The 144,179-nt window shown below is 44.4% G+C and overlaps 2 protein-coding genes and 1 long non-coding RNA gene across 5 annotated transcripts; 1 reads left to right on the top strand and 2 right to left on the bottom strand.

Moving 5' to 3' along the window:
- Positions 1-35,454: 35,454 nt before the first annotated feature.
- On the bottom strand, positions 35,455-36,489 carry LOC138370739 (NAD(+) hydrolase ApTIR-like). Its single transcript, XM_069335338.1, has one exon. The coding sequence runs from the start codon at positions 36,487-36,489 to the stop codon at positions 35,455-35,457; it is 1,035 nt and encodes a 344-aa protein (XP_069191439.1).
- Positions 36,490-58,203: 21,714 nt separating this feature from the next.
- On the bottom strand, positions 58,204-68,947 carry LOC123765363 (uncharacterized). Its single transcript, XM_069335337.1, has 4 exons — positions 68,893-68,947; positions 67,227-67,446; positions 65,252-65,412; positions 58,204-59,879 (listed from the first exon to the last, which is right to left on the bottom strand). Exons 1-4 carry the CDS (start codon positions 68,945-68,947, stop codon positions 58,204-58,206), a joined length of 2,112 nt encoding a protein of 703 aa, XP_069191438.1.
- A 12,112-nt stretch (positions 68,948-81,059) lies between these two features.
- On the top strand, positions 81,060-88,214 carry LOC123765362 (uncharacterized). Of its 3 annotated transcripts, none has more exons than XR_011230233.1 (3): positions 81,060-81,162; positions 82,347-82,483; positions 87,508-88,214. It is a non-coding gene; the product is annotated as an uncharacterized lncRNA (long non-coding RNA). The 3 variants fall into 3 exon arrangements; XR_011230234.1 differs by having other exon boundaries at positions 81,066-81,167; XR_011230235.1 differs by having other exon boundaries at positions 81,148-81,162; positions 82,331-82,483.
- Positions 88,215-144,179: the final 55,965 nt, after the last annotated feature.

Raw genomic sequence — 144,179 nt, 5'->3', positions numbered from 1 at the left:
GTCACATTCTTAATCACGTGTTTATTTTCGTGATATACACACACACACACACATATATATATATATATATATATATATATATATATATATATATATATATATATATATATATATATATATATATATATATATATATATATATATGTATATATATATATATATGTGTGTGTGTGTGTGTGTGTGTGTGTGTGTGTGTGTGTGTGTGTGTGTGTGTGTGTGTGTGTGTGTGTGTGTGTGTGTGTGTGTGTGTGTGTGTGTGTGTGTGTGTGTGTGTGTGTGTGTGTGTGTGTGTGTGTGTGTGTGTGTGTGTGTGTATGTGTGTGTGTGTGTGTATATGTACCTGTGTAAAAATCTCGTCAATATACCTGCAGTATATGGTCGGTTTCAAGTTCATGTGAACTTTGTGTTCACATGAACATAAAGTTCATATGTGTTAGTGCCGAAGGAGTTCAGGGCGGCAGTGCTAGAACTAGCCCACTCCGTAGATAAAGCAGGGCACTTAGGGGTGAAGAAGACCTTAAATAATTTGCAGGAGCACTTCTACTGGCCGAACGTGTGGAAGGAGGTAAAGAAGTATTGTAGGACATGTTTGGCGTGCCAACGTGCAGGTAAGCCGGCTCCGGCTAAACCGAAGGCACCTTTAAAGCCCATACCGGTATTTGGCGAGCCTTTTGAGAGAGTCTTGATAGACTGTGTAGGTCCGTTGCCAAGGACCAGAAGAGGCCACGAGTATTTACTGACCATAATGTGCACAGCCACCCGTTTCTCCGAAGCGATCCCCCTGAGAAGAGTGACGTCGAGAGCCGTTCTGGATAGACTACAGAACTACATTGCGTGGGTAAGAATGTCCAAGGTTATCCAGACGGACCAGGGGTGTGTCTTCCAGTCGAAGTTGTTTAGGGAAACTGTGAAAGAAGTAGGGTAGAGCAAGTGCGCTCGTCACCGTATCACCCTCAGTCGCAGGGAGCACTGGAACGTTTCCATGGAACGCTAAAGAGCTTGTTGAGGATATACTGCGCTGAGGAAGGAAGTAGTTGGGACGAGGCATTATCATCCGTGTTGTTCGCCATCAGGGATGCGGTAGTAGAATCGCTCGGATTCAACCCATTTCAACTGGGGTATGGACACTCCGTGAGGAGCCCAGTGGGCGCGCTGAAGGAGCAGTTCACCGTGGATAGGCCTAAGGTGGATGTGGGACAATATGTGAAAACTTTTAGAGAGCGACTCTCTAGGGCCAGAGATTTGGCCAAGAGTTTATTGACCACAACCCCTAAACATTTATTGCTAGTACGAAGAATTCCAATCAAAGGATATTACGGTGGTCTTTACTGTTGCAAGAGTACAATCTGGCTATCAAACATATTCCAGGAAAATTAAATGTAGTAGCAGATGCACTTTCTAGATTGCCAAAACCTTGGGTGACTTAGGGTTGTACTACTGCACAGAGATGTGCATATTATTGTGTATCTAATGTTTAATATATATCATTTATTGTTTGTTTAAAATTATTATGAAATCCGTTTGAGGTGTTGAACCTATGTGAAAAAAAGTGAAACTTATTTATGAATTTTTCATTTTTTCCTTCACATCTTGAAAGGGTTGCGACGAACCTCACTTCCCATAGAGGTTAGTTTCTATTTAAAGAGTGGATTAGAGAATGTTTTCTTGAAATAAATCTGCAGCTGATAACTGGGAGGCCGCGAATGACTTATTACTCCGTTAGTAAAAGTAGCTCCCCTTCACCTGGAGATTGCTTAGACATAACGTGTATTGGAATAGCAAAACTGTGTGAAGGAAAAATGAACTCAATCAAAAAACCTGCATGGGGAATATGGTAAATAAAGTCAATAATGAGTTTGATTGGAAACATTAAAGAATAGAGTATTAATGGGCGATGACGCAACAGTGGCAGACGCCATCTTGAACTAACGCGAGGAGGAACGCTGACGATTGGTCCTTGTTTTCTGAGGGATTTCTCCATCCGTTCAATCACATAAGCCTTTGTATAATAGTAAGAGGGGTTACCAGTATGGGTAGAATACCCTGACAGTCTTTTGAGCAGCATTTTTGAGTGTCCAGGTTTCCTAGGGGTTTATATATAAATATATTAAATTATATATAAATGAATTAAATAAACGCGAAAATGCGTCACTGGTTGACTGGAGTGGTGGCTGTGTGCCTAGTTACAACGATGGATTAATAGCCATAGGGAGAACAAAGACCGTTTAGGTCACTATTTTTCTATGTGTTACCTTCAGAATGACTTTGAGTTGTAAGGAGTGAATTATGTTATGTAATGTCAGGTGTTTGTTATTAATATAAATCTACTAGGTTGTTTCTCTACACCTTGAATTCCTCTTGGCTCAAGTAAAAGACTTTATCACCCTAGACAACTTTAAAATACATGACCACACCCGCACAATATGTGACATTGACCACTGTGTTAGTGTCTACTGTGCTGGTGATCACTATGACGGTGATCACTGTGTTGGTGACAACTCTGTTGGTGACTTCTGTCTTGTGACATTTGTGTTGGTGACCACTGTGTTGGTGACCACTGTGTTGGAGACAATTGTATTGGTGACAACTGTGTTGGTGACCACTGTATTGGTGACCACTGTATTGGTGACCACTGTATTGGTGACCACTGTATTGGTGACCACTGTATTGGTGACCACTGTATTGGTGACCACTGTGTTGGTGACCACTGTGTTGGTGACAATTGTGTTGGTGACCACTGCATTGGTGACCACTGTGTCGGTGACCACTGTGTCGGTGACCACTGTATTGGGGACCACTGTATTGGTGACCACTGTGTCGGTGACCACTGTGTCGGTGACCACTGTATTGGGGACCACTGTATTGGTGACCACTGTATTGGTGACCACTGTGTCGGTGACCACTGTATTGGGGACCACTGTGTTGGTGACCACTCTGTCGGTGACCACTGTATTGGGGACCACTGTGTTGGTGACCACTGTGTCGGTGACCACTGTATTGGGGACCACTGTGTTTTTACGATAACTGTGTTGGTGACCAATGTGTTGGTGACCACTGTGTTGGAGACAATTGTATTGATGACAACTGTGTTGGTGACCACTGTATTGGTGACCACTGTGTTGGTGACAGCTGTGTTGGTGAACAATGTGTTGGTGACCACTGTGTTGGAGACAATTGTATTGGTGACAACTGTGTTGGTGACCACTGTATTGGTGACCACTGTGTTGGTGACAGCTGTGTTGGTGACCACTGTATTGGTGACCACTGTGTTGGTGACCAATGTGTTGGTGACCACTGTGTTGTTGACCACTGTGTTGGTGACCACTGTGTTGGTGACCACTGTGTTGGTGACCACTGTGTTGGTGACCACTGTGCTGGTGACCACTGTGTTGGTGACCACTGTGTTGGTGACCACTGTGTTGGTGACCACTGTGTTGGTGACCACTGTGTTGGTGACCACTGTGTCGGTGACCACTGTGTTGGTGACCACTGTGTTGGTGACCACTGTGTTTTTACGATAACTGTGTTGGTGACCACTGTGTTGGTGACCACTGTGTTTTTACGATAACTGTGTTGGTGACCACTGTGTTTTTACGATAACTGTGTTGGTGACCACTGTATTGGTGACCACTGTGTTTTTACGATAACTGTGTTGGTGACCAATGTGTTGGTGACCACTGTATTGGTGACCACTGTGTTTGTTACCACTGTATTGGTGACCATTGTGTTGGTGACCACTGTGTTAGTGACCACTGTGTTGGATACCACTGTGTTGGTGACCACTGTGTTGGTGATCACTGTGTTGGTGACCACTGTGCTGGTGACCGCTGTGTTGGATACCACTGTGTTGGTGACCACTGTGTTGGTGACCACTGTGTTGGTGATCACTGTGTTGGTGACCACTGTGCTGGTGACCGCTGTGTTGGATACCACTGTGTTGGTGGTCACTGTGTTGGATACCACTGTGTTGGTGGTCACTGTGTTGGAGACCACTGTGTTTTTAGGATAACTGTGTTGGTGACCAATGTGTTAATTACCAGCTTTTGTCCATCTCATCCCTCAAAACTAGTCAAGCTTGGTCCAGCTCCTCCCACACTACTGGTCCAGCCTGGTCCATTCCCTCTCTCACTTCTTGTCCAGCTTGGTCAGGCTCTGCCATGCTACTGATGCATCGTAGTCCATCCCGTCCAATACTTCTGATCCAGCTTGGTCCGTCCCCTCTCACACTACTATTCCAGTTTGATCCATCATCTCCCACACTACTATTCCAGTTTGATCCATCACGTTCCGCACTACTGGTCAAGCTATTTCCATCCCATCTCTCACTACTTGTCCAGCTTGGTCCGTCCCCTCCCACAGCTTGGTCCATGAAACTAACTGTGCAACACCAACACAGCAGCTCTATTAAACTAACGAAGCTGCTTGGTATATACCGTTCCACACTACAAGTGCTGCGTGGTCCATCCCCCCTCCCACACTACTGGTGCAGGTTGGTCCAAGCACTACCACACTTCTTAAGCCGTTTAGTACATGACTTCTCATACTAACTGGAGCTGTTTGGTCCACGCCTGGTCCAACAAAATGCAACAACTAAATGGATGCAAAGTTGGATAGGCACTTATGTATTGAGTCCATAAAGTCCAGTAGTGACAATAACACCTAAGACGGCAATGCCAAAGGGTGCAACAAACTGGTCAAAATGTTTATTATGTGATGAAAATCATTTGATGTATCAGTGTCCTTCATATACTGACCGTCCAAGCAGAATTAATCAGGTGAAACAATTAAATAAATGTACAAGCTTTTTAAGAAAACATGATCCTACAAGCCATGCCTAATGTTTGGCATGGTGATGGGTAATCCCTCTCCCCTGTTTTGAACAATCTGTACATGGAATGTTTTGAAACAAATATCCTTCCCAGGATTTTACCATCAAATTTGGTTTGGTATAGATACGTTGACGGTATTTTATGCCTGTGGCCGGTTAACCATGACGAAACTGATTTTCTCAATCAACTTAATTCGCTGGTTCCGTCAATTAAATTCACAATTGAGAACGAAGTGAATGGTGTTCTGCCTTTATAGACATCATGATTCATAGAATTGGTAGGAGTTTCAAATTCAATGTGTATAGGAAACCTACCAATGTGTGCTCGTTTGTACATTTCTATTCAAATCATCATGTTCAGGTCAAGCGGGCAGTTTTTTCTGGTATGTTTCTCAGAGCACTGAGAGTTTGCAGTCTGGAATTTTTTGATGAAGAAATAGCAAATATATTTGAAATTGGGAATAAGTTAAAATACCCAAATCGATCTTGGATCTTGCGTTTGGTCAAGCAAAAAGGACGTTCTACAAACAGACTACTAAGTCTAAACCAGAATTGAAAAAAATCGTTGGTATTACCATATTCAGATGGTCTAGTAAATTTTGCCCCAGCCCTGAAGAACCTTAATATTAATCTAGTGTTGAAAAATGATAATACAGTTAAGTCCATGTTAATTAAGAACTCGTCCTCGTCTGTAGCTGGTTGTGTGTATTCCATCCCTTGTAATGAGTGTGAATGTGTTTACATCGGCCAGACAGGTAAATCTCTTTCCTCGCGTTTAAAACAGCATTCATATGCTATTCGTACAGCCCAGCACTCCAGTGCATTGTATTTACATTCCAGTTTATGTAATCATTCTACCGACTTCACATGGGCAAAATGTATTGTTAAAAGTAAGGATTTTGTTGAACGAAACGTGATCGAGTCTGCTCTGATCAAACATTGCAACAACAGCCTTAATGTGAGTCCCGGTATGTACAAGTTGGATCCCTATTTAAGCCTCAATATAGCACGTCAAAACAATATAGCATCTATTTAACACGTATGGCACTTGGAGATATTAATAGGAGCTGCCTCGTATGGGCCAATAGGCCTTCTGCAGTTACTTTCTTATAATTCCTTTCCTTCACTTATTCTTGGTGGTGAGGTGATCTGCCCAGGCGGATATAAAGGTCTGATCAGCAATATTTTTTCTTATCTTCATTCTACTTTGCTCTGATGAAGGCGAATTAGCCGAAAACGCGTTAAGCATTCTCAATTTTTCACATGTGGTTATTCTGCATACTTGGATCAGTGTTTTTGTGATCATTGTTGCATATATATATATATATATATATATATATATATATATATATATATATATATATATATATATATATATATATATATATATATATATATATATATATATATATATATATATATATATATATATATATATATATATATATATATATATATATATGTCGTACCTAGTAGCCAGAACTCACTTCTCAGCCTACTATGCAAGGCCCGATTTGCCTAATAAGCCAAGTTTTCCTGAATTAATATATTTTCTCTATTTTTTTTCTTATGAAATGATAAAGCTACCCATTTCATTATGTATGAGGTCAATTTTTTTTTATTGGAGTTAAAATTAACGTAGAAATATGACCGAACCTAACCAACCCTACCTAACCTAACCTATGTTTATAGGTTAGGTTAGGTTAGGTTAGGTAGCCGAAAAAGTTAGGTTAGGTAGGTTAGGTAGTCGAAAAACAATTAATTCATGAAAACTTGGCTTATTCTGGCTTATTGAAAACTTGGCCACATCTCCTAACCAGTCATTTATCTATTTTCTTATTCACTGCCCACATTCTTAAACTCTGTAAAATTTACCCAATTATTTTTACATATGAATCTTCATGTCTGTATATCTCCGACCTCCTAGTCAGGTCAGGCTTGATAGAATAATTCTCAAATGGGAGACTCGTTTTTTGGCTACCTGAGCTCATAACAGTAGCCATCAATAATATAACCTCTCCCACTCTACCAATAACCGTTACAGTGCCACAGGGCAGCGTCTTCGGCCCTCTCCTATTTCTTATATACATCAATGATCTGTCTTATGTCTCTAACATTTTTAAACCTATATTGTTTGCTGATGATACTACCCTCATCTACTCAAACTCCAACCCACATACACTAAATAATGTTGTTAATAATGAACTAAAAAAAGTCCACTTATGGATGTCAACCAACAAACTAACGCTTAACATAAAAAAGACCTACTACATCTTATTAGGAAGCAAATCAAGAAATGCAATTCAGCTTCAGATAGACAATGTTAACACTAGTAATAAAAATGATGGAAAGTTTCTTGGCCTATTCCTAGACAAGAGACTCAACTTCAGTACCCACATACAACACATAACTAAGAATGTCTCTAAAACAGTTGGTATACTCTCCAAAATCAGATATTATGTACCTAACTCAGCTCTCATCTCACTATATTAAGCACTAATCTATCCCAATCTTAATTACGGTATCTGTGCATGGGGCTCAACCACTCCAAACTATCTCAAATAATAACAAATTCTGCACTCAGAAAACAACCATATCCCTTGTTTAAATCCCTAAACATGCTAAACATAAACTCACTCCACACATTCTCTTGTGTCAACTACATCTACAAAACCCTGTTCTTAAATGCAAACCCCTACTCTGAAACTCTCCCTGGACAGATGTAATATGACCCATAATCACCACACCAGAAATAAATATCTCTTTGATATCCCCAGAGTCAAACTTAATCTGTGTAAACACTCTATGCAAATAAAGGGAACTTAGGCTATGGCACTCACTCCCTAATGAATTGAAAAGCTGTCCAACTTTTGAAAATCGCCAATCTCCGAAAGTTTTTCACCGATTGCATTCAAATTTTCACACAACCTTCCATTCGCATCCGGCCAGGTTTTTATATACATACTATATAGATATCACGTCTGTGATGGTAAAAAAAAAACATGCTTTTTTTGAAAAACTGTGTTTTTGATGTGTTTTTCATGTGAGGCAATCTTCGAAATTTCTTTACCGATTGCGGGCAATGTGTCACAATAACGTGGCTAAAGTATGTTGACTAGACCACACACTAGAAGGTGAAGGGACGACGACGTTTCGGTCCGTCCTGGACCATTCTCAAGTCGATTGTCAATCACAATCGTTCATTCACATCTCAATCATTCACAACTCACAATCGACTTGAGAATGGTTCAGGACGGACCGAAACGTCGTCGTCCCTTCACCTTCTAGTGTGTGGTTTGGTCAACTCTTTACCGATTGCTTTGAAATTTTAACACAACGTTGCATTCGAATAGGCGCGTCTTTTTATATATCTAATATATACATGCCTCACCTGTATTAGGAAAAATCATACTTGTCTTGAAAAACAGCGCCATCTGTTGGACGTAAGAGCAACACACGCTGTAATCTCCGAAAATTCTTCACCGATTGGTTTGAAATTTTGACACAACGTTGCATTCGAATAGACACGTCTTTTTATATACCTACTATATAGATGCCACCTCTGTGACAGGTAAAAACATGCGTTTTTGAAAAACACCGCCATCTGTTGCACATAATAGCCTCTTGTACGCTATACTAAATATGTCACGAATTCCATTTCAATGTTTCCGATTGCATTAATAAATTTTATTTTCATAGATTTCAATTTATTTAATTTTTTATTGAATTAGTTTGTATGACTTTGTGTTGGAACTGAGCTGTGTTTTTACCATACCGTTCATTTTGTAAGAATAAGTATGGATGCCATACCTGTGACAGTTTTTTCTTGAAAAACAGTGCCATCTGTTGCATATAAAGGCAACACACATGCTATACTAAATAGGTTATAATTCCATTTCAATGTTTCTGATTGCAATGATAAATTGAATTTTCATAGATTTTGATTTATTTTCATTTTGATTTAATTATTTTGTGTGAATTAAGTTGGAATTGAGCTGTGTTGTTTACCATACCATTCATTTCATGAGTATAGTTTTTTTTTTTCATATTTTCATTCCATTTTTAACTGTTTTTCGTATATTTCAGATCACTTGAGAACATCAGATCACTTGATGTTCCCAATTTTCTGATGGGAACATCAGACATTTTGGGAAGGCATCGGAAGAGGGAGTGGGGAATGGTGGGGATGACGAGGGGACGGGGGGAGTTTGGGATGGGGGGACGAGGGAATGGGGGGAATGGAGAATTGTGGGGAGGACAAAGGGACAGGGGAGTGGGGCATGGTGGGAAGGACGAGGAGACGGGTGAGGGGGGAATGGTGGGAAGGACTGAGGAAAAGGAAAGGTTGCTGTGGCTCAGGAACGTACATGCGTTGCTGAGCCACAGCAACGCGTGGCCGGGTACTGCTAGTTGTTTATAATATTTCATATGTAACAAGTTACCAGAACAAAAGGATAGGCTAAAATAATTTTTAACCATATCAGAGATGCACTTATACATATTCTTTTTTACCAAGTGGAAAGTGGAGATTTTCTCATTAAACAGGTAAATGAAAGCAGCCTCATTTCTATTGGATCACTGTGGGAATGGAGATATTTACGGAACAGAGAATAGATAGAGTCCACTAGCCAAAGAAGAAAACATTTTCCAAGTGGCTAAGTTAGTTGCTTATTTTAGAGTTAAAAAGGTAAGAATAAATTCCCACAACTGTGTTGGTGACCACTGTGTTAGTGATCTCAGTGATGGTGACCTCTGACTTGGGGCCTCCAAGTTGGGAAACATTGTGCTGGGAACAGCTGTGGTGGTGAGAGGTCATACTCGTGGGCAATACACAGGTCAGGGTTTTAGATCACACACAGGTCACACAAGGTCACACACAGAGGTTGCACTGGTCTTTGGTTATAGGTCATGGTATTGGGTCACACACAGGTCATAGTATTGGGTCACACACAGGTCATGGTATTGGGTCACACACAGGTCATGGTATTGGGTCACACACAGGTCATAGTATTGGGTCACACACAGGTCATGGTATTGGGTCACACACAGGTCATGGTATTGGGTCACACACAGATCATGGTATTGGGTCACACATAGGTCATAGTATTGGGTCACACACAGGTCACGGTATTGGGTCACACACAGGTCATGGTATTGGGTCACACACAGGTCATGGTATTGGGTCACACACAGGTCATGGTATTGGGTCACACACAGGTCATGGTATTGGGTCACACACAGGTCATGGTATTGGGTCACACACAGGTCATGGTATTGGGTCACACACAGGTCATGGTATTGGGTCACACACAGGTCACGATATTGGGTCACACACAGGTCACGATATTGGTTCACACACAGGTCACGGTATTGGGTCACACAAAAGTCACGGTATTGGGTTACACTCAGGTCAGTGTATTGAGTCAAACAATGGTCATGGTACTTGGTCACACACAGACCAACGTATTGAATCACATACAGGTCAGATGCTCGCTCACATGCAAGTAGAGGCATTGGGTCACACACAGCGCAAGAAGTTTGGTATAACCCAGGCAAAGATGGGTGTCACAAACAAGTCAAGGTATTGTCTCACCCACAGGTCAAGGTCAAGTGAGCAACATATATAATACTGTCAACAGTTCGACAATTTAAAAGGGTCACAAACAAAGCTTTCAACACCTACTGTACAGTCCTGCAAACGCTGCACTACCCAGGCAATAGTGACGCCATACAGCGCAAAACACAGGCACTGTCTTTAGTACACCACTGACAACGACACTGGTCCTAATGGTAGCAACTGTTAGCAGTACACTTGAGACAGCATCACAGTTACGAGAAACATATGTTAACAGTAAATGCTTGGCAGCAACACTGGAGCTAACGGTTAATGTTGATAACGCAACTTAAGCTCAGAGTAACCTGATGCCAGCGGAAGCATACATGATATGAAGATATGTTTTTGCTCAACATATCAATGTCAAAAATGTTACTTCCTTGAAAGTTTTTTCTCGGATAAAAACTACTGGTCCAGCTTGGTCGGTCACATCCCACACTACTGGTCCAGCTTGGTCGGTCACATCCCACACTGCTGGTCCAGCTTGGTCGGTCACATCCCACACTACTGGTCCAGCTTGGTCGGTCACATCCCACACTGCTGGTCCAGCTTGGTCGGTCACATCCCACACTACTGGTCCAGCTTGGTCGGTCACATCCCACACTGCTGGTCCAGCTTGGTCGGTCACATCCCACACTGCTGGTCCAGCTTGGTCGGTCACATCCCACACTACTGGTCCAGCTTGGTCGGTCACATCCCACACTGCTGGTCCAGCTTGGTCGGTCACATCCCACACTGCTGGTCCAGCTTGGTCGGTCACATCCCACAATGCTGGTCCAGCTTGGTCGGTCACATCCCACACTGCTGGTCCAGCTTGGTCGGTCACATCCCACACTGCTGGTCCAGCTTGGTCGGTCACATCCCACACTGCTGGTCCAGCTTGGTCGGTCACATCCCACACTACTGGTCCAGCTTGGTCGGTCACATCCCACACTGCTAGTCCAGCTTGGTCGGTCACATCCCACACTACTGGTCCAGCTTGGTCGGTCACATCCCACACTACTGGTCCAGCTTGGTCGGTCACATCCCACACTACTGGTCCAGCTTGGTCGGTCACATCCCACACTGCTGGTCCAGCTTGGTCGGTCACATCCCACACTGCTGGTCCAGCTTGGTCGGTCACATCCCACACTACTGGTCCAGCTTGGTCGGTCACATCCCACACTTCTGGTCCAGCTTGGTCGGTCACATCCCACACTTCTGGTCCAGCTTGGTCGGTCACATCCCACACTGCTGGTCCAGCTTGGTCGGTCACATCCCACACTACTGGTCCAGCTTGGTCGGTCACATCCCACACTGCTGGTCCAGCTTGGTCGGTCACATCCCACACTGCTGGTCCAGCTTGGTCGGTCACATCCCACACTGCTGGTCCAGCTTGGTCGGTCACATCCCACACTACTGGTCCAGCTTGGTCGGTCACATCCCACACTACTGGTCCAGCTTGGTCGGTCACATCCCACACTGCTGGTCCAGCTTGGTCGGTCACATCCCACACTGCTGGTCCAGCTTGGTCGGTCACATCCCACACTGCTGGTCCAGCTTGGTCGGTCACATCCCACACTACTGGTCCAGCTTGGTCGGTCACATCCCACACTACTGGTCCAGCTTGGTCGGTCACATCCCACACTGCTGGTCCAGCTTGGTCGGTCACATCCCACACTGCTGGTCCAGCTTGGTCGGTCACATCCCACACTGCTGGTCCAGCTTGGTCGGTCACATCCCACACTACTGGTCCAGCTTGGTCGGTCACATCCCACACTACTGGTCCAGCTTGGTCGGTCACATCCCACACTGCTGGTCCAGGTTGGTCGGTCACATCCCACACTGCTGGTCCAGCTTGGTCGGTCACATCCCACACTACTGGTCCAGCTTGGTCGGTCACATCCCACACTACTGGTCCAGCTTGGTCCGTCACATCCCACACTACTGGTCCAGCTTGGTCGGTCACATCCCACACTGCTGGTCCAGGTTGGTCGGTCACATCCCACACTGCTGGTCCAGCTTGGTCGGTCACATCCCACACTACTGGTCCAGCTTGGTCGGTCACATCCCACACTACTGGTCCAGCTTGGTCCGTCACATCCCACACTACTGGTCCAGCTTGGTCGGTCACATCCCACACTGCTGGTCCAGCTTGGTCGGTCACATCCCACACTGCTGGTCCAGCTTGGTCGGTCACATCCCACACTACTGGTCCAGCTTGGTCGGTCACATCCCACACTGCTGGTCCAGCTTGGTCCGTCACATCCCACACTACTGGTCCAGCTTGGTCGGTCACATCCCACACTGCTGGTCCAGCTTGGTCGGTCACATCCCACAGTGCTGGTCCAGCTTGGTCGGTCACATCCCACACTGCTGGTCCAGCTTGGTCGGTCACATCCCACACTACTGGTCCAGCTTGGTCGGTCACATCCCACACTACTGGTCCAGCTTGGTCGGTCACATCCCACACTGCTGGTCCAGCTTGGTCGGTCACATCCCACACTACTGGTCCAGCTTGGTCGGTCACATCCCACACTGCTGGTCCAGCTTGGTCGGTCACATCCCACACTGCTGGTCCAGCTTGGTCGGTCACATCCCACACTACTGGTCCAGCTTGGTCGGTCACATCCCACACTGCTGGTCCAGCTTGGTCGGTCACATCCCACACTACTGGTCCAGCTTGGTCGGTCACATCCCACACTGCTGGTCCAGCTTGGTCGGTCACATCCCACACTGCTGGTCCAGCTTGGTCGGTCACATCCCACACTACTGGTCCAGCTTGGTCGGTCACATCCCACACTGCTGGTCCAGCTTGGTCGGTCACATCCCACACTACTGGTCCAGCTTGGTCGGTCACATCCCACACTACTGGTCCAGCTTGGTCCGTCACATCCCACACTACTGGTCCAGCTTGGTCGGTCACATCCCACACTGCTGGTCCAGGTTGGTCGGTCACATCCCACACTGCTGGTCCAGCTTGGTCGGTCACATCCCACACTACTGGTCCAGCTTGGTCGGTCACATCCCACACTACTGGTCCAGCTTGGTCCGTCACATCCCACACTACTGGTCCAGCTTGGTCGGTCACATCCCACACTGCTGGTCCAGCTTGGTCGGTCACATCCCACACTGCTGGTCCAGCTTGGTCGGTCACATCCCACACTACTGGTCCAGCTTGGTCGGTCACATCCCACACTGCTGGTCCAGCTTGGTCCGTCACATCCCACACTACTGGTCCAGCTTGGTCGGTCACATCCCACACTGCTGGTCCAGCTTGGTCGGTCACATCCCACAGTGCTGGTCCAGCTTGGTCGGTCACATCCCACACTGCTGGTCCAGCTTGGTCGGTCACATCCCACACTACTGGTCCAGCTTGGTCGGTCACATCCCACACTACTGGTCCAGCTTGGTCGGTCACATCCCACACTGCTGGTCCAGCTTGGTCGGTCACATCCCACACTACTGGTCCAGCTTGGTCGGTCACATCCCACACTGCTGGTCCAGCTTGGTCGGTCACATCCCACACTGCTGGTCCAGCTTGGTCGGTCACATCCCACACTACTGGTCCAGCTTGGTCGGTCACATCCCACACTACTGGTCCAGCTTGGTCGGTCACATCCCACACTGCTGGTCCAGCTTGGTCGGTCACATTCCACACTGCTGGTCCAGCTTGGTCGGTCACATCCTACACGACTGGTCCAGCTTGGTCGGTCACATCCCACACTGCTGGTCCAGCTTGGTCGGTCACATCCCACACTGCTGGTCCAGCTTGGTCGGTTACATCCCACACTACTGGTCCAGCTTGGTCGGTCACATCCCACACTACTGGTCCAGCTTGGTCGGTCACATCCCACACTGCTGGTCCAGCTTGGTCGGTCACATCCCACACTGCTGGTCCAGCTTGGTCGGTCACATCCCACACTGCAGGTCCAGCTTGGTCGGTCACATCCCACACTGCTGGACCAGCTTGGTCGGTCACATCCCACACTACTGGTCCAGCTTGGTCCGTCACATCCCACACTGCTGGTCCAGCTTGGTCCGTCACATCCCACACTACTGGTCCAGCTTGGTCCGTCACATCCCACACTGCTGGTCCAGCTTGGTCGGTCACATCCCACACTGCTTGTCCAGCTTGGTCCGTCACATCCCACACAGCTGGTCCAGCTTGGTCCGTCACATCCCACACTGCTGGTCCAGCTTGGTCCGTCACATCCCACACAGCTGGTCCAGCTTGGTCGGTCACATCCCACACTGCTGGTCCAGCTTGGTCCGTCACATCCCACACTGCTGGTCCAGCTTGGTCCGTCACATCCCACACTGCTGGTCCAGCTTGGTCCGTCACATCCCACACTGCTGGTCCAGCTTGGTCCGTCACATCCCACACTGCTGGTCCAGCTTGGTCGGTCACATCCCACACTGCTGGTCCAGCTTGGTCGGTCACATCCCACACTGCTGGTCCAGCTTGGTCGGTCACATCCCACACTACTGGTCCAGCTTGGTCGGTCACATCCCACACTGCTGGTCCAGCTTGGTCGGTCACATCCCATGTGGGATATTTGGGTTTGATTCTGATTAATTAATAATTAAAGTAGTAAATTAAATTACGAAGGACCACCCGCTTTTAAAGTAAAGAGGGAAACTGAGAATTTCAGATCATTAGATAAAATTCTAGAGAAAACCAGTGACTATGGATATGACTAGAAAGTATGATCATAAGAATAATTAATGGGCTGTATTATTAAAACCAAACCTCAAACACCTACATTGGGGGGTTATTACTGGAGGTCAGTACGTCCAGGAATCAGTGTGGTTCGTTCACTAATTCTATTAATAATAATCTAATCCTATAATTAATGTAGAATATAATATTATTCATACAAAGAAGAACATGAATACGAGCATAATAATGAATTACAGTAAATCACACATTATGTTGAAAACATTCTGAATGTATCAAATTGCAATGTTATGAGTAAAAGAAATAAGCCTTAGCTGGTAATGGATTCCTTTAGATAACCCTGGCAGTCCTCTTAATCTCCAAGTCTGGTACACCGACGTCTGACACGGTTAACATGGAGAAGACAGCATGAGGAATTCGTCTCTCGAGCTGCAAAATAAATAACTACCAGTAGCAATTGATTTAACTACTCAATACATATTCAAGATTATTGGTATCCACAGAGAAATTTCTAATCACCTGTTATTAGGTGTTGTCGTGCCGCGTGACGCGCAATCACCCCGCTATTATTAAACCTGTAAATGATGCATCAAATAAAAGGTACTTAGCTGTGGGCACTGTGTAAGTATTAAGATTGCCGTAATTTCGCATCCCAGGCTCCGGCGAACCTATCCTGGATTGATGCGTTTCAAGTTGGCTGATCACGTGTCGTCAGGAACCAAGTCTAGGGGTCCCTTATTTAACACCAGCACTAGTTGAAGATATTATCTGCAAGGTCGTTCACGCCTCACAGTGGCGGCTTTCATCTGTGGATAGACACACGTGTCCTATTTGCTGGACAATGGCGTCTTTTGTGAGTACGGTAAGCGTGGTTTTGCCTCCTTCTGGCTTTGCACGTGTCCGCTTCCCGACACCGTCACCGACTGAGCATGGCGTCGCGTCCCTTCCCCCACGCCGAGTCGACGTTCATTACACAAATTATTGGCATGAACATTAATATTTCTCGCATTCGCGCTTGAAACTCTAAAGACTGGACGGGTTTATTATTTAGAGGAACGAAATATTATTATTTAACTATTTAAGAATAGTAAAGATACAAGGAAGAGGAATTAATGTCTCCCCATAGCATTCATTGATGACGTTAACACTATCGCGAGGTAGACGGTATAATTCTAACGCTCTATTCGGCTTTTAGTTAGAGAACAATTCGTCTGCAATCAGTTGTCATACAGAATGCCTTAATTATGGAGAATCGTATTTAATTCTCACACAAATTGTATATAATGTGTTTTACTGTAAAGAAATCTGACGCAATACTAGCGTTAGATGACGTGAGAATTCTAGCCTAATGCACAGATGAATTATTAGTACAGGAGAATTCTACGAGTTGTTAATTTTACTTACTACAATATTAATATGATTAGTAATAAGTAATGAGAATACAACAATGTTGTATTCGATGTTGGAAATATCCAACATAACTCCGGGGGGGGATTCCCAGGGTCGCAGTGTACTGTGTTGTACTGACCTATCCCGAAGTGATATTAAGATTAACACATTAGTATGTTAGTAGGTTAGTATGTTAGTACACACATAACGAACGTCCCGGATTTATCAAGGACTTACAAGAATTTGAGTCTTGCTATTTACATGTCAACTGAAACATGTTGTTTGTAGCCTACACAATATTTATAGAATTCAACTCTCACAATTTAAACTAACAGAATCTACGGTGATGCGATATCTTGGGTCATAGTGACGTGTAATGTTTCGTTACGTGATATCACATCGTAGTTTCATCACGGTTGTCTCAGTGGGAAGTGAAAGAAATTACTCTTGTTCAGAGTTGTAATAGGCTTGCAGTTTCCCTTAGTGGAAACATGCATGAAATATTGAAACATTAAATGATTAAGTTATCGGTAATCAGGAACGCTCTAAAGCTCACAATAAACTCAACAACTAGGGTCGCAGTGACATGTAATGGTGTATTACGTAGCTGCTGAATCGTAGGTAAACTCAGAATAAGTTCCTAAGAACTGATAACACCATTGTATGATTATACAGTAAAGTATTATTAGTCATTCAAGATCAAGGAGACTATGACACTACAATGAGGTCACTGTCCAGGGTCGCTGTGACTTGTAACTATTGAGTTACTAGACAATAACATCACGCAGCATCACGATCACCTCAAATTCAAATGAGGAAGTTGAATTTAATGTGCACTGCCGTGCAGTAGTCATGCTGACTGATGGTACAACTAATTTGCTAACTAGCTAAATAATAGAAAGTAGAGACTGAAAAGTCTATTCATTAAATCAAGGAAAATTCTGAGTCGACAGTGAGATTAGTAGCCTAGTCATTCTGACTTATGAGCTAATTAAATGGTAGCTCATAGGCTTGACACTGTAAACTGGTTAGTACGAAATCACCTTTACATGAATTTGAGTTTATTAAATCAGTCTCTATAAGTATAGTCAACTGTAATTAATGGTGAGTACAGATTAGGCTAGTACTCAATTGACACTAACTAAAGTCCCTAAGCCTACCTAAATAAATGGTTCGAATTTCTAACCTACCTAAGTAAGGGACTAAGCTAATTGTGAGCAAAAATGTACTCGAATTAACATGGTGAGCAGTATTAAGCTCATTAACAGGTCGAGTCATATTGAACTCGTGAACATGGTGAGCTGTATTGAGCTCGTCAGCAGTGCTGACAGGGTGAGTTACAGTGAACTCGTCAACAGTGTTGACAGGGTGAGCTACAGTGAGCTCGTTAGCAGTGCTAACAGGGTGAGTTACATGGAACTCGTCAACAGTGTTGACAGGGTGAGCTGCAGTGAGCTCGTCAGCAGTGCTAACAGGGTGAGTTCAGTGAACTCGTCAACAGTGTTGACAGGGTGAGCTACAGTGAGCTCGTTAGCTAGTGCTAACAGGGTGAGTTGCAGTGAACTCGTCAACAGTGTTGACAGGGTGAGCTACAGTGAGCTCGTTAGCTAGTGCTAACAGGGTGAGTTGCAGTGAACTCGTCAACAGTGTTGACAGGGTGAGCTGCAGTGAGCTCGTCAGCAGTGCTGACAGGTTGAGCTGCATTGAGCTCGTTAACAGTTAACAGGGTGAGTTCAGTGAACTCGTCAACAGTGTTGACAGGGTGAGATACAGTGATCTCGTCAGCAGTGCTGACAGGGTGAGCTACATGGAGCTCGTTAACAGTTAACAGGGTGAGTTCAGTGAACTCGAATTAACGAGGTGGAGCTTTGTCATTCAGTTATCATGGCGAGCAATATTAAGCTCGTGCGCATGGTGAACGAGCACTCATATTATTACGTTAATTCTAAGGTGAGCTATGTTAAGCTCATGAAGCATGTTAATTAACAATGCTAATGTTTAACGGTAATGCATTAAACATATTAGTTCTCTGAAAATTCACTTACCTATTAGTAAGTGTGCAAGTTTGTTCGTGTTGCGCTCCTACACTAAATAAGCAGAAACGAAAGAAAAACAACTCAAACAATTAATGCAAGTATTTATCACTAACTCTTAGTGCAGAAAACATGGTATTAAGAAGGTTTTCTTGGCAAACCTTTAAGCGCAAGTATAGTGGACCAGTGGTCCTAGTGAATTTATAATTAAATTCAGGAAATGCCAGTGGCATTGAGTGCTAGATTCTCTAGCCTAACATGATTAATTCCTAGGGAGTACTAGTTTCTCTAGCCTAACATTACAATTTAACTAGGAAGACTGAGTGTGGTCAATTACTACTTGTCGAGAATAATTCTAGGTCTGCAGTGAATTCAATAGTTTGGTCGCTGTGACTTGTACTTGTTTGAGTTCGGACCATTGATTTTCACTGAGAGCTATGAAACATCTCAGCGAGTATCAATTGCACTACATTCAATCTGAGTTTATTACTCAGCTGTGTTTCTCCTTTTAGCTTGCTGCTGGAGAATTGATTTTCTGCTGACTAATTTATTGTTGGCAGGCTTAGGCTTGTTCACATTCAGAACTTTACCAGTAAGTAAGTAGCCTCCTGCAGATTGGAGCATATTCATTCCCAATCGTTTAACATGTCCAGTTATGAACTGGTAATAGTAGTCGGCTCCTACTAGTACATCTACATTATTAAGGCGGTCAGACATTAATTTGTTGTCAGCCAATTTAATTTCACGTTCCTGCAGGAAGTGGGCTGTGTACCCCAGACCCTTAATATTTAAGTCTAAAGGTATTTGATCTACAACAATGGCTTGGACAGCCTTGGCTTGACTACCTAGTCGTACAAGCGGTTGAACTACTGTGTATTCATGGGTTCCTCGATTTATCATGGACCCTGACAAGTTTAATTTTACCTGTCCTATTGGTTGTAAATTAAGTGCCTCTGCTGCCCTTTGAGTAATGAAAGTTCTCTGGGAACCTTGATCAAATAATCCACGTATGGTGATCTTGGTTCCTCTGTTCTTCACTTGAAGTTGGGCAGTAGGCAAAGCAGCATCCACTTGAGATGCTTGGGAAGTTACGCTGTACACATCTCGCACCTTGCAGCACTGTACTGGTGTAGATTCTCTACGTCCTATTCTAGGATTGACATAGTTAGTCCTAACTAATTTTCACAGTGCAGCATGATGCTTGCCCCTTCTACACCTATTGCAGGTGTTCAGTGGGGTGTCACAGCTGTTAACATTATGTGGTTTGAGACACCTAGTACATTTGTGTAAATGTTTGGGTCGTCTGACTCTTGTGTCTCTATTAGGATAATTAGTACATTTGTACAGAGAATGTTTTTGATTGCAAAACAAGCACATTCCCCATCCTGCAGATCGTTTAGGTGTTACCGGTTTAGGTAAAACAGTATTAGCAGGTTGTGATGGTTTTGCTGCTTGCATTTGCTTGTTATTTATTCTCTTGTGAGTACTTGGTATACTCTGGGGAACCATTAACAGGCTCTTGGGAGTGCTCTTTGGACTATTAGGTCTCTTAGGAGCACCTGTGGAGTTATTAGCAGTGCTCTTTGGACTATTAGGTCTCTTAGGAGCACCTGTGGGACTCTTAGGCCTCACTGATGAATCAGTATTTGACTGATTCTGGTTACATGGATTATTAGCAGTGCTCTTTGGACTATTAGGTCTCTTAGGAGCACCTGTGGGACTCTTAGGCCTCACTGATGAATCAGTATTTAACTGATTGTTGTTACATTGAGTATTAGCACCTTGGTTACCTAGTGACAGTGTCACTTTAGGAGTTTCAGGCAAGGAAACTGATGTAGGTACAGTTTTGGTGCATTCAGATTTAGCATTAATTGCTTGGTCTGCTGTATGATTGCTCATATTACGCAAACCTGTAAATATATCCTGCATTGACAGGGTATTACCATTCTGGCATACATATAATTTATTAAGTGTGTCACCAGACAATTTTCTTTGGATGATAATTTTAGTCATCCACTCAGTAGTTGGGTGATCCACCTCTTTACTGAAAGAATTTATCAGAGTCTCAAGCTGAAAACTAAAAGCTTGTAAAGAGTTAACTGATTGTTCTGGTGAAGATAAATTTAATAATTGGTGCACAAGGTTTATAATAGTCTTCTCATTGTCAGCACTTACTTTAGAAGGCTGTTGTGAGCAATTGTGACCATTACTTGTGTTGCTTAAGGCTTCTTGTTTAGCCTCAGCTTTGATTACAGCTTCGGCAGCTGCTGCAGCATTAGCTTTATCATTTTCTGGTTCAGATTCACTGATCACTCCAGCTTCACTTGTTTCATCTGCAGCTTCACTTGTTTCTCTGGGTTCTGGTGATAAGCTAGTTAATTCAGTAGCATTATGTATCGAACTTATAGAATCCAGGGAACATTGAGAAGAGTGGTCTGAAGTTTGATCAGACTCTGTAAACAAATCATCACATGAAGCTGTATTAGATGAGAGGTTAGAAAATGAAGGTTGATCTTCAGTTGTTGATCTTGTATAGTGATCAGTATTGATTAGAGGATTCTCCTCGTCTTGATTTAGCTCAAGTATTTCATCTGAGCTGAGTGTTAGCTTGGATACAGGTCTATTAATGATCTGATCCACCCACTCGGGAATATCTTGCTTCGCAAGCACCTCCTTATATCGGTCTAAACTGGTTTGAACAGAATGTTCATAGTTATCGAGATCAGATTCTGTTAGACGTAAGTGGTCTGAGACAGTATGACCGGCTTGGAGTAAATTCCTGTGGGTCTCGATTACAGTCTTGATGTAGTCATATTTTTGGCTGGCGATCCTTATGGAACTTGCTAGTCTGTAGACGTCACCTGGGTCAGTTTCGACACAGAAATGACATTTCATAAGCAGTTTTCCTAAAGGAGCTTGAAGAGCTGTCAAGAATCTTGCATTCCTTTCTAAAGGATTCATTCTTGTGGTAAATTGAGCCTGATAGGGCTTATGTAGCTAGTGGTATAGCTATAGTCTGCTCCTTGATGCAGAGCAGGTATAAGTATTGACAGCCTGATAGGGCTTATGTAGCTAGTGGTATAGCTATAGTCTGCTCCTTGATGTAGAGCAGGTATAAGCATTGACAGCCTAATATTTCTTGAGGCTGGTTGCAATTTACCTCATTTAGAGGTTAGCTACCTACCTAATAATAAGCAACTAAGATTTGAGTGGTACCTTGGTCTCACTACAGGTGTTCCTCAGCTTAGCTCTTCCAAATCAGCCTCGGATGGGTAGCAGACTTACAGTAACACTCAAAGACATACATAGAAATATGCAATAAAATAATTACACAATAAATGGTTAATCCCACCCTTGATAGGGTCAGCACAAAGGAATAATATATATCACAAACTAGCTCAAGCCTAGTCGTGAGAATTTCTACTTGAGAAACTACTACTATATTTAGTCAGTGCTTGTGCCAAATTCAACACAATCACAGCCTAAATTGCTACCTAACAAAGGTTGGCAAAGATTATATTATGGTGCAGTAATGTGCAAATAATTGTGCTGTGTTTTGGGTTTTTTTGTATTTTATTGTTTATATACACTTGTGTAATTATGTGTATAAGAAATTAAATGAACACAAAGGAATTAATTGTGTTTGGCAAGTATTCTACTGCCGTAAATATTATCTAACTCCTAAATGTACTCCTAATTGTGGAATAAAATGTTATCAGGGTTAGTAATGATTAACTAATATGAGATCAGTAATTTATATTAGTATACTGGATCCCTAAATGTTAATGATCCACTGACATGAGTGAAGCAGTAACTTTAACATGGATTCAAGCTATAATGGACGGTCTGCTGACAGTCATATAATGAAACATTGGTATAGCCTAAATGGTTAACACTTAATTGGTGTTAGTGATTAATATAAGGTTATGAGCTGTTGCTCTTGGTGACCTAAGGATTTTACTTCAGTATGAAGTGTAGGTCTAAATGTTGTGGGTACTTGGTTATGACCCACTAAAGCTATGTATAAAGTAGCTATGTTAGTGTGATCTAGACTAACTGATGTGTTACACTGTTAGTTGACACAATTAATTAAATAGTTAGTCTAGCTTATGTCACACAAGGATTAGTTATTAATGACTAATATTTTAATTATAAATTTAATGCCTATCCGGTTCGATAAGGACCATAATGTGGGATATTTGGGTTTGATTCTGATTAATTAATAATTAAAGTAGTAAATTAAATTACGAAGGACCACCCGCTTTTAAAGTAAAGAGGGAAACTGAGAATTTCAGATCATTAGATAAAATTCTAGAGAAAACCAGTGACTATGGATATGACTAGAAAGTATGATCATAAGAATAATTAATGGGCTGTATTATTAAAACCAAACCTCAAACACCTACATTGGGGGGTTATTACTGGAGGTCAGTACGTCCAGGAATCAGTGTGGTTCGTTCACTAATTCTATTAATAATAATCTAATCCTATAATTAATGTAGAATATAATATTATTCATACAAAGAAGAACATGAATATGAGCATAATAATGAATTACAGTAAATCACACATTATGTTGAAAACATTCTGAATGTATCAAATTGCAATGTTATGAGTAAAAGAAATAAGCCTTAGCTGGTAATGGATTCCTTTAGATAACCCTGGCAGTCCTCTTAATCTCCAAGTCTGGTACACCGACGTCTGACACGGTTAACATGGAGAAGACAGCATGAGGAATTCGTCTCTCGAGCTGCAAAATAAATAACTACCAGTAGCAATTGATTTAACTACTCAATACATATTCAAGATTATTGGTATCTACAGAGAAATTTCTAATCACCTGTTATTAGGTGTTGTCGTGCCGCGTGACGCGCAATCACCCCGCTATTATTAAACCTGTAAATGATGCATCAAATAAAAGGTACTTAGCTGTGGGCACTGTGTAAGTATTAAGATTGCCGTAATTTCGCATCCCAGGCTCCGGCGAACCTATCCTGGATTGATGCGTTTCAAGTTGGCTGATCACGTGTCGTCAGGAACCAAGTCTAGGGGTCCCTTATTTAACACCAGCACTAGTTGAAGATATTATCTGCAAGGTCGTTCACGCCTCACAGTGGCGGCTTTCATCTGTGGATAGACACACGTGTCCTATTTGCTGGACAATGGCGTCTTTTGTGAGTACGGTAAGCGTGGTTTTGCCTCCTTCTGGCTTTGCACGTGTCCGCTTCCCGACACCGTCACCGACTGAGCATGGCGTCGCGTCCCTTCCCCCACGCCGAGTCGACGTTCATTACACAAATTATTGGCATGAACATTAATATTTCTCGCATTCGCGCTTGAAACTCTAAAGACTGGACGGGTTTATTATTTAGAGGAACGAAATATTATTATTTAACTATTTAAGAATAGTAAAGATACAAGGGAGAGGAATTAATGTCTCCCCATAGCATTCATTGATGACGTTAACACTATCGCGAGGTAGACGGTATAATTCTAACGCTCTATTCGGCTTTTAGTTAGAGAACAATTCGTCTGCAATCAGTTGTCATACAGAATGCCTTAATTATGGAGAATCGTATTTAATTCTCACACAAATTGTATATAATGTGTTTTACTGTAAAGAAATCTGACGCAATACTAGCGTTAGATGACGTGAGAATTCTAGCCTAATGCACAGATGAATTATTAGTACAGGAGAATTCTACGAGTTGTTAATTTTACTTACTACAATATTAATATGATTAGTAATAAGTAATGAGAATACAACAATGTTGTATTCGATGTTGGAAATATCCAACATAACACACTGCTGGTCCAGCTTGGTCGGTCACATCCCACACTACTGGTCCAGCTTGGTCGGTCACATCCCACACTACTGGTCCAGCTTGGTCGGTCACATCCCACACTGCTGGTCCAGCTTGGTCGGTCACATCCCACACTGCTGGTCCAGCTTGGTCGGTCACATCCCACACTGCTGGTCCAGCTTGGTCGGTCACATCCCACACTGCAGGTCCAGCTTGGTCGGTCACATCCCACACTACTGGTCCAGCTTGGTCCGTCACATCCCACACTGCTGGTCCAGCTTGGTCCGTCACATCCCACACTACTGGTCCAGCTTGGTCCGTCACATCCCACACTGCTGGTCCAGCTTGGTCGGTCACATCCCACACTGCTTGTCCAGCTTGGTCCGTCACATCCCACACTGCTGGTCCAGCTTGGTCCGTCACATCCCACACTGCTGGTCCAGCTTGGTCCGTCACATCCCACACAGCTGGTCCAGCTTGGTCGGTCACATCCCACACTGCTGGTCCAGCTTGGTCCGTCACATCCCACACTGCTGGTCCAGCTTGGTCCGTCACATCCCACACAGCTGGTCCAGCTTGGTCGGTCACATCCCACACTGCTGGTCCAGCTTGGTCCGTCACATCCCACACTGCTGGTCCAGCTTGGTCCGTCACATCCCACACTGCTGGTCCAGCTTGGTCCGTCACATCCCACACTGCTGGTCCAGCTTGGTCCGTCACATCCCACACTGCTGGTCCAGCTTGGTCGGTAACATCCCACACTGCTGGTCCAGCTTGGTCCGTCACATCCCACACTGCTGGTCCAGCTTGGTCCGTCACATCCCACACTGCTGGTCCAGCTTGGTCGGTCACATCCCACACTGCTGGTCCAGCTTGGTCCGTCACATCCCACACTGCTGGTCCAGCTTGGTCCGTCACATCCCACACTGCTGGTCCAGCTTGGTCCGTCACATCCCACACTGCTGGTGCAGCTTGGTCCGTCACATCCCACACTGCTGGTCCAGCTTGGTCCATCACACTACTGGAGCAACTTGGTCCGTCCCCTCCCACACTACTGGTGCAGCTTGGTCCGTCCCCTCCACACTCATTCCTGAGGGAATCATTCCCTCAGGAACATTCCCTTCACTTCGTTCTTTACACCCCCTTCCTTTAATGATAAAATACCATGCCCATGATTACCAACAGAGTGCTGGCGGGGGGATGGGGAATTAGCCTCGGCTACCATCCTTTTTAGTAATGTCGTGTTGGTCGAGTGGTTAAGGGATCCTGTAAATCAGATGCATTGCTTCTGGCAGTATGGGTTCGAGTCACTTCTGGGGTGTGAGTTTTCAGTTGCATATATGCCTGGAGACCGTTCAGGCTTGTTAGCATTTGTGTTCCTCACGTGTGCCTCAAAGAATGAGGTGATTTGATAAAATACCATGCCCAAGATTACCAACAGAGTGCCGGCGGGGAGATGGGGAATTAGCCTCGGCTATCATCTTCTTTTGCCCGGTCGTGTTGGTCGAGTGGTTAAGGGGTCCTGTACATCAGATGCATTGCTTCTGGCAGTATGGGTTCAAGTCACTTCTGGGGTGTGAGTTTTCAGTTCCATATATGCCTGGAGACCGTTCAGGCTTCTTCTTAAGGTTATCTTAAGATGATTTCGGGGCTTTTTAGTGTCCCCGCGGCCCGGTCCTCGACCAGGTCTCCACCCCCAGGAAGCAGCCCGTGACAGCTGACTAACACCCAGGTACCTATTTTACTGCTAGGTAACAGGGGCATAGGGTGAAAGAAACTCTGCCCATTGTTTCTCGCCGGCGCCTGGGATCGAACCCAGGACCACAGGATCACAAGTCCAGCGTGTTGTGCGCTCGGCCGACCGGCTCCCAGCTTGTTTGCATTTGTGTTCCTCACGTGTGCCTCAAAGAATGACGTGATTTGATAAAATACCATGCCCATGATTACCAACAGAGTGCCGGCGGGGGATGGGGAATTAGCCTCGGCTACCATCCTCTTTTGCCCGGTCATGTTGGTCGAGTGGTTAAGGGATCCTGTACATCACATGCATTTCTTCTAGAAGTATGGGTTCAAGTCACTTCTGGGGGTGTGAGTTTTCAGTTATATATATATATATATATATATATATATATATATATATATATATATATATATATATATATATATATACATATATGTGTGTATATCACGAAAATAAACACGTGATTAAGAATGTGACAATGTCAGACCACGGAGGAAAAAAGATGGTGAAACGTTAAGGAAATTTCCTGTTTCATTTTTCCTCCGTGGTCTGACATTGTCATATATTGTTGGGTCTATATATATATATATATATATATATATATATATATATATATATATATATATATATATATATATATATATATATATATATATATATATGTCGTACCTAGTAGCCAGAATGCACTTCTCGGCCTACTATGCAAGGCCCGATTTGCCTAATAAGCCAAGTTTTCCTAAATTAATATATTTACTCTATTTTTTTCTGATGAATTGATAAAGCTACCCATTTCATTATGTATGAAGTCAATTTTTTTTTATTGGAGTTAAAATTAACGTAGATATATGACCGAACCTAACCAACCCTACCTAACCTAACCTAACCTATCTTTATAGGTTAGGTTAGGTAAGGTAGCCGAAAAAGTTGGGTTAGGTTAGGTTAGGTAGGTTAGATATTCGAAAAACAATTAATTCATGAAAACTTGGCTTATTACGCAAATCGGGCCTTGCATAGTAGGCTGAGAAGTGCGTTCTGGTTACTAGGTACGACATATATATATATATATATATATATATATATATATATATATATATATATATATATATATATATATATATATATATATATATATATATATATATATATATATGTCGTACCTAGTAGCCAGAACGCACTTCTCAGCCTACTATGAAAGGCCCGATTTGCCTAATAAGCCAAGTTTTCATGAATTAATGTTTTTTCGACTACCTAACCTACCTAACCTAACCTAACCTAACTTTTTCGGCTACTTATCCTAACCTAGCCTATAAAGATAAGTTAGGTTAGGTTAGGTAGGGTTGGTTAGGTTCGGTAATATATCTACGTTAATTTTAACTTAAATAAAAAAAAATTGACCTCATACATAATGAAATAGGTAGATTTATCATTTCATAAGAAAAAAATTAGAGAAAATATATTAATTCATGAAAACTTGGCTTATTAGGCAAATCGGGCCTAGCATAGTAGGCCGAGAAGTGCATTCTGGCTACTAGGTACGACACATATATATATATATATATATATATATATATATATATATATATATATATATATATATATATATATATATATATATATATATATATAAGCCTATACTTGCATAAACCACAAGTGAAGTTTAATAATCTTTGGGCAACACCCACCAGTGGGACTCGAACCCAGAGAGCACAACTACCTTCCAGTAGCTGCCATAACTAGTATGCTTTAACCCACTACACCATCAGACCCTACAAAAGAAGTAGAGAGTTCGAGATATATATACATCCCAAACATCTCCACTTCCCGAGGGCACCAGATGAGTGTGGGGTCAGTCTGCATTTTTCGTCAAGCCACTGTCAATGTGAGAGAACACATGTCCAGCTTATAAGCCTATACTTGCATAAACCACAAGTGAAGATTAATAATCTTTGGACAACACCCACCAGTGGGACTCGAACCCAGAAAGCACAAACATCTCGGGAAGTGGAGATGTTTGGGATGTATATATATCTCGAACTCTCTACTTCTTTTGTAGGGTCTGATGGTGTAGTGGGTTAAAGCATACTAGTTATGGCAGCTACTGGAAGGTAGTTGTGCTCTCTGGGTTCGAGTCCCACTGGTGGGTGTTGTCCAAAGATTATTAATCTTCACTTGTGGTTTATGCAAGTATAGGCTTATAATATATATATATATATATATATATATATATATATATATGTCGTACCTAGTAACCAGAACGCACTTCTCAGCCTACTATGCAAGGCCCGATTTGCGTAATAAGCCAAGTTTTCATGAATTAATTGTTTTTCGAATATCTAACCTACCTAACCTAACCTAACCCAACTTTTTCGGCTACCTAACCTAACCTAACCTATAAAGATAGGTTAGGTTAGGTTAGGTAGGGTTGGTTAGGTTCGGTCATATATATACGATAATTTTAACTCCAATAAAAAAAATTGACCTCATACATAATGAAATTAGTAGCTTTATCATTTCATAAGAAAAAATTAGAGAATATATATTAATTGTTTTTCGACTACCTAACGTACCTAACCTAACCTAACCTAACTTTTTCGGCTACCTAACCTTACCTAACCTATAAAGATAGGTTAGGTTAGGTTAGGTAGGGTTGGTTAGGTACGGTCATATATCTACGTTAATTTGAACTCCAATGAAAAAAAATTGACCTCATACATGATGATATGGGTAGCTTTATCATTTGAGAAGAAAAAAATAGAGAAAATATATTAATTCGGTAAAACTTGGCTTATTAGGCAAATCGGCCTTGCATAGTACGCTGAGAAGTGCATTCTGGCTACTAGGTACGACATATATATATATATATATATATATATATATATATATATATATATATATATATATATATATATATATATATATATATATATATGTATATATATATATATATATATATATATATATATATATATATATATATATATATATATATATATATATAAATATATATATATATTAAATATGACCGAAAAAGTAAGATTAATAATTCTAACACGAATTTTCTCAATCTTTCGTACATTACGCTTCACTGTTGGAGGTAAATCAAAAATCAATTCTCCAAAATTCATTTTTATTTCTAGTCTGACGCGACACGGGCGCGTTTCGTAAAACTTATTACATTTTCAAAGACTTTAGTTCACAAATACACAACTGAATAGAACTTACGTATCTCCGATTTTATATCTACATTTGAGTGAGGTGGAAGGGGTGATGTGGCATTAACACAAGACAGAACAAAATGTGGTATTAATAGGGTATTAATTTCATCAACACAAGACAGAACAAGAGTATTAATAGGGTATTAATTTCATCAACACAAGACAGAACACGAAACAATGGATATTGAATAGAAGTGTTTGTAGAAAGCCTATTGGTCCATATTTCTTGATGCTTCTATATTGGAGCGGAGTCTTGAGGTGGGTAGAATATAGTTGTGCAATAATTGGCTGTTGATTGCTGGTGTTGACTTCTTGATGTGTAGTGCCTCGCAAACGTCAAGCCGCCTGCTATCGCTGTATCTATCGATGATTTCTGTGTTGTTTACTAGGATTTCTCTAGCGATGGTTTGGTTGTGGGAAGAGATTATATGTTCCTTAATGGAGCCCTGTTGCTTATGCATCGTTAAACGCCTAGAAAGAGATGTTGTTGTCTTGCCTATATACTGGTTTTTTTGGAGCTTACATTCCCCAAGTGGGTATTTGAAGGCATAGACGACGTTAGTCTCTTTTAAAGCGTTCTGTTTTGTGTCTGGAGAGTTTCTCATGAGTAGGCTGGTCGTTTTTCTGGTTTTATAGTAAATCGTCAGTTGTATCCTCTGATTTTTGTCTGTAGGGATAACGTTTCTATTAACAATATCTTTCAGGACCCTTTCCTTCGTTTTATGAGCTGTGGAAAAGAAGTTCCTGTAAAATAGTCTAATAGGGGGTATAGGTGTTGTATTAGTTGTCTCTTCAGAGGTTGCATGGCTTTTCACTTTCCTTCTTATGATGTCTTCGACGAAACCATTGGAGAAGCCGTTATTGACTAGGACCTGCCTTACCCTACAGAGTTCTTCGTCGACTTGCTTCCATTCTGAGCTGTGGCTGAGAGCACGGTCGACATATGCGTTAACAACACTCCTCTTGTACCTGTCTGGGCAGTCGCTGTTGGCATTTAGGCACATTCCTATGTTTGTTTCCTTAGTGTAGACTGCAGTGTGGAAACCTCCGTCCTTTTCCATGACTGTTACATCTAGAAAGGGCAGCTTCCCATCCTTTTCCATCTCGTAAGTGAAACGCAGCACGGAACTCTGCTCAAATGCCTCCTTCAGCTCCTGCAGATGTCTGACATCAGGTACCTGTGTAAAAATGTCGTCAACATACCTGCAGTATATGGCCGGTTTCAAGTTCATGTCGACTAAGACTTTTTGCTCGATGGTACCCATGTAGAAGTTTGCAAACAGGACACCTAGGGGAGAACCCATGGCGACCCCATCTACTTGCTTATACATGTGCCCATCCGGGCTCAAGATTTTGGAGAATTGATTTTTGATTTACCTCCAACAGTGAAGCGTGATGTACGAAAGATTGAGAAAATTCGTGTTAGAATTATTACTCTTACTTTTTCGGTCATATTTAATAATATATATATATATATATATATATATATATATATATATATATATATATATATATATATATATATATATATATATATATATATATATATATATATATATATATCGTACCTAGTAGCCAGAACTCACTTCTCAGCCTACTATGCAAGGCCCGATTTGCCTAATAAGCCAAGTTTTCCTGAATTAATATATTTTCTCTATTTTTTTTCTTATGAAATGATAAAGCTACCCATTTCATTATGTATGAGGTCAATTTTTTTTTATTGGAGTTAAAATTTACGTAGATATATGACCGAACCTAACCAACCCTACCTAACCTAACCTATGTTTATAGGTTAGGTTAGGTTAGGTAGCCGAAAAAGTTAGGTTAGGTTAGGTAGGTTAGGTAGTCGAAAAACAATTAATTCATGAAAACTTGGCTTATTCTGGCTTATTGAAAACTTGGCCACATCTCCTAACCAGTCATTTATCTATTTTCTTATTCACTGCCCACATTCTTAAACTCTGTAAAATTTACCCAATAATTTTTACATATGAATCTTCATGTCTGTATATCTCCGACCTCCTAGTCAGGTCAGGCTTGATAGAATAATTCTCAAATGGGAGACTCGTTTTTTGGCTACCTGAGCTCATAACAGTAGCCATCAATAATATAACCTCTCCCACTCTACCAATAACCGTTACAGTGCCACAGGGCAGCGTCTTCGGCCCTCTCCTATTTCTTATATACATCAATGATCTGTCTTATGTCTCTAACATTTTTAAACCTATATTGTTTGCTGATGATACTACCCTCATCTACTCAAACTCCAACCCACATATACTAAATAATGTTGTTAATAATGAACTAAAAAAAGTCCACTTATGGATGTCAACCAACAAACTAACGCTTAACATAAAAAAGACCTACTACATCTTATTAGGAAGCAAATCAAGAAATGCAATTCAGCTTCAGATAGACAATGTTAACACTAGTAATAAAAATGATGGAAAGTTTCTTGGCCTATTCCTAGACAAGAGACTCAACTTCAGTACCCACATACAACACATAACTAAGAATGTCTCTAAAACAGTTGGTATACTCTCCAAAATCAGATATTATGTACCTAACTCAGCTCTCATCTCAGCTCTCATCTCAGCTCTCATTAATATAGTGATATTAAGCACTAATCTATCCCAATCTTAATTACGGTATCTGTGCATGGGGCTCAACCACTCCAAACTATCTCAAATAATAACAAATTCTGCACTCAGAAAACAACCATATCCCTTGTTTAAATCCCTAAACATGCTAAACATAAACTCACTCCACACATTCTCTTGTGTCAACTACATCTACAAAACCCTGTTCTTAAATGCAAACCCCTACTCTGAAACTCTCCCTGGACAGATGTAATATGACCCATAATCACCACACCAGAAATAAATATCTCTTTGATATCCCCAGAGTCAAACTTAATCTGTGTAAACACTCTATGCAAATAAAGGGAACTTAGGCTATGGCACTCACTCCCTAATGAATTGAAAAGCTGTCCAACTATTGAAAATCGCCAATCTCCGAAAGTTTTTCACCGATTGCATTCAAATTTTCACACAACGTTCCATTCGCATCCGGCCAGGTTTTTATATACATACTATATAGATATCACGTCTGTGATGGTAAAAAAAAAACATGCTTTTTTTGAAAAACTGTGTTTTTGATGTGTTTTTCATGTGAGGCAATCTTCGAAATCTCTTTACCGATTACAGGCAATGTGTCACAATAACGTGGCTAAAGTATGTTGACTAGACCACACACTAGAAGGTGAAGGGACGACGACGTTTCGGTCCGTCCTGGACCATTCTCAAGTCGATTGTCAATCACAATCGTTCATTCACATCTCAATCATTCACAACTCACAATCGACTTGAGAATGGTTCAGGACGGACCGAAACGTCGTCGTCCCTTCACCTTCTAGTGTGTGGTTTGGTCAACTCTTTACCGATTGCTTTGAAATTTTAAAACAACGTTGCATTCGAATAGGCGCGTCTTTTTATATATCTAATATATACATGCCTCACCTGTATTAGGAAAAATCATACTTGTCTTGAAAAACAGCGCCATCTGTTGGACGTAAGAGCAACACACGCTGTAATCTCCGAAAATTCTTCACCGATTGGTTTGAAATTTTGACACAACGTTGCATTCGAATAGACACGTCTTTTTATATACCTACTATATAGATGCCACCTCTGTGACAGGTAAAAACATGCGTTTTTGAAAAACAGCGCCATCTGTTGCACATAATAGCCTCTTGTACGCTATACTAAATATGTCACGAATTCCATTTCAATGTTTCCGATTGCATTAATAAATTTTATTTTCATAGATTTCAATTTATTTAATTTTTTATTGAATTAGTTTGTATGACATTGTGTTGGAACTGAGCTGTGTTTTTACCATACCGTTCATTTTGTAAGAATAAGTATGGATGCCATACCTGTGACAGTTTTTTCTTGAAAAACAGTGCCATCTGTTGCATATAAAGGCAACACACATGCTATACTAAATAGGTTATAATTCCATTTCAATGTTTCTGATTGCAATGATAAATTGAATTTTCATAGATTTTGATTTATTTTCATTTTGATTTAATTATTTTGTGTGAATTAAGTTGGAATTGAGCTGTGTTGTTTACCATACCATTCATTTCATGAGTATAGTTTTTTTTTTTTTCATATTTTCATTCCATTTTTAACTGTTTTTCGTATATTTCAGAATCACTTGAGAACATCAGATCACTTGATGTTCCCAATTTTCTGATGGGAACATCAGACATTTTGGGAAGGCATCGGAAGAGGGAGTGGGGAATGGTGGGGATGACGAGGGGACGGGGGGAGTTTGGGATGGGGGGACGAGGGAATGGGGGGAATGGAGAATTGTGGGGAGGACAAAGGGACAGGGGAGTGGGGCATGGTGGGAAGGACGAGGAGACGGGTGAGGGGGGAATGGTGGGAAGGACTGAGGAAAAGGAAAGGTTGCTGTGGCTCAGGAACGTACATGCGTTGCTGAGCCACAGCAACGCGTGGCCGGGTACTGCTAGTTGTTTATAATATTTCATATGTAACAAGTTACCAGAACAAAAGGATAGGCTAAAATAATTTTTAACCATATCAGAGATGCACTTATACATATTCTTTTTTACCAAGTGGAAAGTGGAGATTTTCTCATTAAACAGGTAAATGAAAGCAGCCTCATTTCTATTGGATCACTGTGGGAATGGAGATATTTACGGAACAGAGAATAGATAGAGTCCACTAGCCAAAGAAGAAAACATTTTCCAAGTGGCTAGTTAGTTGCTTATTTTAGAGTTAAAAAGGTAAGAATAAATTCCCACAACTGTGTTGGTGACCACTGTGTTAGTGATCTCAGTGATGGTGACCTCTGACTTGGGGCCTCCAAGTTGGGAAACATTGTGCTGGGAACAACTGTGGTGGTGAGAGGTCATACTCGTGGGCAATACACAGGTCAGGGTTTTAGATCACACACAGGTCACACACAGAGGTTGCACTGGTCTTTGGTCATAGGTCATGGTATTGGGTCACACACAGGTCATAGTATTGGGTCACACACAGGTCACGGTATTGGGTCACACACAGGTCATGGTATTGGGTCACACACAGGTCATGGTATTGGGTCACACACAGCTCATGGTATTGGGTCACACACAGGTCATGGTACTGGGTCACACACAGGTCATGGTATTGGGTCACACACAGGTCATGGTATTGGGTCACACACAGGTCATGGTATTGGGTCACACACAGGTCATGGTACTGGGTCACACACAGGTCATGGTATTGGGTCACACACAGGTCATGGTATTGGGTCACACACAGGTCATGGTATTGGGTCACACACAGGTCATGGTATTGGGTCACACACAGGTCACGATATTGGTTCACACACAGGTCACGGTATTGGGTCACACAAAAGTCACGGTATTGGGTTACACTCAGGTCAGTGTATTGAGTCAAACAATGGTCATGGTACTTGGTCACACACAGACCAACGTATTGAATCACATACAGGTCAGATGCTCGGTCACATGCAAGTAGAGGCATTGGGTCACACACAGCGCAAGAAGTTTGGTATTACCCAGGCAAAGATGGGTGTCACAAACAAGTCAAGGTATTGTCTCACCCACAGGTCAAGGTCAAGTGAGCAACATATATAATACTGTCAACAGTTCGACAATTTAAAAGGGTCACAAACAAAGCTTTCAACACCTACTGTACAGTCCTGCAAACGCTGCACTACCCAGGCAATAGTGACGCCATACAGCGCAAAACACAGGCACTGTCTTTAGTACAACACTGACAACGACACTAGTCCTAATGGTAGCAACTGTTAGCAGTACACTTGAGACAGCATCACAGTTACGAGAAACATATGTTAACAGTAAATGCTTGGCAGCTACACTGGAGCTAACGGTTAATGTTGATAACGCAACTTAAGCTCAGAGTAACCTGATGCCAGCGGAAGCATACATGATATGAAGCATACATGATATGAAGCATACATGATATGAAGCATACATGATATGAAGCATACATGATATGAAGCATACATGATATGAAGCATACATGATATGAAGCATACATGATATGAAGCATACATGATATGAAGTATACATGATATGAAGCATACATGATATGAAGATATGTTTTTGTTCAACATATCAATGTCAAAAATGTTACTTCCTTGAAAGTTTTTTCTCGGATAAAAACTACTGGTCCAGCTTGGTCGGTCACATCCCACACTACTGGTCCAGCTTGGTCGGTCAAATCCCACACTACTGGTCCAGCTTGGTCGGTCACATCCCACACTACTGGTCCAGCTTGGTCCGTCACATCCCACACTACTGGTCCAGCTTGGTCGGTCACATCCCACACTACTGGTCCAGCTTGGTCGGTCACATCCCACATTACTGGTCCAGCTTGGTCGGTCACATCCCACACTACTGGTCCAGCTTGGTCTGTCACATCCCACACTACTGGTCCAGCTTGGTCCGTCACATCCCACACTACTGGTCCAGCTTGGTCGGTCACATCCCACACTACTGGTCCAGCTTGGTCCGTCACATCCCACACTACTGGTCCAGCTTGGTCGGTCACATCCCACACTACTGGTCCAGCTTGGTCGGTCACATCCCACACTACTGGTCCAGCTTGGTCCGTCACATCCCACACTACTGGTCCAGCTTGGTCCGTCACATCCCACACTGCTGGTCCAGCTTGGTCCGTCACATCCCACACTACTGGTCCAGCTTGGTCCGTCACATCCCACACTACTGGTCCAGCTTGGTCCGTCACATCCCACACTACTGGTCCAGCTTGGTCCGTCACATCCCACACTGCTGGTCCAGCTTGGTCCGTCACATCCCACACTACTGGTCCAGCTTGGTCCGTCACATCCCACACTACTGGTCCAGCTTGGTCGGTCACATCCCACACTACTGGTCCAGCTTGGTCGGTCACATCCCACACTACTGGTCCAGCTTGGTCGGTCACATCCCACACTACTGGTCCAGCTTGGTCGGTCACATCCCACACTACTGGTCCAGCTTGGTCCGTCACATCCCACACTACTGGTCCAGCTTGGTCGGTCACATCCCACACTACTGGTCCAGCTTGGTCGGTCACATCCCACACTACTGGTCCAGCTTGGTCCGTCACATCCCACACTGCTGGTCCAGCTTGGTCCATCACACTACTGGTGCAGCTTGGTCCGTCACATCGCACACTGCTGGTCCAGCTTGGTCCATCACACTACTGGTGCAGCTTGGTCCATCACACTACTAGTGCAGCTTGGTCCGTCACATCCCACACTGCTGGTCCAGCTTGGTCCATCACATCCCACACTGCTGGTCCAGCTTGGTCCATCACACTACTTGGTCCGTCACATCCCACACTACTGGTCCAGCTTGGTCCGTCACATCCCACACTGCTGGTCCAGCTTGGTCCATCACACTACTGGTGCAGCTTGGTCCGTCACATCGCACACTGCTGGTCCAGCTTGGTCCATCACACTACTGGTGCAGCTTGGTCCATCACACTACTGGTGCAGCTTGGTCCGTCACATCCCACACTGCTGGTCCAGCTTGGTCCATCACACTACTGGTGCAGCTTGGTCCGTCACATCGCACACTGCTGGTCCAGCTTGGTCCATCATACTACTGGTGCAGCTTGGTCCGTCACATCGCACACTGCTGGTCCAGCTTGGTCCATCACACTACTGGTGCAGCTTGGTCCGTCACATCCCACACTGCTGGTCCAGCTTGGTCCATCACACTACTGGTGCAGCTTGGTCCGTCACATCGCACACTGCTGGTCCAGCTTGGTCCATCACACTACTGGTGCAGCTTGGTCCGTCACATCGCACACTGCTGGTCCAGCTTGGTCCATCACACTACTGGTGCAGCTTGGTCCGTCACATCCCACACTGCTGGTCCAGCTTGGTCCGTCCCCTCCACACTCATTCCTGAGGGAATCATTCCCTCAGGAACATTCCCTTCCCTTCGTTCTTTACACCCCCCTTCCTTTAATGATAAAATACCATGCCTAAAATTACCAACAGAGTGCTGGGGGGGGGGGGGGAGGGGATTGGGAATTAGCCTCGGCTACCATCCTTTTTTGTCCGGTCGTGTTGGTCGAGTGGTTAAGGGATCCTGTAAATCAGATGCATTGCTTCTGGCAGTATGGGTTCGAGTCGCTTCTGGGGTGTGAGTTTTCAGTTGCATATATGCCTGGAGACCGTTCAGGCTTGTTCGCATTTGTGTTCCTCACGTGTGCCTCAAAGAATGAGGTGATTTGATAAAATACCATGCCCATGATTAACAACAGAGTGCCGGCGGGGAGATGGGGAATTAGCCTCGGCTATCATCCTCTTTTGTCCAACCGTGTTGGTCGAGTGGTTAAGGGATCCTATAAATCAGATGCATTGCTTCTGGCAGTATGGGTTCGAGTCTCTTCTGGGGTGTGAGTTTTCAGTTGCATATATGCCTAGAGACGGTTCAGGCTTGTTTGCATTTGTGTTCCTCACATGTGCCCCAAAGAATGAGGTGATTTGATAAAATACCATGCCCATGATTAACAACAGAGTGCCGGCGGGGGGATGGGGAATTAGCTTCAGCTGCCATCATTACATCATGGCAAAGTAAGGGAAGACACGCAAAACACATAGTATGAACAATGAAACTTTAATAAAGAAAACAAATTAAAAACAAAGACAGTCCCTTGGCTATGTACAGTGCAAACAAACAATTCAAAAAATATAACATAAGAATGAAGAATAGGGATGACGTTACTCTACAATAATATAAAGACAAAGTGATTAAACAGGTGCTGAGAATATAGCGCTAGCTGAGAAACATCCACCTGATAGACAGCATATATCAGTTAGTTGTTCACGGCTTGAGAGCACAAGGATATTCTGACTTCAATGGCTGGTTCAAACCCAGACATCGACTTGTAGCGGGCGCTGAGGTGCAGAGATGCAGAGGAGCAGGTGTGCAGTCGGCGAGTCACCAATCAGAAGCAGGCAAGCTGGGAATGGTAGTTTGCTGGTTGATGACGGAGCCGGCATGGAGGGTGTGTGGAGTAGGGGGGAAGTCTTGGGTACGTTTGCCTCCTGGTCAAAACGTTTTGTGCTACTGGTAGACGTATCTTGAAGGTAGCATCTTATTGTTGCATAATATATGTAACTTTATGTAGAGAAGAGCAGGCTCAATCTCTCTTGAAAGAGTTTATCGTCACAATATATATATATATATATATATATATATATAAATATATATATATATATATATATATATATATATATATATATATATATATATATATATATATATATATATATATATATATATATATTAGTATATTTTGGTAGCAGTCTTTCCTGTAGACATATATTATTAAATATGACCGAAAAAGTAAGATTAATAATTCTAACACGAATTTTCTCAATCTTTCGTACATTACGCTTCACTGTTGGAGGTAAATAAAAAATCACTTCTCCAAAATTCATTTTTATTTCTAGTCTGACGCGTCACGGGCGCGTTTCGTAAAACTTATTACATTTTCAAAGACTTCACAAATACACAACTGATTAGAACTTACGTATCTCTGATTTTATATCTACATTTGAGTGAGGTGGGAGGGGTGATGTGGCATTAACACAAGACATAACAAGAGGGGATTTTAATAGGGTATTAAAAGTATCAACACAAGACAGAACAGAAACAATGGGTATTGAATAGAAGTGTTTGTAGAAAGCCTATTGGTCCATATTTCTTGATGCTTCTATATTGGAGCGGAGTCTTGAGGTGGGTAGAATATAGTTGTGCAATAATTGGCTGTTGATTGCTGGTGTTGACTTCTTGATGTGTAGTGCCTCGCAAACGTCAAGCCGCCTGCTATCGCTGTATCTATCGATGATTTCTGTGTTGTTTACTAGGATTTCTCTGGCGATGGTTTGGTTATGGGAAGAGATTATATGTTCCTTAATGGAGCCCTGTTGCTTATGCATCGTTAAACGCCTAGAAAGAGATGTTGTTGTCTTGCCTATATACTGGGTTTTTTGGAGCTTACAATCCCCAAGTGGGCATTTGAAGGCATAGACGACGTTAGTCTCTTTTAAAGCGTTCTGTTTTGTGTCTGGAGAGTTTCTCATGAGTAGGCTGGCCGTTTTTCTGGTTTTATAGTAAATCGTCAGTTGTATCCTCTGATTTTTGTCTGTAGGGATAACGTTTCTATTAACAATATCTTTCAGGACCCTTTCCTCCATTTTATGAGCTGTGGAAAAGAAGTTCCTGTAAAATAGTCTAATTGGGGGTATAGGTGTTGTGTTAGTTGTCTCTTCAGAGGTTGCATGGCTTTTCACTTTCCTTCTTATGATGTCTTCGATGAAACCATTGGAGAAGCCGTTATTGACTAGGACCTGCCTTACCCTACAGAGTTCTTCGTCGACTTGCTTCCATTCTGAGCTGTGGCTGAGAGCACGGTCGACGTATGCGTTAACAACACTCCTCTTGTACCTGTCAGGGCAGTCGCTGTTGGCATTTAGGCACATTCCTATGTTTGTTTCCTTAGTGTAGACTGCAGTGTGGAAACCTCCGCCCTTTTCCATGACTGTTACATCTAGAAAAGGCAGCTTCCCATCCTTTTTCGTCTCGTAAGTGAAACGCAGCACGGAACTCTGCTCAAATGCCTCCTTCAGCTCCTGCAGATGTCTGACATCAGGTACCTGTGTAAAAATGTCGTCAACATACCTGCAGTATATGGCCGGTTTCAAGTTCATGTCGACTAAGACTTTTTGCTCGATGGTACCCATGTAGAAGTTTGCAAACAGGACACCTAGGGGAGAACCCATGGCGACCCCATCTACTTGCTTATACATGTGCCCATCCGGGCTCAAGAAGGGTGCCTCTTTAGTACAAGCTTGGAGTAGTTTCCTCAGAATACTTTCTGGCATGTCAAGAGGAGTACAGGCTGGATCACGATACACTCTGTCGGCTATCATTCCGATCGTCTCGTCCAAAGGTACGTTGGTAAACAGCGATTCTACGTCCAACGAGGCTCTTATCCCTGTGGCCCGTGTGCCCCGTAGTAAGTCCACAAATTCCTTTGGAGACTTCAGGCTGAAGGCGCAAGAAACATAAGGAGTCAACAGGCCGTTGAGTCGCTTCGCCAGTCTGTACGTGGGTGTGGGTATCTGGCTAATGATTGGCCGAAGTGGGTTTCCAGGCTTGTGCGTCTTGACATTTCCATACGCATATCCAGGTTTATATTCCCCAATGATCTTTGGCAGGTGGAGTCCGGATTTCTTGGCGTTCACAGTTTCGATCAGTTTGTTGACCTTTGCTTTTAATTCGGCTGTAGTGTCCTTCGTTACCCTTTGGAACTTAGTTTGGTCAGAGAGTATGATGTTCATTTTCGCCAGATATTCGTCTTTTTTAAGAATGACATATATTGGCGACTTGTCACCTCTCCTGACAACTATCTCCTTGTTCTCACGAAGGCTTTTAGCTGCCGCTTTAAGCTCGGGGGACAGTATGGTGCTTCTGTAGTTGCCTCCATTCTTTCCTCCTTCTGCAATAAGTTCTGCTTGTAAGGTATCTTTGGTAGTGACCTTCAAGAAGGTCACTTCGCATTTGTGTTCCTCACGTGTGTCCCAAAGAATGAGGTGATTTGGTAAAATGCTATGCCCAAGATTACTATCCGAGTGCCGGCGGTGGGGTGGTTCAAATAGCCTCGGCTATCACCTCATTTTGTCCGGTCGTGATGGTCAAGTGGATTAAGGCGTCTTGTACATACCAGTTGCGTTGCTCCTGGGAGTATGGGTTCGAGTCACTTCTGGGGTGTGAGTTTTCAGTTGCATATTGTCCTGGGGACCATTCAGGCTTGTTCGCATATATATATATATATATATATATATATATATATATATATATATATATATATATATATATATATATATATATATATATATATATATATATTATATATATATATATATATATATATATATATATATATATATATATATATATATATATTTATTTAGTTGTAGTTGGCATCCCTCAATCCCGTGGGGTTATGGAGTTGTGCCCTGGGTGTCTAGTTGTGCTAGTGTAGATGGATGCAGCGCCTGCTGTGGCTGTGAAGGCCAACCCGAGAATGACAGTCTCGTCTGCAACGAGCTCAGAAAAACGCCGAAGCGGGTGCGTCAGACAGTGGTCGAGACCTCCTCTGAAATCTTTTATCCTCCGCCTGCCTCTTCAGTTCATCCTCGAATTGCTGGAGTCCCTTCTGCACTTTACATCTCCAGGCAGATCTGTCCGCATCTGCTGCCTCCCAAGTGTTGATGTCGATGTTCATCTGCTTGAAGTCGCGTTTGCAGGCATCTTTGAAACCCAGCTGAGGTCTTCCGGTGGGTCTCCTTCCTGATGCCAGTTCTCCATACAAGAGGTCCTTCGGTATGCGACCATCGACCATGCGTGTGACATGTCCCAGCCATCGCATTCGTCTCTGTTTCAGGAGAGTGAACATTGAAGCGACTCCTGTTCTCTCGAGTAAAGTGTTGTTGGTGACGTGGTCTTTCCACGTGATGTCAAGGATGCGTCTCAGGTTCAGCATGTGAAAGGTATTAAGCCGTCTCTCCTGGCGAGAGCGCAGGGTCCAGGATTCCGAGCCGTAGAGAAGTGTACTCACCACACATGAAATGTAGACTTGTGCCTTGGTGTGCACTGTCAGTTTGGCATTTTCCCAAACGCGCTTTATGAGCCTGGCCAGTGTTGTTGCGGCCTTCCCGATACGCCTGTTGAGCTCAGTGTCCAGGGAAAGGGTGTCTGAGATTGTGGAGGCCAGGTACACAAACTCGTGAACTGCCTCCAGCACATAGTCTTCTATATTTATACAGGGTAGCTCATTGACATCTTGTCCCATCACCTGTGTCTTTTTCAGGCTGATTGTCAGCCCGAATGCAGAACAGGCTGCGGCAAAGCGGTTGAGTAGCTGCTGCAGGCCTTCTACTGTGTGTGTGGTGATCGCTGCGTCGTCGGCGAGGAGGAACTCCCTGAGGATTCGCATCTGTACTTTTGTCTTTGCTCGGAGTCTGGATAGATTATAGAGCTTTCCATCAGATTTTGTATGGAGATTAATGCCTTCTGTGGTTGTTCTAAAGGCATGCTTGACGAGGATCGCGAACAAGATGCCGAACAGGGTTGGAGCAAGAACACACCCCTGTTTAACACCACTGTTAATGTTGAATGGTTCAGAAGTTGAGCCGTCGTACACAACTGTCCCCTTCATGTCCTTGTGGAACGATTGTATCATGCTGAGTAGGATGGGTGGACAGCCAATTTTGGCCAAGATCTTGAAGAGTCCGTCCCTACTCACGAGGTCGAAGGTATTTGTAAGGTCAATGAAGGCAATGTACAAGACTTTTCTCTGCTCCCTGCACTTTTCTTGAAGCTGTCTCAGGGAGAACACCATGTCAGTGGTCGACCTCTCTGCTCGGAAACCAAACTGTGACTCGGGGTACACTCTTTCGGCAAGAATCTGAAGCCTGACCAAAACGACCCTAGCAAAGAGTTTGCCAACGATGCTGAGGAGGGATATGCCGCGATAGTTGTTTACATTGCTTCTGTCACTTTTATTTTTGTATTTTTGTAGAGAGTGATGATGTTTGCATATCTCATGTCTTGTGGCACCGAGCCCTCCCTCCAGCACTGGCATAGAAGTTCATGAAGCTCAGATTTAAGTGTTCCACGAGCGCACTTGAGAACTTCAGGCGGAATCCTGTCGTTTCCTGGGGCCTTCCCTGAGGAAAGTGAATCCACTGCTTTCTCAACTTCTTCCACAGTGGGTTCAAGATCAAGTTCTTCCATGATGGGCAGGCATTCAATTGCATCCAAAGCCTCTACGCTGACCAAGTTCTCTCTGGAGTAGAGTTCGGAGTAATGTTCCACCCAGCGCTTCATCTGTTGAACACCGTCTTTAATGATCTCTCCAGTGGCTGACTTAAGAGGAGCCATCCGGTTTTGTGTAGGGCCTGTTGCCTGTTTGATCCCTTCGTACATGCCTCTTATGTTGCCGACAGTGGCCGCAGTCTGGATGCTGGAACAGAGTCGAAGCCCGTAATCGTTAGCACAACGCCTCGCAGTTTGTTGAACTCTACTGCGGGCAGTACGGAGGGCCTGTAGGTTCCTTTCTGAGGGCAGGTTCTTGTAGGATGAGAAAGCTCGTCTCTTTTCCTCTACGAGGGGTAACAGTTCCTCTGCACTAGGCTCGAACCAATCTGCTGACTTGTTCTGCCTCTTACCGAAGGTGGACATGGCAGTGTTGAAAATAGTGCCCCTGAGATGTAACGACCTCTCACTTGTGCTATCTCAGGGTGGTACAGGAAGGGCATTTACCAGCGCCGCACTGAATTCCTCCACCTTGTGAAGGTTACGGGTCTTGTTTACGTTAATGCGTGGTCTTCCCTCCTTTGCTCTGTGGATTTTCCGGGGATGGAACTTTACTCTGAAAACGACGAGAGAGTGGTCGGTGTCGCAATGTGCACTCTGGAAGCTGTGGGTCAGTTTGACATTTCTCAGATTGTTACGCCCCGTAAGCACCGGTCGAGTTGGTGCCAATGCTTAGACCTGGGATGTCTCCAAGAAACCTCATGCTGGGGCTTGGTGTCGAAGAAGGAATTCGTGATGCAGAGAACATGACGGCAGCAAAACTCCAGGAGGCGCTGTCTGTTACCTATCGTTCGTTACGGCTCGTGACCCTACAGCAGCCAAGCTTTAATTACGTCTAGGGATACCACTGCTGCTCTCTAAAGCGGGTCACCAGTATAACCCCATGAATGATAACAGGCTAAGACTTAAAAGTATTTCTCCCTTAGGACTGAAGAATTATACATATAACTTATAATATATATATTCAAAACAGTATAATATAAAAACACAGATGGTAAAGTTAACTTATACAACAAACCAAAAGTATTGTCATCTCACTTAATATAATATAATAAAATATGGCACAACAAGAAGTAAACAGACTTATCTCCCACATGTTATTCCTTCGAGTCCCGTTCAGCTACTGACTCTCGCTCTGTCGCTTACCCCTAATTCTCTCCCGTCTGCCTCATCCAGGATGAGGGATGGAAACTAAGGACTTTTTAATATTTAAAACTAATTGAACAACTACTTGTTCTCAAAACACACAAGAATGCAAATTACAGATAATAGTTACTTACAAAATATATAAGTACAATGCCACCTGTTTAATTACAGAAAATAAACAATTATATATACTAAATAAAAGTGACATCTGTAACTCCCAACTGAACAGGTCCAGCTTTCCGAATTTAACAGGTATTAGACGTGTGCAAAGCAACCGCGTTCCTGTCTCCACTGACGCTGCCACACCACACGATAATTTACCAAAAACACAATGTGTGTACATATACAGGCAATGATATAATGGAACAAAACAAGTTATTTTAAATTTATATACATATTCTGCTAGGAGTACGTAACACTGTCCACTCTCATTCATCTTCCCAAATCCAAACTGGCCCGCGCAGGAAGGCCAAGAGCTGTGATCAGAACTAACTCTTGCATCAAAATCTCCCAGGAGGAAGACTGGCTCTTGTTGAGGTATGTCTCTGAGAGCTAGGCCGAGGTCATCATAGAACTTGCCTTCGCTTTGGTAGAGGAGGTCAGTGTACCTAATTGTACTCACCTAATTGTGCTTGCGGGGGTTGACCTTTGGCTCTTTGGTCCCGCCTCTCAACTGTCAATCAACTGGTGCACAGAACCTACTGGGCTCTATCATATCTACATTTGAAACTATGTATGGAGTCAGCCTCCACCACATCACTTCCTAATGTATTCCATTTATTAACTACTCTGACACTGAAAAAATTCTTTCTAACGTCTCTGTGGCTCATCTGGGCACTGAGTTTCCACCTGTGTCCCCTTGTTCGTGTCCCACCCGTGCTGAAGAATTTGTCTTTGTCCACCCTTCGCCGGTCGGCCGAGCGGACAGCACGCGGAACTTGTGATCCTGTGGTCCTGGGTTCGATCCCAGGCGCCGGCGAGAAACAATGGGCAGCGCTTCTTTCACCCTATGCCCCTGTTACCTAGCAGTAAAATAGGTACCTGGGTGTTAGTCAGCTGTCACGGGCTGCTTCCTGGGGGTGGAGGCTTGGTCGAGGACCGGGCCACGGGGACACTAAAAAGCCCCGAAATCATCTCAAGATAACCTCAAGATAACCCTATCAATTCCCCTGAGAATTTTGTAGGTGGTTATCATGTCTTCTTTCTAACGTCTCTGTGGCTCATCTGGGCACTGAGTTTCCACCTGTGTCCCCTTGTTCGTGTCCCACCCGTGCTGAAGAATTTGTCTTTGTCCACCCTTCGCCGGTCGGCCGAGCGGACAGCACGCGGAACTTGTGATCCTGTGGTCCTGGGTTCGATCCCAGGCGCCGGCGAGAAACAATGGGCAGCGCTTCTTTCACCCTATGCCCCTGTTACCTAGCAGTAAAATAGGTACCTGGGTGTTAGTCAGCTGTCACGGGCTGCTTCCTGGGGGTGGAGGCTTGGTCGAGGACCGGGCCGCGGGGACACTAAAAAGCCCCGAAATCATCTCAAGATAACCTCAAGATAACCCTATCAATTCCCCTGAGAATTTTGTAGGTGGTTATCATGTCTCCCCTTACACTTCTGTTTTCCAGGGATGTGAGGTTCAGCTCCTTTAGCCTTTCCTCGTAGCTCAATCCTCTCAGTTCCGGGACGAGCCTGGTGGCATACCGCTGAATCTTCTCTAACTTTGTCTTCTGTTAAACTAGGTATGGACTCCAGGCTGGAGCTGCATACTCCAGGATTGGTCTTACATAAGTGGAATACAGATATATATAGTGGTATATACAGATTCCTTACACAAGTTTCTAAAGGCAGTTCTTATATTGGCCAGTCTAGCATATGCCGCTGATGATATTCTTTTGATGTGGGCCTCTGGGGACAGGTTCGGTGTGATATCAACCCCCAGATCCTTCTCTCTATTTGACTCTTACAGGATTTCCCCTCCCAGATGATACCTTGTGTTCAGCCTCCTGCTCCCTTCGCCTAATTTCATCACCTTGCACTTTCCTGAGTTTAACTTTAGCAGCTATTTTCTAGACCATTCCTCCAGTTTATCCAGGTCATCTTGTAGTCTCTGTCTATCTTCATCCGTCTTGATTCTTCTCATAATTTTTGCATCATCAGCAAACATTGAGAGGAATGAGTCTATACCCCTCGGAAGATCGATGGTGCATACGCATTGATGAGGCTGACCATTCCTACTGCTGTATGAAGCTGGTGGTTTGCCCTGCCAGAAGAAGGTAAAGTCCTTCTCCCGTATGCTGCCGGTTGCTGGCAGACGTGTCTCCTGCAGGGCGACTATGTCCATCTGGAGTCTGCACAGTTCATTGTTGATCACAGCTGTCTTGCGGGCGTCGTTCACTTCCAGTAGATCTTCCGAGGGACCCGGTGTCAGGGTCCTTACATTCCATGTGCCCAGTTTGAGAGCTGGGTGGCTCTGTGTTTGTTTTCTTTTGCCTGGTGCATGGGTTGACGATCCGCTTATTGGATTGTGGCCTAAGCCCCACGCACCCAGTGGAGCAGGCGGACCGTGGCGAGACAGCACCTTATTGGCTGGGGGCTGCCCAGCTTGAAGCGGGCGGTAGCTGTCCTATGAAATCGGATGATTTCTCTCACCGACGGAAGCAACCCCTGGCGCCTTACTCTACGCCAATTGAGTGGTAGACTTATCACCGATAACTGTCACTTCCCGTGTTGAGCCATCGCCAAGGCGATGCTGAAGTGTCCTCTCCAGGGCACAGGCCTGGGCAGTAATTATGGAGGATCAGCTGTTGCCCATGCAGCAGATCCACCCTCTCCACGCCACCGATGTGATGCAAGGGAAGGGCAGGCGCCGATATGCTTGGCACCTGTGTCGTCGCAGGAGTTGCCAGAATGTAGCTGTATACAGCTGCAAACTTCCTTAGGGTCTCCGACTCCGGATTTTGCCTCAGGGTTGACTCCCGAAGTCTTTCCCATGAGTGGGTTTAGCCACAAGACAGCAGAGGTTTGAATTCGGGGTTTTCCTTCCCCTAGATGAGCTGCCTTTCCAGGCTAACAAGTCCCATCTGCGAGAAGCACTTAGTTTTAAGGCGCCAGAGACCCGCCTTCGCCCCTTCCCCTGTTGGTAGAAGCAGATCCGCCAGGCCTAGAGGCTAAGCCACACGTGCAGGCCAGGAGCTGTACTTGGTTGTCAGTGGCTATTTGAGACGCACGCCATCAGGGGCACTTTACAAGCTGTGGGAGCTTATCTCTACAACCCTTCCACCCCAGCTATAACAACCCTTGGAACCATATATATAATATAATATAATATATATATATATATATATATATATATATATATATATATATATATATATATATATATATATATATATATATATATATACATATACATAGGGGTACCACCACTGGTTTAATTAAAGGGACCCACATCCTCGAAGAAGAAAATAAATAGTGTTCAGAGAAGACCTTGTGGATTCTCACTGAATACTTTAATCTTTTCCTCTCCTACCACCCCTATTATTTTTTTTTTATTTGATTTTATTGCAATGTTACAGTTTACAGAAAACACACACTTTTATAACAATATAACAATATACCAATCAGTGTTCGAAGACCTCGTCCAGTTCCTCGGGGGTCGGGTGCGCACCCAAGATACAGCACGCATTTCCCCTCTGAACAGCGACACTGAGGCGCTGTAACATAAAACTGGCCGCTCTTGGGTCTCTAGTCTTCCCAATGAGTTCCTCGCTCAGCTCCTTCAGGAACTTAAGTGCACATTTACCCCAGGCGCCCAGAGTCTCAGAGCCTATTGGCACGAACCTGTAACAACGTTCTAGGTCCCTGTACTTGTTAGTTTTCTGGGTCTCCCTGAAGGTTGCCACCCCGCCTCCCTCAGCTGCGCTGTAAGGTAGATAGGTATCAGCCAATGTGGATGCACACGTGTAGTCCCACACGACCTGTTTACCTTCCCTCCACGGCTGCAGGGTGACTCCATCTGGGCGTTTTTGGCTGTTGTCAGGCCTGCACAACTGAGGTTCCCTTTGTGCTGGGCACCCAGCTGAAGCCAAACTTCTCTTGATGATGTCATTGACTGCTTCATGTCTGGCAATCTTTCCCTGTGTCTTATGACAGATGAGACCATGGCTGCCGTATTGGTCTGCCCGTGCATGGCCGCAAATACACCGGTGCTCGGTGGAGATAGGGGCGGCAAGGCGCAGAGCAACACCAATACTTAGGGTCCGATGGTCCAGGCGGGTGCCCAAGGCGGAATTAGGGACTGCCAACAGGAAGTCCCCGGCATGGGGAGCTTGCACAGCTAGAAGACACGCTTTGTCCTTCCTGGAAGCTTCCTCCAGCAATGATGTGGCGATGTTCTCCACTATGGGGCTATCCCATTTGGACTGTTTGCAGTCATTTGGAAAAGTCGGTCGAGGATGAGAGTTGACAAGAGTGTCCCACTGACCGGCTCCTTCCGCGAATTTGGGATCATGAATACCAATGAAGTCTCTTAGGTGTTCCGGTAGTATTTCCTTAACTAATTCACCTGTTGCACTGGCCGAGGACAAGAATGCCGGCAATGCTAACTGTGTCGCCTTGCGAATACCTATCCCCCCGAGTCTAACTGGGAGCGTTGCTTGGTCCCATTGGTCATCTTGCAGGGAGAGGTTTAACACTTTCACGGTTATTGACCTTAGGAGTGTGTCATATTCTGTTAATTTTGGGCTGTCGAAGGAGGGAGCACACCTTAGGAAATAGGTCAGTCTGGGCAAAGCCAGGCACCTTGTGAGAAGGTACAGAGCATCGTGGGCGTCCAAAGCCCCTATTCTTCCCTCCATCCTCCTCAGGTCGTTCAGCTTTTCTTCGAGGACTACCTCAATGGCGCTCGAGCCCAGAGGTGCCCCTAGCAGCACACTGTCGGTGGGAGCGATCACTTGGGCTCCTGGCAATATGGTTCGCACTGAATCTATGGTTGGTTGGCTAGATGAGATGATTTCACACTTTAATGGGTTTAGGGTGAGTCCTAACTCCTCTCCCTTAGATTTCACCAGCTGTAGATCTTCTAGCAGGGATTCCTGTGCCCCTGCCAGGGTGCCATCGTCCAGAAACCAGATGTTGAGTTCGCTGGTCAACCTGCTTGTGACCTCTTTAACAGCCATGCAAAAAAGAAAAGGGGCAAGTGGGTCTCCATGATGGACACCTTCTGCAGAAACAACTTCATGTTCCCCAAACAGCAGCGTCGATTCCCTACTGTACCCTGCTGAGACGAAGGGGAGTAGAGAAGGAAAGATTGTTCGAACTGCCTCCAATACCACATCCCTTTTTACCTGGTTGAAGGCATTTTTAAAGTCTAATTTAATTAATGCCTTATTTTCTGGGAGGTGCTTTATATAGGCTCGTGCTGCATGAGCTGCTGCTTCACAGCCATGGGGGACACCAAAACCTAGTTGATGGGGTCGAAGCATCGTCGCAGCGTCTATGCTAATTTTTCTGACAGCTGCCCTAGCAACAAGGCGCCGAAGTGTGTTACCCACGGCAATGGGTCTGACTCCACCATCTTTCTTCTTGAGGGCACAAAGGGATGCTCCAAAGAAAAAGGGTTTAATTGTATCTGGGATCAACCCAGAGAGGCAGTCGTTGACAAACTTCGTGACCTCTGACAATAGTGTCTCGGCAACTTCTCCGAGAACTGGGTTTACCATCTCCTTGAGGTGCTGAGGTCTTACTCCAGTGTATCCCCCTGCCGAGCCTGGCGGAAATGACATGATGGCTTTGTATACCTCTGACGCTTGGAGGAATAGAGGTCCTATGTCTGGGACATTTGTGTCCTGAGCAGTGGGTTCCCATGGTACTCTAGGAGGGTGCTTCTCTCTCAGCGTGTTGGCGGTAGCGGTATTTCTAGGGGCGATTGTGTCTTCGCTGGTAAGTAACCTAATTGCCCCTACTGTGTTGCCCTCTTCAATTTTTTTGGTCACTTGTGTTCCAAGTTTAAAATTGTCATTGGAACTCTTGGGTCTGCCACGACGGTTTTTGCGTTGAGGAGGGATGGGGATCAAGTTGTCAGCTCTGGGGAAATTATTTATTGCCCTAGTGACTGATGAGGCTAGCGACTTGCCTCCTCTTGCAGGTACGCCTAAGCAAATATTGCCAAACAGGAGCAAATTATGCCATGCTTTGATGGTGGCTGCAGCATTAAGATTTTCAGACCGTTCATTTACTTTCCTTAAAAGGTCTGTATATTTCCCTGCTGCAAATGGGCGCGCTGCTTTAGGAATGTGGGGAAGAGTTCTGGTGGTGGATGCTTTGATGGCCCCCAGGAGGTCATCTGATGATATGAAGTTTGCTGGGATGTGTGGGGGTGCCGGGGGGACCTGTGGGCCTTCTCTCTCTACAGGTACCGTCAATGAACCCTCACAATTGCTGTGTTGACGTAGGGTTCCATCGTTTCTAAGGCTGTGTGATTCGTCACACACCCGACACGTTCCTCTGGGTCTGGGTCCTCTGGTTGCACGTCTGGGTGCACTGTTCCCAGGACCCTGTTCTTGGCTGAGGGGTTCCTGGTTAGTTGGTGGAGTCCCCTCCATCCCCCGGGCGGCCGGCGTGGGAGGGATGACAGGGGTGGTGGCGGCAGGGGTGGACACGGGTGGTGGCAGGAGGGATGGCTAGCTGTCCCTCACACTCACCACTCGTATGAGTACTTGTGTCTCCCTCCCTTTTGGGAGGAACCTGAATGCCTGCTGTGACCTGTGCCATATCTGGGTGCATGGAGGGTAGCACATCCCTGCAACAAGCACAGTGAGGGCGGTGAATAGGTGGGTGGGAAACACCCAGGCGCAGGGTGGGTTGGGTGGTGGGATGGCAGGATGTACTGTGGTGCGGTCAGGCCGGCGAGCGGGGAGGAGGTGGGGGTTGACCGGGCCTCGCTCAGCTTGAGGGGGGGTCTGGGTGACACTTAAACACTGGTATAATTTTCTTGTATATCACTGCACAATGGTGAATGAATCATACACTTGTAATCCGACACACTGTGAGCTCTATTAGGTCTGACCATGATTGCTGATTTTTATTTTCATTTTTCTTTCCCAAACGTATTTCTATAAACACTGGGTGGCACATGAGTGACCCCCCCCTCGCCCGAGCAAACAACAACACCCCCTCCTCCCCCACACCTTAGCCGTGGGAGGCCTAGAGGGCGCCAGCGTGGCCCTCACTGCCGTTGTATTCCATACCCTGCATACCCACCTGTTTGTATCCGTTTTTGTTGAGATGGTCCACTCTAGGCACCTTCCACCACTCCTGCACCTTCCCAGGACATTCACACAGCACTCTGTGAAGGCTAGGCATGGTGACGTCAGGATGTCCCTAGGTAATGGTTCAGTAAACAACAGAGCCTCCTCCACACGTCCTCCCTCCCCGCTAGCCCCTATATATATATATATATATATATATATATATATATATATATATATATATATATATATATATATATATATATATATATATATATATGTATATATATATATATATATATATATATATATATATATATATATATATATATATATATATATTGTCGGGGTTCACCATAAGAGGGGCGAGTAACAGTATACCCAAGGTCACTCACCGTAGCCCTGCGGGTCTTCACTCTATCCTCGCGGCGCCACTGTACGCCAGGAGAGTATTCCAGTCAATCCCAACCGGCCTCTGATCGAGAATGAGTGAGAACACAGCTTGTTCTCTTTACACCTGTATGCCCGCCCCGACACTAGGCTCTACTACTAACCACAGGGTCGCCAACTGGTGTTTCCCGTGTCCATTAACACGTCAGTGGTTTTGTTGAATTGTGTTAGCAGTGGCAAGAACACACTCAAAAGATCTGATATCAGGCAGGTATTTATTTCTATCACTCTATTTCCTTTCATGTATTATATAGCCACAAGAAACATGGAGGGGATAATACAAATGCCAAGGTATTTTGTGTTTTACTTAAAACTCAAGACATCACATAATTATATCAATAAGCAAACAGCTATTTCATGCGGAAGTCGCTCGTTCTCACAAATAATCACGAACTCGCCAAGCTGGCAATGCTCCCCCTCACGTCAATGTCAAAATCAGCTGGGCGACTCCCACCGCGCTAATGTTCGTTTATCTGTTTGTCTGGCGTGAAGCGCCTGTTTCTTTAAATTCTCAAGGATCACTAAATGTTCAAACAACACAATATCAATAGCAATAGAACGTAAATACTCCGCTGCACTGATCTTGAGCTCAATCAAACATTTCCATATTAATGAACACAATAATTCACTATCATGGTATAACACACTGCACCTCATTTAATGATAACGCATGCAAAAATATATTACTGGAGTTCTCAGTAATTCCTTTCGTGGGCGAATATTCAATTGATCACTGCACACATGAATGGTTATTCAATACACAAGCATAGACATATATATATATATATATATATATATATATATATATATATATATATATATATATATATATATATATATATATATATATATATATATATATATATTTAGATAAATCATAGATATCAATAATGGTAATAATATAGTTACTGGGCACATAGCCTAACACCAAATACTGGTACATTTATATATATATATTCTCTCACTAAATGATCATATTAAAGTCTCATGAAAGACATTATCAACACAGTAAATTCATCAATTACTCCGGGTGCCTGCACACACCAATAATAATAATAAATACCGTGAGTGCTCTATGTAGCCCCAGTCTGCACACTTGTGCCTTACTGTGACATAGGTGAGCCTTGCTCACGACATGCAAAATACTCTGGCTAAATAATATAGCTGACTAAAGGGGAATTGGGAGAGAAACTAGAATCACCTACTTCCACCTATCCTCCGGTGAGAGTTGAGTTGTAGCTCCTGGCCCAGGCTCCTGCCTCGTGTAGGGAACGCCCCCACACACACCCTGTCGAGTCCTCCAGGAACTCAATCAACGTCCCAAAACAAATGCGTCGTCTCCGTGTTCTGTCCTCCGTGGGTCCCTGCTCCTCTTCCACGTCTTGTAGGGTTGGAGTCGGTCTCCCGGCCGTCAACTTCTCCTCCCATCTACGGCTGCCTACCTACGTCTCGGCTGCAGTCGTTCGGATTCCCAATTAGTGTCTTCTTTCACTGCTTCCCAGTGGATTGGCCCAGCCGCTACGTCATCACTGTGAAGCTATCAGACGTCCTAGACGATACTGCCTAGACTTCACCTGCACAGCACCCGACCCTGGAGCACTTGATGCTCAATATTCCATCAATTCCCTCTTCGGTCCACACATGGAGTGAAGGAAGACCTCCCGGCGTACTGGCAGACTACGGGTGACACGTAAGATCCACGGGAGTGGCGTATTAATGTCAGATTGACAGGATCAACCTTCTCACATCCGTCCACCTTGACGTGTCGTGTCAGACTGATGGCGCCGCCGTGGCGCTATGACCGGACCCCCCTGCCTTCGTGACGTCATACTTGCCAAGGGAGGTTTTCATTGGCTCCCTGTGCCACATCGCTGTCGGTGACCAATCTGGTGCCACTGACGTCACACAGTTTTGGCTATATATATATATATATATATATATATATATATATATATATATATATATATATATATATATATATATATATATATATATATGTGTCGTACCTAGTAGCCAGAATGCACTTCTCAGCCAACTATGCAAGGCCCGATTAGCCTAATAAGCCAAGTTTTCATGAATTGTTTTTCGACTACCTAACCTACCTAACCTAACCTAACCTATAAAGATAGGTTAGGTTAGGTTAGGTAGGGTTGGTTAGGTTCGGTCATATATCTACGTTAATTTTAACTTCAATAAAAAAAAATTGACCTCATACATAATGAAATGGGTAGCTTTATCATTTCATAAGAAAAAAATTAGAGAAAATATATTAATTCAGGAAAACTTGGCTTATTAGGCAAATAAGGCCTTGCATAGTAGGCCAAGAAGTGCGTTCTGGCTACTAGGTATGACATTATATATATATATATATATATATATATATATATATATATATATATATATATATATATATATATATATATATATATATATGGGCCAATAAAAATAGGCCTTCTGCAGTTACCTACTTTTAATGCCCATTGTTTCGTGTTCTGTCTTGTGTAAAAAGTTTATTTTCACCTCATCCAAAACTATTGTAACATGTCACTTCACCCAAATGTGGGTATAAAAAACTCAAAGATGTTTAATCTCTATTTAGTTAAAGTTGTGTGTGTGTGTGTGTAAACTAAAGTCTTTGAAAATGTAATAAGTTTTACGAAACGCGCTCAAGTGTCACGTCAGACTAGAAATATGAATGAATTTTGGAGAATTGATTTTTGAATTACCATCAACAGTGAAAAGAAACGTAAGAAAGATCGAGAAAATTCGTGTTAGAATTATTAATCTTACTTTTTTGGTCATATTTAATAATATATGTCTACAGGAAAGAATGCTACCAAAATATACTAATATATATATATATATATATATATATATATATATATATATATATATATATATATATATATATATATATATATATATATATATAGGATATCCCTTTTTATTTTAGATCTAAATTAAAAAAAAAAGATTATACCTAATGTATATTCCAATAATTAATGCTAATTAAAGTATTAAAATGTTAGCTCGAAACGGTTTAATGTAGGTAATTAAAAGATTATGGAAAGTTTTTTAAATGTTTCCAATTCACGTTCTAAGGTCGTTTTTACAAATTCTCAAAATCCGTTGTTTAAAGGTAATTACAAACGTGCTAAATACATTGAAATGTCGTTTTTAGCACGTTTTGCAAACGACAAAATGTTTGCTGGGACACTATGGGTCCTGCTATGTCAGTCACATCGCACACTACTGGTCCAGCTTGGTCGGTTACATCCCACACTACTGGTGCACCCTGGACGGTTACATCCCACACAACTGGTGCAGTTTATTCCATCACATCCCACACTTCAGGTGGAGCTTAGGGGCCATACAAGGAAAAGTAAAATTGTTGTTCAATGTCAACCATTATTTTTTGACTAGTTGTATATGAAAAGGGCGCAATTGCTTTGAGTTTCAGTACTGTAGCCTAAATAGTAAGGGAGATTTTTTATTTTTGTATTTTTTTCAACGAATTTTACACATTTTCATGTGTAAATGAACAAACACACCTTTCAGATATAATCATTTTATGACACTTTTCTGACACATTAACATATAATAAAGGATCATAAATAGGGGATTTTCCAAAACGTCTTTAGTTTTCCTAATACAAATAGTCTAAGTTCCCCCCCAATATTTATGCAAATATATCATGTTTATTGCTATTATAAAATCAATAAATGAACTCAGGTAAAACGCTCATTTACGATTTTAGAGACATAAACTTTACATATAAGGTGTAAGTTTCATGGAAATTCAATAAAAAATGAAAAGAGATATATATGTTCAAGAAACATAAATGTTCAAGTAAGTAAAAAATAAAGTCTAAGGTGTTGCCATCTGTGGCTGAGATTGACATCAACAAATTTCATCCAAAATTGGCACCCTTACAGATAGACATACGTGCAGTCAGGTGTATAAGTTTCATGCAAATCGCTCTATAAACAGAAGAGAGAGATAAAATTTAAAAAAAAAAAAAAAAATGCCTTTTTTTAACTTAAATTTTATTTAATAAAACTAATTATAATTTGTTTTTAATATATGCTATTGTGATAGCTGAGAGTCATAGACATGATTTCAGTTGACATTTTTGTTTGATAATAGTTTTTGACCATTTTGGAAAATTTTTGACACATAATTCAATATTTTTTTCTTCCTTCCTATTTATGCTATGATGCTGAGACTTGGACCAGATGAAACCCTTTTCATATACAACTTGTCAAAAAAGTTTGATTGAAATCGAACGAGTTTTCTTTTATTGCATTTTTGGGCAAGTTTGGAAACTTATGCCTCCTTAGTCTGTCGCATCCCACACTACTTGTGCAGCTTGGTCCATCACATCCCGCACTACTGGTCCAGCTTCTTATGTCACATCCCACACTAATGGTGCAGCTTGGTCCATCACATCCCACACTACTGGTCCAGCTTCTTATGTCACATCCCACACTACTGGTGCAGCTTGGTTCGCCCCATCCCACACTAATGGTGCAGCTTGGTCCGTTCCCTCTCACACTACTGGTGCAGCTTGGTTCGTCACATCCCACACTGGTGGTGCAGCTTGGTCCGTCATATCCCAAACTATTTATGCAGCATGGTCAGTTACATCCCACACGGCAGGTGCAGCTTGGTCCGTTACAACCCACACAACGGGTTCACCTTGGTCCATCACATCCCACACTGCTGGAGCAGCATGGTCCGCCACATCCCACACTACTGGTCTAGCTTTGTCCGTCACATCCCACACTGCTGGTCCAGCTTTGTCCGTCACATCCCACACTGCTGGTCCAGCTTAGTCCGTCACATCCCACACTACTGGGGCAGCTTGGTCCGTCACATCCCACCCTACTAGTCCAGCTTGGTCGGTCACATCCCACACTACTGGTCCAGCAGGGTCCGTCACATCCCACACTACTGGTCTAGCTTTGTCCGTCACATCCCACACTACTGGTCCAGCTTGGTCCGTCACATCCTACACTACTGGTCCAGCTTTGTCCGTCACATCCCACGCTACTGGTCCAGCTTTGTCCGTCACATCCCACATTACTGGGGCAGCTTGGTCCGTCACATCCCCAACTACTGGTGCCGCTTGTTCCGTCACATAACTCACTAATGGTGCAGATTGGTCCGTCACATCCCACACTACTGGTGCAGCTTGGTCCGTCACATCCCACATTACTAGTGCAGCTTTTTCCAAACTCTCTTCCAGACTTCCAGACCAGCTTGGTCCATCCCTCCCACACTACTGGTCAGATTGATTGGTCCCCTCCCACAATACTGCTCCAGTTTGGTCCAGCACCTCCACCACTACCGTTCCAGCTTGGTCCGTTACTGGAGCAATGTTGTCCATGCCATCCTTCACTACTGGAGCAGTTTGGTCCATACCCTCCTACACTACTGGAACAGTTTTTTCCATGCCATTCTACATTCCTGGAGCAGTTTGTTCTACGCCTTTGTACACTAATTTAGCAAGTTGGTATGTTCCATTCTTCATTACTCGAGATGTTTGTCCCAAGCCATCGTACAATCCTGGTGTAGTTTGTTCCATGGCAATATTAACTACTGGAGTAGTTTGTTTCATGGCATTTAAAACTGCCTGAGCTGTTTCATAAATGTCATTCTACACTACTAGAGCAGTTTGGACTATGTCGTTCTACACAACAGGTGCAGTTTGGTCCAAGGAATTTGACACTACTGGAGCAGTTTGGTCCATGCCATCCTACAATACCGGAACAGTTTGGTTATTACCATTCTACACTTTTTGAGCAGTTTGGGTTATGCAGTCCTACACTTCTGGAACAGTTTTGTCCACGCAATTCTACACTACTGGAGCAGTTTAGTCTATGCCATTCTAAATTACTGGAGTAGATTAGTCCATGCCATTCTACAATACTAGAGCAGTTTTCTTCATACCCTAAATCACTGATGGATCAGTCCGGAACGTACCATCCTACTCTGTTTGGTCAATGTCTTTATACATACCTGGAGCAGTTTAATCCATGCTCACCATCCTATAATGCTGAATCAATTTGGGCTATGCCATCTTACACTAATGAATAAGTTTGGTCTAAGCGATTTTACACTTTTGGGGCAGTTTGAGTCATGCCATTGTACGCTTCTGGATCAGTTTGGTCCCAGCTATTCTTCACTACTGGATCAGTTTGGTCCCAGCTATTCTTCACTACTGGATCAGTTTGGTCCCAGCTATTCTTCACTACTGGAGCAGTTTGGTCCCTGCTATTCTTCACTACTGGAGAAGTTTGGTCCCAGCTATTCTTCACTACTGGAGCAGTTTGGTCCCTGCTATTCTTCACTACTGGAGAAGTTTGGTCCCAGCTATTCTTCACTACTGGAGCAGTTTGGTCCCAGCTATTCTTCACTACTGGAGAAGTTTGGTCCCAGCTATTCTTCACTACTGGAGCAGTTTGGTCCCAGCTATTCCTCAATACTGGAGCAGTTTGGTTCCTGCTATTCCTCACTACTAGAGCAGTTTGGTCCCAGCTATTCTTCACTACTGGAGCAGTTTGGTCCCTGCTATTCTTCGCTACGGGAGCAGTTTGGTCCCAGCTATTCCTCACTACTGGAGCAGTTTGGTCCCAGCTATTCCTCACTACTGGAGCAGTTTGGTCCCTGCTATTCTTCACTACTGGAGCAGTTTGGTCCCTGCTATTCTTCACTACTGGAGCAGTTTGGTCCCAGCTATTCCTCACTACTGGAGCAGTTTGGTCCCTGCTGTTCTTCACTACTGGAGCAGTTTGGTTCCTGCTATTCCTCACTACTAGAGCAGTTTGGTCCCAGCTATTCTTCACTACTGGAGCAGTTTGGTCCCAGCTATTCCTCACTACTGGAGAAGTTTGGTCCCAGCTATTCTTCACTACTGGAGCAGTTTGGTCCCAGCTATTCCTCACTACTGGAGCAGTTTCGTCCCTGCTATTCTTCACTACTGGAGAAGTTTGGTCCCAGCTATTCTTCACTACTGGAGCAGTTTGGTCCCAGCTATTCTTCACTACTGGAGAAGTTTGGTCCCAGCTATTCTTCACTACTGGAGCAGTTTGGTCCCAGCTATTCCTCACTACTGGAGCAGTTTGGTCCCTGCTGTTCTTCACTACTGGAGCAGTTTGGTTCCTGCTATTCCTCACTACTAGAGCAGTTTGGTCCCAGCTATTCTTCACTACTGGAGCAGTTTGGTCCCAGCTATTCCTCACTACTGGAGCAGTTTGGTCCCTGCTGTTCTTCACTACTGGAGCAGTTTGGTCCCAGCTATTCCTCACTACTGGAGCAGTTAGGTCCCTGCTGTTCTTCACTACTGGAGCAGTTTGGTCCCAGCTATTCTTCACTACTGGAGCAGTTTGGTCCCAGCTATTCCTCACTACTGGAGCAGTTTGGTCCCAGCTATTCCTCACTACTGGAGCAGTTAGGTCCCTGCTGTTCTTCACTACTGGAGCAGTTTGGTCCCAGCTATTCTTCACTACTGGAGCAGTTTGGTCCCAGCTATTCTTCACTACTGGAGCAGTTTGGTCCCAGCTATTCCTCACTACTGGAGCAGTTTGGTCCCTGCTGTTCTTCACTACTGGAGCAGTTTGGTCCCAGCTATTCTTCACTACTGGAGCAGTTTGGTCCCTGCTGTTCTTCACTACTGGAGCAGTTTGGTTCCTGCTATTCCTCACTACTAGAGCAGTTTGGTCCCTGCTATTCTTCAGTACTGGAGTTCCCCGCAGTACTGGAGTTCCCCGTGTTCCCCGCAGTTGACTTGCTGCGGGGAACACGGGCCACAGAGATAAGAGCCTCGTTGGACGTAGAATCTCTGTTTACCAACGTACCTGTGGATGAAACAATCGGGATGATAGCCGACAGAGTGTACCGTGATCCGGCCTGTACTCCTCTTGACATACCAGAAAACAGTTTAAGGAAACTACTCCAAGCTTGTACTAAAGAGGCACCCTTCTTGAGCCCAGATGGACACATGTATAAGCAAGTAGATGGGGTCGCCATGGGTTCTCCCCTAGGTGTCCTGTTTGCAAACTTCTACATGGGTACCATCGAGCAAAAAGTCTTAGTCGACATGAACTTGAAACCGGCCATATACTGCAGGTATGTTGACGACATTTTTACACAGGTACCTGATGTCAGACATCTGCAGGAGCTGAAGGAGGCATTTGAGCAGAATTCTGTGTTGCGTTTCACTTACGAGATGGAGAAGGATGGGAAGCTGCCCTTTCTAGATGTAACAGTCATGGAAAGGAGCGGAGTTTTCCATACTGCAGTCTACACTAAGGAAACAAACATAGGAATGTGCCTGAATGCCAACAGTGACTGCCCGGACAGGTACAAGAGGAGTGTTGATAATGCTTATGTCGACCGTGCCCTCAGCCACAGCTCAGAATGGAAGAAAGTCGACGAAGAACTCTGTAGGGTAAGGCAGGTCCTAGTCAACAACGGCTTTTCCAATGGTTTCGTCGAAGACATCATAAGAAGGAAAGTGAAACGCCATGCAACCTCTGAAGAGACAACTAACACAACACCTATACCCCCTATTAGACTATTTTACAGGAACTTCTTTTCCACAGCCCATAAAACGGAGGAAAGGGTCCTGAAAGATATTGTCAGTAGAAACGTTATCCCTACAGACAAAATTCAGAAGATACAACTGACGATTTACTATAAAACCAGAAAAACGGCCAGCCTACTCATGAGAAACTCTCCAGACACAAAGCAGAACGCTTTAAAAGAGACCAACGTCGTCTATGCCTTCAAATGCCCTCTTTGGGACTGTAAGCCTCAAAAAACCCAGTACATAGGCAAGACAACAACATCTCTTTCCAGGCGTTTAACGATGCATAAGCAACAGGGCTCCATTAAGGAACATATAATCTCTTCCCACAAACAAACCATCATCAGAGAAATCTTAGCAAACAACACAGAAATCATCGATAGATACAGCGATAGCAGGCGGCTTGACTGCGAGGCACTACACATCAAGAAGTCAACACCAGCAATCAACAGCCAATTAATGCACAACTATATTCTACCCACTTCAAGACTCCGCTTCAATATAGAAGCATCAAGAAATATGGACCAATAGGCTTTCTACAATTACTTCCATTCAATACCCATTCTTTCGTGTTCTGTCTTGTGTTTGAATTTAATACCCATTGTTTCGTGTTCTGTCTTGTGTTTGAATTTAATACCCATTCAATACCCATTGTTGAAAGTTTGTTTTCACCTCATCCACCTCACCTAAATGTAGATACAAACTCGAAGATGTGTAAGCTCTATTCAGTTTCAGTTGTGTGTTTGTAAACTAAAGTCTTTGAAAATGTAATAAGTTTTACGAAACGCGCTCAAGTGTCGCGTCAGACAAGAAATAATAATGAATTTTGGAAAATTGATCTTATATATAAAAATATGATATATATATATATATATATATATATATATATATATATATATATATATATATATATATATATATATATATATATATATATATATATATATGTCGTACCTAGTAGCCAGAACGCACTTCTGCGCCTACTATGCAAGGCCTGATTTGCCTAATAAGCCAAGTTTTCCTGAATTAATATATTTTCTCTAATTTTTTACTTATGAAATGATAAAGCTACCCATTTCGTTACATATGAGGTCAATTTTATTTTATTGGAGTTAAAATTAACGTAGATATATTGACGAACCTAACCAACCCTACCTAACCTAACCTAACCTATCTTTATAGGTTAGGTTAAGTTAGGTAGCCAAAAAAGTTAGGTTAGGTTAGGTTAGGTAAGTTAGGTAGTCGAAAAACAATTAATTCATGAAAACTTGGCTTAATAGGCAAATCGGGCCTTGCATAGTAGGCTGAGAAGTGCGTTCTGGCTACTAGGTAGGACATATACATATATATATATACATACATATATATACATACATATATATATATATATATATATATATATACATATACATATACATATATATGCATACATATATATATATATACATATACATATACATATACATATATATATATATATATATATACACATGTCGTACCTAATAGCCAGAACGCACTTCTCAGCCTACTATGCGAGGCCCGATTTGCCTAATAAGCCAAGTTTTCAGGAATTAATATATTTTCTCTAATTTTTTGCTTTTGAAATGATAAAGCTACCCATTTCATTATGTATGAGGTCAATTTTTTTTTATTGGAGTTAAAGTTGACGTAGATATATGACCGAACCTAACGAACCCTACCTAGGTTAGGTTAGGTTAGGTAGCCGAAAAAGTTAGGTTAGGTTAGGTTAGGTAGGTCAGGTAGTCGAAAAACAATTAATTCATTAAAACTTGGCTTATTAGGCAAATCGGGCCTTGCATAATAGGCTGAGAAGTGCGTTCTGGCTACTAGGTACAACATACATATATATACATACATATATTATATATATATATATATATATATATATATATATATATATATATATATATATATATATATATATATATATATATATAATGTCGTACCTAGTAGCCAGAACGCACTTCTCAGCCTACTATGCAAGGCCCGATTTGCCTAATAAGCCTATATATATATATATATATATATATATATATATATATATATATATATATATATATATATATATATATATATATATATATATAAAGTATCTACATGTTTTATTCACCATAACTGTACAAATAAGGTAGTATGGTGCTCCAACCCATTCTCGCACTTGCTAATAGTCAATATCTTGCTTATAAATCAGTGCATATGACATACTAATTTATTGTGAATATTTGTGTTTACCTTGAAAAGGTGAATAGAAAACCACAACCTAACCTAACCTTCTTAGTACGTTAAGATATTACAATTAGTACTGAACCTATACCTATATTGATATTACATTTTTATAAAAATAATAAGACAAAACTAAAATATTTAAATAAATTGTAAAGTAACTCAGGATATTGCCAAATTTTGTATAAAATATCTCATCTCTTTGTGTGTATTTTACCTTAATAAACTTATTTCAATTTCAATTTCTATTGTTTAATAAAACTGAGAGAAAAAGTTAGTGCCTTGAAAAAAAATAAGGCTTGGAATATGTCACATATCAACTTATTTATAAGTGAAATAGTGACTATAAGCAGTAAGTCATATATGTGCTGTCGTGTGGAAAAGCAGGTTGGGTGTCCAAAGCAACCCATTCTCGCACATGCTTATAATCAATATTTGGCTTATTGATAAGTGCATACTGTAGCATCTAATGCTGGGTAATTTAACTGAATTGCAGCTAAGTGTCGAGAAAATGCATCAGATACAACATTTTGCTTTCCTGGAATATATCCAAATGTGGGATTGAATTCTTGAATTGTGAGCAAATATCTAGCAAACTTTCCAACTGGATTCTTATTTTTGAACAAGAGAATTAATGGTTGGTGATCTGTAAGCACATGAACTGGGTAATTATAAATTGTATCCCTGAAATGTTTAAGTGCCCAGACAACTGCCAAGGAATCTCGTTCTGTTGCGCTATAATTTTTCTCTTCTTTAGATAATATACGGCAAGCATAAGCTATTGCGTGATCTTTGTGGCCTTCTGTTTGAAGCAATGCAGCACCTAAACCTATGTCACAAGCATCTGTAATCAACGTAAAAGGTTTAGAACAATCTGGGTACCTAAGGACAGGTGACGAAATCAAGGCTGCCTTGAGTTTTTTGAATGACTGATCCTGGGCCTCTCCCCAAACAAAGGGTTCATCTTTTCTTTGTAACTTGTAAAGTGGAGCGGCTATAATAGAGAATCCAGCAATAAATGAACGATAAAATCCTACAAGATCTGTGAACTGTCTTACGGCTTCTGTGGTACGAGGTGTTGGAAAATCACAGGCAGCAATAATTTTTTATTCATTCAATGTAATACCTGAAGGTGTAACTGTATGACCTAGGAAATTAATCTTCTCCTTTAAAAACGAACATTTTGCAAGTTTTATTTTTAAATTAGCTTCAGCAAGCTTTGCAAGTACTTTTTCAAGGTTTTGGAAATGAGTCTGAACATCTTGCGACATGATTATGAGATCATCAAGGTAAACTAGAAGAGTACTTCCTATCAATCTACGAAAGAGATTTGTCATGAGCCGTGAAAAGGTTATTGGACTACTCCGCAAACCAAATGGCATTCTTTTGAAATGAAAATGACCATTGGAACTACTAAAAGCTGTCAATTGTTTACTTTCCTCATCAAGGGGGATTTGCCAGAATCCCTGCAACAAATCTAACATTGAGAATACTTTATTTCGACCAATACTTTGCAACAAATCATTTAGAACTGGAAGTGGGAAACGATCAGGTATCGTTACTCTGTTAAGTTTCCGATAATCGATTACAGGTCTCCAAGTCCCATCTCGCTTCGTACAAGAGTCAATGGAGTGTTCCATGGCGAATTACTCGATTCAATTACATCACTCTATAACATTTCTACTATGAGTTTATCGGCTTCTTCGGCTTCCCCTGAGAATGGGGAAGACGGTAAGCTGGTACATAAATAGGCATAGTTCCTTGTTCAAGGGGAATTTTATGTGTAATAAGAGGAGTGAGACCTAACTTTTCTCCTGGTAGAGCAACAAAGGCTCTATTCCTGTTCAAAATTTCCAAAAGCTGAGCCACAGAGTCAGGAAAATCAGTAGGACTGAGATGTTGCGCTTGCACCTCTGGCTGAGATCCCTGTTCTCCTGGTGTGAGAGTACAAACAGTATGATCCATGGAGACATCATCCACAACTCGCACCTGTAACGAGTAATGAGCAAAATCTACAACATGGGTGCTAGACTGGAGATGGATGTCGGCATTACTAGTGTTTGCAGTATACAATGTAACAGTACCATCCTGTACTATGTGCCAGGAGGGTTCAACAAACGTCCCATTCACTTTACATGTTTCACTTTCCGCAATCACATCCGACAACTCAGGTACTCCCTGAACCTTAACTCTTATTCTGGTGAGAGAATGTGAGTGCAGCACAGTGTCAGTAGCCCTGGAACCACTGACTTCAGAGATTGAAGCTGCCAGGCGAGCGAGACAACGAGAATCCATTAGGGCATCCCCTTCCAGAAAGTCCCGATACTCACTCTCCTTAACAATTGCACAACTACAATGGTTCATTCGAGTGCCTGTTTTCTCGGGTATGCTACCACGACAAGGATCTGACAAACCTATGCTAGCAAGGCGGGTGTCAACAAAATTAATGTAGTCTGATTGGAGGTTGAACTCATGGCCCTGTCGATACATGCTACACAAGAGTATGACGTGGTCTTTGATACTAATGTTCCAACGATGGGGAAACAATGCAATATTTATTTGTTTATTTATTTACTTATATACAAGAAGGTACATTAGGTTGTGAGAATACATAGCATAGTACAACATTTACACTCTTGTAAAGCCACTAGTACGCGCAGCGTTTCGGCAGAAACCTATTTTCATCATATTTTCATCAATCATGGTGTACAGACCTAAGAGAATGTCTCCAGGAAAAGGGATAACGTCAACAACTAAACATGTTATAGACAATGTGACATCATTTAACTTAAGTGGGAGGTCAATTTCACCCTGAACTTTTACTTTATTTCCTGAAATACCACTTAGAAAAGTAATGGGTGACTGTTTTAAAGTAGTAGGGTGCTTACTTTCAATGTCTCTAAGAGCTGAGGGCTTGACAATATTAATTTTTGCACCTGAGTCAAGAAAAACTTTTAAAACTCTACCATGGACAATGGCTGAGACAAGGGGACCATCACTTGAGACTGGACAAGTTACTACTTGTGACTTATGTTGTCTGGGATATCTGCGTCTTGTCTGGGTCAAATTCACCGTGGTTCCGTCAACATCTACAACTGGTCTAGAGTCAGTGTGCTCCTCTGTCAAGTGTCCAAATCTATTTTGGGTAGCTACTGAATACACAGGGAGAGCACTAGGACTGGCTAGCTTCAAATAGTGGATGGCCTTGGGGTTTCCCGACGACATGGAGTGAACATTCTGAATTCCAGCATTCCGTGACCAAGTATTATAATTCGAAGTTGCATTATAGCTGGGCCGGGAGTTGTAATTACGCGAGTTCTGATAATGTCTTGGACGCTGTGCGCCTCGCCAAGACTGGCCGTGGAAGTTACGAGGTGGAGATGCCCTTTGCCTAGCTCTACAATCCGCAGTGTGGTGACCAACTTGTTTATGGTACTTGCAATATGGGAACCTAGAATGATTAGATTGACGAGGGGACCAAGAGAATTGTCTAGGGGGTGATGATCTAGGGGCGGACCAACAGTCCCTTGTGAGGTGGTTACTCTTACCATAATGCCAACATGAGGGAGTGGATGGTTGTGGACTATGGCGTCTCGGCAACTTATGAGGAGGCGAATTTGACTGGGGGCTACGACCATGGGTACGGTTCTGCGACCAAGAGTTTTGAGAGTTTGTGGGAGGATGCTGAGAGCTTGTTACTACATTTACTGTATCAGAGGGTGGCATCAGTTGGGCACTTCGAGGAGCTAGTTTATAGGCGGCATTGTTAATAGCCTCAAACACTTCACCAATTTCACGTTTAACTCCAAAATTTTGTTGCTCAATGATCGGTTTAGTGTTGCTCAATGACGGGACCTCGTAGCCTGGTGGATAGCGCGCAGGACTCGTAATTCTGTGGCGCGGGTTCGATTCCCGCACGAGGCAGAAACAAATGGGGAAAGTTTCTTTCACCCTGAATGCCCCTGTTACCTAGCAGTAAATAGGTACCTGGGAGTTAGTCAGCTGTCACGGGCTGCTTCCTGGGGGTGGAGGCCTGGTCGAAGACCGGGCCGTGGGTACACTAAAAAAAGCCCAGAAATCATCTCAAGATAACCTCAAGATATTATGCTCGGAGGCAAAATGCATTAAGTTCCAAATGCTATCATCTTGGCCATAGCCTCTGGGGACAGATTATTGTCTTTATCTACCCAAGACGAACTAATCCTAGCAGACACTAAGGCGTACAGATACTGATCGAGATGGCTAGTAAACACATTAAACGATTCCCCAGGCTGCATGGTGGCATTGGCAATTTTTTTGACTAACCAATACGGGTCGAGGTCTCCTTTGTTAACAAAGCGACGGCGAAAGAAATCCTTAAATTCAGACCAAGACTGGAGGCTAACAATGGCTTTCTCATCAACAGCAAAACGTGCATCACCTTTGGCTGTGTCCACAGCTGACCGTGCAATTGCCAAGTATTCAGCATCAGTAGGCTTGGAAAAACGTGCAACTGTTTTCGCTTCAACCTTACTAAACCATGACTCTAATAAGCGGGATTCATCAGCAAAAAGAGGAATAGCCATTTCCTGAGCTGACCTCTGGACATTGGGACGAGCAACTGTTCCTGTTGAGTCTGAAGGGGTTTCAACAGTGGTAGGCATTGTCACAGCCGTGGAAATAATGTTTGAACGCAGATTATAATTAAGTGCACCAGGCATCAGAAATGGTATAAACAAAAATAAACACTAAAAAAAAATATAAACTTGGCTAAAGTAAGAAAATGGCAGAAATAAAGTTGTTAAATTGGGCTAGGCAACAAATAATTAAGAACAAGCAAAATTGTGAATTAAATTAGGAATCTCTTATGTAAATGGCTGGAATTAGAAGCATGTAAATTAATTAAACCAGGCTAAGCACAGCAATTTAGAATAAAAAAAACTGGAAAGTGCAATTGCAAAATTTTATTAAAATGATTCAACACAACAAGTGGCAATGCAAGAAATATGGATGTAGCACAAACTGGACACATATGTGTATATAGCTGCTATGGTAAAAATTATAATATGAAATGTTGAAGGAATAAATTTCAATTTTAGGTCTGGAGGAATTAAAAAGAATTATATTGTACAAATCCTTAACTGCTACTAAAACAAGAATTTCTTACTTCTCTTGACTTTGAATTTGCTAATAACACTATCAACACAATTAATGCACAATGAAATTACTGTGAGAAGCAGGAATGTTGAAATCACTCAGGGAAACTGTGGGAGTGGAGTACTGAACCAGCTCCAATATTTAACAAGTCACTGAATGGTTAATTCATAAGATATTGTGGATATATTTACGTTAAACCTTTTTAAAACATAGCACACGATATCTTAGCTCTTAATTACTTAACTCAGGGCTGCAGGATTTGCAATATAACAGTGGCCAACACGAAAAAACGGCGACAAGGCGTGTGAAGAGGCACATGCACGGTTTGTTTACAATCTGGTGCGATTGCAGCGCTCCTAGCTGCAGTGGCGCGAAGCTCGGGAGACCCCACACTAGAATGATGTTGGGAGCGCGAAGATAAACTCTGAGACGACGATATTGTGTCGATGGCGGTGGAGGAAGCACGATTTGCTAGGCAGGAGTTCACAGCAAAATGATGTAGCAGGGGCCTGACACGGTGGTGAAAGGAGGCAATGTGGCGCTGCGGCGTCTTGACTGGGAGCTGGCGACGCTAGTCAGACGGTTGTAGTCTTTTTTTCGGCAATTGTTTCTCAATAAATTGTACAACACAGCTGCAGAGCAGTTGAAGCTGTAGAAGATGATTGCAATAGCTGGAACGGTACAGGCAACACACAAAGCTTGTTGATGTGGGCTTGGGTGGTGGTGGTGGGTGCAGGTTCCCATGTGGCGCGAGATTCAAAAATGGCTGGCGTGGGAATCTTCCTTTCTCTTCACTGATGAATTAGCATTCTCACAGGAAAATATTGACCCTTACTTCTGAGACGTTGACCTGGAGTAGTGGTTGATGGCAGGACCCCGGTCTGGCACATTATTTGATGCGTGGGTGGCAGGATGGCGGCAGTGGCGGTGGTGGCGACTGGAACATGTGGCGATGTGGGTACTTGAATTTTCGCTTCCAGAAAAAAAATTCTGGATCCCACTGCTGCTACCAGTATTCGTTGCCTTGTTGGGTTGAATGTTATACACAGTAGGCACTTATGTAGTTTTATTGATTAAGACAACAAGGTGTATAACTGGTTCTGAAAGGACCTCGGTGGCATTCAATAATGGCTTACATGTGAAATTTGCATAATAAACATTAAAAGAAGATCAGGTGTGCATAATACTAACACCTCGGTATATGCACCACAAAAAAATAGATCATAATAGGTGAAAATCATGGTAACAATGCTTTAATTAAACCAGAGTATTAAGAACATGTGTATGTCTACTTATCAGATATGAACAATACTACTCAAGGTATTGCCTAAACAAAATTATTAACATGTGTTAATGGCATGTGCTTGAAACAATACAAAATTAAACAATTATTACATTAATGGAACAAAGTTCTGACCTAACAACCACAAATGAATTTTAAGATTAGGTAATGAGGATTTTTTTTTTTTTTTTTTTTGTTAATGTACAATATATTTACAAGATCAATTTACAATATATTTACAAGCTATATACAAGACCTGGATCAAGAAGACTAACATCTGAGTGATAGCAATCAGGATTCACTGGCCTCAATGTGGTTGCTAGAACATTAATGAACTCTTATGGCAAGCACTGTAAAAATACAAATGGTAGTAGACTTAACAATGGCATCTAATTTATAACACAAAATAAAGTTGAGAAAAAGTTCATTATACTATATATATAATGGTAATAATAAGACACATGTGGTGGAAATACTGCAAATGAATTTTGCAAAACAAAACAGAATAACTGCAGAGTGCACTCAATTATAAATTCTGCGGATATCTATACCTAGCTCATCCAGAGCACTATACAACTCTGGCTCTGACTGAAGGTCAGGAACAGATGAAACTGCATGTGACAAACTATCATCTTGAGAGATAACCACAGCCTACTCGCCTGTGATTGGTTATGTCTCAACCGCCATATAATTTGAGTATAACATTTACCGATTGCTTTGAAATTTTAACACAACGTTGCATTGGAATAGGCGAGCTTTTTTATATACCTACTATATACATGCCTCACCTGTGACTGGTAAAAACATGGTTTTTTTTTTAAACAGCGCCATCTGTTGAATGTAGGAGCAACACAAGCTGTACAAAATATGTTACGATTCAATTTCAATGTTTCCTATTGCATTGATAAATGGAATTTTCATAGATTTTGATTTATTTTCATTTCGATTTAATTATTTTGTGTGACATTGCATTGGAATTGAGCTGTGTTGTTTACCATACCGTTTATTTCGTGTGTATAGTTTATTTGTTTCTTTTTTCATTGTTTTTCTTTTTGTTTTTTAACTGTTCTTATTATTTTTCAGTGAAATTAGGGGAGAAATTGAGCTGAGTCGATTGATCTGCGTTTGAATTGAAATATTTCGTAAGTATTTTTTGTTTTTGTTTTGAAAATATGAAAATGGACAACACGTTTATTTCACAGCTGCAAATGTGCAACAAACAGCTATGAATCCACCGGCTACAGCGTTAACTGCTTTCTTCACGTTATGTCAAAATGACGTGTTTGCGAAAACAATGCTGTATTCGGAAGTACCTACGTATTACACATGGAATGCCAGTAGAAAATCATTTGAACGACGCAAACGAGGAGACCGAGTCGACGGACAACTTGGCATATTCAAATAAACTACGATAGGCAGACTGTACACCGTACAACCTAATCAGGATGAATGCTTCTTTCTTCACATGCTGTTGGTAAATGTGCTCGGTCCAACGTCTTTCCAGCCATTGAGATTTGTCAACGGCGTAACATGCCACTTCCCGTAGTGCATGTCAGGCTTTGAATTTATTGGAGAACGATCGGCACTGGGATGTATGCATTAATGACGCGTCCAACACGTCACATCCAAATCAAATTCGTGCATTGTTTGCAATCATATTGGCCACCGGCTCTTCGTTATCTCCAACAGAGTTATGGGATAATTATAAATCGCACATGGCTGAAGATATTATCCGTCGAATACGCAAAGAAAATTCAAATACGAACACAGATTTTACAGCAAAAATCTTCAACGAAGCGTTGATAATGATTGAAGACTTGTGCTTAGAAATCGTGAACAAAGTTCTCAATCAATTGGAAATGCCATCATCGAAACGACCTGCTGCTGCTCTGTTCGACGTAGAATTACGTTGTGAACAAAATTACAACACGGGTGATCTGTTGTCGTATGTGCAATTAAATATTCTTAGGCTAACGCTTGAGCGAAAAAGCATTAACAATTAAAATAATTCAAACTTTCAATAACGGTCTTCGAGAAATCTTTTTAGATACGCCAGGAGGAACTGGTAAAACCTTCGTAATTAGATTGATTCTGGCAGCATATCAATCCCAAAATGGCCTAACCTTTGGTCTTGCGTCGTACGGAATTGCTGCGACATTGCTACCAGGTGGAAGAACTGCTACTTCTACTTTGAAATCGCCATTGACCATGCAATTCAGTGAAACTCCGACGTGCAACATTTCCAATGCATCCAGCATGGGAAAAGTATTGTAGAAATGCAAACTTATTGTTTTAGATGAATGCACAATGCCCGACAAAAATCTTTCGAAGCTTTTGATCGATCATTGCAAGATTTGCGTGGAAACATCAGACCATTTGGGAACGCATTAATATTGCTTGCAGGATATTTCAGGCAACATTACCTGTAATTCCTCGATCGACACCAGCAGACGAAATAAATGCTTGCCTGAAATACTCTACTTTGTGGCGCCACCTAAAGATATTTTAAACTAACTACAAATATGCGTGTAGTTATGTAGCTACTGCAAAACGATCCATCAGCTGAGATATTCTCACATCAATTTTTAGAAATTGGGAACGTAAACGGGCCGGTTGATCTGACCTCAGGACGAATTTCATTGCCTCATAACTTCTGCAATTTAGTGACGTCAAAAGAAGAATTGATTGAAAAAGTTTTTCCCAATATTGAAACCAATTATAAGAATCACGATTGGCTGAGTGAACGAGCTATTCTTGTGGCCAAGAACAAGACATCTACAACCTTAACAATATTATTCAGTCTAACATGCAAAGCGAGGCAGTCACATACATGTCCGTCGACACTGTTGAGGAAGCAGATGAAGCAGTTAATTATCCAACAGAATTTTTTAATTCACTCGATCTGCCTGGGATACCATCACACGTATGCCAATTGAAAATAGGCTTCCCAGTTATCACGTTGCGAAATATCAACCAGCCAAAACTTTGCAACACCATGCGCCTTGCAGCAAAAAAAATTAATCAGCGAAGTCGAAGAAGCAACAATCTAACAGGACCTTTCAAAGGGAAAGATGTCTTCATTCCTCGCATTCCTATGATTCCAACAGATATGCCATTTCAATTGAAGAGATTGTAATTTCCAATTCGATTGGCGTTTACAATCACCATCAACAAAGCTCAGGGCCAATCTTTAGAATTGTGCAGTTTATATCTAGACACGGATTACTTCTCACATGGACAATTATATGTTGCGTGTTCTAGAGTCGGCAAACCAGACAATCTCTATATCTCCACAGACAATGGAACAACAAAAAATATTGTATACCCACAAGCATTGTGAAATTAAACATATTAGAAACGTGTGCTTTCTCTTTTCTTGCTTTCCCATTTAACCAGACTGAGCCACAGCAACGCGTGGCGGGTGCTGCTAGTTGTTTAATAAAACTGAAAAGGAAATTCCTAATATTAAAACTGGTGCATGGCAAATCGGTAGGAAGAGATTATACCTTGAAAACAAAATATAACTTGGAATATACCCCATATGTACGTATTAATATGCCAAATATTGACTATAAGCAATATGTCATATATGTACTGTCTTTGTTGCCCAAAGAGCATAGTGGCCTCCACTACATAGCATGACATGTCAGGCAGACGACGCCACCGTCCTCACCAAAATGGGTTCTTCCAACATACACCTATTGTTGTTATTACACTCTATACACACGTTATATATAAATATCTACATTTGTGTTCACCATAGCGAACTACTAAGCTGATATGGTGAGTTCAGACAATAAAAGGTGGCCACACAGAGTCAGAAGACGACGCCACCTCCATCCCTTCACTCAGCATTACTCCTCGACCATCTTATATATCATCTTACCATAGAGCACAGCACTAATTATCACCACAATCCTGCTATTATCATAATCATGGTCATTTTTATAACAATCAGGGGTCTTCTCTAATACTATAATCACTAAACAATAGGAGGTTCATATATATATTGTTACATATTTTGGCGATGCCGTGTTCACAAGCTGAACAACAGTGCTGTTAACTCATGCTGCATGGGCCAGCCTTGGATGCTCACTCATTATTGAGGCTCTCACACCCACGCATGTTACCAACGATATTTTTCCAAGATGGAGTCTGTTTACTATCGGTTATGGCTGGACTATAGCTGCCCCTATTACTCGCGGGGCTTTTAAAATCATGTTCTAGACCCTTAATCGTATATGTACGACGTGCGCCATTCAGTGACAATTACTCCCATCGTATATGTATTGCGCCGTTTGAGGGTTAAGGCAGAACAGTGCAGTGGTTAACTCTGAGGAAACTACTATCACAAGTCTATAAGCCATTCGACCTCTTGGGACTATTAATTTAGCCTCATATTAATAAAGGGTAAGTTGATTATGCAAGAATGCTAGCAAGCCAAAATTGGATGGAATGATTCACTAACCACTGCCTTACAAGAAAAGTCGCAACAACTTACCACGGATCTAAGTTTCCTAGAATCCCTATAATTTCCTCGAAATACCATAAAGGCTATCCAGCGTATTAAGCTACTTGTGTTTTGTGATGCCTCAGGAAAAGTATATGGCACTGTGGCTTATTCAGTGAGCAGGTAAGTCTGCTTACATCCCAAGCTAGAGTGGCATCATTAAAGAAGCGGTCGTTGATTGGCTCATTATTTGACAATTTTTTTAAGTAACATCCACTTTGAAGAAAGAGTGGTATGGTCAGATAATGCGGCAGTACTGCTGTGTGAGAAATAACAGTAGTAATAATACTTATGTAAGAAATTCCATTACGGAAATACGATAGTTGTCAGTAGGGTACAAACTGAGATATGTACCCACCAAAGAGAATCGAGTTGACTGCAGAGTCAATCCAGAATCCAGGCCTCCAGAGGCCTGACTTTATGGCAATTAACAAAAACTGAGATGTGGTTTCAATGGACCTCAGTGGCCAGTCAGTGACCAGTCATAAACAAAAGCCACAAGTCATTGTGACCAATGTCACTGCTCCCACTGAGAAACCAGAACCACCTCGGACATAGATAATTGATCCTAATCGATACTCTGAACTTAACAAACTATTAGGTTTCACACAAAGGGTTTTTTATTTCCTAAAGAAAATAGGAATCAAATATCAATTCCCTAGTTTCTTAAAGTACTGGGTCAAAGGGCCCAAACCTATACGAATGGGATGAATTTTGAGGACGTCCCTAAGAAACTTGAAAATGATCTGGGTCTCTGCCAAAATAGACCTGCAGGTAAAAAATCCAATGTTTCTTCCCCGTCACCACAGAGTAAGCAGGCTAATTGTGTTACACATTCACAAACACTGCAGTCTACGTGTTGGGATACTAGATACCCTGACCGACCTAAGACAAAAGTTTTGGTTTCCTCATGGTCGCCAGACTGTAAAGTCCATAAACAAATCCTGTGTAATCTGCCGGAGGTACGACGCTCGGGTGTGTCCTTTTCCATGACCACCACCACTCTCTAAGGAATGAGTTGCTCACCGTTGTCCTTTTGAGACCACTGGTATACATTACACAGGTGCGCTAACACTAACAGGCACTAAGGACAAAGTTCCAGTGAAGGCGTACATCTGCCTATTCACATGTGCCACAACAAGGGAAGTACATCTAGAAGTGACTCCCGACATAAGTGCTGTGGCATGCATACAGGCTTTAGGCAAGTTTGCTGCCCGTCGATCCTGCCCCACATTGATGATCTCAGACAATTGGTCCAACTTAGTGGCAGGGGAAGCATTTCTGAGGGACGTCTGGAACCATCCATCGGTACACACCGCTTTGAATCAACGGCTGTGCCACTAGAATTTTATACCCCCCCCCCTCTTCCAGAGCACCGTGGCACAGAGGTTTCTATGAACAAATGGTGGGCACAATGAAACGCTGTCTAAGGAAAACTCTCCGCTGTCAAAAGATTGACTTACAGGAGCTACAAACCCTTGTCTCTGAAATCGAATCTCAGGTCAATAACAGACCACTGCCTACCTCTCTGACGATCTCTCGCAACGTGAGCCACTAGGTCCTTCTCATCTGATGAACGGGGGACTTTTTAACCCTCTTAACCAGAAAATCCTTCATATGTCAGAGAGAGAGAGAGTGTGACTTGGTTCAGAACTATAAACATGTCATGAATAATAAGTTGGTGGAATGACGTTTGGACTCGAGAATACCTAACTGCTCTGAGGGGGTATCATTACGGGGCAAACAGTCACTACATCAAAATTAACTTAAACCCTGGTGACATTGTTCTGGTAGACAATGACGGACCACGATAATTAAACTTTAACCCAGAGGATTTAATGTGATCAATTATTACAGTCAAATATGTTTCTGGGATTACAGTGCGACCAGAGACATTGTTTGCAGTGACTTGTAGCTTGTTTAGGATACTGGTCATTTATTAGCCACTGAGGCCCTTGGAAGACATCTCGGCTAATAATAATTGTATCAAAATCAGTCGTCGAAGTTTTATATAGTCAGCTATGCTCCATTGTATTTATTTGCTGAAGTGTATTTTTTCTGATAAAATTTGTAATTTAATTTCATTTAATTGATTCAGAGGATTGAATGTACTTAATTTTAAAAATCAAGTATGGCTCTAAGACTGCAGTGGGATCAGTGACATTGGTTGACGTGACTTGTAGCTGTTTAGGCTTCTGTTCAATGATTTGCCACTAAAGTCTCTAAAGCTCATATTCAGCTTTAAATGGCAATATCAAGAACAACCTCTGTTGATATAGTCAGTTGTTTCTCCTACTATTTTATACTGGAGTTTTATAATCCGCTGACCATTTTAAATTTCTATTTGAATGATTTATTTCCAAGCAATGGCTTCCTCAGATTTAATACTGAGCCTATGAGTAACTTGCCTCCTGCAGAATTTAACATGTTTATTTCCTGATATTTTGTTGAGCTAATGATGAATTTGTAATATTAATTTCCATCTACAAGGATTCCTATGTCGGTGAGGTGATCAGACGTAATTTTATCTACCAATTTAATTCCCCCTTTTCTTAGGAATATGGGAGTAGCTCCTAGACCTTGTACGTGTAGGTCCATTGGAATTTTGTCCACACCGATGGGGAATACTTGACAGACGTACAGACGTATTAGGTCCTTACAGAAGTAAGGAGCCAATGTCAGGGGTTCCAGTCTTGAAGCCTCAATAAAGGTGCCTGTGTCAGGGTTTCCAGTCCTGTAGCCTCGGCGAAGGTTCCAGGGACAGAGTGTTCAGTCATGTTGCCTCAGCAAAGTTGCCTGTGTCTGAGTGTCCACTCCTGAAGCCACAACGAAGTTACCAGTGTCAGTGTGTCTCGTCGGGAAACCTCAGTGAAGGTGACAGTGGGTGTGTATAGAGTCTTGTAGCCTCAAGGAAGGAGCCAGTGTCAGCGAGTCCAGTCTTTTAGCCTCAACGAAGATTCCAGTGTCAGGTTGTCCAATCTTGTACCCTCAGCGAAGGAGCCAGTGTCAGGTTGTCCAGTCTTGTAGCCTTAACGATGGTGCCAGGGTCAGGGTGTCCGATCTTGTAGCCTCATCGAGGGAACAAGTGTCTGGAAGTCCAGTCTTGTAGCCTCAACAAAATTGCCAGAGTAAGTTTGTACAGTCTTAAACCTCAGCAAAGGTGCGTGTGTTAGGGTGTCCAGTCTTGTAGCCTCAGCGAAAAGTTCAGTGACAGGATGTTCAGTCATATAGCCAAAAGCGAAGGTGTCAGTGTTTGGGTGTCCAGTATTATAGCCTCAGTGAAGGTGCCAGTGTCAGGGTGTCCAGTCTTGTAGACTCAGCGAAGATTTTCACTGTTCGGTTGTTCAGTCGTGTAGTCTCAGCGAAGGTGCCAGATTCTGGATGTCCAGTCCTGTAATACCTGCGAAGGTGCTTGTGTAAGGTTGTACAGTCTTAAAGCCTGAACACAGAAGCCAGTATCAGTCTTGTAGCCTCAGCGAAAGTACCAGTGTAGAGGTGCCCAGTCTTATAGCCTCAGCGAGGGTACCAGTGTCAGGGTGTACAGTCATGAAGCCTCAACGACGTTGCCAGTGTCAGGTTATCCAGTCTTGTTACCTCAGCGAAGGTTCAGTGTCAGTGTCCAGTGGTGAAGCCTCAGTGAAGGTGCCAGTGTCAGGGTGTCCAGTCTTGTAGCCTCAGTGAATGTTCCAGTGTCAGGGTGTCCTGTCATGTAAGCTCAACAAAGGAGCCAGTGTCTGGAAGTGCAGTCTATCAGCCTTAACGATAGTACCTTTGTCAGGGTTCCAGTCATGAAGCCTCAGCTAACGTGCCGGTGTCTGCGTGTCCAGTCTCATAGCCTCAGCGACGGAGCAAGTGTCAGGGTCTCCAGTCTTGGTGCCTCACGAAACGAGGCAAGGAATGGGTGTCCAGTATTGTTGCCACAGCGAAGGTGCCAGTGTCAGGTTGTCAAGGCTTGTGGCCTTTGCAAAGGTTCCATTGTCTGGTTGTCCAGGTTTGTAGCCTCCTCGAAGGTGCCAGTGTATGGGTATTCAGTCCTTTACCAACAAGGAAAGTGTCAGTGTCAAGATATCCAGTCGTGTAGCCTCCGTGAAAGAGCCAGTGTCATGGTGTCCAGCCTTGAAGCCTCAGCGATGGTTCCAGTGAATGGGTGTCCAGTCTTGAAGTTTCAGTGAAGGTTCTACTGTCAGGATGTCCAGTCTTGTAGTCTCAGAAAAAGTTACACTTTATGGGTGTACAGTCCTGTGACCCAAGCGAAGGTTTCAGTGTCAGGGAGTCCACTCTTTTAGCCTCAGCGAGGAGGCTTGCAGCCTCCTCGAAGTTGCCAGTATCTGGGTGTCCAGTTCTGTAGCCTCAGCGAAGGTGCCAGTGTTGCGGTGTACAGTCTTGTAGCCTCATCGCAGGTAGCAGTTCCTGGGTGTCAAGCCTTTTAGCCTCAGCGAAGGTTCGAATATCAGGGTGTCCAGTCTTGCAGACTCTACGAAGGTGCCAGTGTCTGGGTGTCCAGTCTTGTTTCCTCAACGAATGAGCCTGTGTCATTGTGTATAGTCTTGTGGACTCAGCGACGGTTTTTCTGTCAGGGTGTGAAGTCTTGTAGTCTCAGCTAAAATGCCAGTATCTGGGTGACAAGTCCTGTAGACCAAGCAAAGGTGACAATGTCAGGATATCCAGTTTTGTAGCCTCAGCAAAGGTGCCAGTAGCTTAGTGTCCATTCCTGAAGCCTCCGCAAAGGTGCCAGTGGTTGGGTGTCCAGTCTTGTAGCCTCAGCGAGGGTGCTAGTTGCAGAGTGTCTAGTCCTGTAGCCTCAACTACTGAACCAGTGTCATGGTGTCCAGTCATGTAGCCTTAACGAAGGTTCCAGTGTCTGGTGTTCCAGGCTTGTAGCCTCCACGAATGTGCCAGTGTTTGATTCTCCAGTCCTGTAGCCTCAGCGAAGGTGCCGGTGTCTGGGTGTCCAGTCTTGTAGCCTCAGCAAAGGTTCTAGTGTCTAAGTGTCTAGTATTGTAGCCTCAATGATGGTGCCATTGTCAGGATGTCTAGTCTTGTATACTCAGCGAAGAGTCCAGTGTCTGGGTGTCAAGTCATGTAGCTTCAGCGAAAGCTTCCTGTGTCTTGTGTCCGGACTTTTAGCCTCAGCTAAGGTTCTACTGTCAGGGTGTCCAGCCTTGTACCCTCAGCGAAGTTGCATGTGTCTTTGTGTCCACTCCTATAGCCCCAGCGAAGATACCAGTGTCAGGATGTCCCGTCTTGTAGCCTCAGCGAAGGTTCCAATGAATGTGTGTCCAGTTTTTAGTCTCAGCAAAGGTGTCAGTGTCAGATTGTCGATTCTTGTTGCCGCAACGAAGGAGCCAGTGTCAGTTTGTCGAGTCTTGTAGCCTTTGCGAAAACTCCAGTGACATGGTGTCCAATCTTGAAGATGAAGCAAAGGAATCAGTGTCTGGTTGTCCAGTCACGTTACCTCAGCGAAGGTGCAAGTGTCAGGGTGTCCAATAGTGAAGCCTCAGCGAAGGTGCCAGTGTAAGATTATCCAGGCTTGTTGCCTCAGCGAAGGTGACAGTGTCAAGGTGTCCAGTCGTGAAGCCTCAGCGAAGGTGCTATTGTCAAAGAGTCAAGTCTTGTTGCCTCATCGAATGTACTAGTATCAGGGTGTCCAGTCTTGTAGCATCAACGAAGGAGCCAGTGGTTTCGTGTCCACTCTTGTAGCCTCAGCAAAGATTCTAGTGTCAGGGTGTTCAGTCGTGAAGCCTCAAAAAAGATGCCAGTGTCAGGGTGTTCAGTCTTGAAGCCTCATGTAAGAAGACAAGGAATGGGTGTCCAGTGTTGTAGCCTCAGCGAAGTTGCCAGTATCAGGATGGCTCAGTCTTGTAGCCTCAGCGATGATTCCAGTGACAGGGTGTTCAGTCTTGCAGCCTCAACGAACGCACCAGTGTACGGGTGTTCAGACTTGTAGCCTCAGCAAACGTGCCAATGTCTGGGTGTCCATTATTGTAGCCTCAACGATTGAACAAATGTCAAAGTGTCTGGTGTCTGGGTTTCCAATCTTGTAGTCTCAGCGAAGGTGCCAGTGTCTGAGTATCAAATCGTGTAGCCAGAACGAAGGAGCCAATATCTTGGTGTCCACTCTTGTAGCCTCAGCAAAATATCAAGTGTCAGGTTGTTCGGTCTTGTAGCTTCAATGAAGGTGCCAGTGTCTGGGTATCCAATCGAGAAGCCTCAGCGATGGAGCTAGTATCTGGGTGTCCAGTATTGAAACCTCAGCAAAGGTGTCTATGTCAGGTTCTTCAGTCTTTTAGCCTCAACGAAGGTGCCAGTGTCATTGTGTAAAGTCTTGAAGGCTCAGCGGAGCTGCCAGCGATACGAAGTCCAGTCTTTTAGCATCATCGAAAGTGCCTGTGTCAGGTTGTCCGGTCTTGTAGCCTCAGCGAATGTTCCATTGACTGGGTGTTCAATCTTGAAGCCTCAGCGAAGGTACCAGTGTCAGGGTCTCCATTCTTGTAGCCTTAGAAAAGTAGACTAGGAATGGGTATCCAGTATTGTAGCCTCAGCGATGGAGGCAGTGTTAGGTTGTCAGGGCTTGTAACCTCATCGAAGGTGCCCGTTTCTGGGTGTCCAGTAGTGTAGCCTCGGTAAAGGTGTCATTGACTGAGTGTCCAGTCTTGTAACCTCAACGAAGTAGTAAGTGTCTGGGTGTCAAATCTTGTAGCCTAAATGAAGGAGCCTTGGTAGTTTGTTCACTCTTGTAGCCTCAACGAAGGTGGCAGTATGTGGGTGTACAGTCTTCTAGCCTCACCGAAGGCGGTAGTGTCAGGGTGTACAGTCTTGTAGCCTTAACTACGGTGCCAGTGTCAGGGTGTCCAGTCAAGTAGCTTTTGCGGAAAAGAATTTGTGAACTTCTCGGATGTTAAGAAAATTTTAATTAGGTTACATATTTTTGTCATTATATATCTCTCACATTTAAAATTTTATCTGTAAGTAATAAGTAAACCACAGGCTAAATATTATTGGAGTAAACTGAAAATGTTACATATGTACAAAAAACTCAACATATTAGAAAATCCATTACTAATAATATTTTTATTTACCGTCTTCCTCGTTCTCTTTCACTGCTTCTGTTCCTCACCTTCTAGACAACAGAGGGCGCTGTTTTGCTGGTGTCTTGCATCTCTTTATGTGTCCGTGTGTTTCTTTTAAATTCACTTAGAAATTTCCTGTCGTTCTTCCGTAATGTTCGTGTGGGAAGCGACGTGGTGGCAAGCTGTTCAGTGTTTACCAGTTCGTCTGTGTTTCACCAGTGAGCAGCATCCTCACTGTTTTAAGTAAGGTGGTGTTTACTATATGTTTATAGATTCTTCTTAACGAGGTGGTTAGTCGTTATGCATGATCTTTGGTTTATCTTACTAGGGGTCTGCTGTTACCGTAGTGTTTATGGTAATTTTGTGTGTGCTGCTTTGCATATTCGTTAATATAGCTATTTGTGTGTTTTCATTCAGAGGTGGGACGAAGTTTGATTTGGAAATGAACTTTAATGTTGTGTACTGAATTTTAATTTGCAAGAATTGTATGTCTTATTTCTGATACATCAATAACCAATGTACACTTTTAAACTAAAAATTATTTGAGGTATAGTGTCTTCAGTTTTAACTTTGTTAATGAACGTTGACAACGTGAGCATACACTATGACTATAACCCTAGTAAAGCCTTCATTAATTAGCCAACTCTTAATTTGTTTTTATATAATTTTTTTTAAGGTATAAATGATTAAATATTTTATATAATCAAGGGAAGGATAAAGTGGTCTAGAGTATAGTGGGAATAGATTTAGTTAAAAATAATTCCTTCAAGGAAGGTAAAATGCGTTGGTGGGATTAGAGAATCTGTACGTACGTAATTCTAAAGCCACCAACACGCATAGTTCCAGGCAGTTAATTTGACCAATGATAACATGTTTCAAAGGTGTTGGATTTGACTTGTAAAAATTTCAGACTTTGCGAATGTCCGTACATAGTTTAGTTTTCGCCCTTGTAAACATTTTGCATCTCTTGCCGGGAAACGTTATTTCTCTATATTATGGGGGTATAGGAGCTGTCCAGTGAATCTATTTACGACCAAGCTTGACAAAAGCTTGTCTTTTCTAGTACTCGGTTTCCTGATCAACAAACTTCACTCTTGAGACCTAGTGTAAAATTACCCTCCCCCCCCCCCCCTTTTCCTAGACTCCAATCATGACACTCGCGTAACTTCTAGAGGCCTTCCTACATGTTGAACAAATGTACTACACCCTGTCTGTAGAGCAATCTTCCAATCTTCTCTTCATTCCTTCTCGATGGATTAGTCATTTCATTAACCTCCTGGCTACAGGTAATGCCGTCTTATGTTTTAAATTTTCCAGTGACTAAATCTACTGCAACATCTCTAAATACATTGCTGCTACAGATGCAACAGAGCCTCTTCCTTGCAGCATAAAATGTAAACAATTAAATTAGTCTCCTTCCTCCACAGGACAGAAGGCGCCTCTGAAAACTCCGTCAATCTTTTCACATGTTAGTTTGGCCCAGTCGCTGTTGGGGAAACGACCAATCCTCATAATCGGTTACCTCCGTCCCCAGCCACCACCACTGCACCCTGCCTGTGACAACGTATGTTTGATCTGATTCAGGTCTGTTGTCTATTCCACCGGACCCTATTTTCGCAGATCCACTTCATTGTGCTGTAGTTTTTGTCCATTCACTATTCTCTTGTATCCAAATTTCTTTTAATAAACCTTATCCTAGTAACTTCATCTTAATTTGGAATGTTGCTCCCATTCTCCTCAAACTTGCGTCATAAATTCTAATGCGTCTTTAATATCAGACGGTAGTTTTATATTTATATCACTTTAAATTTTTCTTGTCGATATTAGTAAATATTATATATATATATATATTATATATATATATAATAATACATTATATATATATATATATATTATATATATATATATATATATATATATATATATATATATATATATATATATATATATATATATATATATATATATATATATATATACGCCTACCTTTTATCTTTCAACTTTTTATTCTATTGCCTTTTGTAGGATCTTGACCATAATATTAAGATAATTTTCATATGCAGAAACTCTTTAATTCTAGAGATCCCTTTGCATACGCTTTCTACATCACGTGTATTTAAAAAAGGGAGGAATACTCTTGTATTCCGTACCTGCACGTTCTAGTCTTCATCATTCTCTCTGTACTTCTACATGTTCTCTCTAACTGGTTGACAGGCTCTTCACGCACTGTATATATTTAACATGGGTGATGGATGTAGGTCTTGGTCCCAATCCGCCGATTTGTTTTAACTAGTATTGGCTTCTTCGGAATTTTTGATAGTAAACTGAATAACTTTTTTTTTTTTAAATGAAGGTTAATGTTCTTGACCTCAACTGTCCAGCATTCAATCTCCGTTTTACTTGTTTCTGCTTAATTTCGTCGCACGCAATGCTTCCAGTAACACTGAAATGTTTTATAAGTAATAAAATTCACTTTGCTCGGGCTGTTGGCTGTGAGCATGCTGTAAACTTCTGCCGTATCTCTCACCCCCCCCCCTCCCATCCCACCCTTGTCTCGACAATGATCATGAACATTATTGGTAATTTTTCTTTATTGAACCTGTCTTTGGTTCCATTATTGTTGGCAATGTCGGCCACCATAAGAACATAAAGATTTTGACAATAATAAAATTTCGCTTCCCTCTCGTCAATCTTGAGGAAGTCCTATGATGGAACCCAGATATTTTTGCTTTTGTCACTCACTTTAGTTACTTAAGAGATTTATATACTTCTAGAATACGGTTTTCCCTGTCTTTCATTTTCAGGCAGCTGGGCTCTCGGTTGATCGTTCTGGTAATAAATAGCCCAACTTTCCTCACTCTGATTAGGTCTACTTGTTGGTGGCAAGGTGTGCCAAACTGTTTAATGCCGCTGCATGTGGTCTAGATGTATGACTAGCAGCCAAATTTATCAGATAACCCTGGAAGGTAGTTTTAACAAGTTCCCTTTAAAATCGAAAGATGTGTAGTGTCCATTATTTACAAAAGTTTGAAAAGTAACATTTTGACAGAAATGTCACTGCCTCTGACTTTAAGGTAGCTACTTAGCAGAGGAAGTGCTAAGTGACTAATGCCTTTGTGTGGTGTGCCGGTTTGTAATGCTTTCAAATCTCTCTAAATAAAAAGTCTATGTTCATTGTTCAAAATTGTTAATCTCCAAAAAGGTCTTCAGATTGCTTTGAAATTTTGACATAACGTTGCATTCGAATAGGCGCGTGTCTTTCATATACCTACTATATACATGCCACACCTGTAACGGGTAAAAACTTTTATTTTAATGGTGCCATCTATTGCACATAATAGCCACACGCACACACAACTATACTAAATATGTTAAGATTCCATTTCGGTGTTTCCCATTGCATTGATAAATTGAATTTTCATAGATTTGGCTTTATTTTAATTTTGAATTATATTCTGACAGTTCATTGCAATTGATTTCTGTTTACCTTACCGTTTATTTCATGAGTAGTTTAATATTTTCATTGGTTTTCATTTAGTTGTTTTTTTAACTTTTTCTTATTTCGGTGATGAACTTCAGATAATTTTGGAAATGTGGGGGGGGGGGGGGATAGATGGGAGGGCAAGGGAATGGGTAGTGAAGAATACAACGCATATGGCTTGCTGAACCACAAACGCGTTACCGGTTACAGCTAGTTATAAAAAAATAAAAATGCTCACGTAAACTCGCATGGTTTCAAATTGTAAGTATTCCCAACTTGAATGGATTACTGAATTGATTTTGTAAAAAAAATGTACAACTGCACGATCTCCAGGTCAGCATCTTCAACTCTTAGATAGTTGTTAGTGTACTTAAACAATTATCCCCATTCAATGTTTCTTGGCGGCTATTGTGCTTTTAAAGACGGTACTTGATGTGAATCTTCAGTCACCCTATCCGGTACAAAAGTTATTGTACTAGTTATAGAATTGCCATGACCAGATGCATCTGTAACCTGTCAAACGGTATATAATGAACATACTCGCTGTCTTGGTGGCACCTTTTGGCAACTTCTTTTCGAATGTATGAGCGCGTAAAGTCTCTGGCACCTCCCCCCCTCCCCTTTCTTAGATTTTGGAAGTTCCTCCACACGACTTGTATCCTGGTTTACTTGGAATTTTTTTTTTTTGGGGGGGGAGGGGGGGAAGAAAATTGTTTGAACGTTCTATCCAGAAGAAATCCTTTAACACTATCTGGCAGTATTTCCCCCCACCCCCCACCCCCCCCCTCCCCTAACGATATCTTAACCCGTTGTCGACTTAAGGGAGCTTTGTGGCCAGCTGTTAGTGATGCTCAATGAGCTGGTGTTTAAACTTCTAATTTTTAGCCTTGTTCCTCCAACCTTCTATAACAATTTTGTTGATCTATATTTCTCTTCCGCCTGTTACTTTTCTCTCTACCTCTTCTACTTTATGGCTGCTACTTCCTACCGACTCATTCAGACTTACTCTTTGGTTTGCCTTATTTTGTAGGCGGGAGAGTTTAAACGGCACTCTCGTCTGTAGAAATGGGGTACCTGACGTGTTTGAATTAGGGGGGGAAAAGGAGGGAGAGAACTCTTGTCAAATGGTCTTTGTTGCTGAACTGGAGAAAACCAACGGTTCTTAAGGTAACTATTAAGCAGTGTATATCCAGGACGCACACCACTAAGATAGCAGTGTTTTGTTGGGCTGCCTGTCCTGTTCTGTGGTTACAGGGTGGTTGTAGGGGGTATCCCGGACGAAATTTTCATTAGTTTCAGGCACTTTTCTGACCCTTTCACGTGTTCAAGCTTTCTGAAGACTGCGCCAGTTAAGACTGTAATGTAAGGACGGGATCTAGCCCCGGTTAAGTTAGGTACAGACCAGGCTTTCCTCTTAATTACCCGCGTTCTGCCTTTCCCGGCAGAACGGAGCCGGTCGGCCGAGCGGACAGTACGCTGGACTTGTGATGCTATGGTTCCAGGGTCGATCCCGGGCGCCGGCGAGAAACAATGGGCAGAGTTTTTCACCCTATGCCCCTGTTGCCTAGCAGTAAAACAGGTACCTGGGTGTTAGTCGGCTGTCACGGGCCGCTTCCTGGGGGTGGAGGCCTGGTCGAGGACCGGGCCGCGGGGACACTAAAGCCCCGAAATTATTTCAAGATAATCTAAAGATAAAAATCCCCGTTATCCATCCTGCCTGTATGGTTGGGTAGCGCTCCAATCCTCTTGTGGTGACTATTTCTTGCTGTGGTGTGGCTCCTTCAGTTGTAATTGCGCAGTTTCGCTCGGTCACCTTCGTGAGGGGGAGGGGGGGGGGGGTTCCTTGGCATAGTCCCTCCCCCCCCCCCCTACCCCTTCCTCCTCCAATGCATGGACATGGTTTGCTTCTTGCTTCATTCTACGATTTGTTCGGCCGCGAACATCATCTTCATGGCCCTGAACATTGTTTCTCCAGACGGCATTACCTTCCCTGATGTGGATATCCATGTACTTAGTCGACTGCAGGTTCCCAGGTTTATTAACACTTGGAATATTGTACCTCCTTCCATTAGGGGGTCGTGCACATTACTACTGTGCCCTGGTTTGAGTGTCAAAGAAATACCTTGCTGAATGCCAGCGTTGGCACTGTTACCCCGCACCATGCTGTGACTATTTGGGGTCTTGAGGACTTCCATGAATAAGCCTGGGACTATTTGTTGATGCACAGTACATCGGTAATGGTCTGACGGTCAGAAGCAAAGACCTAGTATCTCCTCTCTTCTCCCCAATGGGTAAGAAGGCTTTTGTCCATCCTGCTCTTTCCTCTGCCGTCATCGGGTGTAGCTTTAGCAATTCTGGCCAGAGATTGCCCTTGGTTCTTGTATTGGTTTCTTGGTGACCTTTAATAACTTTTTGAATATCTAGCGACACTGATGGTGCTACAGTCTCCCTGGCTTGATGCCTTTTCATAGCTACTTGTAGCTCTTGTCCTAGCTAAAGACAACCATACAAAACACGCCCTCCCCTCCCCCTCGTCCCATCTCCGATCCTTAATCTTCTAAAGGGCTATGTAGGCGTGATGTCTTACCGCTTTCTCCTGATAGTTACCTTCCGACACTTACGTCGGTGCAAGGGTTCCCTTCTGCTAATAAAATTTACTTTATTTAGTTTGAAGTATTTTGTTGACATTGTCGTAGAAATTGATAGATACTGCCCTTGTCCACGACTAATATAGTTTCTGAATTGTTAACTTTATTCTAAAATAGATACGTTTGTTCTAGTTGAAAGAATTTCCTCAAATAGGATAATCAAATTCTAAGCTTCTTATTGGTGTAGAGCGTAACCTTTCCAGCAGCAGTGTAGTCTCTAGAATATGCACCATGACAAGACCACTACAGAGATTAATAGCAAGAGGTGTTATGATCTGCCTGTAGAAGTACAATCGGAAATTAGTACCTCATTCCTGTCTGCCCAATATGTATAAAAGACCACACACAGCCTATATGCACTTTACTCCTGTTATACCACACAATAGAAGAACCAGAACCCCATTAAATTTCGCTTCAAATAACTATAAAATAATTCTAATCGCTCTCCTTCTCCTGCAGGATATTCTGCCTTCAAATATACTCCTTGCGATTGCTTCCCAAGCAGCAGCAGCAGCATTTACAGGCTTCAATACTAGGAATTTTCTGCACTTGTAATATAACGGGATGGCTAATGCGGTTGATAAGCCTTACAAGTGCCCTGATTGTGAAGATAAATTTATTCGCCTTACAGACATGATGATTCACAGGATGGTGCATGACAGACATGTCCCCCACGAGTGTCCTGAGTGTGGGAAAAGGTTCGAAAAATATGAAAATATGACAACTCACAGGTTGGTGCACGAGAGTGACAGACCTTATGAGTGCCCTGATTGTGAGGAAAGATTTGGTCGCCTTACAGACATGATGATTCACAGGATGGTGCATGACAGAAATGTTCCCCACGAGTGTCCAGAGTGTGGGGAAAGATTCGAACAAATTGAAGAAATGATCGTTCACAGGGAGGTGCATAATGAGGTAAATGTGGAAAATGATACGGACAAATTGTAATCCACAATATTTTAGTGATGGGTTAAAAATGAAGTGATGTAGAAGTTTGTCATAACACACAATAATTTTATAGACGAATATATCATTTTAATGTTGGGATATAATTACTTCCAGTTTTTATCTTTTCAATGCAACAGTTTTTAAACCTTCTTTTAATGAAAGATATTTAAAGTTCATAAATCATTGTAGTTAAAAAATAAAATATTTTAATCCAGGAATCTAATCTTTGTTCCCATCCAACTGAATGATTTAAGTGCCAATATTTTTTTTTAGTTTGATTTAAGCCAATCGGGATATTTAAAGGTATGAGAGAACAAAGATGAAATTTAAAGCGGAAGATGTAATCTTTTTAATGTTAGTAATAATAGTTACCAGAAATCTGCTTACCAATACTGACGTGAAATATGTAAAGGCTCTGGATGTCTTGATTGGTCGGGATGATAGAACCAACAATACATTGCATAATGCCTCCCTTTCCAGCCCATTGTAGACGGGATGGGGGGGTGGGGCGGGGCTGTCTGGGTGTGACACTGAGGGACAGTGTTATTTTGAAGCCTAGAGCTCCTGCTACAGTCTTCACCATTTTTTTCCCCATTCAACACAACACTTGGCAGATTCTCTTGATAATTTCTAGACCTTTCCCCCCCCCCCACACCTCTTTAATTGTTTCTTCTCGCTCACATTTTGCTATTCTGGAATCTTCACGATGTCTGTTGACGCCTGGTGCTTGAGAATACACTCTACTCCTGTAGAACTGATGCCCGACCTTGTCGAGCAAAGGGAAGCGTTTTTCAAACATTTCCTTGGTTGCTGATCACGATCTCGGTGGGCTGACGGTTCTTAACATTTACATTACTACAGCGTGGGCTGTAAATGTGGGTATAAGCTGGGGCATGGTAAAAATTTGTTTCAAAATTAATACCAAGTTCTCAACTTACTGGCTTCAGTGTTCTAAAATTTTTATCCCAATATTTTCAAAAATTGATTTTTTGTTACTAGTTTTCTTGATAATAGCGGCTCCCATTAACTGGAACAGAGGGATAATGTAGTAATATGGAGATGCAAGCACCTGTGATGCGCAAAGGAGAAAAAAAAATAGTAGTTAGAAGTGCCCACAAAGTGGATGTGCAGCTGGTTCCTTCATTGCATTGCTAAAGTTATTAAACTACATTATTAAAACGGTTAACACTAAAAAAAAAATTACTGAAAATACTCAGAGTATGGGTAACGATGTGTATCGTGCTATACCGACGGCTCTGTAGAAGGTGGACGATGTACCGGATGTGCATGTAACATATTTGAACAATCTTCTCTCGTACATACAGCAATGAAGCGCGTCAAAGGCAAGTAAAACTCAAACCGAACTTGCAGGCCACCTTGCCACCGAATTTTTAAAAGACAAAGGCAGTGGACTTGTATACCGTGACTCGCAGTGCACTCCTGGCATTGAACGCATATAGTAGTGACACCCAGAAAATGGGCAGTGATGTTCGAATGAATGTTTTAGCTGCTAAAGAAAACGGATTTGAAATTAAATTCCTATGGATACCATCACATGTTGGCATTTCAAGGCATGACACTCTTGATATGCTTGCAAAGACAGCCTGCAGAAAACCAGTGGTAGAAATTGATATGGGTGTTTCATTAGCAGTGACAGATAATACTTAAACAAATATCTAATGAAAATCTCGCCGATCTAACAAATTCACAAAGACCTGAAAGTTGTAGCATTAAATATTATGATAGATATCGTGAGGAGACATTCACATATGGGACTAATAGAACAAGAACCCGGCAATGTGATGTTATAGTGGCCAGAATACGCCTGGGATATTGACGTATCTGGCAGCTTTCTCAAAACCCAAATGTCGAGTACAAAATGTCAACTTTGTGGAAGAGAAAACATGCACTCTCTTGAACATTATATTGTAGAATGTCCCATACTGACTGACTTTCGCCCTCCTGGGCTAAGGTATGCTGAACTCTGTAATTACTATGAGTACCCCCCTCCCCGCTCAGCTCGTTGTCGCCGTCTGGGGGCTTAGTGGGCGGCTGCCGGAGTGTGATGCTCCTTGGGACAGTCCTCTGTCCTTTTCTAGCCTTGTGCTCCTGCTGCCGTCCTCTCCAATTCTGCTGGGCATCTTTTCCTTTTCCTTCTGTTTCGTTTTTCTCCCCCCTCTTCTCCTATCTGCTTGCCGTTTCCTGCCGACCTTTTGCTCGTTCTGGTTCTTCCCTTGGACTTCTTCTACTTTGACGCCCGGGTGCTTGAGGAGGCATACTCTTGCACCCGTAGAACTGCAGTACCCGACGTCGAGAGCGAGGGGAACCTTTTATTGTCAATCCCCACTTCGTCACTGAACCCGATCTCGACGGACTGTCGGTTTCTTAAGGTGGCGTTTGTGGGGCGTATACTCACGACGCACCCCTAGGAGGCCCCGACAAGATCGGCGATAGCTTCTTGTTGGGTGTCCTGCCTCTAATTGTGGCTCCATGGTGGGTGTGGGGGCACATTCGTGAGTGAATTCGTAATTTCGTCAAGATGATAACCCCTGCTTCGGCTGCTTCTGGCTTACCTTTTCAGGCTCGTGGGGTGGGCGACCAAGCCCCCGAGTCGGTCCGTATTGGAAGACCGGGCTCTGTAGCCTCCGCTGCATTGGGCCCCGACCTTGCTCCTCCTTTGGCCTCTCTGACTCCTTCCCCTGGCTCCCCTCCCTCCTCTGTGGTTGGGTCGAGCCCCAAGCCCCCAGTGGTGACTACCTCGTCCCCTGGCGCGGCTCCTTCTCAAGTTGTAACTACTGCGCCTTTTAACCCCTCTCTCTCTGGGGGTTCTCACCGCCGTTCTCGTCACGGCCGCCCTCGCTCGATTCCTTCCAGTTCTGCTACCTATCAAGCCTTGTTTGGTCCCGCTTCGTGGGCCAAATATTTTGATCTCCTCCCTCTTGATTCTGCGCCTCCTGACGATTTCTCCCTTCATCGACATCTCATTGATTCCGTGGATGCCTCCATTACTTTTAACCCCACTCGTCTCGGTACGCGTGTCGTTGCTGCTCCTTCTCAGGATGCTGCTTCCCGCTTGGCTGCCTTATCCTGCCTTGGCGAGACCCCCGTTCGGGTCTCGAAGAACGTTCAGTTGAATGCCAATGTTGGCACTATTTTGCTCCCGCCCCATGTTGCGACCGGTGTTCGGGACCTACGCGACTGCCACGACGATATTCGACATATCCTCGCTGCCCAGGGCCATTCTGTCCTCCAGGTGGACACGTTTACTCGTCCCCCTCGTGGTAGTCGCCGTCAACCCCTCCGGGTTGTGAAGATTACCTTTGATGGTAGGACCCTTCCACCCTCTGTCATTCTTGCTGGTGCCAGGTGCTCTGTCCAGGAGTACATTCCTTCTCCTCGGCTCTGCAACAAGTGCTGGAGGTTTGGGCATGGTGCCCTCCGCTGCTCCGGGACTGTCTCTCTCTGTCCTTTGTGTGGTGGCGAAGGTCACTCTAAGTCGGAGTGCGCTTCTCCCCAGGCTCGTTGCCTCAACTGCGGTGAGGCCCATCCTACCTTCTCCCGTGCGTGTGTCCATTACAAGCTTGAGGCAGCCGTCCTCAACTTGAAGCACCGGGAGCGTTTATCTTTTCCTGAGGCGAGGCGCCAGGTTCGCCGGCTCCCGCCTTAAGCTAATATCTCTTATGCTCGCGTGTTGCGCTCTTCCTCTCCTCGTCCTTCCCGCCTTCCTCAGACTCACAACCGTTTCCAGGCCTTGGACCCTGATGCGCCCACTGCCCCCTCCTCTGTCCCTTTGGGTTCTCTCCCGAAGGATCCTCCTCCTGGTCCTCTGTCTGGGGTTCCCCTTCCTTCTACCCGGTCTGTCGTGTCTTCTGTGTCTTCTTCCTCGTCCCCCTCCGATCCTCCTTCCCATCCTCTTCCTCCATCTATCGGCTCTCCCCGCCGCCTGTCGGTGCGGGCGGATGTCCATCGCTCTCCTAACGGCCGTCGTGTGTGCTCTCGTTCGGCTTCTCCTGTTGAGACACTGGAATCCGTTGCCCGGTACGTAGTTGCTGGGACACCGGTCTCTTTAAGTCAGAAGCGTAAGCCTGGCTCCTCTCCTTCCTCTTCCCCTCCAAGAGCCGATGCTTGGTGCTCGTCCTGGTCGTTTTCGTGGCTATTCCTTTCTCTCCCCCCCCCCCCCAGCCATTGCTGGGGCTTCTAATTCTTCTGCTCTCTTGATTCGGGCTGATGTTCCCTTTGTTCCTTTACTTTTTCCTTCGCCTCTCCATTGTTCTGCTGCTCGTATCTTTGTGGGGAAATGGTACACAGTTTGTTCCATTTATCTCCCCCCGAGTGTCCCGCTCTCTCTTCCTGATTTGAAACACCTCCTAGACTCCTTGCCGGAGCCTGTGCTCCTGCTGGGTGACTTCAATTGTCGTCATTCTCTTTGGGGTGACGTTCTGACGAATACCCGGGGTCGCCTCCTTGAGCCGTTTCTCCTCTCTTCTTCCCTGTCTCTTCTGAATTCTGGTGAGCCCACTCATTTGTACTCTCGAACTCGCACCCTTTCTTGTCTTGATCTTTCTCTCTGCTCTTCTTCTCTTTACTTAGATTTCACATGGCAGGTTCTTGATGACCTCCATGGAAGTGATCATTTCCCCATCCTTGTTTCCTTTTTCTCTTTTCGCCCTTCCCTCTCTTTCCCTAGGTGGCAGTTTGCTAAGGCGGACTGGACCCTATTTTCCCTCAGTGCTACTCTCTCTGACCTCTCCCTTCTGCCCCTCTCTCGCGCTCTCCTCCTTTTTCATGACACTGTCTTCGACGCTGCCCTCCGCTCTATTCCTCGCTCTTCCTCTCGGGGTCCACGGAAGTGCGTTCCCTGGTGGAATGCGGACTGTGCTCGGGCTGTCCGCTGTAAGCGTGCAGCCTGGAAGAAGCACCGCCGTAGGCAGACGACCGATTCTTTTCTTTTCTTTCGGAAAGCGAGTGCGGTGGCCCGTAGGGCCATCCGTACGGCTAAACGTGAATGTTGGGCATCTTATGTCTCGACAATTACGTCCGAAACCCCTCTGGCCCAGATCTGGAAGCGTATCCGCAAGATAGCGGGTAAGTTCGTTCCCGATGTTTCACCGGTCCTTCACCTCCATGATACTCTTGTGGCGGACCCGTTGCAGGTCTCTTCCGAACTGGGTTCCCACTTTTCTTCTGTTAGCTCTGGTCTTCATCTTCCCCAATCTTTCCTTCTTCGTAAACCTGTCCTTGAGTCTCGTCCTTTAGATTTCTGCACTCATCTTCAGCTTCCCTATAATGATCCCTTCTCTCTCTGAACTTCGTTCTGCCCTGGCCCTCTGCGGTTCTACGGCGGCGGGCTCCGATGGTATTCATTATGAGATGCTTCGCCATCTCCCTCCGAGCACGTCTCAGTATTTACTGAGTCTGTATAATCGGATCTGGGAGTCGTCGTCAGTCCCTGAGGACTGGCTCGATGCCGTTGTCCTCCCTGTTCGCAAACCGGGGTCTCTGGGTACTTCCCCTAAGGACTTTCGCCCTATTGCTCTCACAAGTTGTGTCTGCAAACTCTTTGAACGTATGGTTAACGTTCGTCTGATGTGGTTCCTGGAACACCATCACCTCCTCTCCCCTTCTCAATTTGGTTTCCGCAAGTGCCGCAGCGCGACAGATGTCCTGGTGAACTTGGAGGTCTATATACGTACTGCTTTTGCTGCGAAGACCTCCGTTGTTGCCGTCCTTTTTGACCTAGAAAAGGCTTACGACACCACTTGGCGTTATCATATCCTATCTCAACTTCATTCTTTTGGCCTTCGTGGTCATCTCCCTCTCTTTCTCCGCAGCTTCCCCTCTCGTCGTTCCTTTCGGGTGCGCCTTGGTACCGCTCTCTCTCCCTCTTTTCAGCAATACGAAGGTGTGCCCCAGGGTAGTGTTCTGAGCACTACTCTTTTTCTGGTTGCCCTCAATGGTCTTCTTTCCTCTCTTCCTTCTGGTGTCTTCTCCGCTCTCTATGTCGATGATCTTACCCTTTGTTGTCAGGGTGATGATTCGCCTCTCCTTCAACGCCGGCTTCAACTTGCGATTGATGCCGTGTCGTCTTGGGCCACAGGTCATGGCTTCAAGTTCTCTACTTCTAAGACTTGTGCCATGACTTTTACGCGGAAACGGGTTGTTCTTCGTCCCTCTTTGTCACTTTATGGTCATCCCCTTGAATACAAAGATTCCGCGAAGCTTTTGGGGTTATTCCTTGACACTCGTTTGTCTTGGTCTCCCCATATCTCTTACCTCCGTGTTGAGTGCTCTAAGTCCCTTACCCTCCTTCGGGTCTTGTCCCATACTTCTTGGGGGGCAGATAGGCGCACTCTCCTTGCTTTACATTCCTCTCTCGTCCTGTCTAAGCTCGATTATGGTTGCCCTGCTTACTCGTCTGCTTCTCCTTCTACTCTTCGCCGTCTTGATGCTTTGCACCATACTGGGTTGCGCCTCAGTTCTGGTGCCTTTCGTTCGACTCCCGTCCTTAGCTTGTATGTTGACACTGGCTTCCTGTCTCTCCAGGACCGCCGTGATCGCTACTGTCTTCGCTATCTTGCGCGGTCCTTGCAACATCCTTCCTCTCGTCTCTGTCGTGCTTTAACTTTTACCCCTCCTGCGGTTCCTGTTCTTCTTCACCACCTCCCTCTTTCTGTCCGGTTATCTCGCCTGCAGGATTCTCTTTCCGTTCGTATTTCTGATGTTTCTCCTCGTGTTGTTCCTTCTTTGCCCCCGTGGAGGGTCCCTCTTCCGCGGTTTTGTACATCCTTGACTCGTATCACTAAAGCTTTTACCCCTCCTACAGTTCTAAAACGCCTTTTCCTCGAGCACTTTTCTTCTCACTCCCGCTCCGTTTCTGTCTTCACCGATGGGTCTAAGTCAGCGGACGGTGTTGGCTACTCTGTTGTTTTTCCTGATCGCACTTATATGTGTCGCTTGCCTCCGGAGACTAGCATCTTTACAGCGGAACTTTATGCTATTCTCTATGCTCTTCGTCTCCTGCTTTCTCGTTGTCAGTCTTCCTTTGTGGTTGTTGTTGACTCTCGTAGTGCCCTCATGGCTCTCGGGTGCATTAATCCAGTTCATCCGGTAGTTGTCGAGATCCAGCATTGGCTGTTTCTCGTTCACAGTAAATTTAAGTCGGTTGAGTTTTGTTGGGTTCCCAGCCATATTGGCGTGTCTTTAAATGAGCGTGCGGATGCTGCCGCTAAGGAAGCTGTCCGCTCTTGTCCCATCTCTCGTAAAGGCATTCCGTATTCCGACTTTTACCCGGTTATCCATTCCTCAGTCCTTACCCGTTGGCAGGCTTCTTGGTTGTCTGTTACTGGTAACAAGCTACGTACTCTTAAATGTTGTGTTTCCTCGTGGCCGTCCTCCTTCCACCGTAACCGGCGGTGGGAAACAGCTCTAGCGAGGTTGCGTATTGGCCATACTCGCTTAACCCATGGTCACTTGATGGAGCGCCGCCCTGCTCCTTATTGTCCTAGTTGCATTGTCCCTCTTACGGTCGTGCATGTCCTTCTTGAATGTCCTGACTTCCAGGACGAGCGTGTGTCTTGCTTTCCGACCGCCCCTCGCGGTCACCTGTCCCTCGATAGAATTCTTGGTGACTCGGATACTTTTGATATCGTTCGCCTTATGCGTTTTTGTTCTCGTATTGGCATCCTTGGTGATATTTAGCGCCCTCTGATTATTTTGCGTATTTGATGGTGCTACATAGCCTTCCCGGTTTGGTGCCTTCTTTTGATAATTACTTACTTACTTACTATGAGTACTGGAACACTTGATATATTGGAATTATATCGAAGACTGACCATGTAATATCAATTATACAATGTATATATATGATGTAACTATATAACCTGAGCTTGTAAAAGCACCTTCATCACCTTCAGTGATTAAGTGCTTAATTGCACACTAGTTTCTTTATCAGCTAAATGAGACAAATGTATGTGAATGCATGTGTGTATATATGTATGTATATGTATGAGTATAAAGTATATATGGATGCTGATCAGAATTACATTTCACCTTTGCAAATGTACATTAATGGCACTATGTAAAAGACACATTAAACACTTTATGTAGGGCATACGTAAATTTGTATATCTATGTATTTACGTATGTAGGTTAGCTTAGCATTTTAAAAGCACCGAATCGCCTTCTGTGGTTGAGTGTTCAATAAACCCCTGAACTATATGTTTAACACTTCTCTAACCCTGTCCATGGAGGACAGAAGAAAATGTATATATTCTGGTTAGCATTGTAAATGTCTGGCCACGTCTGTGGTAGAAAAAAAAATTGCATTGCTGAGTAATGCAAAATAACACTGTGTTTTGCTTATTTTATCATACAAGTACATTTCCAATGGTAATACCTGTTTCACCAATAAGCACTTTTTTTTTTTTTTGGAGGGGGGGGGGGATTTTTTTCTTATCTGATTTTGTTGTAAACTCTACATCCTAGAGAATGCATACCCCAGCCATAACTGAAGATAGCATTAAATTGGTCAACAAATAAATAGGTCATAAATGGCAGAACTTTGATTATTTCTGGCAGATTTTTTCAGATTTCACACTTTATTTTCCTAGTTTCTTTACTGTTTTGATGATTAAGGACCAAATTAGGGCTTTTTGACTTGCATAAAGTATCCCCTAAATATATCGACTAAATTATAATTATAAATATCCCTCTATATATATATATATATATATATATATATATATATATATATATATATATATATATATATATATATATATATATGTCGTACCTAGTAGCCAGAACGCACTTCTCAGCCTACTATGCAGGGCCCGATTTGCCTAATAAGCCAAGTTTTCCTGAATTAATATATTTTCTCTATTTTTTTTCTTATGAAATGATAACGCTACCCATTTCATAATGTATGAGGTCAATTTTTTTTATTGGAGTTAAAATTAACGTAGATATATGACCAAACCTAACCAACCCTACCTAACCTAACCTAACCTATCTTTATAGGTTAGGTTAGGTTAGGTAGCCGAAAAAGTTAGGTTAGGTTAGGTAGCCGAAAAAATTAGGTTAGGTTAGGTAGGTTAGGTAGTCGAAAAACAATTAATTCATGAAAACTTGACTTATTAGGCAAATCGGGCCTTGCATAGTTGGCTGAGAAGTGCGTTCTGGCTACTAGGTACGACATTATATATATATATATATATATATATATATATATATATATATATATATATATATATATATATATATATATATATATATATATATATATGCGAACAAGCCTGAATGGTCCCCAGGACAATATGCAACTGAAAACTCACACCCCAGAAGTGACTCGAACCCATACTCCCAGGAGCAACGCAACTGGTATGTACAAGACGCCTTAATCCACTTGACCATCACGACCGGACATAATGAGGTGATAGCCGAGGCTATTTGAACCACCCCACCGCCGGCACTCGGATAGTAATCTTGGGCATAGCATTTTACCAAATCACCTCATTCTTTGGGGCACACGTGAGGAACACAAATGCGAACAAGCCTGACAATATGCAACTGAAAACTCATTCGCAGTTCGCATTTGCGTTCCTCACGTGTGCCCCAAAGAATGAGGTGATTTGGTAAAATGCTATGCCCAAGATTACTATCCGAGTGCCGGCGGTGGGGTGGTTCAAATAGCCTCGGCTATCACCTCATTATGTCCGGTCGTGATGGTCAAGTGGATTAAGGCGTCTTGTACATACCAGTTGCGTTGCTCCTGGGAGTATGGGTTCGAGTCACTTCTGGGGTGAGTTTTCAGTTATGTATATATATATATGTATATATATATATATATATATATATATATATATATATATATATATATATATATATATATATATATATATATATATATATATATATATATAATATTATATATTTTTTTTTTTTTGGGGGGGGGGTATTTTTTCTTAATTTCAACACATATTGACCTACAATTTTAACATATTAGACCCCCTCACTGTCCGGCTCGTTGTCGCCGTGAGGGGGCTTGGTGGGCAGCTGCTGGAGTGTGATGCTCCATGGGTCAGTCCTCTGTCCTTTTGAAGCCTTATGCTCCTGCTGCTGCCTTTATGAATTTTGCCAGACCCCTATTCCTTTTCCTCGTGTTTCATTTTTCTCCCCTCTTTCTCGTTCCTCTTCTTTTATCAAATTGTCATTTCCTGCCGACCTTTTTCCTGTTTTGATTATTCTTTCGACCTTCTTTTGTTTTGATGCCCGGGTGTTTGAGGAGGCATACTCTTGCACCTGTAGAATTGTAGTACCCAACGTCTCGAGTGAGGGGACCCTTTTATTGTCAATCCTCCTTTTGTCACTGAACCCGCTCTCGACAGACTCACGGTTCTTAAGGTGGCGTTTGTGGGGCGTATACTCACGACGCACCCCTAGGAGGCCCCGGCAAGATCGGCGATAGCTTCTTGTTGGGTGTCCTGCCTCTAATTGTGGCTCCATGGTGGGTGTGGGGGCACATTCGTGAATGAAAGTTTTCCCTAGTTTTCATGGCTGATAATGTTTCCCTTGTACTTTCTCAGGCTCGTGGGGAGGGCGACCAAGCCCCCGAGTCGGATTGTGTTGGAAGACCAGGCCCTGTAGCCCCTGCTGTATTGGGCCCCGACGACCTGACTACTCCCCTCTGCTCCCCTCCCTCCTCTGCGGTAGGGGTCGAGTCCCCAGCCCCCAGTGGTGACCACCTCGTCCCCTGCCACGGCTTGGTCTCTCATTGTAACTACTGCACCTTTTACCCCCTTGAACTCTGGGGGTTCTCAACGCCGTTCCCACCACGGCCGCACTCGCGCGATCCCTTCCCGTAATAGTACTTACGACGCCTTGTTTGGTCCCGCTACATGGGCTAAATACTTTGATCGCCACCATCTGGATTCTACTCCTGACGATTTCTCCCTCCATAAAAACCTTGTTGATTCAGTAGATGCCTCTGTTACTTTTAACTCCACCAGTTACGGTACGCGTGTCGTCGCTGCTGCTCCTCAGGATGCAGCTACTCGCTTAGCCACTTTGTCCTGCATTGGAGAGACCCCTGTTTGGGTCTCCAAGAACGCTCGGTTAAATGCCAGTGTTGGCACTGTTCTCCTCGCACACCATGTTGCAACTGGTGTTCGGGACCTCAAAGATTGCCATGAGGATATTAAACATATCCTCGAAGCCCAAGGCCATGCTGTCCTCCAGGTGGACACGTTTACTCGAGCCCCTCGTGGTCGTCGCCGTCAGCCTCTTCGAGTTGTAAAAATCACCATTGATAGTAGGGCCCTTCCGCCCTCTATTATTCTTGCTGGTGCCAGAAGCTCCGTTCAGGAGTACATTCCCTCTCCTAGACTATGCAATAAGTATTGGAAGTTCGGGCACGGTGTCCTCAAATGCACCAGTACTGTGTATCTGTGCCCCTTGTGTGGGGACGATAGTCATTCTAAGTCCGAGTGCACTTCTCCCCAGGCTCGCTGCCTCAATTGCGGTGAAGCCCACCCTACCTTCTCACGCTCGTGTATGCACTACAAACTCGAGGAAGCCGTCCTCAACTTGAAGCACGGTGATCGTCTGTCTCTTCCTGAAACGAGACGCCAAGTTCGTCGTCTCACCCCTTTCGCGGGCGTCTCCTACGCTCATGTGTTGCGTTCTACCTCTCCTCGTCCTTCCTGTCTTCCTCAGTCTTACAACCGTTACCAGGCCTTAAACCCAACCACACCCACCACCTCCTTCCCTATTCCTTTGCCTCCTGTCCCAGATGGTCTCCCTCCCGGTTCTCCATCTGGGATTTCCCCCCTTCCTACCCAGTCCGCCATATCTCCTTTGTCTTCTTCTCCATCTCCCCTCCACTCTTTCTTCCCGACCCTCCCCCCAGTCTCTTGACCCTCCACGCCACCTGTCTGTCCAGGCATCCATCCAGGTGATATCCATCATCCTCCCACCAATCTTCGTATTGTTCACTCTCGTTCCTCTTCTGCTGAGACCATTGAGTTTGTCGCCTGGTACGTTGTTACTGGAACGCCTGTCTCTTCGACTCAGAAACGTAAGCCTGGCTCCTCTCCTTCTTCCTCTCCGGCGGGTAAGGTTTCGCTTTCTTCCTCACCTCCTCCCTCTGACTCTGTCACTACATCCCCTCCTATTTCAGTTGTCGAACCCCCTGTCTCTGATATGGAGGTTTCTTCCGCCCCCGATTCCCTCTCTGTTGCTGCCCGTCCTGAGGTGCACTCCCTGATTTCTCCCCCCCCCCCCTCCTCCAACTATCCTAGCCTGCCCCTCTCAGTTGTCTCCTCCTCCTCCGGACCCCGTCAGTCTGCATCTGGTCTGTTCTCTCGCTCCCTTCCCTCTCTCCTTATCAAGTTTACCCATGCCCCCTAATCCTGATTTTGCCGACCCTGCTCCTGATCCAGACCCTGATCCTGACCCTGATCCTGAGATTCTTTAATAAACTGTGTTCCTCTTTACCTTTATTTCTTTCTTGTTCTCTGTTACTGTCCTTTCTCTTTGATAATGTCTATTCTTCAGTGGAATATTCGTGGATTTTATGCCAACTTCCATGAACTCCAACTTCTAATTACACAGTTTACACCACTTTGTGTTTGTCTCCAGGAACCCATGCTTGGTGCTCGTCCTGGTCACTTTCGTGGTTATTCCTTTCTTTCCCCCCCCCCAGCTCTTGCTGGGGCCCATAACTCTACTGCTCTCTTAATTCGTTCCTCGATCCTTCCTTCTTCGTAAGCCTGTTCTTGAATCTTATCCTTTAGATTTCCACACTCATCTCCTCCTTCCCTATAACGATCCTTTCTCTCTTTCTGAACTTCAGTCTGCCCTGGCCCTCTGCGGAATCTACGGCAGCGGGCTCGGATGACGTTCATTATGAGATGCTTCGCCATCTCCCTCCGTGCACGTCTCGGTATTTACTGAATCTGTATAATCAGGTCTGGGAGTCGTCGTCCGTCCCTGAGGACTGGCTCAATGCCGTTGTACTCCCTATTCGGAAACCAGGGTCTCTCGGTACGTCCCCTAAGGACTTCCGCCCTATTGCTCTCACGAGTTGTGTTTGCAAGCTGTTTGAGCGTATGGTAAATGTCCGTCTGACGTGGTTCTTGGAACACCATCACCACCTCTCTCCTTCTCAATTTGGTTTTCGCAAGTGCCGCAGAACGACTGATGTCCTGGTGAACTTGGAGGTCTATATTCGTACTGCTTTTGCTGCAAAGACCTCCGTTGTTGCTGTCCTTTTTGACCTGGAAAAGGCTTATGACAGTACTTGGAGATACCATATTCTATCTCAACTTCGTTCTTTTGGCCTTCGTGGTAATTTCCCTCTCTTCCTTCAAAGCTTTCTCTCTCGTCGTACCTTTCGAGTCAGGCTTGGTGCCACTCTCTCTGCCTCTTTTCGGCAGTATGAAGGTGTGCCCCACGGGAGTGTTCTGAGTACTACTCTTTTTCTGGTTGCCCTCAATGGTCTCCTTTCCTCCTTTCCTTCTGTCATCTTCTCCGCTCTTTATGTTGATGATCTTACTCTTTGCTGTCGAGGTGATGATTCGCCTCTCCTTCAACGGCGATTTCAACTTGCGATTGATTCCGTGCCATCTTGGGCCACCAATCATGGCTTCAAGTTCTCTATATTAAGACTTGTGCCATGACTTTTACTGGGAAGCGGGACGTTCTTCGTCCCTCTTTGTCACTTTATGGTCATCCCCTTGAGTACAAAGATTCCACGAAGCTTTTGGGGTTATTCTTTGACACTCGTTTGTCTTGGTCACCCTATGTCTCTTACCTCCATGTTGAATGCTCTAAGGCCCTTAACCTACTTAATGTTTTGTCCCATACTTCTTGGGGAGCGGATAGGCGCACGCTCCTCTATTTACATTCCTCTCTCGTCCTGTCTAAGCTCGATTATGGTTGCCCTGCATACTCTTCTGCTTCTAGTCAGAAGAAGCCTCAGCTCTGGTGCTTTTCGTTCAACTCTTACCCTCAGCTTGTACGCTGACACTGGCTTTCTGTCTCTCCAGGATCGCCGTGGTCTTCGCTGTCTTGCGCGATCCTTACAGCATCCTCACTCTCGCCTCTATCGTGCTTTGACTTTTACCCCTCCTGTAGTTCCTGTTCCTCTTCACCACCTTCCTCTTTCTGTCCGTTTGTCTCGCTTACAAGATTCTCTTTCGGTTCGTCTTACTACTGTTTCTCCTCGTATTGTTCCCTCCTTGCCCCCATAGAGGGTCCCCCTTCCCAAATTTTGTACTTCTCTGACCGGCATCACTAAAGCTTTTACCCCTCCTACAGTTCTGAAACGCCTCTTCCTTGAGCACTTTTCTTCTCACTCCCACTCCGTTCCCATCTTCACCGACGGGTCAAAGTCTGCTGACGGTGTGGGCTACTGTGTTGTTTTTCCTGACCACACTTATATGTGTCGCCTCCCTCCGGAGGCTAGCATCTTCACAGCAGAACTCTATGCTATTCTCTATGCGCTTCGTCTCCTGCTTTCCCAGGGGCAATCCTCCTTCGTGGTAGTAGTTGACTATCGTAGTGCCCTCATGGCTTTAGGGTCCTTTAATCCAGTCCACCCTGTGGTCATCGAGATTCAACATTGGCTGTTTCTTATCTCCAGTAAATTTAAGTCGGTTGCATTTTGCTGGGTTCCCAGCCATGTTGGTGTCTCTTTATATGAGCGTGCGGATGCTGCCGCTAAGGACGCTGTCCACACTTGTCCCCATCTCCCATAAAGGTGTTCCCTATTCCGATTTTTACCCAGTCATTCATGCCTCCATCCTTGCCCGATGGCAGAGTTATTGGTCTTCTGTTATTGGTAACAAACTGCGTACTCTTAAGAGTCATGTGTCCCAGTGGCCTTCCTCCTGCCACCGTAACCGGCGGTGGAAAACGGCTCTGGCTAGGTTACGTATTGGCCATACCCGTTTCACTCACGGTCACTCGATGGAGCGCCGTCCTGCTCCTTATTGTCCAAATTGCATTGTCCCTCTTATGGTCGTACACATCCTTGTTGAATGTCCTGACTTCCAGGACGAGCGTGTGTCTTGTTTTCTGACCATCCCCCAAGGTCGCTTGTCCCTCGATAATATTCTTGGCGACTTAGATACTTTTGATATCGTTCGCCTTATGCATTTTTGTTCTTGTATTGGCATTCTTGGTGATATTTAGCGCCCTCTGATTATCCCGCACATTTGATGGTGCTACAGGGCCTTCCCGGTTTGGTGTCTTCTATTGATAATTACTTACTTAACATATTAGAGTATAATTGCCAAAGAAAGTTTATTAAAACGTGCAAGTAAATTAATGAGTTAGAAGTTCCTTATATATTGTCGATAACTTCAATTATCTGTAAAACTAGTTTCAACATTGAGTCAGCTTAAAAAAATCGTTTCTGACTGATTCTCACCATTTTAACATAGTGTGCCCCGCTGTCTTCTACAATCCTATTAGAATGGACTTTTTATAAACTTTAAACTTTGAGTTATAAATTTTGTTGTCTGAATTTGGTGCATATTTCAAATGCCATATTGACGATTTTTTTCAGTAAACTAAACTGAAAAACTATTGTAAATGTATTAAAATTAAGATATACTATTGAGAGCATATTAACACTTAATGAAAAATTGATGTATAATATTTTTGCAGCTGATCTAAAAATCTAAAATTTTCAATATATAACTTTATAATTATTCTTAATTTTCTTGTGGTACCATCAGGTCCTGTCGTGTATATATACGTCATGCACAGTTCAAGGGTTAAGGTGATGATTGTAGGGTGTATATCCACGAACTCCTGGGGGATGGAACGGGCATCTTGTTTGGTGACATTTCTTCTAATTGTGGCTCCATGATAAGTGGCTTGATCGTAGAGGAAATTATATTCTAGTTAGTTTCTAAGCAGACTTTCAACCTTCATTTAACACCTCAGATGCGTGGGGGTGGGCAAGCAGCCCCCCCCCCCCGCTGAGTCAGACTGATAGAAGGTTGGACTCTGTAGCTCCAGCTACATAGGGTCCAAACCACGCTGCTTCAAACTCTCCCAACTGACCCTCTTTGCTCTCCTCCCACTTCCGTGGCAGGGTCGAGTCCTAAGTGGTAAACTTCATCACCTGGAATGGCTTCATCTCTCGTTGCGATAACTGTGCAGCCGATCGCTTGGTTTAGATGGTTATCTATCTTGAGGTTATCTTGAGATGATTTCGGGGCTTTAGTGTCCCCACGGCCCGGTCCTCGACCAGGCCTCCACCTCAAGGAAGCAGCCCGTGACAGCTGACTAACACTCAGGTACCTATTTTACTGCTAGGTAAAAGGGGCATAGGGTGAAAGAAACTCTGCCCATTGTTTCTCGCCGGCGCCTGGGATCGAACCCAGGACCACAGGATCACAAGTCCAGCGTGATGTCCGCTCAGCCGACCGGCTCCCGGCTCTGACCGACCGGCTCTGGACCGAACCCAGGACCACAGGATCACAAGTCCAGCGTGATGTCCGCTCAGCCGACCGGCTCCCGGCTCTGACCGACCGGCTCTGTTTGGATGAGACCCCCCTGTTTGGGTCTACAAAAATTCCCAGTTAAAGGCCAGTTATTTTTCCGCACTGTCCCGACTGGTGATGAGAAACTGAAAGACTGCCAGAACATTTAATATATCAGAGACCCAAGGTCATTCTATCCTCTAGATCCCATATGTTCACTCGACCCTCTCGTGGTCGTCGTCGTCAGCCTCTTTACGTAGTGAAGATCACTTGATGGTAGGTCCCTTCAGTGTTGTGTAATTCTTGCAGGTACCAGATGCTCCGTTCAGAAGTACATCCCCATTCCTCGTCTCAGCAATAGGTCCTGGAGAGTTGGGCATGGTCCCTTAAAATAAACAACTGAGGGGTCTCTATGCCCTTTGTGCATTATATACTCGGTCATTCTAAGACGGAGTGCTCTTCTTCCTTAGCTCGCTGCATAAATTGCGGTGACGCCCATCTGGCCTTCTCCCACACGTGTCCACAACAAATCTGAGGAAGCCATTCTCAGTTTGAAACATCTCTATGTTTTCCCGAGGCGAGACGCAAAGTTCGTCGTCTTCCATCTTTCTTTGGTATGCCTTATGCTCGTCTTGCTTTCCATTTCTCCTCGTCCCTAACACTTTCTCGGTTCCGCAACAGTTTTCAGGCCTTGGACCCGGACACAACCTCCACCCCCCCTCCCCCCACATTCTGCTCCTTTGTGTTCTGGGCCCGAGGGTCTTTTTCCGGGTTCTCTGCATGGTTTCCTTCCCAGTCTTCCCCTTCTCCTGTGCCCACTTTCTCTTCTCGGCCCATCCACTCTCCTTGGCCCTCCTCGATCCTTTGGCATTTCACAATGACTGACCATTCAGGCCGTTGTCCATCCTCTTCCCGGCAATCTTCATGGTGCCCGCTCCAGTTTTTCTGTTGAGATTGTAGAGGCTGTCGTCCAGTACATTACTGCTGGTACGCCTGCCAATATAAATAAACTTAAATCTGGCTCCTCTCTGGCGATTAAGAAGGCATCGCTATATTCTTCGTCTTCTGCCTCGACTATCCCTGCACTTCCTCCCATTTCAGTGGGGGAGTCGCCTGTCCCAGCTATGGATGATCCATTGGTTTTTGATTCTCTCTGATGCTGGCCTTGATCAAGTGCACTCCCCTGATTCTCTCCTTCCTCTTCCCGACTCCCTTCATCGCCCCTCTTCGATGCCTCTTCCCACTCCGGACTGTGTCAGTCTGCCTCTAGCCCATCTAACCGCTCCCTTGACTCCATCATCTTTGCTAGGTTTACCTATGCTCTATAACCCCGATTCAGTGATCCTGATCCTCTTTAGTATCCTGTGTCCTTTGCTTTTGTTTCTCCCTTGTTATCTTTGTTATTTCTGTTTTAGACAATGTATATTCTTCAATGTAATATTCGTGGTTTTTATACCAACTTACATGATCTCCAACTTCTGATCACGCACTTTTCACCGCTTTGTGTCAGTCTCCAAGAGCCGGTGCTTGGCGCTCGTTCTGGTAACTTTCGCGGTTATTCCTTTGCACCACCTCGAGTGGTATTCAAATGTCCCCCTCCTCTACCTTTTGCTGGAGCCCATAACTCAACTGCTCTCTAAATCCGTAATGATATTCCCTTCATCCCTCTCCTTTTTCAGTCTCACATTCAGCGTTCTGTGGCCCGTATCTTTGAGAGCATATAGCATACAGTTTGTTCCATTCACCTCCCCACAAATGTCCCACTTTCTCTTCCTGATCTCAAACACCTGTTCGACTCCTTACCATTGCCTGTGCTCCTTTTGAGAGATTTTAACTGTCGGCATACCCCTCTGGGCGATGTTCTGACAAACACCTGGGGCTGCCTTCTTTACCATTTGTCTTCTCTCCTTCTGTCTCTTCTGAATTCTGGTGACCCCCACTCATGTTAACTCATGCACTCTTTCCTGTGTTTATCTTTCTATGTTCATCTTATAATTTAGATTTCACGGGGCGGGTTCTTGATAACCTCCATAGTAGTTACCATTTCCCCATCCTTGTCATTTTCTCATTTTACTCTCCCTTCTCCTTTCCCAGGTGGAAGTCGAGCACTCGGATGGTAATCTTGGGCATAGCATTTTATCAAATCACCTCATTCAGTTGCATATAGTCCTGGGGACCATTCAGGCTTGTTCGCATTTGTGTTCCTCACGTGTGCCCCAAAGAATGAGGTGATTTGATAAAATGCTATGCCCAAGATTACCATCCAAGTGCCGGCAGGGAAGTGGTTCATATAGCTTCGGCTATCACTTCCTTATGTCCGGCCGTGATGGTCAAGCGGATTAAGGAGTCCTGTAGTTACCAGTTGCGTTGCTCCTGGGAGTATAGGTTCGAATCACTTCTGGGGTGTGAGTTTTCAGTCATATATATATATATATATATATATATATATATATATATATATATATATATATATATATATATATATATATATATATATATGCATGCAATTGACGATCACAAAACACTGATCATTTTATGCGGAAAATCCACAGAGAATCATTTCATATTTCTCTGTGGATTTTCCGCATATATATATAATATATATATATATATATATATAATATATATATATATATATATATATATATATATATATATATATATATATATATATATATATATATAATTGTTGGTGACCTCAACCAGTATCTTATACAGAGGGATTTTGATAAACTTTTAGCAGTTTTCAACTTTGAAAATTTTGTTTTCCCACCTACAAGTCAGGCTCGTCCCCGATCCTGTTGTAATTGACCTTCCTGCAAGTATTCTTCATTGCAGAACTCTGGGATATGTTGGTTCTCAGACCACCAGGTTGTCCTTACTACACTGGCTATCACGACAGATTGAGGTGAAGAATCTGTTCGTTCTATCTGGCTTCGGGACAGAGGGAACTGGCCAGTCCTACATTCAGAGCTTGAAGTAACTGATTGGAATGCCTTGCTCCAGAGGGACGTAAACATCCAAGTAAACGCTTTCACCAGTCATAAACTGGACCTCCAGGCTGCTGAAGCCAAAAACAAGGCCTGGAGGAGATTTAAACGGCATCCCTAGGTTCGAAACAGAAACATTCATTAACAACTGTCGAATAATGAAAGAAGTTCAGAAGTGGGTTATATCCAGAAGGGAATCCGAAACCTCGAAGAAAGCTTGCATCTGGAAGGGTTGGATCCAATGTCTGGTGGTCTCTGGTAAAGAATCGACAGAGATACTCAACTGAGGACACAATCCCGCTTTTAAACAGAGAAGATGGTACTGTGGCAACCAGCAATCAGGAGAAGGCTGATAAACTGGCAAACCACTTTGCTGCCAAGATGCAGGTCTCTGAACCTGAACGTCAGCCTCCACATCTTGCCCCAAGCACTGTGTCTAGGATGATTGAAGTGGTTATAACGCAGACTGAAGTTCTCCATCTCCTTAAAACGCTAGACACAAGCATACCTGTGAGGCCAGATAAGGTCAGTCCACGACTACTACGCAGCTGCGCTGACCTGTTGGCTCCACCTCTCACATGTCTCTTCCAACTCTGCCTAGTTCAAGGAATTTGGCCCTTCTTATGGAAGAAGGCAGACGTTATTCCAGTGCACAAAAAGAACAGTCGCTCAGTAGTTGGTAACTACAGACCAGTGTCACTGCTCTCAATTACTGGCAAGATCCTAGAATCATTAATTGCTCAGCAAATGATAGCATTTTTTGACCATCATCGGCTAATTTCTGATCGATAGTACGGTTTTAGAAAAGGCCGATCTGCTGCTGATCTCTTGCTAAATGTCTCCACTAAGCGCATCAGTCACTGGATGAGTCCAAGATCAGTTGTGTTGTTGCTCTAGATATAGCAGGAGCCTTTGATCGGGTCTGGAACTCTGGATTAGTAGTGAAGCTTCAAGCTTTAGGTATTGCAGGCTCTATCTTAGTGCTATTAAAAGACTACCTTCAAGAACTGGACTATAAGGGTCAATGGAGCAGAATCCGATAGCCACTCAATTGGTGCCAGCGTTCCACAAGGTAGTGTCCTTGGCCCTTGTTACGAACCAGATTCCATAGTCGGAACACGGAGCAGCGACACCAATGCCATCTGTGAGTCCGCTCCCGAAACCCCCCACAACATGGACGACGCCATCTAGTGGTGACAGGATTATACCAGCAAGAGGCGCTAGATTCCTGTCCTAGTTAGCTCGAGAGGTAGCTGGTGCTGACCTCTAGTGAGGTGGCGCTTAGAAAATCAGCGCCATCTATTATAGGAAGAGTTGTATGTCTATGTCAGAGTACGTGAGTGATGTTTCCTAGTGTCCCATGTACTGCCCAGTGTACTGATGACATGTCTTTATCCACAGAGTCGACGTAGGGCTGTTGTGGTACGAGGACAGTCAGTCTACCCAGGGCAGCCAATGTCTCTCTCTACTCCATTCTGCTTTACGGAAGCAGTGAGCCGCCGCCGGAGAAGAACTGTGAAGTGTTTTACTGTCTGCCTGTGACGTGACAGTGACGGAATTTGGCGTTCCTGGGATTGCCTAACGGAAGAGACGACTGACAGTTAAGGTGCTACGGAGGAGTGTAACCAGCGAGTTGCAAGAAGCTCCTGCAAGGGTTTCGCTACCCTTTTATTTGTACGTGAAGAGGCCCAGCAGCGCGAGGCTGATGTTTTCTGCCAGCTCTAGGCTGGAGACTGATTGTGAGTGTGCATGGAGAGCACCTAGTGAGACTGTGTTTTGGCTGGCCCGTGGCCAGGGTAGACTCGTTGGTGTTTCCCAGTACTGGTTGAGGACGGTACTGTGTTGAGGAAATAGGTAGCTGACAAGGCTGCATCAATTGAGCATCGAATAGCGCTTAGTGTCCTATGAGAGAGACACTTGTGTACATATTAAGTGTAGTAATACTTCTTCTAGGATTATATATGAGGTGATGGGAAAATGATTATATATGAATATGTTGATAATTAATGAACAGTAGTATTCAATGCACCTCCCCCAGTGTGTTTTACTTGCATTACCGAGCTCAGCTCCGAGCTCCTTGAAAGCCACTACTAACTTGGGGCTGGATACCAGAACTTTAGTACCACCAGAAAAGAACCCGGTTGCGACCCATTGTGGCTGTAACATTATTGGCATCCCCAGCGAGATGTGAGGTATGGGCGCAGGTTCTAGTGCCCTCTTTGATCCAAGCCAGGCTAATGGATATAGCCGGCTATAGATATTACAGGCTCATGAAACTTATTCCTAAGTTAGCCAAATGTTTCTTAGCGGTATTTTGTATTATTCTCGTGTGTGTCCTCAGCGAAGATCAGTGGACGAACCGTCAAATAATGGCTCCTATGAACATCATGGGGAGACACCAGGGATTGAAGACCCGTCCTATGAGTACTGCAATCGAAGAAAGGACTCGGAAGGTGATTGATGATACAGGGAGTAGAAGAAATGTTTTAATGAGTGACGGTTCCCGCCAGGTTGACACCCCCCGCGTAATTGCTGAGCTTGGATTCAACATTATACGGAACGTTGGTCGACCTGACGGTGGAAGAGCGAACACAATCTTCAATGTACAAGCAGTCCTGTTGGGAGTAGGTGTGGGGCTAGTAAGCAGTTATGCTATAAGTACAAGTTTAAAGACTATCTCTGTTACTCCGAATCATCAGTTCCCATGTATTCCAGAGTTCCGTCTCCCTGAAGGACTGCCAGACCGGTGTAAAAAATACCTTCTACGACCAGCCACCAGCGGTGCCACGACACAGGGAGGTGTCTATTTACCCAAGATCGAGCCTCTGTAGATCCCTACCCAAGACACGTAAGATAATTGTGCCCCAGCCTTGCATCTCGGTAAGGTTTTTGGAAGTCACATCAGGCAGGTCATTGCCTATGATCGAGTTTTCCTTATGCCAGAGTCTCTTATTAAGGCAGTTTTGTAAACAAGACATCCTCGCCACATCAGTCCATTGTTTATGTGCGTCTATTCGGTTTTGTGATAACGTACTAGTTTGGTTTGTTTTCTCTGTTTTAGAAACCCGAACCAAATTCCTTTTTGGTGGGGAGGTGTTACGAACCAGATTCCATAGTCGGAACACGGAGCAGCGACGTCAATGCCATCTGTGAGTCCGCTCCCGAACCCCCCCCCCCCCCCAACATGGACGACGCCATCTAGTGGTGACAGGATTATACCAGCAAGAGGCGCTAGATTCCTGTCCTAGTTAGCTCGAGAGGTAGCTGGTGCTGACCTCTAGTGAGGTGGCGCTTAGAAAATCAGCGCCATCTATTATAGGAAGAGTTGTATGTCTATGTCAGAGTACGTGAGTGATGTTTCCTAGTGTCCCATGTACTGCCCAGTGTACTGATGACATGTCTGTATCCACAGAGTCGACATAGGGCTGCTGTGGTACGAGGACAGTCTACCCAGGGCAGCCAATGTCTCTCCACTTCATTCTGCTTTACGGAAGCAGTGAGCCCCGCCGGAGAAGAACTGTGAAGTGTTCTACTGTCGGCCTGTGACGTGACAGTGACGGAATTCGGCGTACCCGGGACTGGCTAACGGAAGAGAGAATTGACAGTTAAAAGTGCTACGGAGGAGTGTAAGCAGCGAGTTGCAAGAAGCTCCTGCCAGGGTTTCGCTACGACATGTATTTGTACGTGAAGAGGCCTAGCAGCGCGAGGCTGATGTTCTCTGCCAGCTCCAGGCTGGAGAGTGATTGTGGGCGTGCATGGAGAGCACCTAGTGAGACTGTGTTTTGGCTGGCCCGTGGCCAGGGTAGACTCGTTGGTGTTTCCCAGTACTGGTTGAGGACGGTACTGTGTTGAGGAAATAGGTAGCTGACAAGGCTGCATCAATTGAGCATCGAATAGCGCTTAGTGTCCTATGAGAGAGACACTTGTGTACATATTAAGTGTAGTAATACTTCTTCTAGGATTATATATGAGGTGATGGGAAAATTATTATATATGAATATATTGAAAATTAATGAAGTGTAGTATTCAATGCACCTTCCCCAGTGTGTTTTACTTGCATTACCGAGCTCATTTCTTGAAAGCCACTTTTAACTTGGGGCCGGATACCAGAAATTTAGTACCACCAGAAAAGAACCCGGTTGCGACCCATTGTGGCCGTAACAGCCCTCTGCTATGGAATGTTTATTTCAAAGATCTACTTCATCTCATTCCTGAAGCTGAAGCCTATGCTGATGACTGTACTCTAACCTTTACATTCAGAAAGGAGGAAATGCCAACTACTGCAAGAATCATCAATCACAAACTTTCAGCAATTTCTACCTGGGGTAAAAGATGGCAGGTCACATTTACGGATGAGAAGTCATAAGTGACGATGATAACTAGACTGCACATGACGAATCGGACGGACCTACAAATGGGCGGCAAATCCCTGGAATTCACAGAAGAATTTGACATCTTTGGAATGACGTTCGACTCTTCAATGACAATGAAGAGCCATGTGCTAGACCTAGCTAAAAAGGCAGCAAGGAAACTTAGTTCCATGGCGCATCTCACATCTTATTGACAGCATGGGATGCAAAACCTTAAATGAAGCACAAGTTCGCTCTCATCTGGAGTATGCACCCCTTTCCTGGATCGCCTGCCCCCCCTCTTTCGTCAGACTGTTGGACAAAGTAGAGAGATGGGCAAGAAAGCTTATCTCTAATCTTGACCAAGTCTGGTGGGAACGGTCTGAACATCAGAGCCTGCAACACCGTCGTTACGTTGTAGGTCTTACTGTTATGCACAAGGCCAACATCCTCAAAGTTCCGCACATTTCCCAACTTCGTGAAGTACAAGTTGTTCCCACCCGTTGTACTAAGCTCTATACCTTCAACAGTCTAATGCTGGAAGTACCATTCTCAAGAACATCACTCCATCAGCAATCATTCATTCTGAGACTGACTCACATCAGGAACTTGATCGCTCAACAGGTTGATACACGGAAGATCAGGTCAACTGATCACATAAAGATTCTGGCACACAGTTGGCTACAGGCTCATCCTGTTCCTTATATGATTGTTACCTAATGTTTTTTATTGAATAAAGGTAATACCTACTTATGCATATAAGAAGCTCTTGATATAAATGAGCCTCTAGGAGTAAGTTCCAACTTAGCTTCACTTGGTTCCTTATATGATAGCTCCCTATGTGTAAGTTTCAAAATATATTCTTATAAAACAAATGAGTTTATAGGTGTAGGCTTCAGATGAGCTGAGGTAGGATAACAGCTCTTGCTTACAGTTTCACTAGTTTCGTCAATAGACATCCCTAATGAATCCTAGTCTTAGTTTAAAGAAAAAAGTGTGAGAGAGGGAAAGGGAGAGTTTGTGGGATAGGAGGAAAGTGGGAGAGAGGGTGTAAGTGGAGGGATGAGGAGGGTGTGCTTGTGCATGTGCGTGCGTGTGCTTGTGCATGTGCGTGTGTACTCACCTAGTTGTGTTTGCGGGGGTTGATCTCTGGCTCTTTGGTCCCGCCTCTCAACCGTCAATCAACAGGTGTACAGATTCCTGAGCCTATTGGCCTCTATCATATCTCCACTTGAAACTGTGTATGGAGTCAGCCTCCACCACATCACTTCCTAATGCATTCCATTTGCCAACCACTCTGACACTAAAAAAGTTCTTTCTAATATCTCTGTGGCTCATTTGGGCACTCAGTTTCCACCTGTGTCCCCTTGTGCATGTGCCCCTTGTGTGTGTGTGTGTGTGTGTGTGTGTGTGTGTGTGTGTGTGTGTGTGTGTGTGTGTGTTTACTAGTTGTGTTTTTACGGGGGTTGAGCTTTGCTCTTTCGGCCCGCCTCTCAACTGTCAATCAACTGTTTACTAACTACTTTTTTTTTTTTTTTTTTTTTCCCACACCACACACACACACACACACCAGGAAGCAGCCCGTGACAGCTGACTAACTCCCAGGTACCTATTTACTGCTAGGTAACAGGGGCATTCAGGGTGAAAGAAACTTTGCCCATTTGTTTCTGCCTCGTGCGGGAATCGAACCCGCGCCACAGAATTACGAATCCTGCACGCTATCCACCAGGCTACGAGGCCCCCTCGTAGCCTGTGTGTGTGTGTGTGTGTTTTATTGTGAGTTATTGTAGGTAGGTTCGTATGTCCCTACCGTACAACCAATGTAAACCCGTGGAGTGCTTATACTTCGATCAGGAGATCACCCTTTAAGCTTCCTGCTCTTGGAGAGGGGCTCAGCGTCACACAGTAAGAGGGTGCAGCTCCACCACTGGCCTCGCTGTTCTCTCAGCAACTCCTCTCCCCAGACAAACCTGTAAACCATTGACACGCCAATAAAGATGTCCCTCTACAAACAAATAATTAAAATAAACTACACAATAAATGTCTCCACTTGACATACCTCTGATTCCCACCTGCCGTGAGGTGACTTCCCCACCCCCGGGCGAGTCCATTCTCCGCTTTCCCTGGGAGCCCTTCGCCTCCTGGGCAGCCCTCACTCAGTCGCCCACAAGCAACCAGCGAGAGAGGATGCGCCACTCGTCTCTCCTGCTAGTTCCCTCATCTCTATTCTCTTAAGTATGCCTCCTTCCCTAATAAAATATGCCTAATATATCAACAGACACTTGCTTCGGTCGCCGGGCACAGGACCACTACAGGCAATCACTGTCAACTGGTTTAAAATGACTTACTACAGAATTTGTTCCGCTCCCGGCGCTCACTGGCTGAGCGGTTGACACTGGGCGCCCTAGGCTGCCCACAAAATACTTCAAAGACTGCCCTCTAACTCTCCCTGCAGTCTACGACTTGACCTCAGATGTCCACAGACTTATTCCACAAGCGAGACGTCAGTCTATTTCCTTCTTTTTGAAGGTATATCAAACAGGTGCTCTTCTTCACCAGGGGCTCAACGAAGCACGACCTTCCCTCACGATTTCTTCTCCTCAAGTGAGGTCAAGACCCCCTGAAGTGAGCCTCAAACCTCCAGCAAACTCTCCACATCTCATGTCAAGTCATTTATTTATATCCTTTCTCAATGTCCATTCTTTTAACTATTCTTCAACATTAACCAAGTGTTTACGGTACACGTTCACATGTCTGTATCTCTTTGACCTCTCAGTTAGGTCAGGTCTGGCACAATAACTCTCAGGGGGGGGGGGGGGTAAACTCGTTTCTCAGGCAGTCTGGGATCATAACACTCTCCTCCCCATATTTTTGAGAGTTATTCCAGTGGCTAGGCTAAGGATAATTCATCAGTCACCACATCGTCTTGTTCTCCAACCGATTGGTTCGACCGGTTAGTCTGTTCCCGTATTCCCTTCAGGAGTCTGCAAATAATCCGTTGTACCTTGCAACATCTGGTTCACAATTCTCTAGAAACATGGTTTTCTCCTAAGCGATCCGACTTCTCTCACATCTTGGCTAGGCTGTCCCCCTTGGACACCTAAGCTCCATCAGTCTCCTCTAATTACTGTTTCCTCCCTCAGTTTCCTCCTCCTCTTCTTGCGCTCTCCATGTCCAGAGACAGATATTTACCATCTGTATACTTCCTCTGTCATCCTCGTGCTTTAGTCCATCGTCCTCATGATTCGGTCTGTCACGATCACTTTTCAGTCTCACATCAACATACTTCACTCTGTCGTCTTCACGCTTCTATCTACTGCCATCATACTTCCGTCTCTTGTCATCATATCTCACTCTCCCGTCTTCACCGACGATCCCTCCTTTCGTTTCCTCATTTATCCGAGACTTCATCATCTTCGACTTCTATCGAATCCTCGGCTTTCTTCTACTCCTCCACGCTTGCATTGCCATCCTCTTCTCACACCTCTTATCTTTACACTACTCCATTTTTTCTCCTTCAACTCTTCTTCGTTCTCTCAAAATTCTCTCGAGTACTGTAATACTCTCCACAGCACCGGACCGTACTTGTCGCACTCCCTCTTCCAGAGTGCTCATAAGCATTCCTCTGCACCTACTGTCTCTTCTCACTTCCTCTTCTCGGCTATCACTCTTCTTCACTATTTCTTCTCCCCGCTTCCCGTGAAATGTGTTAACTCTTGACATCTTGCACAACTTAACTCCATTCTCCTTATGCTTCTGTGCTCATTGATAACTTGACGCTCTACTCCCATCCTAAGTCTGTCCACATCCTTCTTCACTTCTACTCAGCACAGTTGCATCCACCTTCCGACTCTTAATTTCAGCGGGCTGGGCTCTACTCAGGTCCACTCTCTTCACATTCTTCTTCGGCTGGGTCATCTTCACTTCTGACCTCACCGAGACTCCATTTTCCTGAGCTAGGCCTTCATCAAACAGTCATCCTATCTCATCGTCGATATCTTCCATCGATGTGGTCGACACTGTCACATCGTCTCCAGTGTCTTCTTCGTCACTACCGAGACTTGGTTCTCAATGACTTAGCGGTCTTCTAACTCCTCCCCTAGGATGTCAGTCAGGTTCACACACTCAGGTGTCCCACCTGTGCTGTGGTCTTCCGGGCACTCGTCTGGCATAGCCTCCGCTATAATCTTTGGTAACACCTTCGTCCCGCACAAGTCATTCCCCAGCATCACCTGGACTCCTGGAACAGGTATGTCGGGCCACACTCCCAACATCACCTCCGCCGACACATAGTCCGACTTTAGCTGGATAGCACAGGTGGGCATGTCACCCTCTGACAGCAGCACATGCACCTTAATCTTCCTCCTGCCAACTAACAGTCGCTCATTCCCAATCAGGCTTCTTACAATCAAGCTCTGATTAGCCCCGGTATCTCTTAAGATACCAACTTCTGTCTCAGGTTGGCCTCCTATGCTGACCCAACCTTTGCTCATGAATGGCCTATACCGCTCGTTCTCTAACTTCGCTTTTTGTGGTTTGTTCTGGGATACATAAATATATATATTCCGAGGGTCGCACATGACCAGGGTCACAACTCTCTTGCCTTGCTGACAATCTCTCATCATGTGACCTAATCCATTACAATTGTAGCACCTCATTTGGGAGAAGTCTCTCCTATATGTTCCCGAGTAACTCTGACTCTGCCTACTCATATTGGAGTTCCTCGGGCAAGATGCACTACTTTTACTCTGTGGGGCTTGATTGGACTCTTGATTTCTAGGTTCACGATTAGTTTCTTGCTGAACTTCTTCATCCTCACTTTCAGATGAAGTGTGCGACCTACTCTTCAGAGTTTTAGGATCCTAACGTCCATTCGCCCATCTATCAAAATTTTTCTCGCCCCAGGTTCCTCTGGGTACATGATAATTAAAGGCAACTGGGTATATGATAATTTTTTCCTCCCCAGACTGCACTGGGTCTGCCATTACTACATCTCGCCTCACTTCTCACTTTGTTCTCCCATAAGCTCTTGTACGCTTCAATAATCATGTCCGCCCTATCTGTGGCATCTCTTACATCTTTTACTCCTGCTTCTTGGATCTTGAACTTTGTCTTGGGGTGCATCAATTCTAAGAACTTTTCCATGACCCTTAATTGCTTTAGGTTAGTATAAGATCCAACTCCGCCAGCCTCTATCCATCTCTGGAATTGCCTTTCCAGATCCTTTGCTGTCTCAGCAATTGTACATACTCGAACCTTCACCATCTCTCTGAAGCTCTTCCTATAAGCTTCCGGGGCTAGCTGAAATGAGCGCAGTATGCTGCTCTTTACTTTGGCATAATCCTGGCATTCCTTCAGTGACAGTTGGGTGTATGCCAACCTGGCTGCATCGGTCAATCTCAACTGAACCAGTTGGGTCTATTCCTCCTGTGGCCACTCCTTGATATTGGCTACTTTTTCGAAATGCTCGAAGAAGCTCTCTGCCTCTTTGGGCACAAACAGAGGAATGTCCTTTTCGCTAACCCCCCCTCCCCGCTCAGCTCGTTGTCGCCGTGTGGGGGCTTAGTGGGCGGCTGCCGGAGTGTGATGCTCCTTGGGACAGTCCTCTGTCCTTTTCTAGCCTTGTGCTCCTGCTGCCGTCCTCTCCAATTCTGCTGGGCATCTTTTCCTTTTCCTTCTGTTTCGTTTTTCTCCCCCCTCTTCTCCTATCTGCTTGCCGTTTCCTACCGACCTTTTGCTCGTTCTGGTTCTTCCCTTGGACTTCTTCTATTTTGACGCCCGGGTGCTTGAGGAGGCATACTCATGCACCCGTAGAACTGCAGTACCCGACGTCGAGAGCGAGGGGAACCTTTTATTGTCAATCCCCACTTCGTCACTGAACCCGATCTCGACGGACTGTCGGTTTCTTAAGGTGGCGTTTGTGGGGCGTATACTCGCGACGCACCCCTAGGAGGCCCCGACAAGATCGGCGATAGCTTCTTGTTGGGTGTCCTGCCTCTAATTGTGGCTCCATGGTGGGTGTGGGGGCACATTCGTGAGTGAATTCTTTCTTTCGTCAAGATGATTACCCCTGCTTCGGCTTCTTCTGGTTTACCTTCTCAGGCTCGTGGGGTGGGCGACCAAGCCCCCGAGTCGGTCCGTATTGGAAGACCGGGCTCTGTAGCCTCCGCTGCATTGGGCCCCGACCTTGCTCCTCCTTTGGCCTCTCTGACTCCTTCCTCTGGCTACCCTCCCTCCTCTGTGGTTGGGTCGAGCCCCAAGCCCCCAGTGGTGACTACCTCGTCCCCTGGCGTGGCTCCTTCTCTAGTTGTAACTACTGCGCCTTTTAACCCCTCTCTCTCTCTGGGGGTTCTCACCGCCGTCTTCGTCACGGCCGCCCTCGCTCGATTCCTTCCAGTTCTGCTACCTATCAAGCCTTGTTTGGTCCCGCTTCGTGGGCCAAATATTTTGATCTCCTCCCTCTTGATTCTGCGCCTCCTGACGATTTCTCCCTCCATCGACATCTCATTGATTCCGTGGATGCCTCCATTACTTTCAACCCCACTCGTCTCGGTACACGTGTCGTTGCTGCTCCTTCTCAGGATGCTGCTTCCCGCTTGGCTGCCTTATCCTGCCTTGGCGAGACCCCCGTTCGGGTCTCGAAGAACGTTCAGTTGAATGCCAGTGTTGGCACTATTTTGCTCCCGCCCCATGTTGCGACCGGTGTTCGGGACCTACGCGACTGCCACGACGATATTCGACATATCCTCGCTGCCCAGGGCCATTCTATTCTCCAGGTGGACACGTTTACTCGTCCCCCTCGTGGTAGTCGCCGTCAACCCCTCCGGGTTGTGAAGATTACCTTTGATGGTAGGACCCTTCCACCCTCTGTCATTCTTGCTGGTGCCAGGTGCTCTGTCCAGGAGTACATTCCTTCTCCTCGGCTCTGCAACAAGTGCTGGAGGTTTGGGCATGGTGCCCTCCGCTGCTCCGGGACTGTCTCTCTCTGTCCTTTGTGTGGTGGCGAAGGTCACTCTAAGTCGGAGTGCGCTTCTCCCCAGGCTCGTTGCCTCAACTGCGGTGAGGCCCATCCTACCTTCTCCCGTGCGTGTGTCCATTACAAGCTTGAGGCAGCCGTCCTCAACTTGAAGCACCGGGAGCGTTTATCTTTTCCTGAGGCGAGGCGCCAGGTTCGCCGGCTCCCGCCTTATGCTAATATCTCTTATGCTCGCGTGTTGCGCTCTTCCTCTCCTCGTCCTTCCCGCCTTCCTCAGACTCACAACCGTTTCCAGGCCTTGGACCCTGATGCGCCCACTGCCCCCTCCTCTGTCCCTTTGGGTTCTCTCCCGAAGGATCCTCCTCCTGGTCCTCTGTCTGGGGTTCCCCTTCCTTCTACCCGGTCTGTCGTGTCTTCTGTGTCTTCTTCCTCGTCCCCCTCCGATCCTCCTTCCCATCCTCTTCCTCCATCTATCGGCTCTCCCCGCCGCCTGTCGGTGCGGGCGGATGTCCATCGCTCTCCTAACGGCCGTCGTGTGTGCTCTCGTTCGGCTTCTCCTGTTGAGACACTGGAATCCGTTGCCCGGTACGTAGTTGCTGGGACACCGGTCTCTTTAAGTCAGAAGCGTAAGCCTGGCTCCTCTCCTTCCTCTTCCCCGGCGGGTAAGAAGGCTTCGCTTTCTTCCTCAGCTCCTCCTTCTGGCTCTGTTGCTCCTTCCCCTCCCGTTTCAGTGCTTGCGCCCCCTGTTCCTGCTATGGAGGTTTCTTTGGCCCCTGCTTCCCTTTCGGTTGCTGCTCTTGCTGGGGTGCTCTCCTCTCTTTCTACTCCCCCTCTTCCTGCTGCTGTCCTTGACTGCTCCTCTCCGTTGTCTCCTCCTCCTCCTCCTCCTCCGGACCCTGCCCGCCCACCTCTGATCTGTTCTCCCGTTTCCTTCCCTCCGTCTTTGCTCAGTTTACCCATGCCCCCTAACCCTGACTTTGCTGACCCTGATCCCGACCCTGATATTCTTTAACGTGCTCTGTTGGTCTTTCGCCTTTGTTTCTTCCTTGTTCTCTGTTTTTGTCCTTTCTCTTCTCGTCGTTGTCCATTCTTCAATGGAACGTTCGAGGTTATTACGCCAATTTCCTCGAACTCCAACTTCTGGTTTCGCGGTTTTCGCCCCTTTGTGTCTGTCTCCAAGAGCCGATGCTTGGTGCTCGTCCTGGTCGTTTTCGTGGCTATTCCTTTCTCTCCCCCCCCCCAGCCATTGCTGGGGCTTCTAATTCTTCTGCTCTCTTGATTCGGGCTGATGTTCCCTTTGTTCCTTTACTTTTTCCTTCGCCTCTCCATTGTTCTGCTGCTCGTATCTTTGTGGGGAAATGGTACACAGTTTGTTCCATTTATCTCCCCCCGAGTGTCCCGCTCTCTCTTCCTGATTTGAAACACCTCCTAGACTCCTTGCCGGAGCCTGTGCTCCTGCTGGGTGACTTCAATTGTCGTCATTCTCTTTGGGGTGACGTTCTGACGAATACCCGGGGTCGCCTCCTTGAGCCGTTTCTCCTCTCTTCTTCCCTGTCTCTTCTGAATTCTGGTGAGCCCACTCATTTGGACTCTCGAACTCGCACCCTTTCTTGTCTTGATCTTTCTCTCTGCTCTTCTTCTCTTTACTTAGATTTCACATGGCAGGTTCTTGATGACCTCCATGGAAGTGATCATTTCCCCATCCTTGTTTCCTTTTTCTCTTTTCGCCCTTCCCTCTCTTTCCCTAGGTGGCAGTTTGCTAAGGCGGACTGGACCCTATTTTCCCTCAGTGCTACTCTCTCTGACCTCTCCCTTCTGCCCCTCTCTCGCGCTCTCCTCCTTTTTCATGACACTGTCTTCGACGCTGCCCTCCGCTCTATTCCTCGCTCTTCCTCTCGGGGTCCACGGAAGTGCGTTCCCTGGTGGAATGCGGACTGTGCTCGGGCTGTCCGCTGTAAGCGTGCAGCCTGGAAGAAGCACCGCCGTAGGCAGACGACCGATTCTTTTCTTTTCTTTCGGAAAGCGAGTGCGGTGGCCCGTAGGGCCATCCGTACGGCTAAACGTGAATGTTGGGCATCTTATGTCTCGACAATTACGTCCGAAACCCCTCTGGCCCAGATCTGGAAGCGTATCCGCAAGATAGCGGGTAAGTTCGTTCCCGATGTTTCACCGGTCCTTCACCTCCATGATACTCTTGTGGCGGACCCGTTGCAGGTCGCTTCCGAACTGGGTTCCCACTTTTCTTCTGTTAGCTCTGGTCTTCATCTTCCCCAATCTTTCCTTCTTCGTAAACCTGTCCTTGAGTCTCGTCCTTTAGATTTCTGCACTCATCTTCAGCTTCCCTATAATGATCCCTTCTCTCTCTCTGAACTTTGTTCTGCCCTGGCCCTCTGCGGTTCTACGGCGGCGGGCTCCGATGGTATTCATTATGAGATGCTTCGCCATCTCCCTCCGAGCATGTCTCAGTATTTACTGAGTCTGTATAATCGGATCTGGGAGTCGTCGTCAGTCCCTGAGGACTGGCTCGATGCCGTTGTCCTCCCTGTTCGCAAACCGGGGTCTCTGGGTACTTCCCCTAAGGACTTTCGCCCTATTGCTCTCACAAGTTGTGTCTGCAAACTCTTTGAACGTATGGTTAACGTTCGTCTGATGTGGTTCCTGGAACACCATCACCTCCTCTCCCCTTCTCAATTTGGTTTCCGCAAGTGCCGCAGCACGACAGATGTCCTGGTGAACTTGGAGGAATATATTCGTACTGCTTTTGCTGCGAAGACCTCCGTTATTGCCGTCCTTTTTGACCTAGAAAAGGCTTACGACACCACTTGGCGTTATCATATCCTATCTCAACTTCATTCTTTTGGCCTTCGTGGTCATCTCCCTCTCTTTCTCCGCAGCTTCCTCTCTCGTCGTTCCTTTCGGGTGCGCCTTGGTACCGCTCTCTCTCCCTCTTTTCAGCAATACGAAGGTGTGCCCCAGGGTAGTGTTCTGAGCACTACTCTTTTTCTGGTTGCCCTCAATGGTCTTCTTTCCTCTCTTCCTTCTGGTGTCTTCTCCGCTCTCTATGTCGATGATCTTACCCTTTGTTGTCAGGGTGATGATTCGCCTCTCCTTCAACGCCGGCTTCAACTTGCGATTGATGCCGTGTCGTCTTGGGCCACAGGTCATGGCTTCAAGTTCTCTACTTCTAAGACTTGTGCCATGACTTTTACGCGGAAACGGGTTGTTCTTCGTCCCTCTTTGTCACTTTATGGTCATCCCCTTGAATACAAAGATTCCGCGAAGCTTTTGGGGTTATTCCTTGACACTCGTTTGTCTTGGTCTCCCCATATCTCTTACCTCCGTGTTGAGTGCTCTAAGTCCCTTACCCTCCTTCGGGTCTTGTCCCATACTTCTTGGGGGGGCAGATAGGCGCACTCTCCTTGCTTTACATTCCTCTCTCGTTCTGTCTAAGCTCGATTATGGTTGCCCTGCTTACTCGTCTGCTTCTCCTTCTACTCTTCGTCGTCTTGATGCTTTGCACTATACTGGGTTGCGCCTCAGTTCTGGTGCCTTTCGTTCGACTCCCGTCCTTAGCTTGTATGTTGACACTGGCTTCCTGTCTCTCCAGGACCGCCGTGATCGCTACTGTCTTCGCTATCTTGCGCGGTCCTTGCAACATCCTTCCTCTCGCCTCTGTCGTGCTTTAACTTTTACCCCTCCTGCGGTTCCTGTTCCTCTTCACCACCTCCCTCTTTCTGTCCGGTTATCTCGCCTACAGGATTCTCTTTCCGTTCGTATTTCTGATGTTTCTCCTCGTGTTGTTCCTTCTTTGCCCCCGTGGAGGGTCCCTCTTCCGCGGTTTTGTACATCCTTGACTCGTATCACTAAAGCTTTTACCCCTCCTACAGTTCTAAAACGCCTTTTCCTCGAGCACTTTTCTTCTCACTCCCGCTCCGTTTCTGTCTTCACCGATGGGTCTAAGTCAGCGGACGGTGTTGGCTACTCTGTTGTTTTTCCTGATCGCACTTATATGTGTCGCTTGCCTCCGGAGACTAGCATCTTTACAGCGGAACTTTATGCTATTCTCTATGCTCTTCGTCTCCTGCTTTCTCGTTGTCAGTCTTCCTTTGTGGTTGTTGTTGACTCTCGTAGTGCCCTCATGGCTCTCGGGTGCTTTAATCCAGTTCATCCGGTAGTTGTCGAGATCCAGCATTGGCTGTTTCTCGTTCACAGTAAATTTAAGTCGGTTGAGTTTTGTTGGGTTCCCAGCCATATTGGCGTGTCTTTAAATGAGCGTGCGGATGCTGCCGCTAAGGAAGCTGTCCGCTCTTGTCCCATCTCTCGCAAAGGCATTCCGTATTCCGACTTTTACCCGGTTATCCATTCCTCAGTCCTTACCCGTTGGCAGGCTTCTTGGTTGTCTGTTACTGGTAACAAGCTACGTACTCTTAAATGTTGTGTTTCCTCGTGGCCGTCCTCCTTCCACCGTAACCGGCGGTGGGAAACAGCTCTGGCGAGGTTGCGTATTGGCCATACTCGCTTAACCCATGGTCACTTGATGGAGCGCCGCCCTGCTCCTTATTGTCCTTGTTGCATTGTCCCTCTTACGGTCGTGCATGTCCTTCTTGAATGTCCTGACTTCCAGGACGAGCGTGTGTCTTGCTTTCCGACCGCCCCTCGCGGTCACCTGTCCCTCGATAGAATTCTTGGTGACTCGGATACTTTTGATATCGTTCGCCTTATGCGTTTTTGTTCTCGTATTGGCATCCTTGGTGATATTTAGCGCCCTCTGATTATTTTGCGTATTTGATGGTGCTACATAGCCTTCCCGGTTTGGTGCCTTCTTTTGATAATTACTTACTTACTTACTTTTCGCTAACCCTATTATCTGGTGTGTGTGATACATGGGTGGTGCTCTCTGGCAACCCATGTTCAATCCTTTGCTCAGTCAAGGTTCTATTTGCTTCTATCTGCATTTGTCTGGTCCTCTCTCTTTTTCCGTTTTGACCTGGGTTTTTTCTTTTTCTTTTTCCCTGTTCCAACTCCAGTTCTCTTACCTTGGTTTTCTCTTTTTCTACCTTCAGTCTGGTTTTTTCTTTTTCTACCTCCAGTCTGGTTTTCTCCTTTTCTTTCTCTTCTTCATTTTCATCAGAAGTTCTAGCCTTAACTTCCCCAGTTGGAACTGTCTCTCCTAATACTCACATTCGCGCTTCCCCTATAGCTCTCGTTGGAACCTTTTCAAACTCCTATTTCAGCAACTCCTGCTACTGCGGCTACTCTTACTGCTCCTACTCGATCCCTGGGATCTCACTCCATCCTGCCCATCATCCTCCTTTCCACTTTCAGCTCCTTTCTGGGCTTCCTGTTCTGCCACTTCACTCTTAGCTCTAAACTGCCTCAGGATCTTATCTTTCATCCCAGCCCATTTAGATGCTTCAACCTGATGCTACATTTTTCTGTTAATTGTTTCAACTGTTCCCTGGTGCAACCTTCCAAGTCTTCAAGCTTGCCTGACTCCACAAACACTTGCACCTTATTCATCTTGTCCTGTGAGTCTTCCCAAAGGAGACAGAATATAAACCTGCGGTCACACAGTCTATCTATCTCCACAAAGGGTGTACCAATCCACTCTCGTACAGGATGTGGGTGTGTCACTTCACTCTCCCGGACAGGCCCCCAAATATTATAATGTGTTGTTGTAGGTAGGTGCATACGTTTCTACATTACAACCAACCAAAACCTGTAGAGTGCTTATACTTCAATCAGGAAAACACCATGTACACTTTGTGCTCTTGGAGCGTCACACATTAAAGGGGTCCAGCTGCAACACTGGCCTTGTTGTTCTCTCAGCAACTCCTTTCCTCAGACAAACCTGCAACCCATTGACATATCAATAAAGATGTTCCTCTACAAACATATAACTAAAATAAACTACACAATAAATGTCTCCACTCGTCATCCCTCTGATTCCCACCTGGCGTGAGGTGGCTTCCCCACCCCCGGGCGAGTCCATTCTCTGCCTTCCCTGGGAGCCCTTTGCCTCCTGGGAAGCCCTCACTCAGTCGCCCACAAGCAACCAGCGAGAAAGGACGCGGTGCTTGTCTCTCCAGCTGGTTCTCTCATCTCTATTCACTTACTTAGGCCTCCTGCCGTAATAAAATATGCCTAATATATTAACAGATACTTGATACGGTCGCTGGGCACAGGACCACTACAGGTAATCACTGTCAACTGGTTTAAAATGGCTTACCACAGAATTTGGTCCACTTGCGGCGCTCACTGGCTGGGCGGTCAACACTGAGCGCACTAGACTGCCCACAAAATACTTCAGAGACTGCCCTATAACTCTCCCTGCAGTTCACAACTTGAGCTCGGACGTCCACAGACTTATTCCACAAGTGAGACGTCTACTTCCTGCTTCTTGAAGGTATATCAAACAGAGGTTCTTCTTCACCAGGGGCTCAATGGAGCGTGACCTCCCCTCACGATTTCTTTAGCTCAAGTGAGGTCAAGGCCCCCTGAAGTGAGCTTCACACCTCCACCAAACTCTCCACATCTCATGTCAAGTCATTTATTTATATCCTTACTCACTGCCCATACTTTTAACCCTTCCTCAACCAAGCCCTGGCCCGACCCAACCGAGATGACCAGGAACGATCCCCTGGAACACCAACAAGTCTGAAATAGGACGGCAACTGGCCGTTAACTAAGTGTTTACAGTATACGTTCACATGTCAGTATCTCTTTGACCTCTCAGTTAGGTCAGGTCTGGCAGAATAACTCTCAGGGGGTAAACTCGTTTCTCAGGCAGCCTGGGATCATAAAAGTGTGTTGTTGAGGGAAAGCATTGGAAACTGAGGAATGGGAGGGGAGGGGGATGGTCACTTCACACCTAGTGTCTGAGTCGGTGTGCATGTGGGGTTTATAGGGTAAGGGGTGTTTTTATAGGAATTAGAGGGTATGGAAAGTGCTTGGGGGGGGAAGAGAAGTGTGTGTGTGTGTGTGTGTGTGTGTGTGTGTGTGTGTGTGTGTGTGTGTGTGTGTGTGTGTGTGTGTGTGTGTGTGTGTGTGTGTGTGCGCGCGCGTGTGTGTGTGCGTGTGTGTGAGTATTCACCTAGTTGTATATTCACCAAGTTGTTCTTGCAGGGGTTGAGCTCTGCTCTTTCGGCCCACCTCTCAATTGTCAATCAACTGTAAATAACTACTAACTAACCCCCCCCCCCACACACACACACACATACACCCAGGAAGCAGCTCCATAACAGATGTCTAACTTCCAGGTACCTATTTACTGCTAGGTAACAGGGGCATCAGGGTGAAAGAAACTCTTGTCATTGTTTCTGGCCAGTATCGGGAATCAAACCCGGGCCACAGGATTACGTGGTCAGCGTGCTGTCCACACAGTCACCGGCGCCCGCAACTATGTGTGTGTGTGTGAGAGTGTGTGTGAGGAATTACCCATTTTGTTTCTGTTATCAAAGGGGGATCGAAACCTGACCCTTGGATTACGAGTCCAGAGCCCTGTCCACTCTGCTATCAGGTCCTCTAGGTGTGTGTGTGTGTGTGTGTGTACTCACCTAATTGTGCTTGCGGGGGGTTGAGCTCTGGCTCTTTGGTCCCACCTCTCAGCTGTCAATCAACAGGTGTACAGATTCCTGAGCCTACTGGGCTCTATCATATCTACATTTGAAACTGTGTATGGAGTCATCCTCCACCACATCACTTCCTGCCTGTTTCATTTTATTTATTAACTACTCTGTCACTGAAAAAAATCTAACGTCTCTGTGGCTCATCTGGGTAGTAAGTTCCCACCTGTGTCCCGTTGTTCGTGTCTCACCCGCGCTGAAGAGTTTGTCTTTGTCCACCCTGTCAATTCCCCTGAGAATTTTGTATGTGGTTATCATGTCTTCCCTTACTCTTCTGTTTTCCAGGGACGTGAGGTTCAGCTCCTTTAGCCTTTCATTGTAGCTCATTCCTCTCAGTTCCGGGACGAGCCTGGTGGCATACCGCTGAATCTTCTCTAACTTTGCCTTGTGTTTAACTAGGTATGGAGTCCAGGCTGGCGCTGCGTATTCCAAGATTGGTCTGACATAAGTGGTATACTGGGTCCTGAACGATTCCATATACAAGTTTCTAAAGGCAGTTCTTATGTTGGCCAGTCTAGCGTATGTCGCTGATGATATCCTTTTGATGTTTGTCTCTGGGGACAGGTTCGGTGTGATATCAACCCCCAGATCTTTCTCTCTATTTGACTCTTGCAGGGTTGCACCTCCCAGATGGTACCTTGTGTTCCTCCAGTTTGTTCCTTGTGTTCCTCCAGACCATTCCTCCAGTTTATGTAGGTCATCCTGTAGTCTCTGTCTATCTTCATCCGTCTTGATTCTTCTCATAATTTTGGCATCATCAGCAAACATTGAGAGGAATGAGTCTATACCCTCCGGAAGATCGTTTACATATATTAGAAACAGGATGGGTCCAAGTACTGAGCCCTATGGGACTCCGATGGTGACATCTCGCCACTCTGATGTCTCCCCTCTCACTGTTACTCGCTGTTTCCTGTTGTTTAAGTACTCCCTTATCCACTGCAGCACCTTCCCTTTTTCTCCTGCCTGTTGCTCCAACTTTTGTAACATCCTTTTATGGGGTATTGCGTCAAAAGCTTTCTGGCAGTCCAGAAAAATGCAGTCAGTGCACCCTTCCCTTTCCTGTCTAATTTTTGTTGCCTGGTCATAGAATTCTATGAAACCTGTGAGGCACGATTAACCATCTCTGAACCCTTGTTGGTGGTGCTCTATCAAGTTATTTCCCTCCAGATGCTCTTCGAGCCTTTTCCTCACGATCTTCTCCATCACCTTGCATTGTATACAATTTAGGGAAACTGGCCTGTAGTTCAGTGCCTCTTGCCTATCACCCTTCTTGTATATTGTGACTATGTTAGCTGTCTTCCAACTTTCTGGTAAGTCTCCTGTTTCCAGTGACCTGTTATACACCATAGAGAGTGGCACACTTAGTGCTTCTGCACCTTCCTTTAGTATCCATGGTGAGATTCTGTCAGGCCCAACAGCCTTTGTCACATCCAGCTCCAACAGACACCTTTTGACCTCATCACTGGTGAGTTCAAATTCCTCCAAGGTTGATTGGTTTGCCTCCTCCTCATTTAGTGCAGGGGCTTCTCCTTTTTCTATTGTGAAGACCTCCTGGAATCTCTTGTTGAGTTCTTCACACACCTCCTTGTCATTCTCTGTGTATCTGTTCTCTCCTTTTTTCAATTTCATCACTTGTTCCTTCACTGCTGTTTTCCTCCTGATGTGGCTGTGGAGCAGCTTTACTCGCTATGTCATTTTCAAACTGTCTCTCTGCTTCCCTCCTCACTCTGAGGTACTCATTTCTGGCCCTCTGGTATCTCTCCCTGCTCTCCGGTGTTCTGTTTTTTCTGTAGTTTCTCCATGTTCTTTTATTCAGTAGCTTCGCTACCATGCATTCCTGGTTGAAGCATGGATTTTTCTGTTTTTTTTCGTTTCTCTCCTTTTGGACTGGGATAAACCTGTCTGCAGCTTCCTGGCACTTCTAGGTGACAAAATCCATTAAGTCCTGCACATTCTTGTCTCTAAGTTCTGTTTCCCATGGTATTCCCCTTAGGAAGTGCCTCATCTCGTCATATTTTCCTCTTCGGTCTTTACCCCTCCGATCCCATCCTTGGATAGATTATCCCTACCTCCACCAAGTACTCAAAAGTCAATACACTATGGTCACTCATTCCTATTGGGGCTTCAACTTCGACTTCCCTTATTTCTGACTCATTCAGGGTGAATATCAAGTCGAGTCTGGCTGGTCCATCATTGCCTCTCACTCTTATGGGTTCCCTGACATGCTGGCTCAGAAAGTTCCTTGTTGCCACTTCCAAGAGTTTGTGTGTATGTGTTAGCGTGTGTGTGTGTGTGTGTGTGTGTGTGTGTGTGTGTGTGTGTGTGTGTGTGTGTGTGTGTGTGTGTGTGTGTGTGTGTGTGTGTGTGTGTGTGTGTGTGTGTGTGTGTGTGTGTGTGCGTGTGTGTGTGTGTGTGTGTGTTTGCGTGTGTGTGTGTGTGTGTGTGTTTGTGTTTGTATGGGGGTATCCGTGGGAAACTGGGAAGTGGGAGGGGGCGGAGACGGTCACTTCAGGTCAGGTGGTCAGGTGGTGGGAGAGGGTGAGGGAGATGGAGATGGTCACTTCAGGTCAGGTGGTCAGGTGGTGGGAGAGGGAGATGGAGGGGGTCCCACTGTGTAGGAGGGTTTTTGGGGTAGGGGAATATCTGGTATGCTAAAGAGGAAGTGAGAAAGGTGGGGGGGGGGTAATGTACGTGTGTGTGTGTGTGTGTGTGTGTGTGTGTGTGTGTGTGTGTGTGTGTGTGTGTGTGTGTGTGTGTGTGAGTGTGTGTGTGTGTGTGTGTGTGTGGTCAGTGGTAAGGGAGAGTAAGAGTGTGGGGGGGGGGGGGAGGAGTGTTTTGGGAGAGTGAGATGGGGGGTAAGAGGAGTGGGTGGAGTAAGAGGGTTTGTGACCTAACCGCCTTTGCCACAAAGTGTTAAGTCCCTCCTACCCTGATTAAGCGCGTACTTGTGTATGCGTGTGCGTGTACTTGTGTACTCACCTATTTGTACTCACCTATTTTTGCTTGCAGGATCGAGCATTGGCTCTTGGATCCCGCCTTTCCAGCCATCGGTTGTTAACAGCAATGACTCCTGTCCCATTTCCCTATTATACCTAATTTTAAAATTATGAATAGAGTTTGCTTCCACAACCTGTTCCCCAAGTACATTCCATTTTACCACTACTCTCACGCTAAAAGAAAACTTCCTAACATCTCTGTGACTCATCTGAGTTTCCAGTTTCCACCCATGTACCCTCGTTCTGTTATTATTACGTGTGAACATTTCATCTATTTCCACTTTGTCAATTCCCCTGAGTATTTTATATGTTCCTATCATATCTCCTCTCTCCCTTATTTTCTCTAGTGTCGTAAAGTTCAGTTCCCTCAGACGTTCTTCATATCCCATTCCTCGTAACTCTGGGACAAGCCTCGTCGCAAACCTCTTAACCTTTTCTAGTTTCCTTATGTTTTTCTTCAGGTGGGGCTCCATGATGGCGCGGCATTCTCTAAGACTGGTCTCACGTAGGCAGTGTAAAGCGCCCTAAAAGCCTCCTCACCTAGGTTTCTGAATGAAGTTCTAATTTTCGCCAGTGTAGAGTACGCTGCTGTCGTTATCCTATTTATATGTGCCTCAGGAGTTAGATTAGGTGTCACATCCACTCCCAGGTCTCTTTCTCGAATCGTTACAGGTAGGCAGTTCCCCTTCATTGTGTGTCTCTCTCTCTCTCTGCGTGTACTTGTGTGTGCGTGTACTTGTGTGTGCATGTGAGTGAGCATGCGTGTGTCACAAGGGTCAATTGAAGCGTCACAGCGGGGGGATTAGCGGCTTATCTGCGTTCCCAGTGAGCCCACAGTTGCTGTCCTTGTTACTTGACTACCACTTACGATTGTATTATTGAATGGAATGCATTAGTGTCTATGATATGATATTATATAAACCTTGCACACTGTAGGAGACCTATCAGAGAGCACTTACCAGCCAGTCACAAGCACTCTAGGTGAATACACTGTGGGTCGTTGGTAATCCTGTGGTGGTCTTCAGGTCTTCACGTGGGTCCCAGCTGGTGCGACTGATGCTGCCTCAAGGAATGAATCTTCATTAGCTATCTTCTGTAAATTCACTAAGATAATTCACCACGAGATGTGATCAGTGTGTTGCATTACAATGCCACTGTTCGATTTACACTGTCCTGATTTCCCACTGCACAGTACACCCGCTCCCTTGACCCTATTGTTCCCTCGGTATACACGGACCGCTGCCCCTACACATCTGCTGCCTATCAAGGCTGACCCAAGACCAAGAAGACAAGGCTGTGTGTATGTGTGTGTGTGTGAGTGTATTCACCTATTTGTGCTTGTGGGGGTTGAGCTCTGCTCTTTCGGCCCACCTCTAAACTGTCAATCAACTGTTTCTTACTACTAACTATTTTTTTCACACACACACACACACACACAGGAGGCAGCCCGTAAGAGCTGTCTAACTCCCAGGTACCAATTTACTGCTAGATAAAAGGAGCATCAGGGCGAAAGAAACTCTGGTCATTGTTTCTCGCCTGCATCGGGAATCGACCCCGGGTAACAGGATTATTTATTTATTTATTTATTTTTATTTATTTATTTATATACAAGCAGGTCCCATTGGGTTTGTGAGAATACATAGCATAGTACAGTAATTACACTTTTGTAAAGCCACTAATACGCGCAGCATTTCGGGCAGGTCCTTAATCTAACAGATAATTTTAAGTAGGTAAATTCTATCAGAATTAATAAAATGATAACAAATACATTGCAAGGAAAAAAATGAGATGAGAGAGATTAGAAAGTATATTAAAGCACATTGGTATATTAAAGCTCTGATTGATTACATTGACAGCTTCATTGGTAATTTAAACAAGATTAATAGACACCATACAGCAGATTGACAGTACATATAAGAAGACAGCAATGATCACAATGATAAAGATGTTCAGATTGGGTACATAAAGATTGGGAGATTGGGTAGCAATAGATACAGTGCAATTTTAAAGCAAAAGGTAAAAAACTATGAAGATGAAATTAGGGCAAGCGTACTGTCCATACGCTTGTTACGTGGGCAAGCATACTGTCCATACGCTTGTTACGTGGGCAAGCGTACTGTCCATACGCTTGTTACGTGGGCAAGCGTACTGTCCATACAGCCACCGGCGCCCGCAACTTTGTGTAGGTATTCATCTAGTTGTATTCACCTAGTTGTGTTTGCGGGGGTTGAGCTCTGCTCTTTCAGTCCGCCTGTCAACTGTCAATCAACTGTTTACTAACTACTTTTTTTTCTTTTTTTCCCCCCACACCACACACACACACACACACCCAAGGAAGCAGCCCGTGACAGCTGACTAACTTCCAGGTACCTATTTACTGCTAGGTAACAGTGGGCATTCAGGGTGCAAGAAACTTTACCCATTTGTTTCTGGCTCGTGCGGGAATCGAACCCGCACCACAGAATTACGAGTCCTGCTCGCTATCCACCAGGCTACGAGACCCCCAAAGAGAGCCTCCTGAGAGAGCCTATGTGTGTGAGTGTGTGTGTGTGTGTGTGTGGAATTACTGATAATTACTGATAGATGGGCATTGTTGTATGTGTGTGTGTGTGTATGGGGGAAGATAGTGCCTTGGGCCTGGAGTGTGATATGATACTGCCAGTCCTGGCTGGCCAGTAGTCAAACGGTTGGGTAGGGAAGGCCTTGCTGGCAGTGATGCTCTAGATGCTATCGGCCTAGGATATCGTCCCTCCAGTCTGCTCATGGTATACCACCAACAGCCATCTGTCTCTCTTCTCTCTGTCACTGTCTCTCTCTCTCTCTCTCTCTCTCTCTCTCTCTCTCTCTCTCTCTCTCTCTCTCTCTCTCTCTCTCTCTGTATATATATATATATATATATATATATATTGTTCTCTCTTTCTTACTATATCACAGTGTACACAAGGTCGCTCACCGTAGCCCTGCGGGTCTTCACTCCATCCTCGCGGCGCCACTGTACGCCCGAAGAGTATCCCAGTCGATCCCCGGCCGGCCTCTTTAGCCAGAGATGAGTGGGAACACAGTTTGCTCTCTCAACCGTGTGCCCGCCCCGACATGGGCTCTACTACTAACCACAAGGTCGCCAACTGGTGTTTCCCGTGTCTAGTAACACGTCAGTGGTATTGTGGAATTATGGTAACAGTGGCAAGAGCACACTCAATAGATCTGATATCAGGCAGGTATTTATTTCTATCACTCTTATCTCCTCTCAAGTATTTTATAGCCACAAGAAATATGGAGGGGATGATACAAACGCCAAGGTATTTTGTATTTTACTTAAAACTCAATATATCATATTCTTATATCAACAAGCAAACAGCTAATGCATGAAAAGTCGCTCGCTCTCCACATATAATCAGGAACACACCAAGATGGCAATGCTCCCCCTCATGTCAATGTCAAAATCAGCTGGGCGACTCCCCCCTCATTGCATGATCTCTCACTGCACTATTTGTTTGTTGGCGTTAGGCGCCTGTTTCTTTAAATTCTCAAGGATCACTAAATGTTCAAACAACACAATATTTGCGACAATGGCGATGGAACGCAAATGATTCACTGCACTGATCTTGAGCTCAATCAAACATTTCTACATTAATGAACATAATAATTCAATATCATGGCGTAACACACTGTACTTCACATGATGATAACGAATGCAACAAGATATAGTACTGGAGTTCTCAGTAATTCCTTTCGTAGGCGAATATTCAATTGATCACTGCACACATTAAAAAATTATTCAACACACAAGCATGTATATATATAGGTAAATCATAGATATCAATAATAGTAATAATATAAATAATGGGCACTTAGCCTAACACCAATAACTGGTACACTTATATATATATATTCTCTCTCTAAGTTATCATAGTAAAGTCACATGAAATTACCCACACGGTAAATTCTTCAATCATTCCAGGTGCCTGCACACACCACATATAATAAATATCGTGAGTGCTCTATACAGCTTCACTCTGCACAACTGTGCCTTACTGTGACATTAGACCTAGGTGAGACTTGCTCACAACATGAAAAGTACTCTGGCTAAATATATAGCTGACTAAAGGGGAATTGGGAGGGAAACTAGAATCACCTACTTCCACCTATCCTCCGAAGAGAGTTGAATCATAGCTCCTGGTCCAGGTTCTCGCCTCGTGTAGGGAACGCCCCCACACACACACTGATGTGTCCTCCAGGAACCCAATCAACGTCCCAAAATAAACGTGTCGTCGCCGTGTTCTGTCCTCCGCAGGTCTGTGCTCCTCCTCAACGTCTCGTAGGGTTGGAGTCGGTCTCCCGGCCGTCGACTTCTTCTCCCAACTACGGCTGCTAACCTACTTCTCGGCTGCAGTCATACGGATTCCCAATTAGTATCTTCTTTCACTACTTCACAGTGGATTGGCCCAGCCGCTATGTCGTCACTGTGAAGCTATCAGACATCCCAGACGATACTGCCTAGACTTCACCTGCACAACACCCGACCCTGGAGCACTTGATGCTCAATATTCCATCAATTCCCTCTTCGGTCCACACATGGAATGAAGGAAGACCTCTCGGCGTACTTGCAGACTACGGGTGACGCGTAAGATCCACGGGATCGGGGTACAACTGTCAAACTGGCAGGACCAACCTTCACACATCCGTCCACTTTGACGTGTCGTGTCAGACTGATTCCCTGACGGAGGATTGGTCCAGCCACAACGTCATCACTGTGAAGCTATCAGCCGTCCCATACGTTGCTGCCTAGACTCCACTCTTACACAACACCTGTCCCTGGAGCACTTGTTGCTCAATATTCCGTCAATTCCCTCTTCGGTCCAAACATGGAATGAAGGAAGATTCCACAGGTGCTGGCAGACCGCTGGTGATGCGTAAATCCTCCGGAGACGGGGTAAACTGTCCAACTGACAGGAACCCCCAGCGCACGTCCAACCTCCTTGACGTGCTGTCTCAGACTGGTGGCGCCAAAGTGACGCGATCTTTGGACCCCCTGCCTTCGTGACGTCATACTTGCCAAGGGAGGTTTTCATTGGCTCCCTGTGCCATGTCACTGTCAGTGACCAATCAGGCGCCACTGACGTCACACAGAACATAAGGAACATATAATCTCTTCCCACAACCAAACCATCGCCAGAGAAATCCTAGTAAACAACACAGAAATCATCGATAGATACAGCGATAGCAGGCGGCTTGACGTTTGCGAGGCACTACACATCAAGAAGTCAACACCAGCAATCAACAGCCAATTAATGCACAACTATATTCTACCCACCTCAAGACTCCGCTCCAATATAGAAGCATCAAGAAATATGGACCAATAGGCTTTCTACAATCACTTCTATTCAATACCCATTGTTTCGTGTTCTGTCTTGTGTTGATGAAATTAATACCTTATTAAATACCACCTCACCCCATCCACCTCACTCAAATGTAGATATAAACAAATCGGAGATGTGTAAGTTCTATTCAGTTGTGTATGTTTAAACTAAAGTCTTTGAAAATGTAATAAGTTTTACGAAACGCGCTCAAGTGTCGAGTCAGACTAGAAATAAAAATGAATTTCGGAGAATTGATTTTTGAATTACCACCAACAGTGAAAAGAAATGTACGAAAGATTGAGAAAATTCGTGATAGAATTATTAATCTTACTTTTTCGGTCATATTTAATAATATATGTCTACAGGAAAGACTGCTACCAAAATATACTAATATATATATATATATATATATATACATATACATATACATATACATATATATATATATATATATATATATATATATATATATATATATATATATATATATATATATATATACATATATATACATATATAGTGACGATAATCTCTTTCAAGAGAGATTGAGCCTGCTCTTCCCTACAACATTTACGTCATTCAAGTACAAGATACTATATTGAAGATACGTCCACCGGTATCGCCAAACGTTTTGCCCAGGAAGCAAAACGTACCTTGCACCGCCAGACACACCGGCTCCCGCCCGCCGTCAAACCAGCAAACTACTCATTCTCCGCCTGCCTGTTCCTGATTGGCTGGTGTGTCGCCGCACCTGCCCTCACGCCACTACCTGAATCGACGTCTGGAGATGTCAACTCCAAAGAGCACAGAGATATTCTGAGGAGTACAGCGTGTGCTGGCCCAGACGTCGACTCAGGTAGTGGGCATGAGTGCAGGTGCAGCGACACACCTGCCAATCAGGAACAGGCAGGCGGAGAATGGGTAGTTTGCTCCTTGAGGGCGGGAGGGAGCCGGTGTGTCTGGTGGTGCAAGGTACGCTTTGCTTCCTGGGCAAAACGTTTGGCTATACTGGTGGACGTATCTTCAATATAGTATCTTGTACTTGAATGACGTGAATTATGTAGGGAAGAGCAGGCTCAATCTCTCTTGAAAGAGATTATCGTCACAACTCTTCCCCGAAGCCTGCGGTTCTGGAAGAAGTTACGTCTTCATGTGGTAGAGTGATTGTTGGAGTTGCCTCTACTTCATAGACTCTGGAGAGGGCGTTGGCTATGATGTTGTCAGAACCCTTGATATAGCAGATCTCCAGGTTGAAATCTTGCAGATATAAAGCCCATCGTAGAAGACGTTGGTTATTGAATTGGGCTTGATGTCAGAAGCGGAGAGGATTGTGGTCTGAGTAGATGGTGGTAGACCTAGCACCTTGTAGGTATGGAGCAAATTGCTGTAGATTCAGGACGATGGAGAGTAGCTCCTTCTCGATAGTGCTGTAGTTCCTCTGGTGGGGTTTCAACTTGTAGCTGTAGTAGCTGACAGATAGAACCTCCTCGCCTCGTTGCTGCATCAGGACACCCCCGATGCCGGTACCACTGGCGTCGACATGGAGGATGAAAGGCTTGGTGATATCTGGCGAGGCGAGAATAAGATTAGAACAGAGCAGGAATTTGAGTTGTTCGAAAGCAACGGTTTGCTGAATGGTCCAATTATACCGTTGCTTGGGACTGGTTAAAGTGATTAATGGTGTTGCTACCATACTAAAATTCTTCACAAACCTACGGTAGTAGGAGGCAAGACCAAGGAAGCGCAGGAGCTGCTTCCTGGTGGTAGGCTGTGGATAATGCTTGATGGCTTGAGTGTGTATGTTTAACGGAGCTAGGCTGCCACTCCCTATTACATGACCCAGATAACGCACTTTACCATTGGCGAAGGTGGACTTGCCCAGGTTGATGGTGAGGCCGGCTGTCAGGAGCTTGGCGAACAGTCGTTGCAGCTGGAGCAGATGTTCGCTCCAGGTGTTGGATGCTACAACGATATCATCCAAATAGGCGTAGGTGTTATCTAAGCACTGGATGACGCGGTTGACAGCTCTCTGAAAGGTGGCCGGGGCATTACATAGTCCAAAGGGAAGGCGTTCATACCTGAAAAGTCCAAAGGGAGTGATAAAGGCAGATATTTATTTGGCTCGCTCTGTTAAACACACTTGATAATACCCCTTTTGCAAGTCCACTTGGGACAAGTACTGGGCATTACCAATGGCGTCAAGGATGTCATCTATCCTTGGCAAGGGGTATGCATCCTTGACAGTCACATTATTTAATTTCCGGTAGTCTGTGCACAGTCTAACCTTACCTTGGGGTTTTGGCACCAAGATACAGGGTGAGGCCCAGGAGGACTCACAAGGTGTAGCCAGTCCATCTTGAGGTTATCTTGAGATGATTTCGTGGCTTTTTTGTGTCCCCGCGGCCCGGTCCTCCACCCCCAGGAAGCAGCCCGTGACAGCTGACTAACTCCCAGGTACCTATTTACTGCTAGGTCACAGGGGCATTCAGGGTGAAAGAAACTTTGCCCATTTGTTTCTGCCTCGTGCGGGAATCGAACCCGCGCCACAGAATTACGAATCCTGCGTGCTATCCACCAGGCTACGAGGCCCCGTACCTCCATGATCCAGGAGGTACTGTACCTCAGCACGCATGACTTCCTTCTTGCTCGGGCTGATTCGGTAGAAGGGTTGACGAATCGGCCGGTTGTCAGGGAGCAGTTGGATGTCGTGCTGAGTTACATTACACTCTTGTGAATCATCTCGGAACAATTCCTGATATTCTTTGAAGATTTTGATGAAAGGTGCACTATTATTGTCCTGAAAATAATTATGAAGATCAGTTAGGATTTCCGAATTGGAAAGCGCTGACTCAGTGTCAGTGCTTTCGGGAGGAGAAGCAGGGAAGGTCTCACTGTGGATGTATGGACCTTTAAAGGAAGAATATGTTATCAATACAGTGGGAGGAGTACCGTTATATAGCTTCAGGAGGTTGACGTAGCACAGCTGGGTCTTCCGCCGCCTTTCTGGAGTCTCTAGAACGTAGTTGTGGTTGTTTCTGCACTCCTTGATGCGGTAGGGTCCTGAAAATCTGTTTTGCAAAGGAGAACCTGGGATAGGGAAATAGGCAAGCACGAAGTCTCCCGGTTTAAATTTCCTTACTTTGCTGGTCTGGTCGTAATGAATCTTCATCCTCTCCTGTGCTTTCAATAGATTATCCTTGGCAAAGTTATGTACCCTCTCTAGAATGTGTTGTAGGTTTTGAAGAAACTGGGGTACATTCTGATGCTCACTGAAGGTGGCATCACGTAGAGAGTCTTTAACAGCTTTGAGAGGAGTACGGCACTTACGTCCGTAGAGCATCTCATAAGGAGATACTCCTAAAGATTCATTGGGAAGACTTCTAAAGATGCACATTATCAAATCAATTTGCTTATACCAATCCTTAGAGGTTTCATTGCAAACTTCTTCAGGAGTGCTTTAATAGTCTGATGACTACGCTCAAGAGAACCCTGTGAAGCAGGATGATAGGGGCTGGACAATACCTGTGTGATGTTGAACTCTTCCAGTGTCCTCTTGAAGAGATCACTGGTGAAGTTGGTGCCACAGTCGCTCTGAACCTCCCTTGGAAATCCATACTGGGTGAAGATCTTCAATAAGTGTTTCACAACCGTAGCAGCCGTAATGTTCTTTACTGGAACTGCTATGGGGAATCTGGTGGTAGGACACAGGATGGTTAGTATATAGGCGTTACCAGAACTGGTCCGAGGTAAAGGACCTACACAGTCTATAATAAGTCTGTGGAAAGGTTCCGCAGGCACCTGTATGGGAGTCAGTGGTGCTCTGGGGATAGAGATGTTCGGTTTACCTGTCATCTGACATGTATGACACTGTTTGACGTACTGTTTGACGCTATTTACCATACCTGGCCAGTAGTAGTCTTGACGGATTCCATGGTAGGTCTTGTTAAATCCGTAGTGGGAGAGTGCTCCGTGGGCCAGGTGTAGAATAGTGGGCCGCAGGCTGGCAGGAATCACTAGTTGTTCGACGTTGGCCCAATCGTCCTCCTCCTTCAGTTTACTGGGTCTATATCTGCGGTAGAGCAACTCGTTCTCTAGGAAGAACCCAGGAATACTGTCAGGTTGAGTCTCAGCCTGGAAGAATAATGGTGTCAAGGTAAGATCTTCCCTCTGTAACTTACGGAACTCCAACGTGGTCAGATTCGTGGGTAGTTTCTGAGGGTCTTGAGGGACAGCGGTAGCAGTAGAGTCAGCTGGCTGTGGTTGTGCAGCTTGTGCACGGGTGGTCACCAAAACCGGAGGAGAAACTTCATCACTCTCTTGAACCTTTGCTGGAACATACTCAAAGATGGGATTATCCATTACAGAGGTACACACCTGGGGTTTGTCCATGACGATCAGGTTGGGCGGTTGCAGGTCTTCTGCCAAGTCGTTGCCCAGGAGAAGTTGCACTCCAGGCATGGGAAAAGGCTTTTCCCTGATGGCGACTTGGACTTCACAGGTCACGAAGGGACAATCCATGTGGACTCTGGCGAGAGGATAAGGAGTGGTAGCAGTGAGGTCAGTGATGAAGACGGTTTCCCCGGTGTAGGTGATATTGGGCACAACTGATTTCAAAATAATTGATTGAAGAGCCGCTGTGTCCCTCAAGATCTTCAGTTTGAAACGTCCCTCCGGATTTGAACCGTTGGTAGAGACAGTTCCAGTATACAGGTGTTTACTGAAAAGAGAAAGATCATTAACATGAACACCAACATTCATCACAGGCTTACCGGACTTAGGAGGAGTCTGTTTGGGTTTAGTGGATTCAGTATTTCCTTTGTATTGAGACTTACCACATTTATCTATGGTATGTCCATAGAGTCTACAATACTTACAGTACAATTGCGAGCCAGCTTGATCGGTACTCACTTTCTCGTAACTGTACCAAGACTTCTGACTGGAAGATGGTTCTGGTGTCAGCCGGTGGATGAGGCTGTAAGTGTCAGCCGACTTACCACACTTTAGGTAGTCGGTTTCTTCTTTATCTGCTAAATATAAACGGACAGGAGGCGGCACACGCCTCAAGAATTCTTCAACTAGCATGAGGTTGTCGAGTTCTGCAAAGGTAGAGACATGTGCTGCTGCCAGCCATTTCATAAAATATCTCCTTTTGGTATTAGCAAATTCGAGAAAGGTAGTGGTACTTGCCTTCAGGTGGTCACGGAATTTCCTTCGATAGCTTTCGGTGGAGAGAAGGTAGGCGTCCAACACTGCTTGTTTCAGAGTCTGGTAGTCATTCTCAGACGCCAAAGTACTGAGTGTAACTGCAGCTCTTCCTGTGAGATGTACTCTGAGAAGGGTAGCCCATTGGTCGGCAGGCCAACTAAGTTGATTAGCAAAGGTCTCAAAGGTGGTGAAAAATACGTCAACTTCTGTCTGTACGAATGGTGGCATTAACTTACTTGCATGTGAGATATTGAAACTTACTGGAAGACTGGCGGTAGCTTGCTGGCGTTGAGTGAGGTGTGTAGTTTCCAACGCGAGTTCTTGCTGACGACATTCTATAGCCATAGCAGCTTGTTGTTTGTCATACTCGCGTTGCATCTCCAGGTGGCGTTGTTTTGTTTCAAGCTGTATTCGCTCACGTTCACGGAATATTGCAAGCTCACGTTCCTTGAGGGCGATTTCACGTTCCTGTTCTTCTTTCCTCATTGCAGCTTCTCGTTCTTTTTCTTCCTTTCGTGTGGCAGCGGCTTCCCTTTGCTGCTCTCGTTCGATCTTGGCAAGCTCTAGTTTGAGTTTCATCGTTGCCAAATCAGGTTTATCTGCAATAAAGTAAGTTTCGTGAGTTTCAGAGTCAATCTTACCTTCCTCTAAGAGATGATCCAGTAACAGGTTATGTAGTTCATCTTTGTTGGCTCCATAGGGAACATCTAGTTGATACTCATGTGCAAGAGTTTGTAATTCGATCCTCTTGGCACGACTTAAGGTCCCTATTTCACCTGCTGGATCTGCACGGAAAGCTTGGAGACGAAACATGGTGAAATTAGCAAATAAATACACAACGAATATACTGTTGTGATATGGTGAATGTCAGAAACAGAACAACGTGGCAAATGGTATCTATCCTGTGGAATCGTTAACAATTAATGTTAATTTCAAGATGGTAAATGATTAATAAATCAAGGTCGCAGGAAATCTTGTACCCGGTACTCAATGTAAGAGGATAAGGGCAAGAAAATCCTACTAAATAAGCGAAACTGAGTTTCTAAAACAAATGAAACATTTAATTGCCTCAAAAGTGAATTAGGTAGTCCAAGAATGTAGGCATACCTTGCCGAGTCTCTATAGGACATAAGCAAGTTTTTCCCACTGAAATGAAATATGATACTTACAGAATTAGCGAACCTTTGTGCTCTGAAAAAAGAAAGCTAATTCCCTACCAAGGTAAGTATCATCATCTCTGACCGACGTGTAGGGGTGCGAGGTGTCAACTGGTGACGAGAACTGCTGCTGAGGTCCCAATTCAGCAACTAAAGTTCGTGCGAGAGGAACTATGGCCCTCTTTATCCTCCTACCTTCGGATTGCAGAAGATTAGGTGCTCTTGACCCGGGGACAGACCACAGTACCAGGGTACCAATATGATGATCTGCCGAAAATATGAGAAATATCCTAGGGACAAAAGATGGTAAACACGAGTAATAACACGGAGGGAAAGATGACCAATTAAGAGAATGACTGAGGCCTACAGTCACCACGTAATCCAAAGTTGTCTCACCTTCACCATATGCTACTCTCGGAATGCACAATACACACAGCACCAGATGAAAATAAAATTGAATATTGAAAACAGTGAAAAGCTACTTTACCAAAGCCAAGTACGCTTACCACAAATTTACGATCTGGTACTAGTACCTGAGTGAAGCTCCGTGGACAGGCCCCCATGAAATGTGACGGTAAAGTGTTGGAGTGTTGATGTTCGGCAGTCTTCAATAGCAGGGGGCAATGCCTCGTCACATTTACAGAAAAAAAAGAAACTCTTGCCCGTTTGTCTGTGGTAAGGTAATGGGAAGACACACAAAACACAAAGTATAAACAATGAAATTTTAATTATTCTAGAAAACAAGATATGAACAAAGGCAATCCCTTGGCTTATGTAAAATTCAAAACAAGTCAACAAACAAAACAACATGAATAATTAATGGCTGTAAAATTTACTCTAAAATAAAATGAAGTGCAAAATAATAGTAATATTAATCCGGTGCTGAGAATACTGGCTTTAAGCTGCCACCTCCCTTAGTACACGACAGCCAGAGCTTTGACTACCAGAGAGAGATGTCAACTCCAAAGAGCACAGAGATATTCTGAGGAGTACTACGAGTGCTGGCCCAGACGTCGACTCAGGTAGTGGGCGTGAGTGCAGATGCGGCGACACACCAGCCAATCAGGAATAGGCAGGCGGAGAATGGGTAGTTTGCTCGTTGATGGTGGGCGGGAGCCGGTGTGTCTGGTGGTGCAAGGTACGCTTTGCTTCCTGGGCAAAACGTTTGGCGATACTGGTGGACGTATCTTCAATATAGTATCTTGTACTTGAATGACGTGAATTACGTAGGGAAGAGCAGGCTCAATCTCTCCTGAAAGAGATTATCGTCACAATATATATATATATATATATATATATATATATATATATATATATATATATATATATATATATATATGTCGTACTTAGTAGCCAGAATGCACTTCTCGGCCTACTATGCAAGGGCCGATTTGCCTAATAGGCCAAGTTTGACTGAATTAATATATTTTCTATAATTTTTTTCTTATGAAATGATAAAGCTACCCATTTCATTATGTATGAGGTCAATTTTTTTTATTGGAGTTAAAATTAACGTAGATATATGACCGAACCTAACCAACCCTACCTAACCTAACCTAACCTATCTTTATAGGTTAGGTTTGGTTAGGTAGCCGAAAAAGTTAGGTTAGGTTAGGTTAGGTAGGTTAGGTAGTAGAAAACCAATTAATTCATGAAAACTTGGCTTATTAGGCAAATTGGGCCTAGCATAGTAGGCTGAGAAGTGCGTTCTGGCTATTAGGTACGACATATATATATATATATATATATATATATATATATATATATATATATATATATATATATATATATATATATATATATATATATATATATATATATATATATATGTCGTACCTAGTAGCCAGAACGCAATTCCCAGCCTACTATGCATGGCCCGATTTGCCTAATAAGCGAAGTTTTCCTGAATTAATATATTTTCTCTATTTTTTTTCCTATGAAATGATAAAGCTACCCATTTCATTATGTATGAGGTCAATTATTTTTCATTAGAGTTAAAATTAACGTAGATATATGACCGAACCTAACCAACCCTACCTAACCTAACCTAACCTATCTTTATAGGTTAGGTTGAGTTAGGTAGCGGAAAAAGTTAGGTTAGGTTAGGTTAGGTAGGTTAGGTAGTCGAAAAAACATTAATTCATGAAAACTTGGCTTATTAGCCAAATCGGGCCTTGCATAGTAGGCCAAGAAGTGAGTTCTGGCTATTAGGTACGACATATATATATATATATATATATATATATATATATATATATATATATATATATATATATATATATATATATATATATATATATATATATATATATATATATATATTGTGACGATATTTTTTCGATCTTTCGTACATTTCTTTTCACTGTTGGTGGTAATTCAAAAATCAATTCTCCAAAATTCATTTTTATTTCTAGTCTGACGCGACACTTGAGCACGTTTCGTAAAACTTATTACATTTTCAAAGACTTTAGTTTACACATACACAACTGAATAGAACTTGCTAGAAGCTGCGACGACACCACATGACACTGCCCGACTTAGAGCTGTAGCAGCTCCCCATGCAGGTGATTTCCTATTAGCAACCCCAATGTCAGCAACCGGCACCCGTCTCACACCGCAGGCCCTCCGAATTGCCGTGGCTCTCCGCCTAGCTGCCCCAATCCACACCAAATACAGGTGTATTTGCGGCGAGGCAGAGGCCGACAAATACGGACGGCATGGCCTTCTTTGCCAAAGGACGGGAGGATGGCATGCAAGACACGGCGAGGTTAATGACATTATTAAGAGGAGCCTTACCACAGCCGGTTGTCCAGCAGAGAGAGAGCCCCGTTACCTAATGTCCAGCAACTCTGATGAGCCTGTCGGTCGCCCAGACGGAATTACGGTGAACCCCTGGAAGAATGGTAGACAGTTGGTGTGGGACTACACTTGCGTTTCAACTTTGGCCAGTACCTATGTTGACTTCAGTGCTACACAAGCAGGAGGAGCTGCCAATCACCGGGAAGCGGCCAAGTCACGTAAATACAGAGACC

The sequence above is a fragment of the Procambarus clarkii genome, chromosome 33 (genome assembly GCF_040958095.1).
Source record: "Procambarus clarkii isolate CNS0578487 chromosome 33, FALCON_Pclarkii_2.0, whole genome shotgun sequence".
Lineage (NCBI taxonomy): Eukaryota > Metazoa > Arthropoda > Malacostraca > Decapoda > Cambaridae > Procambarus > Procambarus clarkii.
The sequence above is the reverse complement of the archived record's forward strand: the minus strand, read 5'-3'. Positions and strand labels throughout refer to the sequence as shown.

Bases quoted from the DNA above. Each gene is read 5' to 3' on its own strand.
- LOC138370739 (XM_069335338.1), bottom strand. From the start codon at position 36,489: ATGGACCAAGCTGGACCAGCAGTGTGGGATGTGACGGACCAAGCTGGA.
- LOC123765363 (XM_069335337.1), bottom strand. From the start codon at position 68,947: ATGTGCCAGACCGGGGTCCTGCCATCAACCACTACTCCAGGTCAACGT. The intron at 67,447-68,892 runs GTAAGGGTCAAT...CCCGCTTATTAG, and splicing joins TCCAGGTCAACGTCTCAGAA to AGTCATGGTTTAGTAAGGTT. The intron at 59,880-65,251 runs GTGAGTATCGGG...TGTTCCCCGCAG, and splicing joins TTGTGCAATTGTTAAGGAGA to CAAGTCAACTGCGGGGAACA.